Here is a 141,603-nt window from a genome sequence, read left to right on the forward strand (position 1 = left end):
ATAAAACAATACACCCATGAAAACCCGACTTTTTTTTCATGAAAACCATATCTTAGAACTCGAATGTTCTAACTTTGATGCTTATGGATGATTTCTTCCCATAGCACCAATCATAATCTTGTTCCCTCCATTCAATGGATTGTCGTACCGTAACAAGTTCAATTTTCCTGATTTGGACGTTTCTAATAGAAACCACTTCATGTGGCATACAAGACGTGAATCTCCACTTGACTATCAAGAAGCTGAGAAACCATTAAATCCAACAATGGCAAGGAATAGCTGAATAAGCCTCCGTCATGATCTTCATTTGAAGGCTTATGCCCGAAGCATTATCAATGGAAATACCTCCTAAACAAGGATTCCATGGCTCTTTGGCTCACTCCTATGAACCGTATGATCATGCGACATATTTCCCGAAGCACACCATGATTACGTCTATGAATGAGTACAATTCTGAAGTTTATAAATCCGATCGAATTTTGACTAGAGAATATTTTTCTCATCCTTCCATGTTTCTAACTCGCCCTTGAAGCAGCAGTGTAGAAAACGGAAGTTTACCACATTCTCGGATCTGATTACTACCACAAACATATGGTAGAATTAGGGCCTGCCAAGGTGTGGCATGCCTAAAGCGTGATCCTTGGAACCTAAGACCTAAAACTTCAAGAATAAGGGATAATATTCCCAAACCTTAACCCTGCAAAATCTACTTCCATCTTGATGAAATAGATCATTGGTTATGCACCTGTTCGTGCCCCTACCAATGTTGTTGAGGAGTACCATTCTCGTAGTCAATATGTGAGACTAATTTTTACTCCACCAAACACCGTTGGAAGAGTAGAATTTTGACATGGATGGCCTTGTTGGCCGAATCCCCTTAATAAACCATTTACTTCGTAAACATTTTTCCATGTTCTTAGATTCAAGTTTGGTGTATGTTTTACTTATAGATAATCTTATTGATATTGTCCTCGAATATGAGCTAATTGAATCATATTTCTTAATACATGTGACCAATTCAATTAAACACGTGATTAAGTAGGAATGTAGGAAAGTTAGTTGTCTGGATGAATGTGTATTACGCACACTAACTTTACACCTAAATCACATCTCTAACAACGACTTCAGGTCTATCCAACCTGATTAAGAGCATTGGCACACACCTCGTTGTATGAATGGTATTGCATCACCATTTAAAGGACCTTAAATTCTCCCTGACGTTGAGTTTTTAAGGATATTCAAGATGACAATGATCATAAATGAAACCACTGAAGAAAATATAGTGAAATATCTTTGCACCAACTCCAAAAATGAGCCTGAAGCTTTGATTTGGGGCCAATGGGTTGTCTCCCAACTGGGAATACACCACATGTGGCCGTCCTGGAGCCTAGTGATTGAGTAGTTTACTTGTTTTGGCACGACCTTTTAGGACACTTAGGTCGAACAATGATACTACAACGCATCTCTTTATCTAAAGTAAGGATATTATGCCTACAAGCACACTTTGCCAAGCATGCTCATTAGGGAAATTGATTTTCTATATCATTCCTCGCAAAGATACGACACAACTCTCTTTTCACAGTGGATTCAAGGGAATATATGTGGACTAATCCAACCAAAACACAGGCCATTTAAATACTTATGGTTTTGGTTGACGAATCGACAAACTGGTCACATGTTTGTCCACATACATTGCTGCTAAACTTCATCGCCGATTAAGGGTTCACCACCCTACTTATCCCTTAAGGTCCAGGAGATTGGATAATGCCAGAAATTTTATATCGACGGTTTTCGATAAAGTATTGCATGTATTTTGGGTTTCTAATTGAACATTGAATTCCCATGTTCACCCCAAAGAGTCTCGCCTAGTGATCATAAAGCAAAATTTAAATGATCGCCCGAATTTTGGTAAATGTACCAAGTTTTTAGTTTCTGCCTAGGGCTATGCAATCTTTGTGCGCAGTTATGTTGGTCCGCCTTAAGGCCCATTGCCACCCAACCTATATGACGTTACAGTTGGTTATTGGGTACGAACTTGACGATTTTCGTATTTACATATTTGGGTGAGCATTCCATGTGCCAAGTTGCACCGCCACAACGTACCATCATGGGTCTTCAAAGAAGGATGTGCATCTTTTGTTGATCATGATTCTCTTTCACACTAGTTCTCTTCGAGCCCTTGCATGCGATCTCTTTACTGCTCATTTGCGGGTTGTCACTTTAATGAGACAGTCTTCCCGCCGTTAAGGGGAGATAAGAACGTCAACGTTCCTGTAGAACAATGCGAATTTGCGTGGACGTTGCCCACTATGTTTCATCTCGATCCCCATACCACACAAGTGTGATGAATTCTAGTTTTCAGAATGTTGCCCCAGACGTATTCCTCTGATTTAGCTAAAGTGACGAGATCATATACCAGTTGCGAACATGCCTGCAAGGATAGACGTACTTGACGGACATTGAGTCAACATCCCTGGAGGGTGCGCTACCACTGTTGGACAGTTTGGTCGCCCCTGTTGGACTGTCCGGTACACCGGCGGATAGCTAATCAATCTGTCTTGGCCTGGAGCACGATAGATCATTCAGTTCGAAAGATACACTTCCATGGAAGAGGAAAACATGGCACAACAATGAATCTAAACTCGTTCGCTGTCTCAAATCATTTCCATCTCATAAGATTAATTCGGATTTCTCCGAGGATTTAAAGTTCTTGGTCCAGTATACTAGTTTGGATAAGCTAAATGGAATTCAAATGAGATTATCATCGATGATGTTTTCACTTATATGGTAGCTACCGACATAAATGAAAAGCGATGATATCGAACCATGTTCCGTTGATTAAGTGACAACGTAGAACTGATTGGACAACTAAAGTTACAATCCAGGTCAAATTCCTTACCAAAATGTGTTTTGGACCTGTCGTTCCTACACAGCTTAAGGTAACCCTGTTGTGTTACAAGTGGGAAAGGAAGCGTTATGGGATGAATGAAATAATGCGATATGATGCACGCCTTACAGCGCAAGGTTTCTCTCAAATGTCATGTGATTAATAGCAGCATTATGAAATGTGGTTAGTGTTTTCTCCATAAGGATATAGATATAGAGATTTACATGTAAGTTCTCGAAGAATTACATGGACTGTTTCAAATAGTTCCAAAACCACGGAACACCCTCTAAACTTGTTTTAAGGCATTCACTTATGGATTGACAAATCCGACGAATATGGTATACCCATCTACATGATTATTTGATCAGTCAGGGATATAAATTATGCCCTTGCGGGTTAAGCTATGAAGTCTTATTCCAAATTGCTAGAGTTACAGTTTATGTCATTGACACGAATCTCACTAAAACTCCATAAGAGCTTGAGAAAACTGCCTCACACCTGAAGATGGAATTTGAGATGAAGGATCTTGGGAAAACTCGTTTATGCCTTAACCTGAAGTTGAAGCATTGTTCTGACGATATTTTGGTCTACCAGTCGAACTACACTCCGAATGTGTCACCATGAGTATACCTTTAATCGTTCATACGTTATATGCAAATGAAACTCTTGAAGAGGTTATGGAATCCGAAATTCCATATCTAAGTTCAACTTTGTGTTTCGTTGTACTTAGCTTATTGTATTTAGACAGGACATCTCCTTCGCTATTAATCTTGGTAAAGATGTAGCACCGCGCCTACAGGCGACCACTGATTTGGTATTAAAGATGTACCATGAAGGTACTATGAGGCCAAATCCCAACGCATCTTGAGCGGATCCAACCCCCCCTCTCGATCCTCGAAATGATGCTTGCCTTGTTTGTTATGCTGACGCAGGTTACCTATCAAACCCGCACAAGGCAAAATCCTCAAATGGTTATGTCTTTACCATAGGGATATCGCAATATCTTGGGGGTCCATGATATGACCTTAGTTGTGGAATCTTCGAATCATTCCAAGACTTACCTCACTTCATTACGCCACAAGTGAGACATGGTTAAGAGTTCTTGTTGAGCATATTTGAAGTACTTGCTGTGTTTTCATCCATCGTTGAGTCCCAACGACGATCCATGAAGACAATGCTGCATGTATCCACCCGACCAAGACATGATACATCAACAAAGTCAACACCAAGACATATTGCGTCTACATCTACATCAGCAGAGCATCAGGAGATTGAAGTCATGCAAGCCAATCCCTGACAACCTTGCTGACCTATACACGACGTCACTGCCAAAGTCAACCTTCCAGAAGCTTGTCCGAGGAATTGGTATGCCTAACTACTCATATGCAATGCTTGTAGTTCTCATTTGGAAGTTATGTCAAACTCAATGGGAGTATCCAGAAGTATACTCACTTGATCTTAATGTACTCTTTTTCCTACAATTAGGAGCATTTTTCCCACTAGGTTTTTGCTACCTAACTAGGTTTTAATGAGGCACCCATCCTGGGCTGATCATACCCTTAAGAGCTCTTCTACTTTGGTCCAAAAGACGTATAGTTTTGACTTAATGCAACTTCTCACTTTTCTCCTTAGTCTATGGGTTTTTCTCCCACCTTGGGTTTTACCATAGCAAAGGTTTTGTGAGTTTTACTTTTTATGCATTCTTCCGTTGATTTGAGACTCGCATTCGCCTCTTGTGCCGACAACTTCATCAATTATACTTACTTCATCACTGAAGACCTGATGTACCATTTACTTGAGTATTTACACACTCAATGGGGAGTGTTGCAGTCCTATTAGATTAGGAATGTGATTGTGTAAATCCTAGTAAATATGGGAATGTCTCTTATATTCCTATTAGGAGTAGATTACCTATTAAATGTTGTAATCCTAAAGGGTAAGAAATTAACCTTCCCTACTACTATAAATAAAGGCACAAAGGGGTGGAATAACACACACCCACAATTACACATCTTTCTCCTTCTCTCTCTCTATGCCGCACCCTCTCTCTCTTTCCGGCCTCCATTGTTCAGTAAATTATGCCTAGAACAAAACCTAATTAAACATTACCAAATTAATTAACAAAACTAATTTATTGTCCTAAATACATATTATAATAATGTAAATATTAGTAGTCATCCACATAACATAAATTTATCAATTAAAATCAAATATAAAGTCCTAAAAATGTTATTTCATAAAAAATAAATAAATAAATTACAATTCAACTTCAATCCTCCTTCTTCGCGGCAGCAGCACCTCGCTCCGCATCCCACATCACATCAAACTTCCATTGCCTAAAACGCTTCCTGAAAAGCTCATCCAAATACTTCCGCTACTTCTCATCGGTTTCGTCAACATCCCAATGAACCTACGTTAATGCCAATAACAATAAATTAGTAATTTAAAAAGTACTGCATTTTAACAAAAACAATTATACATTATTTAATACAAACTTACTGATAACTCCCCCAGCATGGACTTCTTCAACTCCTCAGACACCTTTTTCCAAGACTTAAACTCTGCAGAACATTTCTTCTGCACCAAACCGCCAATATCATAAATAAGTTCGGCGTACGCCTCAGCCATACTTTTGTCTTCAAAGTAGGGCACTTGCTTACGTTGATACATCTCTACTCGCAATACAACTTTCCTTCCGCCAGAGCCTTCTCCTGAATCAGGCATTACCTTTGAAACAAAATCATTGAAAATTAGGGCTTTGAAATTCTGTTTATATAGGATTCGGAACACTTTGCGCGACTAACATCTTCGTCGCACAAAGTCCTTATTTGTCGCGCAAAACGAGTCATGAATATGCAGTAAATGAGAGCAATTGGAAGGTATTTTGACTGTTTCAGTGAAACTTTGTCGCTCAAACATTTGGCAGCAAAAAAATTTTCCCACATTTTCTTGCGCGACAAACATGTTCGTCGCGTAAAAAAAATTTTGTTTTTCCTTTACTGCCTTTTTTGCACGACGAACGTGATTTATTGTAATTATGAAGTTTACGTAAACATAGATATCTATGTTTACGTAAATTTCATAATTACAAACAAATAATCAGTTATAATATTTATTCTAAAAATAATTAAAACCTTAAATAAATTGAATTAATCTATTCAATTATTTAGAAAACCAAATAGGAATTAAAGCCTAATTAAGTCCAAATACATAACCAATAAAAAAAACCTTAAATTTAAATATTGTCCTCAAAAACATAAATTAAAACTGCTATTTTGATGGTCCTCTATTCTGCTCCACATCATAACGCCCCCGCTTGCAACCTGCCTTCAATGCGTCCTCCATCAACTTCATCAACTCTTCGTTCGTATCATCATCAAGGGTATACTTCCACTGTGACACATATGCAAATAATTAATTCCAATATATAACAAAAAAATTGACAAAATTAATTATTTATCCATCAACAGTATACTTACTAATAATTGATCCATCACCGCCTTCTTCACATTCTAGAGCACATATTTCCAATAACGCCATTCAGCAGTAGGACAATTATTCCGCATGGCTACACCTATTGCATGCACGAACTCCACATGTTGCCTCATATCATAGGGGTTGGCGGGCATGCTCTGATCCTGGTTTTTATCGTTCATCCTAACACGAACAAAATTGTGAAGAATAAAGAGAGCAGAAGCGCATATTTATAGGAAGTTAGGGCCTTTGCGCAACGAAGTATTTGTCGCACAAATCTTTGGCGCAAACATCTGCACTAAATACAGTATTGATTCCTCTGATTCACATGCACTGAATGGTTTGACTCAAAAGTGACAGTAACTTCTGCGACAAAGCCTTTGTTGCGCAAAGGTCCCCCGCTTCGTCGCACATGATTTTCATGCCAAAAAAAATATCCCGTGTTTTCTTACTGACTTTGCGCGAAGACAATAATTGTTCGTCGTGCTAAGTATTTATGCGCGACGAATTTCTTCGTCACGCAAATTTTTTTTTTCTTACCTGCCTTTTTTGCGCGACGATCATGTTTTTTCGTCGTGTAAGCTGTTTTTCCTACTAGTGCATGCGCAAAACAATGCTTCCAGATGAAATATAGATTGGCCAGTTGCCACTATTACATGTGTTAGGCTACTGGATTTCGATGAGTTAATTTGCAGCATTTCTGCATGAATTTAGGGCTTGCAAGGTAAAGTGGATGCCAAACTTTCCAATACAGTCTTGGAACTTGGAAAGAAACAACAAACCGAATGTTTTCCTTGCTATATGTGAGAATTAGAAAAAAACAAAAAGCCAAAACTTGCAACTCCATCATCGTATTGGTATATTGCTGAGTACGTAGTGTCGTCGTTCACACATATATGCACTACATATATATTTGGGGGTGGGTGTGCATATGTATAATTTTTCCATGAAGCCAATTATTATCTATACTTATCTTTTCTCTTAACATATATATAACTTTTTTTTCTACAAGTACACCACCGATCATTTTCCACATTGATTAAATAATAAAACTAGTGCAAACGGTTTAAGGCTGCAGGCGAACTGTACAATGTAATACTAGCATATGGGCACATAGAAAGTGTGTGTGAGAAAATTTTTTATTTTTGATTTTGAAATAGAAGGAGAGAGGAAGAAAGTGATAGCGAATGTAGGAGTGGGAAGTTTTTTTTTTTTTTTTTTTAATTAGAGATATGTTATGATTACATGTATGTGAGGTTTTGAAAAAAAACAGCAAAATTTGGTTGTGTGAAATTACATTTCTGCTCCATATTTCTTATTCATGTTCTTTTTTAATTAGAGGGTTAAACTGGTAATTTCATAGGATTTTAGTTGACAATGAGTATTTTATTAATTAGTAAAGATAAAACCCATAATTTCAGTATAAAAGAATAAAACCCATAACTTAATAAAATATATAGACGATAAGAGTGTGCTAACCGGTTACAGTTAAAACGGCGCTAATCACTTGTTTCAATCAAATCCACAATAATTTTTCATAATCTAAACCGTTCATGTAGCCAACCCTGATCACGATGTGCCTTGAGACACCCACTACCAGTAGCTTCCAACAATAAAAAAGAAGACATTTGTTGCTCTCATTGAAAAATCTATGTGCATCAATGGCAAATTTATATATTAAAAAAAAACTATTCTGTTGCTTTAGGAAAAAAAAATACATGAGTTTTATATTTATTATCAGCACTTTATTTATCTAAATTATGAGATGAAGATTCAAGCTTAGAATTTGAATTGAGTACACTACTTTAATCAACTTCTCATTAACGATTTGTATGTTTATTTTTAACTTGGCCCAAAAGGGTAGGCCTACCTCAATTTTCTTTCAACTACTAAATAATTGCGGCTATTGGTCTCTTTTCATGTGGTGTTTGTTCACGTTGCATTAAAATTTTAATTCGCTTCATCATTGAACATTACACGTCTAACAAGGGGGGAAAAACAATCACATAATTCCGTACAAAAACAGCTTACAATATAATTTTATGATAGTGATTCACATTCTATCAGAAGGCTGCTAAGACTTGTACTAATTAAGTAATCTTCTTTTGAAATTTATCTTTTTGTGTAGTTGAGTTCTTCCAAGTAGTTAAAAGATAAAAACAAAGGAGTTTTAATGAAAAGCTCGTAATACTGTTCACTTTAACAAAAAACTATATTTTTACATTAAAAAGTCAAATCTGGTACTATTCATTTTACCCTTTATTTTGTTCTTATCGTTAAAACTCAAAGTTTTCAAGCTCTTTTCATTAGTTTTTCTTAAAAACAACTTAGAGGATTTCATCACCTCATGCAATTTGATTGCCACACTTAAGCTGTTTATAATTGACCCTTTCCATCCAATATCTTTGGAGCAATTTGAAAGTTGTGTCCGCTTAATTTATGTGTGTGCGTAATTGACCCTTTCCATCCAAACCTTGTTAAGATTCTCTCAAACATATATATATTACGTGATGAAGGTTCCCACCAACAAACACAGCTTTTATCAGGCTTGTATACAATTATTTCATGTTTAATATTTAATATTATCGGTCCTTTAATTATTATTATTATCTCTAGTTAATTGAGAACGACATTTGAAATTTTTTTTCCCGCGTTATTTTTTCAAGGCACAGGCTCAAAAGCCGAAATGCCCACAAGCCCACAGAAATGGCTCCAGCTGGTTACACACCCGCATGTTCAGCCCCTTAAAAATCTGTTTGAGAGATAAATGCATATAAACATTTTATAGTGTGAATATAATTAAACTTGAAGAATCTTAACAATTAAGAGAGTTTTGTCGTTTCTGCAAGAACTAGGGAATTTTTAGAGATGATAACAAGGTTTGATGCATGATTAATAAAGAAAGACTAGTTAACAAACTTTAATCACTCAACATCATCAGGTGTTTCTGCAAGAACTAGGGAATTTTTAGAGATGATAACAAGGTTCGATGCATGATTAATAAAGAAAGAGTAGTTAACAAAGTTTAATCACTCAACATCATTAGGTGGCAAACATATGCAAAAAAGAGAAGGATTCTATCCTCTCCTAATCTTTTTTTCCTTTCATTTTCTCTTATTTGAACGGTTACGGGTTAATCACATCAAAATCTTATATTAATTTTTTTACAGAGACAATAAGATAAAAAATAATATGTAAGAGGAGAAGATGAAAGAGGACGAGAATAAGAGGAGAGAGAATTCTCCTCTATGCAAAAGTGGTTAATTAAAAGAGTATTCTCTACTCGATTGATTCCATCATAAACAATCTCTTTTACTTTGGTTTTGGTCAAAGGCATGCACCTTTTCGAGGACGGGCCATGTTTGGATGGATGTGGAAACGAGGTTTGGGTGACCTTTCAGCTAGATCTAGTATTCGTGTCATGTTTTTCGTATCTGTGTCGTTTTTATGTAATACCTGATATCTTAAAAGATCGTGTCGTATAACATCCGTTAAAATAAACAGGTAAAATGACCCGACCCAATAATATTAACAGGTAATATGACCCGACTCCTTTACCCGTTAAGGAAAATATATTTTAAACCAATAAATAATCAAATGAAAAACATAATACTAAATAAGTATATACATACGATATTATCACATTCAAAACATAAAAACGCATTTGTCTTTTTAGTATTACACATTTACATACCCAAAATAAGAGCATAATAAAAAAACATTAGACCATTACAAAATATCAAATGTTCAAAAGATTTGCAAAATTAAGGGAGTTATGTTTCAAGGTTTAGAACCTTGCACATATTCTTACAATCAAACTCTTCAATTTTCATCAATCACCATGGGAAACGGTATTTGAACTTTGGCTTGATATATTGTCTTCAAGAGTTATATTGATGATATTTTCAGTGAGACTTTCTACATTAGCACTCTCTTCTCATTTACCCTATGGCTATTGTTTAAGTAAAGTCTTTAATAGTTTTTTTAATTAATGTAGAAGTGTGAAAAATATGTAAACGCTCGTAATGACAAGCTTTACAACTTTCGTGAACTTTGAAATGTGCCACTATAATCATATAAATCATAGATCAAAATTTAACCGTCGCTTGTTGTTTACATTTATGCTTCATTTTTCTCACCAAATTTTATTTTTTCAGATTTTCTTTTTTGAAAACGTGATCTATTAGAGGATACAAGAAGATGAACGGTTCGGATCGTTGATATTATGTTCAGAGTTTTGCCATTAGTGAAAATATTGCTTGGTGTTTATAAAGTCTCTACAAACTATATAATATCAATTCATATTTCAATTAACGTAAATATTGGGACGTGATATCAAAGATCCAAACCGTTCATCTTCCTACATCCCCCAGAAGATCATGTTTTCAAAAAAGAAAATTTTAAAAATGAAATTCAATTTAAAGAATAAAACCTAAATGACAATCGACGGTTAAATAAAAATTTAAGGTTTATGGATTATAGAGTCGGATTTCGAAGTTGACCCCTTCACGAAAGTTGTAAAGTTTGTCACTACGAGTGATTGTATATATTTTTTTTTTTTAACATTTCTTACACTTCTACAATAATTATTATTAATTTTATTACTTTTACACTCAAATAGAAAATACTATTCATGACGGTTTGGAGGGTTTTAAAAATCTAAACGATAATGTAAGTGTAACCATTGTCTACTCGTGGAGGAATGATGAATCACAAGTGTTTATATATTCTTTCTCATTTTTCATACTTGTAAGGATGTCTTATTGCCTATACTAATACTATACTAGTTGATTTTAATTTTGGACAACAGCATGTTAAGTAAAATTTATCCTATTAATGATAATAAGAAACTCTCATAATAAAAATAAATAAATGAATAAAACTTAATTTTTTTTAACTTATATAGAATAATAATACAAAAAAATATATTTAATATAGAATATACCAATATATACAATATGGCTATTATATTTTATAATAAATTTTTTAGTAATTAAACTTTAAAATTATAATTTATTTTTCTTCACGGGTCGAAACGGGTTACCCACGTGTATACCCGTTATTAACGGGTTCTTAACGGGTCATCCGATAATGACCCAATTAGTTATCGTGTTAACCCAAAACCCGTTATTTTTGTGTTGTTTTCGTGTCGTGTAAGAAACTGCTGGGTCTACTTTCAGTATACCTAAGAAGACATGGGTTTACCATGATGCTTCAATATTGCTTGGTTTTGGCTCACAATAAAATGTGAGAACCTACGACTCTATGTGTAATACACGACTATGTTAAAGTTTTATTAGGTTTTTGTTATCCGATGTTGAACTTTATTAATGAACTGCATCAGAAAAAGACATATTGGCCGCAATATAATCCATCGATCATCGTCTCCTCATTTGCACCGAACCCAAGTTTGAATCCAATTGCTGGAAACCTTAAGGTTTTCAAAAGAATAGAGGATTTTTAACTTATATATAATGGCCTTGACATATTTCTAAACAGAGAAATAGCAAAGTTCAATTGACTTTATTTGAATATGTACATATAACAACCTCTTTTTCACATATACCCTTCAAAACAACAGCAATGAATTTGTGGTATCATAATTCATCTTCTCCAAATTCGGCTGCACGGCAAATTTGATCATCGGCGGGGGGCCGCATGCTAGTGCAAGAGCGTCGTCCGATCCATCAGGAATGTGCTCCCTGAGCACACTCTCCGTTATGAATCCCACACTGTATTCCCACCCGTCCCTGCCATTCTCCACCACATACCAAACCTTGAACCTCTCATGTTGTTTAGCCCAACCATCAAGTTCTTCCCGCAGCAAAATGTCATCTTCTGTACGGTTTGCATACACCACATACATCTCGGTCTCATCCACTGGGTCCTTCAGTATGGCTTGAACCACTTGGTAAATTGGGGTGATCCCGGTCCCACCAGCCAGCATGGCAAGCTTCTTTGCAAACTTTGGCTTGCCGTTGACCATAAAATTACCACGACCAGTGTACTCTATGTGCCCTAAGGGACCCTTGATGTCTAGGCATGCACCTATTGGCAATGAGTCCAAATATTGTGACATGATACCCCCATTGGGGAACTTAGGGTGCACATTCTTGAAGTAAACTTTCACCACCAAATCAAAGTACCCAACTTCATCAATTGAGCTGCTTGGAGTGTAAGCCCTCATGCAAAGCTTGTCCTCAATTGTAGCACACACGAAAATGTGCTTTCCCACCGGCAATCCCAAAACTTGGTCCTCTGAAGGCAATCCGAATCTAAAGAGCCTGACATCATGAGAGATCGATATCTTGGCTATGAGCTTACATGGGATTTTCTCACGTGGAATAAGTGCGATGCTTCTTGAATGCATTACTTCTTTGATTGGGGCTAGCTGCGTCATGTTAGAAGAAATAAGGTCAACTACAGATGTTGTTCTTGGTGGCCCATGTACAGAGTTATTAGGGGAACTAGATGTGGAGTCTGAAGCATAATTCGTAGTCACCAACTCTCCAATTCTATAATCCTCAATCATTTTCTTGGCTTTTTCCGAATGGATGGCATCAAACTCTTCAGTGCAATCAGTGCCAGTATTGATGAGAATGCTATCAGCGCCACCAGGGTGATCATTGAGGAAGCGAGTGCAGTCGTAGACGTGGCCGTGGACGACGATCCAAGCAGATTGAGAAGAGTTGTGCTTCTTGACATCTGACATTGAGTACATCTTGGATGCACTAGTGTTCATGAAGGGTGTTGAAGAACTCTTCTTTAGGGTTGTGTTGGATTCAGAGTCCAAGCGTTTTTCTTTGGCCATCCACCCACCTGATTGGTTTCCAGGTTGAGTTGGATGCTCAAACAATAGTCCTATCTCTCCCTTGTGTGGCTTGCACACATTGGTTTTCACTCGAAACCAGCAGTTGTTCATCATTCCCTGAAAAATTAGACCCACAAATCATAAATCAATTACTGAAAAATAATCAAAGTATAAAATGTCACATAACTAATTGTACGTATTCTTTTGTTAAATGTGCATAAGTCACATAATGTCATCTATCAACAACTCATATTTGTTACTTTTCTTCATTAAAAAGGAAAAATTAGTGCACAGAATATCAATTTATTTGCCCAATGGTAAAACAGTTCCAGCTCCAATTTTATATTTTGGTATAAATTAACCATATTCAACTCCTAAATCAGTCTCCCCGACGAGGCATGTACAAGTCAAAATATAGTAATAGCCAGCTGCAGCTAGAGATAAAGTAACACCCACTGACCCACACCTTGTGGAGAAGATTCTTGTGTAAGTTGAAGAAGCCCTAATAAAACAATAATTTCTCCCTTTTTTCCAAGGCTCAAGGATCCAAGGTATGAAGTCAACAATGAAATGCAACACATTTTCACTGGCCTTGGTGCAATGACAATGGTCCACAGTTTCAATTTGGGGAAAGAGACGGTGACAATCTGATTGTGACAATACCAAACAGCCAACCACAAATTGCTAAGTTGTCCTACTAAATTATTCACTCCGGGAAAAGACTCGACGACTAAAATAGCCACAAATTAAAAAACGGCATAGTTGGTTCCAGAAAATGTGTTGTACTTGTAACCCTAACCCTAAATCCTAGTTATTTTTACTCCGTTGCTAATCACACTTTAACACGTCTCTGAAAACTTTTATTTATGTATGAAAACAGTAATTTGCAAGAATGGGTAATCCTAAATATCTACGTCTTTAAGATATGCGTTCACTCTTGTCTTTGAATACTGGTCTCATTTAAAATGTAGAAATAAAGAAAAAATGTGGGATATATAGTATCTTACCATGACGTTCCAAATGAGTTTCTCGGGCTGAGTATTGAGTGTCTCGTCCCAAGCTCGGACGGCAATCTCTTTGGCAGCGAGTAGGTCGAGCACCTCCACTTCCAGTGACCAGAAACACCAGCACCAGTACTTCCCATATTTGTTCGGCCTCTCCTGGTGGGCTAACATGCAGACATGCCACGTGTCCCCGCCGTCCATAGTTATCTCCACTCGTGTCACTTTCTTCCCGCCGCCTGTAAAAACAGGAAGGCTGTATCACTATATGCACTTTCAGATGAGATAAGGCACAACTTGTGTAAAAGTCAAAATCCTGGCTTTGGCTGTTTCGTTTTCAATTTTTATCTCCATTTTGTTTTGGTAAAAAATATGAGGTACCCATGGGACTTGTGACTCATGCTAAAATCCAAAAAACCTGATAAATATTTATGATTTTCGCAACGTGGTCTCCGATTCACCAAGCTATAATTTTATCAAAAAATAATTGTACGTACGTATAGTGTTAGTTCTAAACTCACCCGAATATGCGTAGCCTTTCATTGTATACGGCCGCTGAGTCGTATACGAGTTGATCGGCAAAATCTCCTCGTGACACGGCGTCGTTATAACCGAGTTTATATTCAGCTCGTTAATGATATACTCCGGCTTGTACCACCACGCTGCAAGTTCACCCACCCAACAACACAGTGACAATATTAGCTTCAGACAAAAATAGTAAAACAGTAAAAAAAAAAAAAAAAAAAAAAAGCGCAAAATATTAGGTTAGTCACGTCACAACTGACAGCTATCACTTTCCCCCCAGCACATAACTTTTTCACCACTGAGCGCCAATAGAAACGCTCAAATTTCAAGTGCGGATAAAGTGTTGGATAAAAGTCGTAAATACCTTCAGCGTTGGCCAGCTCCGCATCCACGTGCGACGGGAGCACTCGATTATCCTTGAAGTGGTAATAATTGTCGGATTCCGAGGTTGTGACCACGATTCGTTTCAACCACTTCACCATCCGACCCCCGATGAACCCCGGTATTATGACCCGAACCGGAAACCCGTGATCCGGCGCCAAAAGCTCCCCGTTTTGCATGTACGCCAGGATTATATCCCTCGAGGGGTCCATCGCCACCTCCTTTCTCAAGCTCGTGCCGTACTTGGTCCCACCGCCACCCGGCAGGTCCTCGGCTCCCTCGAAGCACACGTTGAGGGCGCCGTTCTTGCGGCTGCGGATTCCACACCGCTTCAGCACGTCGCAAAGCGGGATGCCGCGCCACACGGAGTTGGAGATGCCGGCGGCGCCCCAGTTGAAGCCGATTGTCTGCTTAACGAGATTCTGTTCTTTCCTCCGGTTTCCCGCGCAGACAAGGGTCACGGGGAACTCCCGTGGCTTGAATTCGCGGACGAGCTGGTCCATGGTGAACCGGGTCGGGCGGCGGACCAGACCGGTTATCTCGACGGTCCAGTCCTGCCACGTGGCCTTGGGGACGATGCCGTGATTGCGGACGTAGTGGAGTGGGACTGGGGTGATGAATCCGTGGTGCATGAGGCGGGTGAGTGGCGGTTCGCAATTGAAGGGGTGTTTTCCAGTGAGGCGGACCATAGACGAGTTACGACGCACCCAGCTGTCTGATGTGGCTTCATCTCTGGGGTCCAAGATGGACGGCTCTAATTCGTTGTTGCCTCTCCGGATTAAATCCGTGTATTCCTCGACGACGGCGACCTCATTCTCGTCGTCATCGGACGATGAGTCGTTGCTTTCGACGAAGGGCGCGAGTTTCGAGGGAGTGAGATCGGAGAAGTTGAAGGAGCGTACGACGCCGTTTATCGGCGGGTCGAGGTGGGGGAACTGGCAGTTCTCCACGGAGGCCGTCATACGTCAGCCGTGAGTTGTGCACTTTTTGGGTGTGGAGTGAGAAAAAGGGACGACTCTGTTTTCTTCTTTTGGGGGTTTTCTTGTTTTTGTGGGATTTTGTTTTCCAAGGGACAAGAGAGACCTGAGAGAGTTTTATAGGAGCTCCACAGATGGATTGTGGACACGTGTCACGTGATAATGTGGGACCCGAAAAAGAGGTGTTGGCTGTGGCTGAGGGTTGGCTACAGCCATACTAGGGAGCCACAGATGTACACTTTGTAGAGAAATGCTTACCTATGGCATTTTTCATACTGTTTTTGTGTCACCATTATAATAGAAATATGGTTCTTTAATACAGATGGATCATATTTTTATTGAAAAAGTGGTACAAATATATTTTATAAAATAGCAAAAATGTGTTGTAAGTGAATAGTACCAGGAGTAACTTTTTAGAGTAAAAATATCATTTTCGTTAAAAGTGAACAGTACCAAAAGTGTTTCGTTAAAGCTCTCTCAATTTTAATGTAGAAGGATCTCACCGTAAATTCCAATGGCATACTAATTCCATGCTCAAGTACCTCCAATCACTGCCCAAGTCAACACAAATTCATCCATCAGTGGAATCAAGTCTTTGTCGGGGCCGCAGGTTGCTAGGTAATTACGTAACAACATCTTTTGGATCCGGCTCATCTGTCTAGTGTGGATTGGACGAGGAGTTCTGAGCCCATAATGCAAGGCTATATCCACTCAAGTAATGAATCACTTGCCAAAGTTTCAAATGGGGGAGAAAAATCTGTGGGATCGAATACCATGGTATATAAGTATGATTTATTTATGTCAATGCGGTGAGGTGTCATATGCATGTGGAGTGTAATATTGATACTAAAGAAAATTAAAATAAACCCAAAAGCTATAGGGTTTGTTAGGAAGAACTGAATATGTAATGAATTAATACAAATACAAATACATATACCAATTTTAATGAATTTAATTCAGGGACCCAAAGTTACAGTGCAATTATTGTTGAGAGACTACTACTACTCAATTTTTCTCTTAATTTTTAGAATGGTGCTCTATATTTTTTTTTTTTTTTTTTTTTTTTGGGCACACTTCTCATGAGAGCAACTCCACCCGTGCCAAAATTATCATGGAAAGGGGCAAGAGTTGTCCATAAACACCAAAAGAACGGATTTGGATCCTCTCCTGAGCTAATGAAGAGGATCCTCCTTATGAATCATCCTTGACCGTTGGATTTTTATCCAACGGCTACAATTATTATAATTTTAAAGGAACCCCTATGTTTATAACCGTTAGATAAAAATCCAATGACCAACAATAATTAATGAGAATGATCATCTCCATTAGCTCAGAAAAGAATCCAAATCCCAAAAGAACATCTCTAGCGGTACCAGATTTCCATGGCGATCAGTGGGCCCTACCCTACCCGACTTTGTGCCCGAGCTCCTCCTCGAGGTCAATCTAACGTCAACCACGTTTCTTACAGTATTTGTGATTGTTGGTATAAGCGGCTCAATCTAGACCATCAGAGATCCAAGGGTTTATATTAATTCTCATTTATAAATAAAAAAATCTAAAATTATAAATAATAAAAAAATCATAAAACATTCAAATAATTATTTTTAAAAATACAAAAAAGAAATATGAATATTTTTTTATTTTGAGTTTTCAAGGTACTTATAGAACTCTTGTAATTTTCAGTATTTAAATAATCTTTAAAGTTGTATTTCATTTCAATATTATTTTAATAAATAGTACCATCATAGCAATCCTTAAACGAGTGTAGTCACACTAATTACTATTCAGAGTGAATAGTAACTTCATGCCCTCCCTCTATCCATGCTCTTTCTTTGAAAAAAGGGCATGGATTGCCATGACAGAATAGAATTGCTTTTAAGTGTATTTTGCTTTATAAATATAGAACATTTAGAATGCTACAGCACCTTATAAGAAATATTTGGGGTTACTATAGAGAGCCATATGATAATTGATATGATTTTTTCTTTTTCTTTTTTTTTTTTTTTTGTCAAACGACAATGTTAGTAGGTTAAATTGTTAAATGTAGAGAAAAAGGGGATCGATGGGGATCAAACTCCCACCGGAATTTATTAGAAATCGATGGCTATGACTTTTGGTTTTTCCCAATAACTTTTTATCTCATGGTCTAAGTCTTTTTTTATTGTCTTCAAAGTTCGTTGTAGGAAGATCAACGACGGAAGTAAGACCACTAGTGCTTCGAATATGTTCCATGACTGCTCTCAACCAAAAGCACTTACGCAATGTTTCATACAGGGCGAGAATCTCAGCATGGTTCGAAGAAGTCGCAACTAGCATATGCTTGGTAGACGTCCAAGATATAGCAGTGAGACATAGCCCGTTTAAGAATGTGCCATGTGTAGGTCAAACAGATATCCAGCATCTGCGTAACCAACAAGGTGATAATCAATCCGAGAACCAAGCGACAACTCTCGAAGATTCACGGGTATAGAACAAGCCCAAATCCGTCGTACCCTTGGGCTAGCGGAAAATGTCTTTAACACCATTCCAGTGTCTACGTGTTGGCCCATTGCTGTATCTAGCCAAAAGATTAACATCAAAGGAGATGTCAGGTCTAATGCATTAAGCCAAGTACAATAAAGCCCCAATTGCACTTAGGTATGGAACTTCGGGTTCCAAAATCTCTTTCTCATCCTCTTTTGGATGAAAGGGATCTTGTTTAGCATCTAAAGTCCAAACAACCATAGGTGTACTTGAAGGCTTTGCTTTATCCTCATTAAAACATCACAACACCTTCTGGGTGTAGTTCGATTGATGTATTAGGATTCTATCCGAACAATGCTCGATCTCTAGGCCGAGACAGTATCGAGTTTTCCCAAGATCTTTCATCTCAAATTCGATTTCAAGTGTGCGGTAATTTCCTCAAGCTCTGCGGGAGTTCCAATGAGGTTCATGTCATCGACATAAACTGCAACGATTGCAAATCCGGAATGTGACTTCTTGATGAACACTTATGGGCATAATTCATTGTTCACATAACCCTGACTTGTCAAATATTCACTTAGACAATTATACCACATCAACCCAAATTGTTTCAATCCGTAAAGTGACCTCCTCCATCTAATAGAGAGAGTGTTCCGTGGTCTAGAACTATTTGAACCAGTCAATGGAAGTCCTCCTAGAACTTTCATGTATATTTCCGTATCTAGATCCCTATAGAGATACGCGGTTACCATGTCCATAAGCTACATATTCGGTTTTTCAGAAACTACCAAACTAATTAGGTAGCAGAACATTATGACATCCATTACAGGGGAATACGTCTCCTTGTAATCAATCCCAAGGCGTTGAGAGAAGCCTTGCGCTACGAGGTGTGCTTTGTACCGCACTATTTCATTCTTCTCATTACGATTCCTGATGAAAATCCACTTGTAGCCAACGGGCTTCACGCGTGGTGGAGTAGGAACAATAGGTCCAAACACCTTACATTTCACAAGCAAATCGAGTTCAACCTGGATTGCTTGTTTCTAGTTTGACCAATTTGTTCTACGTCGACATTCATCAACGGAACATGGTTCAATGTCATCGCTAAGCATGATTTCAGTAACTACTGTGTACGCAAATGCATCGTCGACAATCATCTCATTCTGATTCCTTTGTAAGAGAGGGAGGTCGGCGGTAGTGAGAGGGAGAAAAGAGAGATTTAATTGTGAGGTGTGTGTTGTATCACCCCATTGTGCCTTTATTTATAGTAGTAGGATAGGTTAAATCCTTACCCTTTTAGGATTACAACTCTAATAGGAATTAGATTACTAAAAGGAATATAAAAGATATCTCTAGATACAGTAGGATTTATACGATCACATTCCTATTCCAAATATGACTGCAACAATAATGTATATATCTTTCTTTCTCTCACTTTTAGTTTATTTTTATTTTTTGGTTTGGTCAAATGCATATATGATATGAAAGTTGGCAAATCACATGTAGGTCTAGTAAAGACGTACCCGGTCATCCCCTTGGGCCATCTCCAACCGACCCCGCCAAAGGGTCATATGGCTAAAAATAACTCGAAATGACACAAAAACCGTCTCCAACCGAGGGTTAGGCCAAAGGGCTTGTGAGCCCCATCGAGCCAAAACCACCAAATCAGGCCAACTAGCTGGCCATTGCCAGTACGATAAGCCCAGCCCTTTTTTTTTTTTTTTTAATTTCTAATTTTTTTTTCCAACACCATTTCTCACATACTTTTCACCGTTCCATACTATCTTACCTTATTTTATTTCAATTCTTCACATTCTATTCTCTTCCAATAATCTTTCCTTTAATTTGTTTAATAATTTTGAAATGGCCACCACCTTCAATAATCTTCCAATATATCCGAAAATTTTATTTTAATATGGTAGTTTAATTTAATTAACTATATTAATTCAATTAAAATAATAAATTATGTTTGGCCTATGACCCTTTGGTCCCCTCGGTTGGAGATGATTTTTTGTCAAATATCTATGTTTGGCCTATGGCCCTTTGGCTCCCTCGGTTGGAGATGGTATAAAATATGACATGACATTATTTATTAAAATATAATTTCTTGCATAACTATAAACATAGCCTTTTGACCCTTCTTCGATTGGAGATGACATTAAAGATGGGGAATCAAGGCTAGACTCGAGCAAGATAGTGTGCAACAGTCAAAATCAATATATTTTATTGTTTATAAATAAAATAATTGCAAAAGGCAAAACACATGTACATTCATTTAGTGTCCCCCCCCCCCCCCCCCGGCGCAAGGCCCTTTTTCAAGTACCTTGTCTTACAAGAATATAAGATAAATATTTTAGTCCTGACGCATGCATGTTTTAACCTATATATATGGATGAGCACTCGAACAAAGGAGAGAGAATTTCGTGTGTATATACATAGTACCACCCCCACCCCCACCCCTAAACCCCCCCCCCCCCCCCCTCCCCTCCCTTTCAAGTACCTTGTCTTACAAGAATATAAGATAAATATTTTAGTCAAGATGCATGCATGTTTTAACCTATATATATATATATATATATATGTGGATGACCCCCACCACCCCCCCCCCCCACCCCCCAGCGCAGGGCCCTTTTTCAAGTACCTCGTCTTACAAGAATATAAGATAAATATGTTAGTCCAGACGCATACATGTTTTAACCTATATATATATATATATATGTGTGTGTGTGTGTGTGGATGAGCACTATACATATACATATACACAGGTTCTTTATGCAAAGGGATCTCCATTTTTTTCAAAAAAATGAGGATTAGGTGTGGAGCCTACTCCACATGGAACTTCAACGATCCAAACTATCTATTTTGTAAGTTTCGTTTCATAGATCATCCTTACAAAAATTCAATTCAATCCAAAACCATTTGCCTATTTAATTATCAAGATAAAATTTCATTTTTTTTTATATAACAAAGTATTCATTAATTTCTTTGAACTCAATTAGATGTCTTAAACATTTCCGATTTGGCTAATACTTTGCAATGATGATCTATGAGGTGCAACTTGAAAAATAAACGGTTCAGATCGTTAAAGTTTAACGTGGTGTGAACTCCACAACGAATCCTCAATTTATGAAAGAAAATGAGGATCCGTTCCTTTAAAGGTTCCCAACATATACAGATACAATATTTATATTTTAGTTTTTCAGTAATTTTCTGTTTCCAAGCACACAAGTTAAAACCAGGATTGGAGAAGAAGCGCAAACAAACTGTTTCTGATCAGCTAACCTATATTTCTTCAGAGTACCCATATTATATATAAAACAAGTCCATCTCTTTTTGTAATTGTGCTGCTAGCTAGGAATGGGTAGGTGCAACATATATATTTCGGTTCAGTTAACAAATTACTGGAGCGTAAAATTTCCAATCCAACCGTAATTAGCCTTGGATTATTATTCTTGGATATTTTTTTTTTTTTAACTATTTCTTTGATTGGTGTACGTAAGTAGGGTTTAGTAAATTACAGTGTGAAGGATAGAATTTAAGTTTGATAGAGTAAGGCTAATACGAAAATGTAAAAGAACTATTATCAGGTTTTATATTTGATTTTTATAATTATGGAGTTACTTCTTTTGCTTGGAAGAAACTTTTGAGTTTAGGACTTAAGTCAAAAAAAAAAAAAAAAAATATTCACCTCACATCACGTGAGTTAAAATTTATTCCATTTCTTATTACTCATATACAAGAGGAAAGAAATATCCATTTTTCTTGGATAAGTTTGTACGTTGAAATGTGGGTACATGGAATTATTGTTAAAATTAATGGAATTCTACACTACGTACCCTTTAAAATGGGTAGTTATTGGAACTTTGTTTTGATAAATCATTGTTATTCATTTTTTGGCTAGTTACTTCCCCGTTCAACGGTGATGTTAACGTTTAACAGTGATATTTACGTTCAACGTTTGAATTACAAAAAATGTAAAATTACACTATAATCGTTAAAGTTTACAATCTAAGATTAACGATAAATTTATAGTTGATAACACATAATGACATTATTATTACTGTAACAAGGTTGTTGTTTACACTGTGAACATCATATTGCTTTATCAAGTTAGGTTGTTATGTGTGAATGTGATTGCATCAAATTAAAACGTATTGTCAACTAATCCTAAATTAAAGTATACGATTAATCAGTTAGAGAAACCGTGTTGCATTCGTGTACTATATGTGGAAAGGTCCCGAAACTTAAACTAGTTAAACACTGTGGCCAAAAGTTGTCATTGAAACAAGTTGTGTACCTTGATTAACTTGTTTAATACAGGTTTAAATCGCATATCCAAAATACCCAAGATGCTAAATAGTTCTTTTTAGAAATGATTGATCGGATCTTGTACCAATAAAATAAGTACAAATTGACAGATTGGTAAAGATAAAGGGAAGAACAAGTCAAGGACTTCAAGCTAAGCAGGTAAAGGTAAGATGTGAAGTGGCGCATGGAGATCCAAATAGCCAATAGACAAAAAACAGGGGGCATGAAGATATGGTTTTTCATCCAGAAACCACGAGAGAGAGAGAGAGAGAGAGAGAGAGAGAGAGAGAGAGAGAGAGGGATGTGTCAAGGCTCAAAGGGTGTAGTAACTAAGACGGAAGGGGTCACAGCCCACAGCATCACAACTGAGGGCGGCTCATAGATGACCGAGGGGGTTAAAGATGAAATTGTTCTCTGCCCTTTGGGTGAAGCATAGAGCCACCTTGGTATTTGGCGGCTCATACTCTCTCTCTCTCTCTCTCTCTCTCTCTCTCTCTCTCTCTCTCTCTCTCCCTCCTATCATTGTCAAAAATGAATAACGTCCACAGGATGAGACTTGCGAGGGTCATTTTAAACCTTTCCCTTTTTTGTTAAAAGTTCGTTGAAGTAGATGAATCATGTGCACGTAAATGTCTGACAAACATAGATATGTTTATATCCGTAGCAATTGTAAATATACGTTAACCTAATATACAGACAAATCTAGCTAGTACTCCCATTGTTGATGCGACTCTACTTTGATTGGCTTTTGGGTGGATGCTTTGTGTTACAAAAAGATAATGCCACAAAACCACAAGAACCTTAAACCTTTCGCCAACATTTCCCACATGGTACATGTCTGGTTTTAGTCTAACTTTAGTTGATATTAAAAGTTAATCGGTCTCGTTGATCAGCGTGATAGCTGTCTATAACCCATAGGCTTGAAAGAAAGAACGGATGTATGGTTGGTAAACAGAAACAAATTTTGATTGGTTTTTCTTTCTTTTTGTTACAACAAAGGAGTGTCTAAAATATCATAAACCAATAGACTAGAATTGGAGTAATATTGAAGATATTTTGCAGTTAACACAAAGACTTATGAGACCAACAAAAATCCAAATGAAGATAGACTCCAAGAGCTTGAACAGCATCAAGATAATGAGTAGGCAGTGATGAATTTGCATTGGCAACTAGTAATAGATGCATGCGTTTGGGTTGGGGAGATATCGTTAGCTAAATGCATTCTTTTGTAGCAATAGAGCTCACTGGGAGACTCTATTTAGGGACTCTCACCACCATCTTTAAAGACTCATTTAAGGACTTTAAAGGAATTTTTTGTGTCTTCAATGGGAGTCATTATTTAGGGACTCCCACCACCACTTTTAAAGACTCGTTAAGGGACTCAAAGAGAATAGACATGTCCCTAAAAGAATATTAGCTCCAATGAATGTGTCCTCATTGTATAATCCTTAAATTTAAGGACTAAAAGATTAAAAAATCATTGTTAGTTTCGCAGCCGTTGGTCTTAAAATAAAAAAAAAAAAAACAACTATCAGGACCGTTGTTTCTCATCTATAAACAAAAGAAAAGGCATTAGGCAAGTAACAATAATTCACGCGTGTTGGGTACATTAATGTTAGATGCACAGCATGACACACCCGTCGAAAACCTAGAAAAATCCTCAAATCGCCACTAACCCGCCGAAAACCTAGAAAATGGTGGCTGTCAATTCATCGTCTTCGATGCTCCGATTTACCAACCAAGGCTTGGGACTCATTCCTAAGTTCACAAGGAGTCAAACCATGGTGGTGGTCGACGGTGGTGACTTCAGAAACGACGGATCGCCGCCGTGAGTGCCCTCGAACTTGTCAGAGAATACAACATGAGTTCGTCATGAAATCTCCACTAACCACCATCAAGTTTGTGTGGAATTTGAAGAGGGAAGGTCGTTGAGTCGAATGGTGGTGGTGGGAGACTCCAACTCGCCGGAAAACGGACGGAAATGACGACGGAAGAAGCCGCCAGAAACCGGGTCAAAGGGATCTAGCCCTAGTTGGCTGCTCTCCCCCTTCTCTCATTTCCCTCCTTGTTGTCTCCTCCTATTGGTCATCTCCTCTCCTCCTTCTGGTTGGTCCATCCTCCTCTTTTCCCTCCTTGTTCTCCTTTCTTGATTGGGCAATTCCTTCCCCCATCTCTCTTTTCTTCCTCTCTCATCCGTCTCTCTCTCTTCCTCATCTCTCAACTAATTTTAAAATAATAATATAATAACAAAATAAATGTTAAAATAATAATATAATAATTATGAGAAATATATACAATAATAATTAGTGATTTTTACAAAAGTACTTTTCAGATTTGTAGTTCCGTAAAACCTCCGTCGTAACCCTGGCTTCGATTTTGCTTACGCCTACACATTTGTACCGTCAAGTACTTCGAGAATACAGTAAAGTGATAGCCATACACGTCACGAATGACGGTCAACGATCTTGGCTTTAGTGGCATTTTCATAATTCACCCCTTTGAAATTTATAAAATTGTAAAATTAGGGACGGGTCGTCACACAGCAGCTTCACACTTCTTCACGTGGGGAATTGGATCCCATCCAGATCCACTTGGTGGGGATCCTAGGGATCCCTATATCTTAGTCATTTATCATATATTATACGATCAGAAATCATTTGATTTTTTTTATTTAAAATTAAACACAAATAATATCTGACGAAAACTGATCACACGATATATGATGAACGGCTAGGATGTGGGGATCCCTAGGATCCCCACAAAGTGGATTTGGAGAGGATCCCTTTCCTTCACGTGGTGTGGCATTAGTCACATCACCCAACTCCCAAAAGAACATGGACCCCACCCCCATGGAGAGTCCCTATAGCGTCCCTATATTTGGGGTTTTGTTTGAGTACTCCGACAAGTCCCTATGCTTTACGGACTCCATTTTGGCCCATTGAAGAATGATTGACCTTATATGTAAGGTTTATACGGTGGTAGGAAAAATTTAGAGACATCATTGGAGATGTTCTAAAGAAATATTGCCTCCAATAGTAAAGTCCATATATCTTAAATTTGAGGTTTGTGTATTAAAACCCCCGATTAAATATGGCCCGTTTATTTTCTAACAATTAAAAAAAAATAAGAAAGAAGCAACATGTCATGTACTGCAAGACCCATGCCTGCAGTTGCGTTAGCAGCTGTCTGGCGATTAGAGTTATACCCGCATGTGTGGAAAGAGTTGGCAAACAACTGCACAACAACTTTCATGTGGTGAGCCTCATTTCCCACTCAAAACTCCTATTGGGCTCCACCATTTTCATTCCTATACAGTCCCTATATTTGGGTACATATCTCAAGTATTCGATAAGTCCCTGTACCCTAGGAACTAGCTTTGTTCCTCATTTATAGGGTAATACGGAGGTGGGGACTCATTACATCATCTTTCATAAAATACCTACTAAAATTGCAGCAAGGTTCTTTTTGGTCTGTGGTTTGATCTACTTTTGTGGTTTAATTGTTGTGGAAGATGATGGTGGTTGGGTCTGTGTCCTGGGAAAGGCAAGGGATGTGCGACGATGGTGAGGGAGAAAGAGAGGGATAATACTTGGGACAAGAGCTTGGGTTTCTTTGGAATTTCAACTTTTATTGGAAGGCGCAATGGGTATGAAAAATGGATTCCTCATCCCCTCAATCCTCCGGAATCTAAATACCATCCAATTGTTAGGAGTCCAATTCCTCCAAATCTCGGAATTGGATTCCAAAATTTGTGCGAGACCCATTAAATTTTGATTCCTCCAAATTTAGTAAATACCGAAGTATTCCATAATCAGAATTCAATTCCATTTCTTAATGACAATTACCCTTACATATACATGCCCTTAGTTACTTTCAGCATTGTTTTTCTGCTATTAATTTCATTTGCTAGTTTGAAATCTGATTAGAAAGATTTTAAGATATGTTGTCTCTCTTTAGGAGGGCCGGATCATGTTAATACACGATTTCTATGAAATGGACCTAAACTTCTTGCCACAGTGGCGCAAAGGGCCTGAGCTATCCTCATTCACTTGGACCCAAATATTGGAACCAGGTTAAATTCAGTTTCCACTACGAAGTCGCCAGTGGGGTTGACGGCTTAAAGCCCAATAGCAAATACAAAAGAATTGTTTTTTTTTTAACAAAAATACAAAAAATTGTTAACTACACTTTCTTTCTTTCTTATACACATTTTTGTTCATCTGATATTCGTTTGTTTAATTTATTCAATTTGATGAGTATAAATAAAAAAAATATGTTAAAGAAGCAAAAAATGTGTGACTATCATTTCCTAATAATATGTCTGATAAATAGAAAATACTAGGATGTGCTGTCCGCGCGCTATTGAGGCATTACAAAGCATATAGATAATTATGGATAAAAAATTATAAAAAATAAATTGAGTATAATTAGTAAGTTTAAAACTTTGTAGTAGCATAATATTGATTAACAAAAACAAAAGTATCAAGAAATAAAGAGTGAGTGGAATTGAGTACTTACTTGGGTTGAGAATCTGAATAATCGTTTTTCTTTGTCTGAGTTTGATTAACACCAGAAAAGTTGAGTTTGTTGTAATTAGCAACAATAGTTACATAAGAGTTTAAAAAAAGTTATGGAAACGATAATACCATTGAAGAACAGTTAATTTCTTAATATTATAACTTTAAAAATGAAATGAAAATGCATTCCGAGATGGATCAGAATTATGAGAAGTGATAATCTCAGCCTTGATTATTTGGAGCAATGGTCATCATTTTCGTCTTTTCTCTTCAGAGGAATTAGCTATTACCAATTTATACACACTCACTTCTTCTAATCTATTCCGAACATATAGTTAATTATTTGTTTGTTCACCGATAGATTTAAGATAAACATTAAAAAGATCAATCAAATGAATCAAATATGAAACTTTACACTTATAAGTAAAGAGCAATATAACTAAATTGTCGTGCTGATAACAAAAAGATACTAAACTTTTATTTCCACACAATGTTAATAACTATTTAGCCACTCAAAGTTCATTCTTTGTTCTTCCATAGTCATTTGCTCATTCCACCCACCATTTTGGAAAAGGATTATATATTAACAAAAATTTGTTAATTTTTGCCATGGTGAGAACAAACTGTTATAGCAATTTGATAACAAAGAGTGACAAAGCACAACAGAACAGAAAAACAAAAAAAAAACAGATTACTATTTCTTTTCATTTGTTTCATCCACCTGAACAAAACACAATACACAAACACATCTATTTAAATCAGGCTCACCTATATTATAAAAGGACCATCCAAACAACTGAAAAAATACACTTAACATGTATTCAACGTCTAATAAACGATTACCAAGTGATAAAATGATTACACTTAACTTGGTGCAAAAGATATTTAAACTATATTCTCCTCGGACAGCTTAACGATTACCAAGTGCTTGGCAACAGCTTTTGACAGATTAACAGCTTGTTGCATGATCAGAAATTCTCAGAATCACAACCATGGCCATACCTCCCACATACCTCCCACAACCATGGCCATACCTCCCACATACTCCTTTTCTTCATTTCAAGAGTTCTAGGAATTCAATTTTTTTTTTATAATAATTATAAAAGAAGTACATTTCTAATCTCCAATTCACTGATAAAATTTCGGTTTCTTTGATCACAATTTAGAGGTAAATTTCAGTTTCAGTAAATAAATTTGTAAAAAGATTCCTCGGCATCATTGTAGCTGGTACTTATGCATTTTATGGGTAATATCACATAGCATCGGCAGAAGAACGGTAAATAGGGTTTACGGACAATATTTCCAATTTCCAAAATTAAGATTACTTTGGTGTGAATTATGCGTTTCCAAAATCGATACAAACCCAATTTTCCCAATTTCTCGGTACCCCAACACATCTATCAAACCCTAATTGAAACTTGTGCTCCAATCAGGCGAACAAAGAAGCTCCCCCAATTCATTTTATTTTCCAATTTAAAGATCGTAACTTTGAATAAATCAAAATTGAGATTACCTTCGTGTGAATTGGCGTTTGAGGTTGAGGAAGCTGCTCTGATTCACGTCTGAAAACGCAATAACTGAAATCAAAACTCAGAAACGTACAACATAAAAAACACATACACAATATACGATTGAATAACATACCTCGATAGTTTGTGCAGCAAGAACAACGCTGACAAAATAACTGTACAAAACAACCATTTCAACGATCAGCAAGGGTTCAGAGTATAATCACCCTAATTAAAAAAAAAAAATTGACAACACCCCAAATCCTCCTAAAAATCCCTATCAGTCTATACCAACTCACCCCCAAAAATTTAGCACATATAACAAACAAACGATTTCAAACGCAATATATAGGCCAAAAAGAGCGGCGCTGTCCGAAAGAAGAATAAGAACACTGGAATCGAAGAGAAATAGGTCAAATCGAAGAGGAGGTGCGCAGAGCGATGAATGCATGGGCAAAAAATGAAGGAACTGCGAGCAACGATGTGTAGAAGAAAGGAAAGAACGCTGAAATCGAATAGGGAATCAAATGGATAAAAAGGATACCCAGGATGATGATCAACACAAGGCCAAAGAGCGGAAGAATCCCGAAGAAAAGAAGGGTAACAATAAGGGCAAGAATGCCATTTTACTGCAGCAGAGAGGGTAAAAAGGACCGCTAAGGAAGAAATGGGAGGGCATATTAGGGTATTCACTGTTTATGAACAGTGGCTCCTCTCGATGATGAACAGTAACTTTCTGCTGAGTTTTAGTAGATGTAAACTAGTGTAGTGCCCGCGCATTGCCGCGTGTTTAAAAAATGTATAAAATATATGTGCATTCATATTAGGTGTAATATTTACAATTGTATTTATACACATAATAATTTGTACCTGAAAGTTATATTGACTGTCGTTTCCCAATTTTTTTGTTTTATTTGTGATGATGTACATGCTTCTGTGTTATGATTTGAGAAAATAGAAGCTGTTAGTACAAATAAATAAGAATGTTAAAGAAGAAGAACGATTTTTATAATTGGTAAAGAAATTGGGTAATTTTTGCAGTTTTTAAATAAATTTAATAATATACTACAAAGAAAACTGCAAGGTACCTATTATTTTGATCAGCAATCTTCTCCAAATAGTAACACTGGATGATGACATAAACTGTCATAGCCTTCAAAAATGACAATTGGCAAAAACCTGTTTATATCGGAGATAAAATTTTAATGACATTCACAGGATAAAACCTGTTATTATTGTTCTAATATTATTGTTAAAAAATAAATAAATAAATAAATAAAAAGAAGAAGAAGAAAAAGCATTGATTGCTTTCTTTGTAAATTGAATTTACATACCATATGAGAGGTTAATCTAGCTTTGATCGAGATTTGTAGTACATGCTGAAGTTCTCAATGTTTGACGGTGATGGTATACAGTTGATTGACTCGTTTCAGATGAAGACAACTGTGAACATTTCTGAGCCAAAAGCTGTTGTGGAGTTTGTTAGAGAATTAAGCAATATATGTAAAAACTGAGAATTATTCCAAGTGATGAACCATGGATATATAGGAGTTTTATTTTATAGTGGAAAACAACATAAAACAATAAAAGAAAATCTTTACAAATTCGTTTGAATTTCCTATACCATATGTTACTGGGTTTTCAATTTTACACACCAATGTGCCTATCTTATTTGCAGCACGAAACCAACATTAACATATAACAAAAAGTTGAGTGTTTACCTGCCAATGTAGCAATAGGAACGAACACTATAGCTCCAATTCAAAGGTCAAACCTTTCTGCAAATAAATCACTCTACGTTTCACCAATTTATTCCATCTCACCACGAAAACTAAGCAAACACAAACCCATATTACAAAATTAACATTTAAAAGAAAATGGAGCTCGTCTTCTTGGAAATTTAAGCACCAATGCATAAAATTGTCCACTAATTCTTAGTTCTTCTATGCATTGCGGGATCATATGCTTACTTGCAATTGATGTTATAATTTGTGAATTTTATGTAAACGACCCTTAAGTTTATATATTGACAGTTAAGACGTAAGAAAAGCTAAAATATATTTACTCTGATTGATCAAATTACTTAGTCTAATTCCCAAAATATGTAATGTACAACATGGTCATCTTTACACATGTATTACGGAACAAACCAAAACCAAATTAAGGAATTTTAATTTAAAAACAAAGGTAAAACATAAGGTACAAATTACACTAAAGTATGGACATTGCATCCAAAAAAAGAATGGATCATTTACTGTCAAGTTAATATTGTAATCTCTTATTACATTATTGAGGTCTTCTTCGTACTGCAAAGATAATAAACAAAGTTTAAGTCCACTAATCTTGAGGCCAAATAAGAAACAATATCATAACTAAAAACTAAAATAGCTGACAAATAATTTGATCAAAGTGAATAGAAGATGAGCTGACAATGCCATACCCTACGATCAATGATAATTTGATACAATGCCACGTGGAAATTGCTTAGCCCATCTACTGAAGACTAAATGTGTGAAAAAATAGGCTGCAAAAGAAGAATAAATGAAGCATATGTTGAAAAAGAATATTTGGTCACAAATGACCTTACCGTTAAAAGTAAATTATAAGAACTTACCATGGGTATTGATAGAAGCAGGAGACTGTTCATAAAGATTTATCTATTACCAAAGAATTAGTGAAACACATGACTAAAATCAAATTCCTATCTACCCAAGTCTTTTTACAACTAAAAAAGTTGGGAACATTTAATCATAACCTGGAAGAAGAATCCATTTGGTGATTTGATTCAAACCTGGCTGAAATCTTCGAGTCTTCTTATGATTTCAAACATCTCCAAACCACCTGGTGTTTCAAAAAAACATCAAGCCCAATAAATACTACTCACACAACAAAAATTAATAAATATAAAAACCGAATTTGTTCAAATCAACACAAAAAACCAAAAACTCATAGGAGCTTCCTTCTGAGAATCTCAAACTCTAACCATTTCAAAAAAAGTTCTTCGCATTTCCTCAAATACGTGCTAAACTCTCTCCTACTGCTCAAAATCCAAATGAGTACTTGAGATATATAGAACCACATTTAAGTTAAAGCTATACTGCACTAAATGACATTCAAAACCACAAACACCAAAACAAAGATGAATTCAACACGTTGAATGTGTAATACTCATATCTAAATCCAATTTGAAACATAATTTTCGCCCTTAAAATTTTTTCAACAAATGAACAATCAATTTAGGAAAGCAACTACAATGCAACTGAAGAGCTGTTCGACTTAGCTCCATTTAGTATGGCCAAAAGCTTGAAAAACAGCTTAGAAGCACAATTCCAAATATTACCAAAAGCAAGCATCTTTGGGGTAAAGAGCCCACTTTCCCAAACAGAGCTTTAAGTTCATGCCACATGATTCGAATTAATTTATCACTAATATAAGTTTTAAAATGGTAAAAAAAGGAGGAAATACACCTATCACCCTGTTCACTGTGATCTTTGAAATCCAAGTTCCACTACGTATCCCTCTGCATAGCTGCATAACTTCCAGTGACGAACACGGTTTCAGAATATATAAACTTCAGAACTTAATTCATTCTATAAAATAGAATAAAAAAGTTGATTTACACTTGTAAGGCATGCTCCAATGTTGATAAAAGTTGAGTCAGTTGATTTGTGACCACCAACTGTAAACGAAAAATGTAAATGCTAAGTTAGTTTACATGTTTAAATCTTTTGGTAAATGCTAAGTTATGTTATTATCTATGATGGCATGCCAAAGACCAAATAAAAAAAATAACAGTAAAGAGTTAAAACTCAAAGTTGAAATACCATCTTCAATGTACCATCATATGCTAGCATTTAAAGTTGAATTGTTAAAATTTAAATCCTATGATCAACTCACCTTTCTTAATCTTTTCTGGAGGAATAAACAGAACGTTTCTTCTAATCTTCTTTAACCACTACACTAAAAAAAACAATAATGTTTAAATATTAAAATTGAAGATCTTAAATTCATAAGTTAAAAACTTAAAAGCTAGTTAAAATAAACATCCATTACAACAATAGCACGGAAATTAAGTTGTTTTATTTCTGAGCATTTTTTTGGCAATCAAACGGAGAAAATCTGTGTTAAACTAAACACGCAATGGTTGTTAAATTTAGTTCTTTAAATTTATAATTTTTTTAACATGTGAGTTGATCCGTACTTTTTAATTTGGTTTGGAAATGGGGTAAGATCATGTTGGTTTAAAACAATTGTTAACATGTTATGGTGGAATATATTATACCAAGGATTAAACAAATAGTTGCCATTTATTTCTTGCAATGCATTCACTGTTAATGAATAGTGACATCAAATTGATAAGTTTGTAGCTACATAGGAAAAAAGACTAATAGGTATTATGCACATAAGTAATCAACCAAAACCTCTTTCCACATCAACTAATCAATAGCTTTAACTGTAAAAAAAAAAAACAAAAAAATTGATTCGAAAAACCTCTGTAACTATTGTAATTTTCAGTTTCTAACTCATTCTTTTGATCAATATCATCTGAATCAGTGTAATTTCGTCAAATTCTAATCCATATTATCACTTGTGTGCCTAAAAACTAATCGACTCTTAACAGCAGCACAAAAAAAAATAAAAACTTGGAAAAACGAAGTTGTGTGCCTAAAGGCTTTGTTTTAAAAGACAGAGAAGGGCATAAGAACTTTACCTTAGGAATTTTCCCAACTCCGCTCAACCTTTTTACCCACCCTAAAAAATACTTCAAATCCGATCCACCTACTAAAACACAACCAAAAAAAAAAAAAAAAATTAGCAAACTAATAAACTTAATTATATATGATCATTTCACCACATATTTCAAATTAATTGGTGAAAAAATTAATTAATTAAAATGAGTTTAAAATAAATATAAAAACCAATAATAATTGTGATTGTCCATTTTCTGCTCCCTGGGCTTTCCACTTGGAGTTCAAGATAGCACGAAACCACTAAAAAAAAAAAAAACTATTCAATTTCTGAGACCAGAGAACAAAACCAAGCAAACACCACCAATGCAACAGAAACAACATAGTAAAATAGAGTTTTACAGAGAAAAAAAAAAAAAGAGAGAGAGGACTTTAATTTTACATCGATCGAGCAATCGATCTAGACGAAAACCCTAAATCTCGAAGACCAAGATTTCCTAAAACGAAAATTCGAATTAGATGGAACAGCCACACACAAATCATCGAAAAAAAAGAAGAAAAGTTTTAAAGAAAAAACTCACAGACCTTAATCAGAAGGGGTTTGCAAGGTTGTACACAAAAACCCTAAAATTCGCACACCAATTTTCCTGAAACAAAAAAACCCAATCAGATCAAACAACCACACTGAAAACATCAAAAAAAAAAAAAAAAAAAAAAAAAAAAAGAAAGGAAACAATCAGTGCAAAACGCAAAGACTTGAATTTTACAGCGATCAATCTGCAAATTTCTTCCCAATCAAAGAAAGGACAAAAAAAATATAAGCAAAGAAACCACCTGAAACAGTGCAATCACCCGGAAAAGAAACTCTTCATACGACACACGATCGACGCAGAGAGAGAAGCAGGGAAACACGAAGGATTGACGCAGGGAGAAAAGCACGGAAACAGAGAGGAAGAGAAAGGGAAAAGCGACGGAAGAAAATGGAAGAGAGTTAAGCAAGGAAACACGAAGATTGAACAGGGAGAAAAGCAGAGAGAAACAGAGAGCAGGCGAAAGGGAAAAGCAACGGAAGAAAATGAGAGATGGTTCGAGCACCTTCCCATATGTAGACTCACTCTACTAAGGGGCAAAATCGCCAATTCATGTAGCATCTTTTAAAGGGCTGAAAACCGTGCGTTAGATCAGGGGCAAAATCGGATTGACGCTGTTAATGAACAGTGCCAATCCGCTGAGCTTTAGTATATATAGAAATATAGAATGTATTATCCATTTTTGTAAACTTTGAACGCGTAAATTCCTCCAAAAATAGGGAGACCAATTAATTTGCACTTTCTAAATGATGTTTTACTGTAGTGGCAAAAAGTAATAATGTTTATATACTCTTCGATTATCACCGATCTTTCTCCTCTTAACAACCAATTTTAGTTAAAATGATCTCTGAAACAAAGGGGGCGTTGAAGATGTGCAAAAGGTGTAGTGGCACATGACCCCGAATTTTTTAGGGGCCCCAAAAAAATTTACCCTCCTATATATTACATATGTATAAATTTCTACTAAAAAAGTTTTAAACTGAAAAGAAAAAGCATCATCATATGATTTAATTTATATTACAATTGATTAAGTTAAGCTTATATTTAATATATTAATTTTCTACTTTTCTCTAGCAATAAAAACTTGTGTATTACTTTCTCCCACCAATACAAACGTATTTTTATCTCTCTTCAGTTATGCTCTATTTTTTCATAGATGAACTCTAAATCATGATTTTATGTTGGAGATTAGAACATCTCCAACGGAGACGTCAAATTCAAAATATCAAATTTCAATTTGATGGCGGACTTGATAATTTGACAAATTGTCTATATTTTTTTTTTCACCTGATATGCTAAAATTTATTACTTCATTTATGTTTTTTTTTAAACAAAATAAAAGGTGGGTTGTTGTTGGTTTAAAACTAATAAGAGTGAGATGCTAATTTCAAATAATTTTGAATATTGATTGTTGAGCTTTGCATGAATATATTGTCCAAAAAAATAATATTTAATAAGGAGGGCCTTTTTATTAAATTCGCACATGGCCCCCAAAATGTTAGAGACGGTCATGCTCTGAAATTGGCATAACTCCTCACTTTGGTCACTGAGATTTAAATTTGATAAAACTGGTCTCTAAGTTTGTCCACCGTCAATCATTTTGGTCTTCCATGAAAAATCTCTATTAAATAAGAAAATAACAAAAATACCCTCAATTTTTGTCAAATCATTTTGGCCCTTTTTTTATTAATTGAGGGTATTTTTGTCATTTTGATCCTTATTAGCAGCGGATTTTCACAGGAGGACCAAAATGATTGATGGTGGACAAATTCAGGGATCATTCTATAGATTTTAAATCTCAGGACTAAAGTAAGAAGTTATGTCAATCTCAAAGACCATTTTGACTAAAATGTCCTATTACTTTAACCCATTAATGCTACCGTTTTGTCAATTATATATGGGAGAAAATTTATGTTTTTCTTTTGACATTTGAAGAAGATTTATACTGTTTTCCTTTTTTTTTTTTTTTATCAATATCAGCTTTACATCTTTGTCAGTTCGTTGTGAAACGAACTCATTAGTATTCTATTTTTAGAAAAATTAATTTGGATTAAGGTTCATGACAGTTTTAGAATGTGGTTTTGGTGAGTTAACATAATTCTTTTTTAGTATATTTTAACAGGAAAAAGAAATAAAAGGTTGGTAACTTATAAGGTCTTCCAAGTAGTTTGAGTGAGTGTGACACTCAATTACCTACCTGAGTTTGTTACTTATAACACTATTGTTATACTAGTATGAGTTCAATATACCAATATCTCACTCAAATTTTTCGGGCAATTGTAAAAATGTGATTCCTATATGAGTTCAATATATTAGCTGCAGCACCTTAAGGGATGGCATAGCCTTGCAAGGTTCAAACGAGAAAAGGCTTACGGTGCATACCTAGGCACCCAGAGATTGGAATACCTACGAGGGAGTTATAATACTTTTTTAAAGGTTAATTATTAGTTTTATATTTTCTTTTTGTTGCTTCAGTGTAACACTTGTCTTTTTTTTTTTTTTTATTGTTTTATTTTTATACATGATAGTGTTAATGAGTTGAAATGTTAGTTATTAGGAGAGAAGAAAATCGGTGGAGATCAAACCCGAACCATGGTGTATAGGCATCAATTTTTTTCGCCATTGCGGTAAAGTGCAACCTGCCTTGTCATATTTTGTTTTGATGATTAGAAATTATATTTCCAAAAACAATTAATTAACAAAAACAAAAGTTAACTACGAGGAAGAAAAAAACAAAAGTTAATTAACCTGACAAAGGGAGTGGATTAAATTCATCACAAGAAAAAGCACATCCCAAATCCATGGCAAAACAAGAGTTGGAGAAAGAGGAGAAGAACAATGGCACAAGAGAGAGGCCTAACAAGAAGGAAGTCATCATCACTGTCTATGTTGAAACACCATCACCGTCTGATTCGTCCCATCAGAAAACTGATGATCATGTTAAGAAGATCAAGCCCAAGCATAGCTCCCAAAACCCTCATCAGACTGCGAAAACACGAATCCATGATCGCCGAGCTCGACTCCTTGCTTATTCTCAAGAGCTAAGAACAACTGGTGATTCCCAGAAAGTGCAATGGCCTAAGAGTGATTCAAAGCCAAAGCCTAGGGTGAGTTTTCATGCATATATAGATTGTTTGGTAATGTTGGTACATTGTTGATTTCGCGTCGATACTCCATTGATATATATATATATATATATATATATAGATGTAGTTGGTATATTGTTGATCTCTGTCGATAGATTGTTGAAATTTGATATCGACGATATAACAGACTAGTCTATAGTACCTATTATATTGTCGATATCAGTTCTCATAGTTGAATTCATACGAACGTATAAATTACAAAACTGAGGTACGTGTCTAGCATTACTCTGTTGATCATTTTAATATTTGGTATCGACAATGTAGGTAGATTTGTATCTGGTACCGGCAAATCACTCTCCGTAGTAGAAATGCACTTGAGTACACAAATTATCGAACTGAAATTCATGTGTGCTTGGTAGGTGGGAAACAAAAGGTTCACAACTCCAATAAGACTCGGAAGAACACAGAGCAGATGGAGATACCAGCGCTTAGCACAAGAAGTAGACGTATATTGCAATCCCAAATCCATCACAGGCAGGAACAAAAAGTCCGCCGAATCAGAAACAAGTTCTAACTTTCTGGTAAATCGCTTACACATTAATCAAATTGTTTCTGCTTCATTTCAGCAATTGAAATTTGAGAAATGATCGTTTCGGCCAATTTCTCTTTTCCTTTTTCTGTTTCATTATGCATAAGCAAATGGGTTATGGGATTATCCTTAATGTTAAATTAGGTGATATTGTTTTTGTTGGTGTGTTTGGGCAGAGGAAGCTAAGGTGTGTGCTGAGAGGAATATCTGGCTGGAGCTGCAACAAGGGATCCAAAGTTGCTGAGAGAAATAATCAGTGTTGTTTGATTTAGAGTTTTTAATGTTTATTTGCTTGAATGGGTCGTATGTCTTTTTTCGACCCACTTATCCTGCCCTGTTTCTTACAGAAGTAAAATTTAAGATCCATTTTTAACTCCACCTTTTAAACATCTTGCCAAGTTAAAAATACTCAAAACAAGGGAAGTTATTGCACAAAAATCCATAACTTACGTGTAAAATGATGAGAGTTTGGCTCCTTACGGAATAGGAGTCAATTCTTCTTACATGCAAATCACAAGGTCACACATACTGAAAATATCGTCAGTTCCATTTTATTTACAGCCCAGCAGAAAAATACAATAGATTCTACTTGCTATGATTTTAACGAGTTACTTTTGCATTAGTATCATACCGTCATTTGCGGGTGATAGGGAATTCAAATTCCATAGGAACCCCTAAAACAGAGGGTCCAAAATAAAGGAGGGCCCCTAAACCCACCTGGTGATTCACACAAGGAAATACATTATTCCTCCAGAAGCTGTACACCAGCTATAAATGAAATTGGCAAAAGAATCAACACGGTAGGTCACTGAATTCAGAATTTAAGAGAAGATAAAAAGAAGGTACACTATTCACCCCTGTTGAAAGACAAAGAATAACCGATCAATACAATCTACGAGGAATATTGAACACGAAACTGCCCTCAAGTATCCAGGGTTTATGCCCAGCCATCTGCATTTCCTACAACCTGTTAATCAGTAACCTGTCACTAATCACAGCGTGCAATCCAGGCCGCAGAAGCAATGATTCGAAACCAAAAAAGTGGGTTCAACTGCCTAAGTTTCCAATGAAAATGACAATACTTCTAACGCATACCATAACAAGGTGCATCAATGAGGTGAATGCATTGAAAAGAAAATCGCAAAAGTAGAATGCATTCTCCCCAACATTTGGGCAATTTTCGTCATAAGAATCGTCCAGGTTCTCTAATTCTACGCTGCACGCCCCCACCTCTAAGCCCGACAAGCCTCCGCACCACTCCCCTGCCTCGAACAGAACCACGTCGAGGTGCAAAGGCAGAACGAGAAGCTGAAGCACGCAAAAAACCATTTTCATCCAAAATCGTGCGCCGTGAGAAGAGACCACCAATATCAAATGAACCAAATCCAAAATCATCTGAGTCACTGTCATCATCTAGCTCCGAATCAGAATCACTGTAAATGCCATCAGGGTTTGGCTCCAGCACATAATCCCCCATGATCACTGCCCCTGGAGTAGATGACACTATTGTGCTGATAACATCACTTCGCTCTCTCTCATACTCAAGCTTCTTCCATTTTTCTTCAAGTAAAGGATCCACTTCTCGGGGTCGTGCCAATGGGTGCTTTGCCTTAACATGTTTTCTGAGCTGTTTATAAGTTCCAGCAAATGAGCAATTTTCCTGCAAGCATGTTCTCTTCTTGGCATCAAAATATTCTCGTGCTGGTTCCACCACTGTCCAACCCTTCACTTGCCCCCGACATAGCGGGCATAAAAGCTCTGGTACATCTGTCTTCTCCTTGGGCTCCCCTTCACTTGAACTGAAACCTAAACTGTCCATTGGTCCATTCCATGGTTGAGAATTTTGAATTGAACATGCTTTTGTGTACGCTTTCTTATATTGTTCGAGACAGTTTGAATAGCGATGGCCAGTGGCACACATATATGGGCGACAACCCTTATTATAAGAGGAACAAAGGAGGAGAACAGCATTGTGAGGGAACTCCATGCAGACCGAACATGTCACATTTTCCCAATCTTTCTTCTCCACTGCTTTGTGAGGTTTCTTTTTTGAATGCACATCTTTAAGAACCTTTAATGGATGCTGGATCTTCTTTACAGCTCGGAAGTCATGTTTACGTCGCAACTTGTTAACTTTGGCCATTTACAAAACACAACCTGAAATCCATCAAGAGAAAAAGAAAGAGAAAGGGAAAGGATATTATTCTTACAAATCTTCGGCATTCTAAGAATAAAGATGAGTAAACAAACTAGGTTGCTTGCATACATCTCATGCACAACAAAACATATGTGCAAATTGACTCTAAGATCTCCCTAATGACTCATGTATCAAACACATCCAACAATTGTGTCCCTAAAAAGGAAAAGTAAATCAGGTTCTCGGAATCTTTCATATTGTACGTATAAGTTCAAAATGCTATTTGTGTGGTGTCATTCTTGAAACATAAGTCCATTTAATACAGCAAATCAAATTTTTTTTGTTTTAAAAGCAAAAGGAATTTTCTGCAAAATCATAGGAACTATAATTGACAAGTGAGAACAATTCAACCGTTGACAATTTGCAATTTCGATATACAATTTGTTTACATTACCATTTACAAACCATAATTCATCATTTTATTTAGCGGGTAAGATTGAGACATAAAAAATAACCAGATTACAGAAGAAGTGAAAGTAAAATGGACAACAACATGGGATTCTGAGATCAAACGAGCACAATTTTTTCCATGCAGCAACCAAACCCCAGTGACTAAAAAGGGAGGGGTTTTTTTTTTTTTTTAAGTTTTGCAGTGTATCCAAGATAAAATTATAAAAATTTCCAGACAGATCTTTGTAAAGATTTGGCTGGCCTAGCTTCATGCTTAGGAACAAAAAATATCAACAAATTCATGGAGATCCGACGAAATCTCTACTGACTGACATTATCAAATTTAGTAGCTGTCATATTGTTAAGAGAACTCAATCTGTGAGCCTCTGCATGGGAAATATAAGTGCATACCACTCATATAATACAATTTTTATTACAGATTTAAACATCAAGAATACCATAATAATCACAGAATACTTCATGTTTATTTGAATCAGTCTTTTACACTCATTGTCCTTCTTCCACCAGTCCACTCTCATCCCATATCGGCCCGATTTTCTATTCCTTATTAAAACCTCATCAAATTGCATACCAATAGCTTGTGCTTATCCTTACTAGAATATAATAAGATAGGGAATAATCAATCATATGAGCACAATATCTCTTCGTCTTTTTTTTGGTACAAGTGGAAATGATCATCTGAAGCATCACATGCCAGGGCCGATAAAACAATGAAATGATTGTAAAAACAATTAGGATTCAGAATTAGAAATAATCTAAACAGACGGATCAGTTTAAAGTTACAAGTGACAATAATTTGACCATAAAAAGAAATCCTTTCAGACATTAGGCACTACAGAAAATAAAAAACAAAACATTTCCTATGTTTTCACTTCTGCAATTTATAGACTTTTCTAGGTTAGAAGTGATTAGAAGTATTGATGAGATACCGTAGTTAGTTAATACTCCTACGCCCGTAATTTCGGTTAAACACGCAGATTTAAAATGAGATACACCACTAGGAGGACATCACAAAGAATTAAAATTGAGCAGTAGACAACCTGAAAAGATTACATCATTTGACTAAATTGCTCTAAACTAGCACTTATTCGAATAAACACTTCCAAAAATGTGGGAAAAAGACGAAAAACTCAAGCATGCATTTACTTTCAGGATCAAAATGTCACATAAATAAATCAGAAGTTGTAATCAATCGCTTGACAAAAGCAAAAAAACCTAATTGGACCGGCAAAAGGCCTGAAGGCCCTGAACTTTACAGTTTATGCAATCCGAGATCCTTTAGAAACAAATTGTACGGACGAAAACATGAACGAGCAGTGAAAATTTGAAAATGCAAACAGAAATCGAAATGCAAATCTACATGTAATACTACGTACGCGTTCACAAATGAATCTGAAATCCCTAGAAACAAACAGGAGCAATTCACATAGCAAAGGGGTTCTTCGCAACGATCGAGACAAAGCAAACGGGAAGACTAAAACCCTAGAAACGAAATCGAAGAAAGGCGCGAAAATTGAGATCGGCGGAGGAGTCGGGTTCAGTCAGTACCTGGGAAGCGGCGGAAAGGAAATGAGGCGGCGGCAATTACGGCGGGAGAGAGAGGGGAAGGTGGGGAGGAGAGAGGAGGGAGAGTTTTGGATTTGGTGGGAATGTGGAGGCGGAGAAAGTGAGGTGAAGGAGGGTTGGGGGAGAGTGAAAGGTTGGATCTTGGCGGGTCACGTGGGAGGAGAGAGGGAGTTGCGTGCCGTTTTTATGGTTGCTGCGATCGATGGCGTTGGTGGTGCACCATAATGTTGTCATCTGCATCACAGACGATGAAAACGACGATGAAGCCGGAGGCTTTTTGGTTGGGTTCAACCGAAAATCATTTGGGCCCACCAAGCTGAAATTCTGAGTCTCTGAGAGAGTCCATTTGTAGTGTGTGCTGGGCCCAGCCAGACCCGAACACATTGTTTACGGGTAACCTGCAACAAGCGACGCTGCTACAACCCTTTTGCGTTTGAATTGTTTTTATTTAGTACATGTTAAATGGATTTGCATAACAAATTAGTCCTGTGACAGAGAAAAAATAAAAAAAATTAGCCCTGTGAAGAAAGTGCAGGCATGTCTGCACGCGGACTGTGAGAGGTCGGTTGAGCAGTGCATACACCTCAGCTATGCTCTGAACCGGCTTCTCACAGTCCACAATTCAAACATCCAGCGCTGAACTGGCCTCTACAGATGTTTGTTGCTGATGTCAACATTGACTAATGGTTTAAGTTGAAAATGCATGAAAAACCATGGAATGTTTCGTATTGGTTTTCCAAGTTACACAGAAAAAAAATAAAAAATAAGAAAAAGTCTAAATTGATGACTGATTCCCAAACAGTTGGCTATTCTATCTCCATGAATATAAAGACTTTTTCTTTGTAAACATGAACATAAAGTCTAAATTGTATGCTAAGTAAAATATTATACACAGATTACAGATTGTATAACGTAAGCCTGCCAATTGCAACACCGTCGATGACAAATTATATACGCCTTCCAATTGCAACACCATCGATAACAAATTATATACACATTGCGATTCCTTTCCATTTCTTACACATCTAACTACAACAACTTACTGAATAACTTACTTTGGAACTAGAAGGAGAAAACACAGAGACATCAAACACCTATCTAAATAAGGGCAAAAGAAAATCACATCCTACAACAGACGAATACGCTTGAATAATTTCTTACTAGACTGCTCGCTCCACGGTGAAAGATTTTCAGAGTAAGGAGGTGTGCACCCGAAGGGGGTTAGCAGATCCTGCGACGACCTTGAAAATTGATGAACGCACATGCACTCTACTAGCGTAAGCCAATATTTGATGGCTGAACACTGGATACCGGAGCAAGTTACGGAACGTGGATTAAATGTCCTGCATCTCTAGTGTTGGACAGAGCTGTTACCAAAAAGCAAAGAATATACTAAACAGTGAACGCATTGGATTCTACAAGTATTTTCTTTTAGTTTACATTCACGGGAAGAGTGAGCAACAAATATGAAGCAGTGGAACACAAATCCAATCTTTTACCTTATATCACAACTTATATCTGAACAAATATTTTCAGCTGGGCCCCCGGTGATGATAAGGAGATGCTGATCCAGAAGACGTGGGAGGGGTCTCTTAAGAAATGGATGAATTAAGAGCTGAGCAGCAGTGGGACGTTTTTTTGGATCAACTTGTAGGCATTGATTGATGAAATCTTGTGCATCCTTTGAAAGAGAATCAGGAATCTGAGGGGGCTCCCCCTTACCAATCTTAAATAATGCTTGCATCTGTTGAGACACAAGAAGAGACCATGTCAGAAACAAATTAGAGGTCAAAAGAGATGCACCATCCAACACATTGTCGTCATCCCTAGAGTATAGACCATATAGAGTACAACTTATAATGAAATTGGCACGAACCCATTCAAGATTAGAGTATGGAACCCGCCCGGTTAACATCTCCAACACAGTGCATCCAAGGCTCCATATATCAGCTGGAAGCCCATAACCTTGGCTCTTTCGGTTAACAACCTGCACAAGAATAAGATGACTGAGAAATACACGAATAAAATTTGGACACAGCCTATAACATTCATGTATCAATATATTCAGCCTTTTCAGAGGCTAGACATTTCAAATACAGAATTAGGTCCATTCCGCCTACATGTTTGAAAAAGATACTCCATGTGATGTGATATATAGAAAAAAAAACAGAAGTTGGCAAACATTCAAGTTGCAAGATGCATCAAAACATGACAACTATCATAAGCCATCGGCATCGTTATAAAATTTTCTAGCCTTGACACAAGATGTGGGATATTTTTTAGACTGAGAAAAGATATAGGATATCTGTAACTTACCGTACCTTATTTCAATTAATTCAGCTTAATTAACAAAAGCAAATCAATGAACAATATTGCTGCGTGTCTGGCTGTGTTCTTGGAGAAAATTTAATTAGGGTAGAAATCAGAAAAAAAAATACATCCTGCAATAACCAGGATGTAATTCAGGAAGCAAGTAAACTTTGGGAAAATCATCCTGCAATAACCACTAAATTTAGCAATCCATGATTGTACAACGAGTTTCCATCAGTATCAAATTGAAGTACATTATGTCCTTGATTAAAAGAAAAGGAGAGCTCATAAGCATTCAAAATAGTCTAATATTTTTAACTTTTGATAACTCAAATTAAAACTAAAATGTACAGGCAAACCTCTGGAGCCATCCAGAATGCAGTCCCCTGGCAAGATTTAATGTCATTCATATTTTGGATAGTCTGAAAAAAAAAGGACGCAACAAAAAATATTAGGAGAAAAATAGTTCACAATCACTTGTAAGTTGCAAATATCGAAAACACTAATACAGCAAAGATTTCGAGGCATGAAAAGACAAACCTTTGCCAATCCAAAATCTGCAAGCTTCACAGATCCATTTGCATGCACCAAAATGTTTGCACATTTAATGTCCCTTAATACACGAAACAAATGGATGAGAATGGATGCAGACAAAATTACAGAAGCAAAGCATGGAATGAACATTGTGATGGCATAGCCACTTTTATTTTCGTTCTGTTATGGGATGACCCTGACATGAGATGGCTCATTGGTGGAAAAGGAAAACATAATCCACATGATATAACTTTCAAATAAACATATATCTTGTGACACGAATTACCTGTGAACCACTTTTCGGTCATGAAGATACTTCAGTCCATGCAGGATCTGTCTTGTGTATTCAGATACATGAGAATCTGTAAGATGATATGTCTGATAGAGTTTTTGAAGGGAACCTTTAGCTACAAGCTCCAGAAAGATATAAAGGTTTGATTCATCCTACAACAACCATTGAGCAAATTATACATCAGATACTGGTGCTCAGAACCAGATTAGATTGATAAGTACAAGAGCAATCTAATGTTGAATTAGTAAATGTATGCTATGGGAAAACTAGAGTAAATCATAATCACACAATGTAATATACTATCAATATGAAACAGGTCAGAAATGCTTAAGCTTACACCCAATACAACTACAATTGTTGATACTACAAATGCTTAATACTTTTGGAGTCAAAGAAGACCATCAAATAATATGGCCAAAGTGGCTGAAAGTAACCGGTAACCCCCCAGGTATATACATGACACCGTGGCCAATATAATTTTATATCTAAAATCAATTTGCATGTGAGTCAAAATAAGAAAACTAAATCAATGTATGAGAATATTTTGTGTACATTAAGGTGGACTTTTTGTAGATGGGCGACACTGTCAAATATAAATAAAAAGGAAGTTATACTGGCATGAATTTGTAGCATTTTATATACTGAACAGATGATCTTGACATGCATAAATACTCACATGGGACATAAAGGCATAGCATGACCAAAAAAACATGGGGCATACAAATAAAAAGGAGTACCTTTTGGGTGCCATAATATTGAACTATGTTATGATGTTCAAACTGACTCAAAAGAGCAATCTCCTGAGAAAAAAAAAAAAAAAAACACGGAATCACAAAATGAGGAAAAGTATGTCAGCAAGAAACAATAATCAACCTAGGCTGTACTCACATATAATAACTGAATCAATTACTTAATAACAAGGTATTGACATGCAAAACCTGGACACAAGACCAGACACAACAAAAGCCTCAGTCACCTGTTCAAGTTGATAAACTCTTTGCTTTCCCTGACTTCCTTTATCAAGCAACGAAACTTCCTTGACAGCAATGAAGCATCCGCCACTGGGAGGAAAGGAAAAACATAATCAATAAGATATCTCAAATAAGGGAAAGATGCAGCATAGTTGCTCTTTAAAAAGCACATTTGTACTATTTAATTCATTAGGGAAGCTTTGCAGCAAAACAAAGAACTAATTCATTTTCATGTACAGTTATCAAACTAAACATATAGGAATAAAGGTTCTATGAATAAAAATAACTACGTCGAAGTGGCAAAGATAAAATAACTACGAAATTGCATTCCCATTCCCCTATTAAAAGAAAAGACGATACCACAAAGCCTCAATCATTTCATTCCCTAACAAAACAAGCTTGGGCCTAAGGTTCAAGCTATTGTTGGGCTTAAGCTCAGAAAAAAATCCGGACAGCTGATCCAGCCAAAAGTATGTCTCAGCTGGGCTTATTTGCGGAACAGGTGTCTGCTATCTCTAAAAACATAGCAACCATAACCTCTCATATGAATCACCTTCCTCTTATGCTTAACAAACCCAAGTACATCTGCAACTCACTACCTAGAACTATATTTGCAAAAAGGGTTCCTAGCATAACTCAGTTGTCCATACATTAGCAGACCACCAGGATGGCATGATATATTGGCTTGTAGTTCTCAAAAACACTTTAAACCCCATGAAGCAGGAAAATTAAGATATGCTTTAAGACTCATATAGAAACATAAAAAGGACAAGAAGCCTAAAAATCCCTTATCAAAAACCCTTTGAATTCCAATATATGTCTGCAAAAAAAGCTTTTACTAGTGCAAATTTAGCACTTGATTGGAGCAAGGACTCATATTCGAACAGCTATCATCTTAAGATCTTCATTCTATAAGTGATTCTTCCAATCAAATCTAAATAATGCCCTTCAAACTTCCTATCTAGAACACTCCATCAAGCTAGGCTGGTCTTGCATCACTAGTATCCTAAGGCAAATGAGGTCATCTATCTACTCTTCCATCACGTAAATTTCAAAACCAATTGGAACCCTTTCTTTAACCATCACCATTGAGCACTTATGTTATGTAGCCTCCACCTATCTACTTCCCAAGTCCCAAGAACAGCAAGCTATCCTTCAAATGCTGATCTTTCTTCCCTGAGCAAGCTTATTATATCATTATTTATCCCTCTGAGCTATTAAAGCATTTGTTTCTCCTAATTACTAATTGTTGCTTTAAATTTGTTCTTAGTTCTTAAACATATTGAAGTTTCCAATCTTATTACATATACAAGAATAAGCATTAATAAGAAACTGTAAAGGGCTTTGAGCACTTACTCAGAAATTGCTTCATACACCGACCCGAAAGACCCACTGCCAAGAAGGTCACCCTTCTCCCAGTGAGTGATAATAAGCTTCAGCCTCCCATTCGGCGAAATTCTCTCATTCGGAGAAACAGTGGTGGTGCTGGAAGAATCATCATCATTCGACGTCGTAAATGAACACCCTTCAGAGACCGGCACAGTATCTCTAATCTCAATCTCCACAGCACCCTCCTCTCCAACCTCTCCTTCTTCTTCTTCTTCTTCTTCTTCTTCTTCTTTTTCATCAGAAGAGGAAGCTGCAGAAGAAGAATCAATCCTTTTTCCCACAGGGTTTCCTGCGCCTTCTGGCGCGAAATCCCTCAGAATGTCCCAAGTCGAGCATCCGTCGTCGATCACCGGAACCCTCATCGACGGCGGCGGCTTGAGCACCGGCGGCCGCACACCCTTGATCCCAACACAAACCCCAGCTGAAACAGAAGTAGCAGCTGCAGCAGCAGCAGCATTATAACACCCGCTGGGAACGGCCGAGTCAGCCCGAGTCAACTCAGTTGCAGCAACAGTAACAGCCCTAACTCTACCGGACAACTCAGCCACTTCTTCCCTCAATACGTCAGGTTTCGGACTATCCAGACTATCCAACCCGTACAATCTGGAGATCGGGAGACGGTCTGAAGACGAGCGGATCTTCCGGGCCACCCAGTCCTCCTCCGATATCGAGAAGTCGTCGGGTCCGAGGCCCAAGGTCTTGTATATCCGCTCCATATCGCCCTCGTTCCCCTCGACCCGGAAGCTCGTCCGGTCCAGGTCGAACGAGCGCGTGTAGAGCGACGCCGACGACGACGAGTTGTCGAGTGAGGACGAAGTCGAGGCAGCGTCGTAGTCAATGTGCTTCGCCGCATTGCGGCGCTCGAGCCTCGGCTTCCGGCGGTTCTTCTTCGGATCCATAGCTTTCGTTCCCTTGCTATGAGAGAATAATCGAGGTAAGTGATGCATAGGGAGCTAAATCCATCTAAATTTTTCCACCTCAGCTCGGGAAATTCGATCGGAGAAAGCAAGCGACGATGTAGTGCACTTGTGTCTGATTTTCTCAGCTGATTTTCTGTTTGTTTCCCAAGAAAATCGAGCAAGAAAATGGAGGGAGGGGTTTGGGGGCGTTTTCGGGAAACGCTGACCAAAAAGGGGAGATGGTGGGAATTTTGGAGACTGGTAAACGCCGTCGAAGGGTGAGAAAAAAAAGGGAAAACGCGGTGCCACGTGGCAGTTTATGGGCTTGGAGGAGTGGGGACCACTTGCCAAGGATCTATCTAGGGCTTTTTGCGGTACGTCTGAGAAGGCGCGCAGATTCTAAAGCGTACGCCCTACGTCCGCGCAAAGATCTTGCTTACGTTTGGGTGACAGTAGATGAATGGATGAAGTTAAAATCTAATTTTTTAACTCAAAATAATTTATTTTCAAACTAAGAAGTAGTCTTCAATGATTTTGGTTGAAGTTTTAACTTAAAATTATTAAATAATGATCACTTAGTACTACGATTTAGTAGTATTACTCTTCACTTGTAAGTGAGATGTTTTAGGTTCGATTCTCGTCAAATGTGAATTTGAACCATATTATTATTAGTCCATTGTGACACTAAGTCCACCCTCTCATTCTTGGTCTAGATTATATTGTTTGTTCAAAATATAGTCTAAAATATTATATTTCTAGCTTTTTTTCTTAAACGTTCTAAAACCATCTCCAACTCTTGAGTTAAAACCTGAAATTTTTAACATAGAAAATTTAAGTTTTAATCCATAAACAGTTTTTCTTCTTCAACCCTTCTAAGTTAAACCTTTAGTCCGAGATTATTAAATAATAAATTTTGGATAATTTTTTTTCTTAAAGTAACTTTAAAATATATATATATATATATATATGTGTAGACTATCCTAATTTAATTTTATGAATATTTTAACCTAAAAATATTTAGATTTCGATAAATATTGTAAAATCACTAAACTGACACAATGAAACTCGTGGAACATTATGAAAGAATACGAAACACATAAAATAAAAAAAAATTCCAATTACTTTAGCCGTTAGATTTAAATTTGGACCATTAGATCTTTCTTTTTTTATTGTTCGATTTGATCATATTAGATTTTAGCCATTGGATTCAATGAATTTATAAATATAAAACTAAAAAAATACACATATATGATGGGTCAGCCCCCACTAACCTGGGGGATTCATGAGCTAAATTTGCTTCAGAAATGAGTTTTGGGTTAAAACTCATATTTGCCCCAAGGATTGAAGGAAGATGGGTAAATTTAGAACCTAAAATTTAAGTTTTACTCCAAGATTTGAAATAGATCTAAGTGGTGAAGCCACTTGAAGTGAAGATAATGCAAGCCTTCAAGTTCCATTAAAAAAATTTTAGAGTTAACTTAAAAAAAATATTTAACTAAACCCAAAAAATAGTAAAGATAAGTTTAATGGGCTTTCAAGATAGGTAGTTAGAAAAAATTTAGGGTGCAGCAAACCAGACCACGTGTCTATGCAACTCCAAATACAAGAAATATTCACCTACCCAACCTCCTGATTTGTCATGTTAACTCTGGCCCACTTTTATCCCACCCCCTCTCACACCACCCCTAATCCGGATGCGGCGCACAAGAACCTTTCTTTTGGTTGGTGTAAAATATTAAAATCTTTAAAAGTGATTAGTTTTTAAATAAAAATATTAAGTATTTGGATACTAAATCCTTAACCAAATGTAAATTTGAAATGTAAAAATCATGTTTGCATTTTGCTTTTGAATACAAGCACTATTACTCCACCAAGCTATAATAAGTGGAGGACATAGCGGGTTGAAGAAGAATGATCTATCAAACATGACAATCTACCACTTGACTGCATCTTATTTATGTTGAATCCCACGTTGCTCTTATTTTTTATGAGATATAACCAAGTCATTTTGGTGCAATCATCAACAAAAATGACAAGTCAACGAACTCCTTATTGAGTAGTAATTGGAGATGGCCCCCACACATTGGAATGAATCAATTCAAAAGGAACTGTTCTTTTAGGTAGCGTTTGGTACGCAGACGGGACGGGACGGAACAGATGTTCTGTGTTATGTTTGGTACGCGCAGGACGGAACAAGACGGTTGTTCCGTCCTGCGTTTGGTAGCACATGGACGGAACGGAACCAAAAGATTAAAATGACTAAAATACCCATGTTCCGCTGTTGTTTGGTACAATTTTATGGGCGGAACGGGACATGACTCCTTTTTTTTTTTTTTTTAATAAGTTGTTCAAATTTGAACACTATTATCCATTATTTGTTTTTCTTGGTCCAAATTTTAATAGGTATATGTTGTGTTTCACATGCAAACCCCTTTAAAATTTGTAATTTTTCCCGTTTTCTACACCTCCATTCGAATTTTCACCACAAACCCATCAAATTTTATTGTGCAAATTGCAAAACCCACACCCCAATTCAATTTTTAGTCCCTAATTTTGGCCCTTTCAATTGTGGGTTGTTGTTGTTAAGGATGGATTTATAAGATGTTACAATCCTATCACTAAGGAAATAAATAATTTACATAAAATCATAATAAACTACGAATCCCAAGAATACAGGAATATATACACAAAAGTTAACAAATTGTTGAAGAGAGCTGGAGTATTCAAAGTAGGTGTGGATGGTTGGAGAAATGGCAACGAGAATTAAACTCTTCTAGTGAAAATTTGATGAAATGGAGTAGAAGAAAATTTAACAGAGGAAGGGAGGAAATTGATCATCTAATGCATTATTTGGGTTGCCTCCATGATAATTGGGAGGAACATGGTGAGCAGATTAAGGCCTTGATAGAGTGTATTAACAAATTGAAAGAAAGAGAAAAGAAGTTTTAACTAGGTCTCGAATCAAATGGATGCAGGTTGGGATTCTAACTCAAAGTTCTTTCACTAGACCACCATATAGAATAGATGATTTAATACAGTTGAAAAATTGCAAAACATTCAAGGGGTATGGATAGAGGAGGCGAATGTTACATGGTAGACAGTGGAAGAGCATTTCATCAACTTGTTCATGTCTGGGGGTTAGCAAGATTGGGGGGCTATCCTTGACTATGTTATCCTAATAATATCAGAGAAGGTGAACAATGATTATACAAAGCCAATTAGCAATGACGAGATCAAGGATGATTTGTTCCCAATAGGGTGTTTAAAGGCTCTAGGCCTTGACGGTTTTGAAAGAGATTTTTCCCATTCCTTTTTGGATATTATCTCGGAAGAGATCAATGGCCTAGTTCAGGATTTCTCGAGTGGGGGAACAAGCCCCAAGCACCTTAATAGGTTCTACAAACATTAGAATTGGCCTTGTTTAGAAGGACACCCCTCTAAATATTACCCATTGCAGGAACAAGGCAAACCACATAAGAGCACATGACAAATGTTGAAAAATATATAAGTTTAATGATCATGCATATCGTAAACATTTTAGGGTTTAAACATTTAGAACTTAAACAAAGAAAATGAAATATGCATAACTTAAACATGAAATATCCGAAATCAAACATTCATCCTGACTTAAAAAACAAATAATGTCTTGCGAAAGTAATAATGAAAACACTTAGAAGTTGATAAAGTTCCCCATACTAAAACCACAAATACTAAAACCTCAAAGGCTCTCCATAAACACTTTAATGAAATCTGGCTTCTGTGAGTCATCCAAGGTGGTCCAAATACCCATCAGATCGGTATCTTTCACTAACTTCATTGAAATTCTTAACACCTGATTGTATGGGAGACCCATGGCCTGAAGCTCAGAAGGTAGTCTAGCTTTTGCTTCTCTAAAAGTAAAACTTTCACCTAATGTCTTCATTTCAGTAACAGCTTTATTCCAACCTTCACTGATAACAGATACAATATTTGCATCACCATCATTCCTGCTCCTCTTCCTCTTCCTAACAGGCTGAGAAGCACTAGATGTAGCAACAGAAGGAGATGGGGTAGGTGAAAGCGGAGGTATCTCAGAAGTCTCACAATCCTCACTTTCCAAACCCATATTTTCAATTGCATCTGCCGCTGATTCAGCAATGCTACCCGTGGCTCGGTCTCTCCCAAACACCGTACATAGCCGTGGATACAACGGGAATGGCTTATTTGGTTTGCAAGATGCATTGAGATGTTTCTACAATAAGAACCCAAAGAAATCAAGGTTAAGACTTTCAAAGCAACTAATTGATAAAGAATAAGAAAAAAAAAATTTACCTTCACCCACTCCTGTAGTATTTCGTCACTATCCACAACAACACATTTTTTCTCATCATCCCAACCAAATCCAGATGTATTCATCATGTCATATGCAGACGAATACTTTTCTTTCAAACGCTTCAATTTGTTTTGTATATGCTTCGGCTCTATATTAATGCCAGGAATCTGTTCCCTCATCTTGGAGGCAACCGTTACAAAAGTATCAGCCTTAAAATTGTCGGTCTCACACCTAACACCATCAGCAACCATCTCCTCGAGGATGATAAGTAGTACATCATCCTCATGATCAATCCAATTACGTGAGGTGGCCATATAATCTATCAAATAAGCCATATATTACACAAGTACACAAATAAATTTATATTAGTTGTACTAATCAATTATCAAATCAAATAAGCCAAATCAAATGACAATGACTAAATTTATATTAGTTGTACTAATCAATTACCAAATCAAATAAGCCAAATCAAATGACAATGACTACACCCTAATTTTAAAATTTATTAAAATTTAGTAACACAAATAAACATATCAAATAAGCCATAACATCTAGATAACTCCCAATTACCATATTACAATAACAAACATCTCAATAGTCTTGAGTCCCCATCTAAAAGACAATTACAACAACTACCATGTTAACCAATTTTCAAGCCCTTCTTCTTCTCCACTCATCATATATTTCTCTTACAAGATCATCCCTCCATTGAGTCCATATTTGGCTTGACTCAACGGTTTCAATGTAGGCTAATACTTCTGCTAAATCTTCCCCTATAGGTAATTCATCAAATGCAAGCCTTGCATTTTCTTCAGGATCAACTGCCATATACATTCTGATAAAATTATGAAGTAAACTACATGCGGTGATCATTCGTCCCTGAATCTTGATTGGATAGTGGGAAGGACTTCGTAAGATAGCCCAACGTCGTTTGAGGAGGCCAAAACATCTCTCAATGACATTTCTAGCACGTGAGTGTTTCATATTAAAATATTCTTCATGATTCCTAGGTGCCCGTGAATTGTTTTCCCACTCTTGCAAATGGTATCTAGTGCCTCTATACGGTGCCAGAAAACCCTCACCATTCGTATATCCGGAATCAACCAAATAATATGTACCTATATTAGTTGATAATAAATTTTAGTTGTTGACCAACAAAGGTAAGGAAAAATACTAGGTGCTTGTTTATCTTACTAGTTGGGACCTTGAGGCCATTAGCTCTAGTAACAGCGTCACCAAGAACTCTCGAATCAGTAGATGATCCCTCCCAACCGAATAACACATATACGAATTTGAGGTCGTGTGTGCATACGCCTAACACATTAGTTGCTATATGACCCTTCCTTGTTCTATATCTTGGTCTATCGGCATCAGGCACAGTGACCCCTATGTATGTTCCATCTAGCGCTCCTAAGCAACCCTAGACAAAAGAAAAACTTATATTAATTAGCAATTACAAATAATTATGTTATTAATGATTTTACCATGATTATTACCTTAAAGCATTTCCATCTCGATTCCGTGCAATCCTCTGGGATAGGGGTTGGTTTTGCAAACAACACATCTTGCAAACTGAGTAATGCACGCAATACTCTACGGACATATCGACTAATAGTTTCACCAGACCTAAAAAATCTAACTTGCATTGACCTATTTTTATTGTGGTGGGCTAATATGTTAACAAAAGTAGCTACTTGCTCCTCTATTGTAACATGACCATCATCTACCAATCCACCACGAGTTTGTAGTAAATCACATAAAACTGCAAATGCATTCCTATCCATTCGTAGCTCCCACAAACAGTTAGTATCACTCAATCGCGTGATACGATTTATTTCCTCTCTCCTAACATGAAGTCTAACAAATGTCCTCTGCTCTAAACTAGCTATTTCCCGTTGTCTCCTTTGTTGTTGTCTATACCTCAACAATTGTGCATTCATAGTAAAGACTTGTGCCATTATAATCCAAACGTTCAAAAGAACAAAGAATTGAGTCTCATATTCATCCATACCTTCACATGCAAAAAAACAACACATGAATGAGTGGAGTATCAACATACGCTAAATTCATTTTAGATACTTGGACTTGGTAATAATGATAATATAATGTATAATAAAAAGCAAGGCCCAACAAACTATACAACGCAAAATAGTTCACTTGGAGGGTTTGGTTTAGACTAATGAAGTAAGTCATTGAAATTAAAAGGAAGTAATAATATATAATGTTTATGGACGTTGCTTTCTTAGCCTAAAACCATTGAGCCATATGATCCAGTGCCAGTGTATGGACCGGACCATACTAGTCCATATAACTATCATGTTATATTTTATTATAGTTAAGCAATGATGAAAACCAAAAGAACGAATTTTTATGTACAGAGACAGAACATTACCATAAGAAAAAAAGGAATGAAGTCCTCAAGAAACGTTGGCTACCAAAAGGGAACCAGCAACTCACCTTATTTATGTGCCACAAAATTCCCAATTGCACTGATTAGAGTGCTAGAATATGGCAAGTTGTAAGCGGATATACCTGCAATAACAAACTAACATTTAATATGAAAAATTAGGAAAGTAGAAGTAAGATCAGTCATGTCTCATAATGAAAAATAGAAGACTAATAAACAACCACGAGGCACAAACCCTTGCCTCTCAAAAGTTAAACAGAGTATTATTAGCATTTGATTGCCAACAATAACATAGAAACTGTAATGCAGACAGCGGGCATGTAGGTTGGTAGAGATTAAGAATAACTGAGACCACATACGTGACTAACATATGAACATATTTTGCAAAAACTGTTTGGCCCGTGCAAGAGTCTGGATACCAAGAGCCAATCAATCGAACGATATAGTTTGATTGATTATGAAGGTTCCAAAGTAATATGATTATATTGGATATGACATTACCTCCATAAAGCATTGTGCAACATAAATTCCTCATAACTATCAATCCAATCCTATATATGTCCCTTACAATTACAACTGAAGTCTTCTCCCCTAACTTCACAGATCAAGTTTGACTTGATTTCAAACATGCAACAATTAAGTCATCTCCCCTCATTTTTTCGTGTACCCTATTTTTTCTACATTCTCATTTCCTAACTTTCCTTTGCAAAACTAAAGCAGACCACTTAGTTTCCTGATAAAGGCATAGTTCAGATGATTTGAGCATGACATCACGAAACTGTTTTGGCTTTCTAAGGGTTGTCTGAGTGTCAGTTAGGGATCAATGGTTTGGAAAGCTGCAAACGAGATTGGGCCTGTTTTTCTCCAATTGCTATATTTACAAAAATATAAATCAATACAGCTCTGGAAACAAGATATGTTTGAAAGAAATGTTCACAAAGACAAAAATCATTAGTCATTACAATCCAATTACAGACATGATTACTTCAAGCTAAAATTGTGGTTTTCAGTTTGATTAGCCATAAACAATTTCAAGAAATAAATATATCAAAACACCTGATACTGCCTATACAGCCAAGATGCCCTTTATGCTTCTAGGTTAGCTCACCACAGATTGATCCTCGTCCAAGTCTAAAGACATTTGTGTGTTGGGGGGTGGGCGTGTGTTGGAAGGGAGTTGGAATTTTTTGTGTTTACAACCTATTCTAGTTATCTATCTCTCCACCCAGTTCTATACCACTTCATTTTTAGCTCAAGCGAGACCCTTCTAATTTTCCATAACTTATACGCCCTTAAATGACATGACTTGTTAATTAAATCCTAAACCAAAAGCCCAGGACAATAAGATAAAAGGCATTTGCACATACATAATGGAGCCATATTCTTTCACTGTTAACAAGAAACAATCAGAGTTATAACCTAGCAAACACATATAGGACTTGATATCCAATGATTATACCAAAACTAGAGTATTTGGTCGACTCAGAATCCTAGGAGCACAAAGCAGCCTCTGTATTTTTCCAATATAAATTTCCTAATCAACATAAATATAATTCTCTGTATTGTCGGTATATGGAAGCCTAATTGAAAATGTTTATATAACAGCATTTATCTTAAACAGGCTGCACTCTGCCATCTCACTTTTGGTAATTATATGTTCAAACACTACTATAAACATCATGCTTGAAAATAAGTCTTGCATAACCGACATCAACCTTTTAATGCTTATAAAATTTCTTGAAATTCTGTGCTTGTTTCTTGAACCAACTCATATCAACACTTTTTTTCTCAGTCCATCTTCAAAGAAATGGTGTTTTTAGTAACAAACATGAATTCAGACAAGAATGTGATATTGAATTTGGCCCAGATTTAATGTGCAAGCTGGAATGACACATTAGGGGATCAATGGTTTGGAAAGCTGCAAACGAGATTGGGCCTGTTTTTCTCCAATTGCTATATTTACAAAAATATAAATCAATACAGCTCTGGAAACAAGATATGTTTGAAAGAAATGTTCACAAAGACAAAAATCATTAGTCATTACAATCCAATTACAGGCATGATTACTTCAAGCTAAAACTTAAGACAAACATGACAGGGCGTTCAACGAACGAAGACAACAAAAAGTCAAGAGAAGTGCAAAAGCTAGCCTATTATAACTTTTGAAACCTCTAAAACACGAGCGATGAATAGCTAAATCCTGAAATCCACTAAGACCTAAAGGCATTAACAAAACCAGCTCACTCACTTCAAATCAATATCCATACAAATATGATAAAATCAACAAAACCCAAATTGCTTACCTTTCCTATGAGATAGAAAGGAGAAAGCTTTATCTTTCAAGCAAACACCCATAGGAACAACAACCCTGTTGCCCAGAAAGCAAGAAAAGCACCTCAAAGGAGAAAACCTAAATCAGATCAAAGTACCAAAACCCTGATGCCCAAAAATCCCTTTTTTTTTCCCATTTCACAAAATACAAATTACAGATTGATATGTATTTACTCAAGAAACAAAATCAGAACCATACAACTCAACAATCAAGAACACAAAGGCATCCAAGAAACACCAAATTGACCAAATTGACCGTCCAGAAAGACAGATTGAAAGCGGAAACAGAAACCAAAGAAAAAAATGTACCAGACCCAGATGAGAAATCACCAAAAAAAACTAGGCCTGGTTCCTTGTTCTGGCCAAGTGCCCGAAAGATCAGCTAGTATTCGCTGGCCCCAGATGAGAAATCGCTATTTTTTATTTTATTTTTTCGAAAGATCAGTTAGTATTTTGCTGCACTCTAGTTGATACAAAATATCAAACACAAACAGAGAACAAATAAAAAGACAACAAATAAACAGAGAACAAATACATAAACCAAGAACAAATAAAAAACATTTGAACAATCGAAGAAAGAGAGACCGAGAGCTACACGAAAACAGATCGAACCTGGAACGGAGATGCAAAGCTGAAGATGCTACGGAAGAGGATGAGGAGGAAGGTTCGCAGAGCTGCTACACGGAAGATGCAGAGGTGAAGAGGCTACAGGGAAGAAGATGAGGAGGAAAGGGAAGATGCAGAGGAAGGAACACGACGACTGAGAAGAAGAGGGATAGTTTTTAGGGTTTGTTATATGATTTTTGATGTAAATTTTGAAAAAGACAATGGGCATTTTTGTCTTAAAATTTTGGAAATTTCTGTCCTACAGACATGGAACAACTCGTTCCAGGGTGGGGGTGTGGAACAAAAAATCATCCAAAAATTGTTCCGTGGAACAACGCGTTCCACTCATTTTAGGCGCACCAAACCTGGGACGGAACGCCTCGTCCCACTCTGTTCCGTCCGGTCCCGCGTACCAAACGCGACCTTATTGAAACTTGGAGAATATGAAGCACGATGACTTTTAGCTAATGTGCAGATATTACACTTGAGACAAGAAAATGAAATATTATTAAATAACGAAGGAAGTAATTTTCGTAAATAACCGAATGAGGCATGACAAAGATGATGATGCCATAACTGAACAGTCTTCAACTTTCCATTATCCTGACTTCGAACTTGAGGAGCACGACTCTGTGCAACATCATCAACATAGTACAACCCCCTTCTCTTAGTACCACGCCTATTAATCGCTTGCGTCCGGGTATCCTTAAGTAAATAGAAGGAAGGAAACAATAGCACAACACAGTTTAATTGTTTGGTGACTTGTCCCACAGATAATAAATGGCTAGACAATGTGGGAACGAGTAAACTATTTTGAAAGGAAAGAGTCAAGGTAAGTGCGATTGATATAGCCCTTGTAACTGGAGCAACTCCTTCATTGGCAGTAACGATAATATTTCATGGAGGCGGCATGGAATTAAAGAGAGTACGATCATAAGTTATATGATCAGTAGCTCCGTAATCAATAATCCAACCTGTATCATGATTAATGGACGCAATTAGGGCAGTGCTTGTGTTACCTGGGTCGTCAGATTCCCCATTTGAAAGAATCGTATCTAATCAAGAGAGATGTGAGCCCAATTCATTTGGGTCTATTTTCTAGTTTGTTTTCATAGGTGGGAAGGTTGGGCCCATGGCATTTGGGCTGGCTGCAGAAGCTACTGTTGCTTTTCCATAAGAATGTTGGGCTACTGATGTGGTAGGCCTGCTTCTAAGTGCTGTAACAATTCTCCTTGTTTGTGTGGGATGGTAAGCCCACTTGCAGATGTAACCCTATTGTCATCCATAGATTGTGGCCTCAATGAGTTCTTTTTGCTCCTAATTCAAGATTTTTATGAAAGTCTTTTGTCTCGAGACTTTCAACCTTTGAAAATAGGTAATTGTTTTAGGTTTGTGGATTTGGCTACAAGTCAAATAACTCTTGGCTTTCTGCAATCGACTGGGCAACTAGCAAGAAATTTGTTTTTCACGCTGGCAATAACTAAGATTAGGATTGAGGAAGAGACAGGCTAAAACCTGCTCCGATGCCAAAATAAAAGTTATGTTTAGGGTTTAATTTCTTATCTGTAATTCTTCTCCTTCTTTGACGTGATATATATATATATATATATATATATATATAAGATATAACTTGTGATAAAAGTAACATTAAAGGAGTTTTAACCAAACTAGGAAACATTATTATATTCCTAATCTATAAGACTCACGCCAACACTCCCTCTTAAGTTGGTGCATAGATATCTCCTAAGCTCCACTTGTCAAGTGAGTCTTGAAACCTTCCTGCTGATACCGCATATGTTAAAATATCTGCCAATTGTTCTTCTGTCTTCATATATAGAATGTCAACCAACCTAACATCAAGTTTTTCCTTTGTGAAGTGTCTATCCACCTCAACATGTTTGGTCCTATCATGTTACACCAGATTGTTAGCTATCTCCAAGCTGTTTGGTTATCACACTACAATAGCATGGACTCCCTAGGTTTAAAGTTATCTTAGTAAGAAGTATACAGAGCCACATAAGTTCATAAATGCCATGTGTCATTCTTCTATATTCAGCTTATGTTGATGATATAGCCACCACATTCTGTTTCTTACCTCTCCAAGTCACCAGATTACCAGCCACGAACGTAAAATAACCTGATGTAGACCGCTTATTAGTAATGTTCCCAGCCTAATCTGCATCAGTATATCCTACCAGCTCCATATATCCATATTTTCTGTACATTAGGCTTTTTACCGAAGCTCCTTTTCCATAGCTCAGAATCTACATTACAACTGTCATGTGATCCTCCTGGTGCATGCATAAAATGACTCACCACACTCACTGCATAAGCAATATCTGGTCAAGTAAGTGACAAGTAAATCAATCTTTCAACTAACCTTTGATATCTTTCTTTATTTGTCGGGACTTGATCCTGATATATTGCAAGATGATGATTCTGCACAATCAGGGCATCTATCGCTTTACACGCCAGCTTACTAGTTTCTGATAACAAGTTTAACACATACTTATGTTGTGATAAGTATATGCATTCTCGAGATCTAGCAACTTTAATTCCCAGGAAGTATTTGAGTCCTCCTGGATCTTTCATCCCAAACTTGGATGACAAGTACCCCTATAACCGTTCAATCTATCTTATATCATCCCCTGAGACAATCATATCATCCATTTATATAATGAGTAAGGTCACTTTACCATCCTTACGCTTGATGAACAAAGTATGATCTGAGTTCCCTTATCGGTATCCATACTTTTTCATCGCCTGAGTGAATCGCCCAAACCAACCTCTCGACGACTGTTTCAACCCATGCAATCTGCACACTTTTCCACTAGAGTTCTCAATGCCATATCCTGGTGAAAAATCCATGTATACCTCTTCCTCTAAATCCCCGTGTAAAAATGCATTTTTCACATCAAACTGTCTCAGTGGCCAATCAAGGTTAGCAGCAAAAGATACCATAACTCTGATTGTATTCATTTTTGCTACTGGAGCAAATGTTTCTTGATAATCAATGCCAAAAGTTTGTGTATACCTTTTGGCTACCAATCTCGCCTTGTATTTATCAATCATCTCATCCACCTTATGTTTAATGTTAAACACCCATTTGCATCCCACCAGTTTCTTTCCCTTGATGAGTGTAACTACACTCCATGTTTTGTTCTTCTGTAACGCCTCCATCTCAATTTGCATTGCCTTTGTCCACTTCGGATATCTCAAAGCTTCTTCCACTTTGGTAGGTATTTTAATCGTTTCCATTTGTTGAACAAGTACACAGTATTTCGACGAAAGTCGATGAATAGAAACATAGTTAGTGATTGAATACCACACATTCCCTTATGGAGAATATCTATCTAGTAACACATAAAGTGGTTTTATAGTTTCTGAGTGAGTACCTACATTAGGAATATTATCCGTATGATCATTGATCTGTACTCGAGGAGGTTGAGGGGTGTAACATCCCACATCGACTAACGGAGAGGGGGTGATGTGCCTTATATGTACATGTTCCCCTCCCTATAGCATGAGGCCTTTTGGGAGCTCACTGGCTTCGGGTTCCATCGGAACTCCAAAGTTAAGCGAGTTCGGGCGAGAGCATTCCCAAGATGGGTAACCCACTAGGAAGTTCTTGTGTGAGTTCCTAGAAACAAAACTGTGAGGGCGTGGCTAGGGCCCAAAGCGGACAATATCGTGCTACGGCGGAGTTGAGACTGTGATGTGATAGAATGTTATCAAAGCTACTCTACCGTGTGGTGCGAGTATGCCGACGATGACGTCGAGCCCCTAAGGGTGGGTGGATTGTAACATCCCACATCGACTAACGGATAGGGGGTGATGTGCCTTATATGTACATGATTCCCTCTTTATAGCACAATGTCTTTTGGGAGCTCACTGGCTTTGGGTTTCATCGAACTTCAAAGTTAAGCGAGTTCAGGCGAGAGCATTCCCAAGATGGGTAACCTACTGAGAAGTTCTCGTATGAGTTCTTAGGAACAAAACCGTAAGGGCGTGGCATGGGCCCAAAGCGGATAATATCGTGCTACGGCGGAGTCAAAACTAGGATGTGACAAAGGGGACTACTGTTGTTATGCTCACTGGGGTCGACACCATTAAGTCCACGCGAGTTAACACCACCTACACCTTCCTGCCACGCGACATCAACTATTCCACGTACTGTCTTTATCTCGGTCTGGTCCGACAGCCCACTTGAGCCTTCATATATTGTGATTTCAATGCTGCCATGCCTAGATGGGCTTTCTGCAACATACATATCAAGCCCATATAGGTATTCCTCTGCACTATCCTGCTTGCTTGGGCCATCAAGGCCAACAAGGCCTTTTTCTGCGCAGTCACGCCCATTTGGGTCATTTATGCTGTCATGTGCACTTGGGCCGTCTGTACTATTAGGATAGCAGGGTCGACATCCACATATCCATAACCTTCACCTTCAATCGTCTCCCCTTGAAGAGTATGGTTGGGGGGGGAGTTCATCTTGGAAGAATGTCACATCCATGGTGATGTAAACATGTCGAGTAGAGGGATGATAACACCTGTACCCCTTTTCTTGAGGACTAAAGTCAATGAAAACACATCGCACTGCACATGGATCAAGCTTGCTTCGTTGATTTTTATGAAGATGGACATAAGCCACACACGCAAAAACTTGTGGTTCGAGATGAAGGGTAGAAAAGATAGAAACATGATCATCAAGCATAGCCAAGGGAGTTCTAAAAAGAGTGAACATGCGATGACATTCGATTCATGAGATAAACGGCGTAGGTCACTGCATTGGCCCAATATGTTTTGGGTGCACATGCACCAATAAGAAATGCAGGGGTAATCTCAAGTAGATTTCTATTTTTTTCTATCGGCTACTCCATTTTGTTGTGGAGTTTAAGGACATTTATCTCATGGAGAATACCTTTGTCTTTGAAGAACTGGGACATGTCTTGATTGAGATATTCGCCACCATTGTTAGACTGAAGAACTTTAACAGGAAGCAAGTATTGTGTGTAGACCCTAAACTTTAACAGATTATTTTATCCTCTAAAAATTGACTATTAGAATTTTTTTTCGACCAATCCAATACATGTGCTATACATCTGCTACAACCCCATTTGGAAATGCTTCGAGGTTGTCTGGGTGCATACAACAAAATTGCATGATGAGAAAGTAAACCGAGAAGGTAAAATTAGAAAAATTCAAATAAAAAAGTTGTTAGCATTCCTTATAAATTTAATGTGAGATGGATAATTAGAAACTATTTTTTCTATCGGTTTGCTCTGTTTTTGTATTGAAGAGAATTTGATAATATTTGTGCTACGAATTAAACTAACAAACACAGAGTATTAGCAACAACAAAAGGTGTGCAGGTTGGGCTGGTCCAACCCCATTTTGCCTAAACTTTAACCTAAAGTTGTATAAAACGATTAGATGAAACATTTGTTGAGCTTGGACTGACAAACAGAACACAATTAGGTTGAACTAAGGAATTTTTCAGTTTCTCAAAAACCAAAAAAAAAAAAAACAAAACAAAATTGCGGCAACCCATTAAGAATCAACCCAAATCAACCTAAATTCCGAACCTGAGTTGGCAATTGGAAATATAAAAATACAATTTCATTTTATATAGTTGGCTGCAGGCATATGGTACAAGATAAATAGATTTCTTCCGTTCTTGTCACTAGGTAAGTTCGATTAATCTACTCGCTTCACAAATCTCATAAGTTATATTTATACAACTATTCAATAATATATAGATGGTAGTCTTACAAAAATGATATATAGATTATAATTTGGTAATGACGTTCACCACATTAGCGAAGCAAGTTTCAGTTCAACCTAACTCATGTGGTTCCAGGTCCAAAATCTTATATATAGAAAAATTGAAACAATTGATATAAAAAAAATGATTTAAAACGATTCAATCGAACTAGATAAAGTCTTAAGAAAATAATCTTCCCACCTTCCATGGATAAATTCAAATTTTCGTTTTAGGCATTTGGCCATTTCTGATTCAACGAATACAGAAAAAGATGAAATATTGTATAAAACAATTAAAACGAAACATGATAACAAAATTGATTATATGTTGGTTGTGCTTTTACATGATACCATCTACCATGGAAAACAAAAAAGCAATTTAAATTCTGGAAGGTTAGTTAGGATGACGATAATTCCAAATAAAGATATAGTTTTTTTTTTTTTTCCCTTCTTTTTTTGCGATTAAATAAATTATAGTTTGGTCTGGAAAATAAAAACAAAACAAAGAAACAAAAAGGTACCAGTTCATGGTTAGGCCAGTAGCTATTTCTCCGCAACGCTGTTAATAAGTACGAAATAGCATATTAAATAAAAACAATAATATAAAATTGGTTAAAAATAAAAAGACAAAAAATCCTTCTTTTTTTCTTTTCAAAATATACGATTTATCTACACTAACGGGTGCAGCATGGGGAAGTATACTAAGTCTCGCAATAAGTTAGCCGTAATAATTCAACGAAAATCGAACCTAAGACCTCTTACTTACAAATAAAGATGAATTCCCATAAACCGTAATATTAAGTGACAAAGAAACAAAAAGTCTTGATACTTGATAGAGTATATTGACTGTATTGCCTACAAATGGTGTGTGTAGGGGTACCTCTAAATGGGGCACCAAATTGTTAGAGCAAGTCCATTCCTAAAAATGCGCTCGCATCCAACTCATTTAATCCACTCAAATGAATAGTGATTGACTCCAATGAACAATACTTGACCAAATGCATTTCCATCCTTAAAAAACGCATTGGCACACAGTCTAGTAAATTAGTATAAAAATATTATTAATTTTTTATAAAATAATAAAAAAAATAGTTTTAATTTCAGATAAGATTTTTAACCAATCTTGTCACACCACGTGTCATTATCTGAAAGTATTATTTTGTGGATAAATTTCGATAAGATTTTCAACCAATCCCGACATGCCATGTGTCATTATCTATTTACAATAATTTAGCCAATATTTCAATAAGATTTACAACCAATCTTGTCACGCCACATGTCATTATCTGAAAGTACTATTTTGTTGATAGATTTCCGATAAGATTTTCAACCAATCCAGACGCGTCACGTGTCACTATATGTATTTTTAAACAATTTTTATTAATTTTTTTATTAATTATTAATAAGTTAATTAATTTGGACCATTTGATTTGAAAAATATTGAAATCCAACAGCCCGGATTTGGACACGTGGCCAACGCCCATAATTCTGACCGTTTGTTTTTTTTTCAATGTTTTTTGGTCGAAAATCTTGGAATCGGACGACCCAGAATGCGCCACGTCACTAGCCAATGGTTTCGAATTTCAAAATTTTTTTACTGTTGGAAATCCAAAGGCCGAAGACACGCCACGTGGCTTCTCCCTGCTCCCCGTTATTGCACTGCAACAGGGAGCCTTGTGGTCTTTTTCTTGTCGAGAACGCGCGCCTACGCGCATGTGTTTCCCAAGCGCTTGACCTATAAAAACCCAATATGTCTTGATGAAGTCATCCTGATGCCTGCGTGACGTCACATAGGCCGGGACATTGCTCAACACGTTTTGGGCCAGCCTACATGCTGGCTTGGGTTGTGGGCTGGCCTATTTGGTTCGGCTGGAGTGTATTTTGTGTAGGCTAGCCTATTTTTCAGGCTTTGTCCTAGCCTACCCCATTGAGGTGGAGTTGCTCTTATGAAACATCTAAATATAGGACACTAATGTTATTTGTTCTACATATACTAACAACTTGGCCAACAATATAGTCACCAAATATGATACATAATGTCATGTTGTATGTAATGTGTAAGTGCCTAAATTCCACAGCCAATATTTTTTTTTCAATTTTTCAAAAAGAAAATTTCTTTTTTCTTAAAATTGTGATATAAGTATTTTTATAACAAATAATATACAATTTAATTACACACAAATAGTGTGTGAGCATATAGACTAGTATGAAATAATTATTGTTGACACTGTAAAAAAAAATTATTATGCACTTACATGTACAAGAACATATGAAAAAGAAATTACACTTCAAAGAGTGCAAAATAATTTTTCACATCACCAATAAAAATTTGTGAATAAATTGATGCTAGCCTCTTGCCACATGTTAATCATATGGCAATTGTTTTTTTTTTTTTAATTGATTCAAAATACTAATTTTATAGTTATTTTAAATTTCAAACAAATAAACAATAAAAACGTTTTAAAAATTCAAAAAACAAATATAAAAACTTATGAATTTTTAATTTATTATTTTAAATTTAATATTTTAATTAGAGAGGGGCATTCTTAAGCTTCATCATTTTAGAGTGCTAGCTTTATATATATTAGAGAGGGGCATTCTTAAGCTTCATCATTTTAGAGTGCTAGCTTTATATATATAGATAAGATATAAATATATATAGATAATCAAGGGGCGTATTGAAAATCTTTATTTGGTTTTCCGCATGTATTTTCTTTCTCTTCTCGTTTTGCCTAGCAATTGCTATTTTTTATATTATTTTATTATTTTATCTTTTAGACAATGCTATTTATGATGTTTAATTTTTTTAATGGTCACTTAGTACTACGATATGGTGATATTATTTTTTACTTGTAAGTGAGAGGTTCTAGATTCGATTCTCGCCAAAGTAAATTTAAATCACATAATATCGTTTGTTAAAAAAAAAATCCTAAAACATTTATTAAGAAAAAAGATCATTTATTAAAACAAAATTTTCTACTTATGCCCCATGTTATAAAAAAAGTCTGAAAATGTCGAATGGAGAAGTTCATAGGCCCACAACCATCTATAATACAAGGTTAGGCACTGATAGGTTAACATTACGGTTCATATAGAACATAGTTGACATACCATGTAGGGTAGACGACCAAATACCCCAAACTATCACGAAGTTGTCAATTGCCCTCTTAAACTATTTTTCTTGCTAATTTACTCCCTTGATTAGTACGAGGCTGCTAATTACCCGCATGTCATTAGATTTTAAAAAATTTCATCCAATTCTCATCAAATGGTGTCATGCAAGAGGCACATGACACAAGTCAAGGACAAACTTGAAATTCGACTGGAGAAATCAATAAGATTCAAGAGAATTTCGTCCAAATAGTTTGGGGGAAGGGAGTAATTGACATCTTTGTGATAGACCTGGTGGGTTTTTTGCACTTGGAAATACGTCACATGTCTCTCACATGATATCACTTGCAAGGTTTTATGAGTTTTATTACTATGTATTCTTCCGTTTGCTTTGAGACTCTCATTTACTCATTGTACCAACGACTTCATCAATTGCTTTTACTTCGTTGTTGAAGACTTGATGTGACATTTTATTTGAGTATTTATACACTCATGGGAGATTGTTGCAATCCTAATTTAATTAGGAATGTGATTATGTAAATCATTATTGGATTCTACAATATCTTTTAGATAAGGGAAAAGATCCTCTCTGGATCTCTTCCATTCAAATCCGAAGGATCCTTCAATCTTAGCCGTTCAAAAGAAAATCAAACGGTTAAAAAAACGTTTTGACGCCATCGGAATAGGAAGAAGCTACGATGGCAGCAGCGGCTATCGGATCTTCTACATCAAATCCCTGACGATGGTGTTGACGGCGGGAGGGGTTGAGGGGCGCGGAGGTGAAGGAGATGACGATGTCATTGGGATCGTACTAGGGATTGATGGCTTCATGGTCCTGTTTGATGCAATGTTGAGATCGTGGCTTCGCAGACCTGTTCGAGGAAGAAGATGAAGCTACGATGGTTTCGCGGCTGCGCTGAAGGCGAGGGTTGACATAACACACACCTCAAAATTCACCAATTCTCCCTTCATTATTATTATAAATAAATATACAATGAGTTGACATAACACATACCTCAAAATTCACAAATTCTCTCTTCTCTCTCTTCTCGATGCACCCTCTCTCCCTCCCTCGATAATCCTTCAGTTAAATAGCCTATAACATCGTAACCCAAAGTTAATAATTCATTGGACAACATTGATGAACTTGAGTAATGCGAGACACATGAAATTTAAAGGAAAAAAGTGAAATTAGTTGCAACAAAAGGGGGGTAAAGTGATACGTATGCTATTGTTCGGGGACATTTTGATAACAAAAATGAAGACATGCGTTTTTCATTAATTAATACTTTAAGAAAAATAAAATTAAGATAATTTTTTCCTATTTTACCTATAAAAAATAATAATTAATAAATAAATAAATAAAAAGAAGAAGAAGAGGTTGTTCATGATACGTTTCATCCTTTCCCAGTGTCGCTAAAAACCAACGCAAAATTTACACAACACAACCCAACCCTCTCGTCCTTCCTCTCACCCAAACCCAAAGTTCTCTCCCCCCCTCTCTCTCCTCTCGCGCAAACAAGACTAACAAAACCCTATTATTTCAGACTCTCACAGCACTCTAACCCCATTCTTCGTTTCCCCCAATCCCCCCTCCTCTCCTCTTCCGCCGCGCTTGCTCTCGCCGCCGCTCTCCCCCTCTCTCTCTCACCTCCGTAACTCTGAAACTCTCTCTCTGGACTCTGAAACAACGCATTGTTTTCAATAGAGAGAGGATATACCGGGGGCGGTTATTAAAACGGTTACGTTTTGGTTAATCGCCAAATCACTGCGCGGGGCTAGGGTTTGTTCTCTCTCCTCTCTCTGTCTCTCTATCTCTAAATTTTTTCGTATCGCTTTGGTGGAATAATTTGGGGACTCTGCAATCGTAGGTCTATTGGGAGTTCTATAGAAACAGAGAAGAGATATACAAATATAACATATATATATATGTGCTAGGGTTTCAATTTCAGCGCATTTACTCGGCGTTCAGTCCCAAATTTTAGGTTTTTTTAATCGTCTCCGTGAGATTGAACCGTTGGATGGGTGTGAATTTTCGTGTGACAATCATGGGTTGTTGTTATTCATTGTTGGCCTAGTGAACAAACACCCAGTTGCTTCTATCTCTATTGGGCTTGAAGATGAGGTTCTGCTGAGATTGCAATTCCCTTCTGCAAATCCATCTTTCAATTGAAGATGGAGGCGTAGACTGTTTTTCCCCCTTTATATTCTTTGGGTTCCGTTGTTTTCGATACCATCGTGTTGCAATTCGAGACATGCACCTTGTTCTTGGCATTTCCTTTGTGTTTGCACCTTGGTTAGAATCTGTTTCGTTTTCTAAGTCCCATAGTGTTGGTAGATTGTAGTATATAACCCATTCAGTTGGTAAAATCGTAGCAATATCGGAGACTGTTTACTTGATTAACTGGCAGCGGCTGGGAAGCAGGATTGGTTATTTAGGGGAAACGAAAGTTGGACTTTGGCTCTTCTATATTGAAGAGTACCTTCTGGGTACAGAACTTGTGGATATTTTCATCTTTCCATAAGTTTGACAGAAGCAAATTCTAGTTGTGATAGATACGGATAAAGCAACCAGCTCTTATTGTAGTGAGGAGTACAATTTGAGTTGTGGTACTCACTTGCTTATCTTGGTTGAAGCAAGATTGGCTCTTGAAGTGGAAGATAGAAATATTTTTGTTCAAACTCGGTATATCTGTGTCCAAATATAATAAGTTTGGGGTAAAGGACAGAGGTGGTGGAGAAGGTGAGAAGTGTTTCTGTTGTTATAGCTGATCATGTTCACTGCTCCTTATGGAAAGAAGTGAACCCACCTTAGTTCCAGAATGGTTGAGAAGTACAGGAAGTGTTACTGGGGGTGGCAGTTCAGCCCACCACTTTGCATCATCATCTTCTCACTCAGGTACTTTCCGCTATCCAAGTTTTATGGTCCCAGTGTTTTCCTTTTAATTTTATTCATACACATGCATGCTCACACATACATACTGCGGAGGCTTCTATTACAATGGAACTTTTGGGTACATCGTCTGACTTAGGTTATGTTTGTAATTCTTATACAGATGTTTCTTCTTTGGCTAATCACTTGCGAAATAGAACCTCAAAGAGCATAACTGATTTTGATACACCGCGCTCTGCTTTCCTGGACCGTTCTTCCTCCTCCAATTCCCGGAGAAGTTCTAGTAATGGTTCTGCAAAGCATGCTTACAGTAGTTTTAACAGAAGCCACCGTGATAAGGACCGTGAGAAGGAAAAAGAGAGATCAAATTTTGGAGACCATTGGGACCGTGACTCTTCTGACCCTCTAGGAAACATTTTTACCAGTAGGGTTGAGAAGGATACATTGCGACGCTCTCAGTCTATGGTGTCCAGGAAGCAGACTGAGCTTTTGGCCCGAAGAGCTGCTATTGACTCAAAAAGTTCCGGTAATAGCAATCATCACAATGGCAATGGTTTGCTTTCTGGTGTTGGAGTTGGTATTCAAAAGGTTGTGTTTGATAAGGATTTTCCCTCACTTGGAACTGAAGAAAGGCCAGCTGCACCTGATATTGGAAGAGTTCCATCTCCTGGATTTAGCACAGCTGTTCAGAGCTTGCCTGTTGGTAGTTCAGCTTTAATTGGTGGGGAGGGATGGACCTCAGCTCTGGCTGAGGTCCCTTCTACTATCATTGGGAGCAGTAGCTCAGGATCCTTTCCTGTTCAACCAACTGTTGCTGCTACTTCAAGTTCTGGGGCTTCAACTGCAATGTCTGGTCTTAACATGGCTGAAGCATTGTCACAAGCTCCAGCAAAAGCCCGCACTGTTCCTCAGGTAACTGAAGTTTGATTTGTCTCGTGCTATTTGAATAATATGTGCCTGTAGTTAATCTGATGAGACACATTCTTTTGTAGTTGTCTATCAAGACACAGAGGCTTGAGGAATTGGCAATCAAGCAATCAAGGCAATTAATTCCAGTGACACCTTCGATGCCCAAACCTTCTGTAAGTAAATTCCCCTGATGTTCGCTTCAGCTTGTTTTGATAGATATTAAACTTTCGAATTCTAATTTATTAGACAGTTCTTAGAGTAATATTTTATTGGTTATTTGTATTGTTCAAGACGGTGTTCTTGTTTTATTATTTATGTTGTTTACCTTAATGCTTCTCAACTTATATATTTGCATTTTTTACCTTACCATTGAGCATCAAGGAATTGTGTAGAAAAACCAAGTTGTTATGTGAGAGTGCAAGCTACATGGTGACCTTTTCCTCATGTACCTTTTCTTTGATGCTTAACCTTAGTTTTCCATTCTGAGTGGGCCAACAACCACATTTCAGCATGCATTGGTAAACTTGGTAGTCAATTTCTTGAAATTTTCTTTTAGCCTTTTCATCTCCCGTATATCAGTAATTTAGGTTAATGGTTGGGACTAATATTACCTTCGTTGACATTGAACTTCACGATCTCACTTGTAGTGCAGAGGCATATGGAAGAGGTCAAAACTGAATATTGTAGGATTGATGCTATAATTGTGATTAGATCGACCTTTCAAGTTACAAGTTATAAATGTTTTGAGTTTTATGTCTGATAGCAATTCTCGTTTACTTGAGTTTCTATTCTTAGTCTGAATGGGGATGTAATTTTAGATTCATTGACAGTTGCTAGTTTAGTAGTTTAATTTTATTCTAAAACTATGCAAGCAAGTTGATCTTGTGGCTTTGTTTGGTTTGGCTCCATTTATTTCAGAGACGCGACAATCTATTTTATAACTTAGGTACAGTTGGGTTGGTTCCATTTCTGTCTTCTGATGCTCATGTTCCCTGGGACTTATTCCCTCTCAACCTCTCTTCTCTTTGTTCCATGCATGATGGGGATTTTGGGAGTAGGTGGACATGATAGTTTGTTGCGGAACTACTACTCTTGGAGATTTTTTTCCTTATTTTTTTTATGTTGTTGTAGGTACTGAATAACATATGGGATACTTTTGTAATTTACCTTGTAAGAGACATTGGTTATGTGTCAAAACAATGCAACCTTAAATTGCTGTGGTACTGTGCGCACATAGTAAATGTATTTGTAAATACGACCATTGAATTTACCAGCTTTAGAAGCCTTTACTCTTTTGAGTTCTGGTAATAATTATCTTATTTCTTTTCAGGTTCTCAGTTCGTCTGACAAATCAAAGCCCAAAGCAGCAGCTAGACCAGGGGAAACAAATGCGCCAGTTAAGGTTGGACAGCAGCAGCCCTCTCAATTGCACAATCAATCTCTTCGTGGTGGCTCTGTCAAGTCCGATGCTCCAAAGACTTCTAAGTTCCTTGTTCTCAAACCAGTATGGGAAAATGGAGTCTCCTCTTCACCAAAGGATGTCACTAGCCCAACAAGTAATGCTAGCAGAGCAGCAAATAGCCCACTTGCTGTTGCTCCCCCAGTTGCATCTGCTCCCTTAAGAAGCCCCAACCAGCAGAAGCTTTCATCTGTGGAGCGCAAGGTAGCAGCCTTGGATCTGAAATCTGGATCCACGTTGGAAAAGAGACCTTCTTTGTCTCAAGTCCAGAGCCGGAATGATTTCTTCAAACGCTTGAAGAACAAAACCTTGATCAACAGTACAATTACTCTCCCAGATTCAGCCCCTATCATTTCATCTCCCACTATGGAAAAATCTGGTGAAATAACTAGGGAATTATTCAGTAATCCTGCGAGCCCTCACACCATTGAAAATGGTGCTCTGGTGACTGGCAATGGTGATCGCTCTGAAGATGTTCAGAAGTTTTCTGATACTGGCCCCAGTGCGGCAGTTTATCCAGACGAGGAAGAGGCTCGTTTCCTTCGATCTCTTGGTTGGGAGGAAAACTCTGGGGATGATGGTGGCCTTACGGAAGAAGAGATAAATGCATTTTATGACCAGGTAAAGAACTCTTTTCTGGCTCCAGTAAGGGTTAGGTTGCTCCAAAGATGGGATCTACCAAGCTGATCTGAATTGACGTATTTGAGTTTAAATATTTTGTTGTTTAAGAATTTAATTGGTGCAGTGTTTCGTAGTTTGTTATTGTTTGAAGTCTTAAAAATTTGTTTGCAATTCATTAACTCTTTGCCTGTGCTCTTTCTTGTGCAGTACATGAAATCACGACCATCTATGAAATGCCGAGGCATGCAGCCATAGCTTGCTGTGGTGTCTGAATCTCCTGCGACTGATTTGGGCGAGGCTCGGTCTGAATTGAGGTCAACTGACTCTGTGTCTGAAGCTTGATTTACTTTTTCCCTTACACAGATCCAAGAATTTTCAATTTTTTGATGGCAGATGGTTAGTCTCTTCTCTCTTTTGTTTTGCAAAAAAAAGAAAAGAAAACTGATGAGTTTCGGTTATGAAAGAAGAGAATGGGTTTCGGTTCGAACTCTGGATTCTGCAAATAGTGCAATAAGTTACAGGTGCCCCAATCCTGTCCGCCTAAAATGGTTTTTTTTTTTCTTTTTCTTTTTTCGTTTAGGTTTTAAATTTAATGGGGAGAGATAGGTTAGGGGCTATTTTGTCTGCAGTGGAAGAAGAATGGGGAATTGATATTTTGGTGTATTTTGGTCCTTTTCTTCATTTTTTCTTTCAGGAGGGTTTTCATTCTACAAGAAAAAGCTTATGATGTTTTTTGGTCAAATTTTACGGAAAAGAAATCGAAATGGTTTATTTTTAGTTTTAGTTCTTCTTGGTATGAATGTTTTTGCAGTCGTTTTTATTTGTTCGATGGTTCTAAGAACTTCGATGAATAATGCAACAGAAGAAATTGATTATGGATTTCATTCTCATGTACAAATGTGTGCAAATAAAACCACAAAATGTGAAGTTGTGACATTCAGATGTTTGTCATGAACTCTAAGGCAGAATTAGTGTGTGTTGGCAGTGCTGAACTGAAGTAGATAGAAGTGCTTTTTGGAGAATCGCTGTCAACAAAAGTAGGAGGACTAGATCGTGCCCACGGTTGAATTTGCCTTGCCATGAAAAGATTCTTATGTGTTTGGTACCTATTTATGATGACCCATTGCACAGTTCCCTAATTCCCAAATCCACTATCGGATTTTATCGCTTATACCTAGAAAAATAAAAGTTCTCATGTCACTTAACTAAAGTTGGTTGGTATAAATGTTATGTTAGCTAATGGATTTATGTCCTACTAATAAGATGTGGTACAAAATATAGGAATACGGGTGTCTACAATTTGCACCCTCGTAATTTACAATACACAGGTCATTTAATTCTTATTTTTCTAAAAAAATGAAGATTAGTTGTGGGATCTACTTTACATCGAACTTCAAAGATTCGAATCATTTATTTTGGAAGTCTCGATTTATAGATTATTCTAGCAAAAATTTAGTTCAATCAAAAACAATTTGCCTAGTTAATTATAATGATGAAATTTCATTATTTTTTATAGAACAAAGTGTTCGTCAATTTCTTTGAACTCAATTAGATGTCTCAAATATTCCCAATTTCTTTGAACAAAGTGTGGTATTCAACTTCACTTGTAAGTGAGAGGTCTTATTCTTGATTCTTGCTATAGGCGAATTTGTACCACATTATTGCTAACCCATTATGAGGCTTAGTCCATGCCCATCCCTTTAATATCGTTTGTTCAAAATATAAATAAATAAACAGTTCAAATCATTGAAATTCAATATGATGTTAGTCTCATAATTAGTCTCCACTTTAAAAAACAAATGGAGACCCTTCCCTTAAAGGGTTCCATGATGTTTAATAATTTGGTCTGTCGTTTAAAATGGACACTTTACTGCCCTAAGGCAATGAATTATTACATTGACCCTCCCATCGAGTTAAAAAGCTCCTTTTTACATGGAACTGTGGTAGTAATTAGACGAACCCAATCGGGTGCAACCTGCCGGAGTCGTTTAAACTCGATCCCTACGTTTTTCTTTTGTTGTTGTCAACTGAATTATTTTGCACCACTCTGGGTGTAGTGGATGCTTGTATTTTCGATCTTTCTTGTTTTTTTTTGGGCAAGTGCTTTTACTTAATTAAAGAGATGGGAATTAATGAGCTTTACTTTCATGCCACTGGCCGAAGTAAATACACGTTGTAGATTTTTTTGTTCTTAACTAAGTTACCCTTTTTTTTTTTGTCAAAAGATATATTTGGTTAGATCAAATACTAGATTAACCACCGACAGAGTTTGAACTCACACCGTCATGCAAAGACTCAACACCTTTCTATCACTGCGATAAATGGTTACTTGCAACTAAGTTACCTTTTAAAAAGAAAGACATGGTTCTATTTTAAATAAAAAAAATTACAAAGATTTCTGATCGCATGATGTACAATCAACAGATGTGAGATCATCACAAAGAGGATTTGAGAAGGATCCTCACTCTAACAACATGGTCAAACATCTTCATGATTAGACATTTTTATTATAGTTTTTTTTTTCAAAAGACAACTGGTTCTGAACTACAATTATTCACCCCTTAAAACATATGAAATACTTAAAAAAAAAATAATCATGTCACAATTACATGTACGGAAGAGTTAATCATTAAAGTAAATAAAAAAAGTCATATTTTGACTTCTAAAAATCAAAAGACCTTAGGGGTAGATTCGGTCTAAGATCTTAAAATAACTAGGGGAGACAAAACCTTGCAAAGGTGAAAGAAAAATAAAAAACTTAACACATAATTAACTAAGAGACATCAGACATCTCTCCACATGGAGAAGAGACCTGAGTTATGCATGCACATATTATTCTAAAAATCTCCGTTTAGGCACTAGGTGGTTAGTCACAATTCTATTTAATGTTTAGGTGTTTGAAAATTAAGAAAGCGCATAGAACTGCTGAGGCGTCCGCTTAGCCCGCCCAAACCAGCCTAGGCACCCACCTAAGTTGCGACTCACTTAGACAAAAAATAAATAACTTTCATTTTGTATTTTATTTTTTACAATAATTATTAGGGACTTGTTGTATACATAAATGAACACATTATATGCTTGTTCTCCATGTTTTCATTATGTTCTAATACTTCATAATATATATATATATCATTTTACTTGTAGTTTATGATGAAATTATATATATATATATATATATATATTTTTTTTTTTTTAAGTATAAACAAATACTTATATTCACGAAATATAATAGATTCACTTAAATCTGTCTAGGCGCTAGGCTCCAGCATGCTGCCCGACTAGCGTTTAGCGTTTTTTAGAACTTTATGTATTTTTAGGAGAAAAACCTCTTGGAATCAGAGGATGTTGCAATGAATAAGATATATATATGTTTGGGAGATAGAAAGAGATAAGAAAAAATAACAAATTGCCGTGATAATTTTCTTCAATTATACAAGACATGTTATTTTTCTATGCAAAATTTCTCATATAACACATTGATCAATATAAACATAACAGATGATGACTTTAATCTTATATATAAGGCACTTTTTTTCTAATTCAACTGTTGACATTCGTGAAATCTTTGTAATTTATTTTAGTGCTTGTAAGTAAAACAAAGAGACTGAACAAACTCTTTTTTTCTTTTTTACAAACTATTTTATTTATTTATTATTTTTTACAAACCATAGTTTTAGTGAGTTAAATTATTAAATGTTAGAAGTAGAGGATCTGTAAAAATCGAACTTACACCAGAGTTTAGAGAAATGCTAAGGAAACTATTTTAAAGTAAAATTCTCTATAAACTCTTTAATATCTTACAATTGAATGTTAATTTCAATACTAATATTATAAAATATTATGTAAAAAATAAAGTTGCAGAGAGCTTCGATGAATGCCATTTTTGAGAAAGTCACTTACTATTACTTTCAGCCATGGTGCAAGAAAAAAAGTTAAAAAAGAGAATTGTTGCCACTTAGTAGGACTATTTAAATTATTTAGATGGTAACAAATTAAAAATAGCATCTTTGTTTAAAAAAAGCTAAAACTGTGCCAAATTTAGACAATTGACTCGGTGAAAGCCATGCGTCCCTCCAATGAATGAACGCCACGTGTAAAGCAGTGCCGCTGTACGAGTTCAAATGTGTAGCGTCACTCCACGCTACAGTGGACCCCACGTATAAGAAAAAAAATCTCCTAAAACGTACCGTCCTCACTCACTCCCTGCAAAAAACGAGAATCTCTCTCTCCTCTCTCTCTCTCTCTCTCTCTCTCTCTAGAAAAAACTTTTTTGGAAGAAAAAAACAAAAAACCAAAAAAAAAAAAAAAAAGAAGGAAAAAAAGTGGATCCGAAAGTATACGAACCAGAATATAACCGTAACCCTAGCCCTATCCCAGCCGCGACTCACCTCACCCACCGCCGTTTTCTCTCTCTACCTCTCTCACTCTAAAACGAGTCTTCAAATTAGGGTAGGGTTTTTTGTTGGCTGCATCTTGGGGATTGGAGAATCATAGGTCGATTGGGATTAGAATTGGGATTTTTGAGAAATTAGGGTTAGGATAGGTTTAGGGATAGGATTTTGGCGATGGAATTTATGGTCGGTTGTGGGTCGGGGGGTTGTTGGTGATGACCGGAGGCCGATGTCACGAGAAGAAGATGATGGGTAGGGGTGCGGACGGAGGTTGCGGCACCGAGGAGAGGCCTTGCCCAATTCCTAGGGTTCCGCCCAAAATTCCGGCGACTCAGCCGGAAATTCTCGAGAAGTCGTCGAGCTCTTTGAGAATTGATTTTTTCTCACAGGCTAAGAAGGCGTTGTGTGAGCGCTCGCCTTTTGATGTTGCCGAGGACGGCTCAGCTTCGAGTGTGCCCACCACCTTGCCTAGGGGCTTGGCTAGCTTTTTGTCGAGGCAGTCGGACAGTCGGAAGCGGCATAAGAAGTCGCATGCGGGTGCGGAGAAGAAGAGTTCTCGGCAGAGCGAGAGGTCCCGGTGTAACAACATTTGGGTGGAGACTGAGGATTACTTTAGACCCTTGACATTGCCTGATATCGACGCCTTATTTCAGGTATCTGAGCTTAGTAATTTAGCTTCTCGCAAGTGTTTTTCGATTCCGGTTGTTGGAAATGTTCCAAGGCGGAATGCAAATGAGAACGTTAATGCAAATGGAGTTGCTGTCAGTGAGGACGATGCAAGTGGTGGCAAGTTAAATAGTGTTGTTGTCAAGGATGAGAGTATAAATGGGGGGAATGCAAATGATTCCCATGTTAAGTATGAGAATGCAAACGATGGGGATGCTAATGATGGTGTCGTCAAGGCCGAGTGTGCGAATGATGGGAACGCCGATTCAGTTTCAGTTGAAAACGTGAATGAGAATGGTGGAAATGAAAATGGGGTTGTCGAAGATGAGGCCAAGACAGAGAAGGATGAGCATTCCATGGAAATTGATTGTGTGAGAGCTTCTGGGTTGCCTGTGGGGGGAAAGGGTAGTTTTAATTCATATTCTCCCAGTGGTGTTGAGTGGCTTTTAGGATACAGGAATAAGATTTCTTTAACATCAGAGCGCCCGTCAAAGAAGAGGAAGGTTCTGGGTGCTGATGCAGGGTTGGAGAAAGTGTTAATAGCCTCTCCATGTGATGGGAGTTCATCTTTATGCCATTTCTGCTGCATGGGTGATGCAGGCAAAGAGTCAAACCGATTGATTGTCTGTAGTTCTTGTAAGGTTGGAGTTCATCAGAAGTGCTATGGAGTGCTAGAGGATGTACATGCATCATGGTTATGCTCTTGGTGTAAGCAGAAGATGGATACTAGTGATTCAGTCAAGCCTTGTGTGCTTTGCTCTAAGCAGGGTGGCGCTTTAAAGCCGGTTCTTAAGAGTGTTGAAAATGGTGGATCTCTGGATTTTGCTCACTTGTTTTGTTGTCAGTGGATGCCTGAGGTTTATATAGAGGACATAGCAAAGATGGAGCCTATCATAAATGTTGGAGGAATAACTGAAACTCGCAGAAAATTAATATGTAACATATGCAAGGTGAAGTGGGGCGCTTGTGTTCGATGCAGTCATGGTACTCTTTGTTGCTTTACTGTCTTATGCAATTATCATTTCTGTTTTTGGCTTTCATGCCAATGGGTTTTTTGGTAATTGCATATATGCTTAATTTTGGATTTAATAGAATTGATAGTTGTCTTGTAACGCAAAAGATACAAAGGTGTTGCCTTGCTGTGTTGCGTCTGTGTTATGGGAAAATGGTAGCAATAATTTTGCTTAGGTAGTTTGTAGGGTCATAATCTTATTATTTATAGGATGTAGCTTCTCCTACTGCAACTTGCGGTGTACATTCTCTCTCTATCAAACTTAACTTCAATTGGTATTGCAAGTGCAATGTTTTGGCGGTCCTATATGGTTGTTCCATGTCATCGTACTTTTACGTGAGCGAGATGGCCTGTTTAGGTTTTATCTTAATGATCATTTGCATGCTTAAAAAACATCTTAATTATTTTGGTATATTGTGGAAGCTCGACTGTTACTGTAGCTACAAGGTTAATGCACGTTGCATATGGCAGCTTCATTGTTTTACTAGCTTTGTCTGGTTCTGGTTCATAGTATTGATGTCTGAGTTGTAAAACCTTGTAGAAATGGGGCTTCCATATATTTTTAATTATTGCACATTCTTTAATCTGTCAGATCTTTCAACTACTAAAATATCAATGTTTCGACTTTTGGATTTCATTCACTATATATATTTTTTCTTTTGGCTTGGGGGTCAGGAACTTGCAGAACTTCGTTTCATCCATTATGTGCAAGGGAGGCAAGACAGAGAATGGAAATTTGGGGAAAATATGGGTGCGATAATGTAAGAGTTTTATGTATGCATTTGAAAAGGGAATTTTTATATTTATGACCATTGCTGACTGCTGTCTAGTATTGCTATGTTTTTTGTCTTCAAGAGCCAGCATATGATTGTGATTAGTCTTTCTGAATATAAATCCCAACTTTGATAAACATATAGGTTGAGCTGAGGGCATTTTGTTCAAAGCACTCGGAAGTACCAGATAACAGCAACAGTCAATTGGTATCTCCGTCCATCTCAGCTGACAAGAACTCAAATGTCTCCAACCATCTTCCGATGGCATTGTCGGAAAACAAATTAAACAAGTTAAGGATTGGCCCTAGAAATGGTGATAAAACTGCAGTCCCTCCAGATATTGTTTCTGACAAATCGGGTGATAGTGAATCACAGGAAATAGTGTTTCCTGTTCCAAGTTTAAATTCTGGGCTGACATCAGAGGGTGGTGAAGCACAGCCGATGATTGATGCAGGGGCATTTGAGAGAAGCAAAGAGGATGTTAATGCATCTAATTCCCTTAAATTTTCTCTGATTTTGAAGAAGGTAAAGTCTGCTTGTGGTCACTTATTCTCTATAAATTGGGAACTTCATGAGCTTGTTTTAATTTTTTATCTTCTCCTGCAGCTGATTGATTGTGGAAAAGTTAATGTGAAGGATGTGGCATTGGACATTGGCCTCTCACCTGATTCCTTATCTGCTTCACTTGCTGTAATGCGAGCTAAAGAATTAGTTTCTATGTTTCTGATTGGTTTCTGAAATATATTTAGCATGTCTGGTGCCTTCTTAAAATTTTTCCTTGTGATGTAATGTCTTTCCTGCAGGATCATACTGTGGCGCCTGATGTGCAAAGCAGAATAGTTAAATGGCTCAGAGACCATTCTAACTTGGATTTAAAGCAGAAAAATGGGAAAATGAAATTGAGATCAGCAATTTCATCCATGACTGAGTTTGGGGTTTCTGATGGTTCTGAAGCTGCTTCATTATCAGAGTCTGATATGGCAGATGTAGCTGTTAAGTCTGTACCCCCACGGAGAAGAACCAAAAGTAGTATTAGGATTTTGAAGGATAACAAAGTAATAAGCTCATCCGAGGGGACCTGTAATGACAATGGCATATTGGACAAGATTAAGGTTGATCAACCCATCATTGATGAACAAGAAAATTTAAGTAAAGCGTCTGTTCCTGATCCTGTTGAGAAGGTAATTAATTACTTGAGAGAAGGTTGTACAAGCCTTCTGACTAGTGCATTTGACTATTAGTGTAATCTTGGTGGAGGTTAGTTTACTTGTAGGTTTAGTTGAAGTGAGTATGCTTAAGGTTACATGGGGTTTGATCTTTATGGATGTTATAATGTACTTTTTAGAATAATAAGGTTGAAAGTGTTTATTTTGTTTTTAAATGGAATTTCTCTGTAGTTATGGCTCTGTTTACCTAAGTGTGGCTTGAATAAATACCTCTCTCTCTTCCCCCACCCTCTGGGTGTTCTTTCGTACCCCAAGCATTCATTACTAAGATATTTCTAGTTTTTGCAGAATCTGACGGAGGCCGATGTGGTTCAAAATTCTTTGCTGACACATTCACCCAGATCAGAAGGTACTCTTCTCCGTTTCTGCTGGTTAGATGTCTCAAGTATGGTTGAAGGCGGTGGTTGTTCGTGTGCATGTTGATTGCCTAGGGAAGACTTCTAATTTCTGGTTCTGGGGAGATCCATATTAGGTGCACATAGCCAATTTCATAATAGGGTCCTATAAATCTTAATTTATAGATTGAAATATTATCTGGATGGTTTGGAGTATCCTTGACTAGGAGTCAGGAAGAGTTCTTATCCCATTGTTGAATGTTTAGGAAATACATTTGCATACCTGTACAGGATTTGGATAGGCTTTGTTAGTTTGATTGTAATTTTTCCTTTCACGATTTTTGTTCTGTATATTCTGTTGTACCAATAGTTTATATATAAATTAACAGGTTCATTTTTCATTGGTCTATTTAATTTTACCTTTCTATCACCCCTGCCTTATTTAAGCTCACAATCAAATTGTTATCGTCTTCCTCTTATCAGAAAGAAAAAGAAATTACTGCCTTTCTAGTTTTAAATCAGCTTAATTTACTGATAGATGTTAATTTTACATTGGTCATGATTACCGTGCAACTTTTGCTATCACCAGCAGTGAAGGCTAGGAATGGAATGACTTGTGTCGACCTCATTTGATGGTAGTCAGCATATGAAGGACGACAGAGCTATCATTATGCTTTGATGATTATGTAGTTTGTGTGAAATGCCTCTACTGTGCATTGTCAAGTTAAAAGTTCTATGTTTTGGGTGACAGTTACTCTGTTCAAACAACTTTGGAATTTGGATACATGAGACACTGCTGTTTCTTCAAGTTCCAAGTTGACTTCATTTAAGAATATTCTGTTGTACATTTTGAGGAATGCTAAACAGCATAAAAGTGTAGACAATAATGACCGAAAAATAAAATAATGGTGTTGGTGTGGAAGTTAGATTTGTGTATGGTGCATAAATAGGAAACCGTGACACAACTCCAGAACATAACCTTTTTAATAGATTTCATTAGGATCTACGTGTGCATGACCAACCAGTGTTCGTGTAGATGTAATTTTGTTTCCCGAAGTGCCTTAAAGTAACTTTATTTAAGTTGAACTGGCTCACTTTGTAACTGCATCATAACTTGTTTGAGGGGCTCAGAAAATATATTTGTGAACTGTGTTGCTATTGCTGTCTGCTTTTCTTCCCCTAATATCTGTTGTTCTATTTGCTCTGTTTGTCTGGAGATGAGGAGTTACTACACTGTTATTGTATTTTTAATTTGGTCTGTTAGCACATTTTCTTTCTAGCTCCATAAGTTTGATGTCGTCTCTGTATTCGTTCTTGTCTTCTGTGTTTCATGCATAAATGACCCTCACAGCATTGGAGAAGTTTTTGGTGTATTTTGACTTAAAATGTTGTATGGTGGGCAGGTCTTTCATCTAAACCCTTGAATTGCAGCCCTTTGCAAATGGGTCAAGAGCAGTTGGCTACTATTCCTTTGCAGGGCACCTCAGTTGTTCCTGAATTGAAGTGAGTTTTTTTTTTGTTGTTGTTGTTGTAATTCTTTCTTTTTTTGAATATTGTGATTTGATGATAGCTATTCTGAATCTTACAAATGCATGGTTGGCAGTAAATCTGTGACTGAAGAAGTTCCTGGTTGTTATGTCCATCCGTATATTGAAAATAAGTTGTTGGAGATGCAAACCGGGGTGTCCTTAGAAAATCCAATATACGGTATTGATACAAATTTATTTATTTTTGTTTACATTATGTTGTTATGGGTGAGTTTGACATGTAGTTTACTTGGCAGGTTCAAGTGATGGAGTAATCTCACGTTTGGAGGCATCTTCTCATGCCAGTGTTTGCTGTAATCACCAAAATAAGCATCCAAAATGCTGTGATATGATATGTAAGTCTGATGAGATGAATCTAGAACAGTTGGTAAAGGCTCAAGAAATGGGAGTTCTAGAAATGTCTCCAGAGGATGAAGTGGAAGGAGAACTCATTTATTACCAGCATAGGTTGCTCAACAGTGCAATTGCAAGAAAGCATTTTACTGGTATATGCAGTGCACTTCAGTCTTCCTTTTTGTAACTTTAGTTTTATTCTCACTGCTGCCTCTAGTTGAGGCATGCAAAACTGTCATTTGATGTTGTATATTGATATGGCTATTAACTTCTGTTGTATATACATTCTCTTGCAGATAATTTAGTATCTTATGTTGCTAAGAGTCTTCCATTGGAGATTGATGCAGCACGGAGGCAAAAATGGGATGCTGTACTTGTTAACCAGTATCTTTGTGAGCTTAGGGAGGCAAAGAAGCAGGGTAGGAAGGAGAGACGGCATAAAGAAGCACAGGCTGTGCTAGCAGCTGCAACTGCTGCTGCTGCAGCCTCTTCTAGGATTTCATCATTTAGGAAAGATGCCCTTGACGAATCTTCCCATCAGGAGGTTAATGATTATCTTATTTTTTCAATAAATGTTGGCTCTTTGTGGTCATTTATTTACTTTGTCATTTTATTCCTTGTAGAATGTGACGAAGTTGAATACCTCTAGTGGGAGGTCCAGTTTTTCCTCACAGATGATGCCGCGGCCGAAAGAGACGTTTCCAAGAGTGGCTGTTCCCAGGATTTCATTGGAAAAACACTCTGGTTTTGTTCAAACAGTCACTGATTTTTCCAAAGAACATCCTAGATCTTGTGACATCTGCAGACGTTCGGAAACGTTGTTAAACCCGATCTTAGTCTGTTCTAGTTGCAAGGTACTCTTGCCTTTCTTATGGGTTTACTTTGAAGACACTTGTTACTTTGCTTGGTTTATGACTGATAACCAAGCTCTTTTTTACAGGTTGCCATTCACTTGGATTGCTATCGTAGAACTAGAGAATCCGCAGGTCCATGGTATTGTGAATTATGTGAAGAACTGTCATCATCTTGTGGCGCTGGTGCACCTGTCAATTTTTGGGAGAAAGATCATTTTGTTGCAGAATGTGGTTTATGTGGTGGAAAAACAGGTGCATTTAGGAAGTGTTCTGATGGTAAATGGGTTCATGCCTTCTGTGCCGAGGTAAAATTTTCTGACACACAAGTGATGTCAATTAATTTTTTATTGCTAAATAAATTGATATTATTTGCTGTTTCATTTTGTAGTGGATCTTCGAGTCAACATTCCGAAGGGGGCAAGTATCTCCCATTGAGGGAATGGTATGTGTATGTGTGATGCGCTGGCAGTTGTAATGTTGAACAATTTAGATTGTTATGTTTCATTTGGTAGTTGTAATGTTCCAGCAATTATAACATTGTCATTGAATGCCAGGAGACGATTTCTAAGGGGCTGGATTTTTGTGTTATCTGCCGACGCAAATGTGGTGTCTGTATAAAAGTAAGAGTTTGACCATTTCTTTTTCCCTCGTGATATTATCCTTTAGTGGTAATGTAGTGGAAATGTATTTTTTTTGTTTTATAATTAGGGAACTGATTGTCAGGCACCTGTATTATTTGTCTGCAGTGTAACTACGGCAATTGTCAGTCAACATTTCATCCCTCATGTGCTAGAAGTTCTGGTTTTTACATGAATGTGAAAACTGTCGGTGTAAAGATCCAACACAAGGCATACTGTGAAAAGCATAGTGTTGAGCAGAGGACAAAGGTCTATATCTTTATCACTCAAAGCCTCTATCTTTTAGGTGGTTGATGAGTTGTTTTGTTCATTTTCTTGGATTCTGAATTTATGCAGGCTGAAACACAAAAACATGGAACTGAGGAGTTAGAGAACCTCAGGAAAATCAGAGTAAGTGTTATTCTTGTGTTTGTTTTTTCTTCATCTCTTATACAGGGGGAGGGAAAAAATCGTGAAACATTCAAAATACCAAATTTTGCGCTTCTCTTAACTAGAACCCCATATTAAAACTGAGTAGTTAAGGTTAAAATAATAATTTCAACACAAATCCACTTAGTGGGGTGGTTACTTTCATTCTTTATTTTTAATTATTTTAATTAAAAAATAGATCCAATAAAAAATAAGAAAATATTTTATTTTTAATTTAACATAAAAAAGGCCAATGTATGTTCTTATAGGAGTGGTTGAAATAGTATCTTTTAAACCCTCACCTGACTGTCAATACTTGGTTCTCTGAGTGACTGACCAGGAGTGGCTTGGCTAAAGGAAACCACTTGAACGCTAAAAGCTTATTCAAGGCGTGATTAGTTGGAACTTGGAACTGTTAGTGTGGCCTGTGTAGCATACTGTTCACATGTGCAAATGTGTTGGAATTGTTGGGGTTTTAAATTCATACTTTTAAATAACAATTTGATGTATCATTGGTCTTTAGGTGTTGTTTTTTTGAAAGTATTTGTGCCTTAGTGGCGTCATGTTTTGCAATTTATTTCTCATATCTCAACTTGTGTTGTTTGATGAACCAAAATGCCTTATTAGTTATGACATGAATAATTTGTTGCAGGTTGAACTAGAGAGGGTGCGCCTACTTTGTGAAAGAATCATCAAACGAGAAAAAGTAAAGGTGAGGCATTTCCAAAGTTGTGTACATGGTTTTGATGTTTGCTTGGTATGTATTATTGGCTCCATGGTTTTCACATGTCTCCAACCTTGAGGTTCGAAAATAGATTTTCTGTCTTTCAGCCTTTTAGCTCATTGTTGCATCCATGGGAAGCAGTGACTTCCTAGACTACATATGGGCCAGTAGGACCCACATGAAAATGTTACCTGGTGCATCTTTAGCATTGTTGGCTCTCAGTAGGAAATTGGGACATATATATGTAGACTTGGCATCTGTAATGACAATGGAGCTGGACTAGCGTCGCTAGCCACATAATTTTACTTGAACTGTTTATAGCTCTGATTGTCTTAACTTGCATAATTTCGGTCACTTGTATTTCTAAGATACTCTACCTATCTGTTGGAGGAATTAATGCTGAGTAAGGTTTCTTTTGAATGCAGAGGGAACTGCTCATTTGTTCACATGACCTTCTTGCTGTGAGGAGAGATCACGTTGCTCGGTCCGTGCTTGTTAATAGTCGTTTCTTGCCTCCTAATGTTAGTTCTGAATCAGCTACAACATCTCTTAATGATGTGACTGTGGATAGTACAATTTCTGTGAAGCGGCGAAGAGTTCCTATAACTATTGACAACGACCCGAAAACAGATGATGACAGCTCCACATCGCAAAACCATTCTACCAAAAGCCTTCTGGACAGGCCACAACTTTCTGAGAAACAGATTCCATGCAGAGCTTCAAGTGCTGCCACCTGTAATCTTTTGGAAGATGGAGGATGGAGGTCAAAATCTAGGAAGGTATTTTACATTTTGCATACTTATGGTTATACACGCGCATATTTATAGAATAAGCACAATAAGGTCTATAATAGAACTGACTGTAAACCTTAACAACTCACAGCATGCCGAGACATTTGAGAAAGAACTGGTAATGACATCGGATCAAGCATCGATGAAAAATATGAAATTACCGAAAGGATATGCATACGTTCCTGCTGATTGCATTCCCAACGAGAAGCAGATCAACCAGGATTCTTGTTCTGGTGAACAACCGCAAGGAGATGGGTAGTGTCAGAAAACTTGCGTCCTGTATGTTAATCTGCCCTTGGGGAGCGCAAACGTACCCAGAGAAGACAAGTATTCTCTGCCCTCCAGCCCAGGCATCACAATGCCCTTGCTGGAAATCGCCACGATGATTGGTTTCGAAAGGGAAACAGCCGAATGAGAGGAGGATAGGTTACCGCCTTGTACGTAAAGAAGTCACATCCAGGTTCTGGAAGTGTGTAAGTTTTGGCGTCATTGTTGTATATTCTGGTGAGAGTTAAAGTGTACAGTGGGTGAGTTTATTCCATTTACATGTATTAGAAGAAGGCAGGCATGGATTTTCCATGTCTTTGTTAGGATTAAAGAGAAGCTCTCTGCCTCTGCTTGTAAACCGGTGTACAAGAAATGAAAGCGTATCACCTGCTCACTAGTTTGCCTGCTCTGTAAAGGTATTGTATATATCCTCCTCACAAATCACAATACCCATCCCCCGAATGCAAAAACCACAATTCTTATCAATGTGTTTTGTTGTTATATCTCGCTGTTCCAGATATTGGGGGTACTAATATTTCTGGAGTAGTTTTTCAAGGGAGAAATAACTTTTCCACGTGGAATCCGTTATCCTTAAGAGCAACTTCACCTCACCAAGGCAATTCGTTTGTTGAATTTTATTTAAGGTAACAAGGATAAAACATGAGAGATTTTTTATGTATCCTATGAATACGATTAGGTTCATTATTGTTTAAGAGGTTTGATGCTTGAAATAGTTTTCATGTATTTATGTTATGACGATTGATATACCGGGTTCGTAAAACATGTAGCTTACAAATTAAAAAAAAAACCAAGAACAATTGGGTTCGGTTCGGTATCAAGGGCGAATTGATACCAAACTGAAATACAAAAAAAGGGTTTGCATTCTGTACCGAACTGACCGGTTTATTTCCGGTTCGGTCCGAGTACGGTTTTCGGTTTATTATGCCCGGGCCTACCGTGTAGATGTCCGTAGCCCATATTCCCATGTTATCCGGCCCATTCCTTTCCCTGTTAATCCCGGGTCTAATAAAATCTGGTGCCAACATTACCAGAGCTTCTTTTGGCCAACCGACTTAATGGGTTCGATAAGATCACCGCCTAGTGCGGAGAACGGCTCTGCAACCACTAACCCGGCCACCGCCACATGCGACGCCGATAGAAAGCCTCAGGCCGGCGATGGATACCAACCTTCGGCCAAAGAAATGACGCCGGAGTCGGAATTTATGAAAAAGCGAAAGTCATCGATGCTTCCTTTGGAGGTCGGCACGCGCGTCATGTGCCGGTGGAGGGACAATAAGTACCACCCCGTGAAGGTCATCGAACGACGGAGAGTGCATTGCGGTGGGCCCAACGACTACGAGTATTACGTCCACTACACTGAGTGTAAGATCAATTTCCTCGTTGCCTGCTCAATTTGCGAATTAGGGTTAGGGTTTGATTTCTCTTAATTTCTGTCGTTTATCTGAATTTAGAGTGTCTTTTTTGCTAGTATGCGGTCCGGGTTAGCTGGTTGTATTGATAATTTGATATACACCTTAAATTTGGAAACTTGCTGAGTTTTCAACTGGGCCAGGAATCAAATTTGGGATTAGGGCTCCATAGGGTTGATGTGTAGGTGAAATGACAACTTTCCTTCAAGTCCGCGGCATAATCTTTTAAAATGTCGAGGTAGTAGAGAATTTGACAAAGTGATACGTTACAATGTAGAGTGACATAAAATAATGAGCACTATGGGTTTGCTAAGAAAAACTTGAGGAGTAATATGACTGTACATTTTCTACGATGATGAAAAGGTAGTTGCTAAACGTATGTTCGTCCTGTTAATGGGATATGTTTTATGATTATTGATGATGGAGGATTGTGAGGCCTTTTATTAGAAATAACAAAAAATATATAAAAAACTTGGTGCAAGGGATTTCATGAGGTAGGATTAATCATGAGTCACACACAGACACAAAACTTTTTTATAAAGTCATTTCTATGTGTGCATTTTGTTGTTTGATTCTTGTAAAAGTCAGCGTTCGATATCATGGAAAATCTATTTTTTATACATCATTAGTAGAAGAGGGTAATTAGCTTACTGATTGCAGAACTGTTATAAAAATTTACTTTTGGATAAGCCCCATCAAGTGATTATTTACTTAGTTTTCCACGTCTTATACTGTGATGTAATTAAATTATTCAGTTATGATCTCAATTCTCAATGAAATATTTTTTCTGATGCTGTTGTTATGTTTGTTCCTTGTGTCAGTCAATAGGAGGCTTGATGAGTGGGTGAAACTTGACCAACTGGATCTTGATTCAGTAGAGGCTGTAGTTGATGAGAAAGTGGAGGACAAGGTAATGCGTTGTTCCTCATTGTCAACCCTTCTTGAATTTCCAAGCATTTTCCTTAGTGATAATGTTTAGGATTGTGATAAGAAAATCCTGCTATTTATGAAGATGACCTGTATTTTCCCCTTCATTTGCTTGTATCATACCTTTATAGTTTCAAAATATCCTATGCTAATATTTCACATGTATGGGTTTCTTAGGTTACAAGCTTGAAAATGACTCGTCATCAGAAGCGGAAGATCGACGAGACACATGTAGAGGTATGCACTGAATAGAATAATTATTTGTTCTTGTTTTGCTTGCTGCATATCCCTGTTGTTTAAACATAGTGCCCGTTATATCCATCACTTTTGACTGACAACTGAATTTAATAGTCTAGATCATTCATGTTTCTCAATTGAATCAATTCTTATGCCTCTCTCTCTTTCACACACACACACACACACAAATTTGGGTACACATGTGCACAACATACTCAACGACAACCTAGCTAAGTCTTTTGTGTAAAAGGTTTAGACCTTACTTTATAGTGACAGCGGGGTTTTATATGAGGAAGGGCATTAGTTAGGTTCGCCAAATGCTTGTGCATTTATTTGAAGATGTTTCAGATTTTGTAAATTTATGGTCTAAAGGTGTTCCTACAATTCTATAGGGCCATGAGGAACTTGATGCTGCCAGCTTGCGTGAACATGAAGAGTTTACAAAAGTGAAAAATATAGCAACCATAGAACTTGGAAGATATGAAATTGAGACATGGTACTTCTCCCCCTTTCCACCAGAATATAATGACTCTTTGAAGCTGTACTTTTGTGAGTTCTGCCTCAATTTCATGAAGCGCAAAGAACAGCTTCAAAGGCATATGGTGAGCTGTGCCTCAATTTTTTTCCCTTTCTAACTGTAGCTTTCTTGTGAATAGTTTATGCTGTAGTTGAACCTGGAATATCTTTCATTCATGATTAATTTACCGTAGTTGACTGTTTCTGTTATTAACATACTAACTTATATATTTTTCTGTTTGCATATGTAGAGGAAATGCGATCTCAAGCATCCCCCTGGTGATGAGATATACCGAAGTGGTACACTTTCTATGTTTGAGGTTAGTTGCATATTTTGTGCACAACATCTCCGTGATGGTTTCAAAAGAAAACCTTGTTAATTTTCTGAAGTTATGTCGTTTCAAAAGTTGCAATTTGAAGTTGACTCTGCTTTGAAAATAAAGAACTCTCTCATTGTATATTCTGCTTTTATGCATTTTTTTTTTCCTTCTGCAAGTCTTTAGATCTTTTTGTCGTGTTCAGTAGTGAGTTTGTGGCTGTTATGACTTTTTTTTTGCTTAAATGTATTGAATCAGGTTGATGGCAAAAAGAACAAGGTTTATGGGCAGAATCTTTGTTATTTGGCGAAATTGTTTCTTGATCACAAGACCCTGTATTATGATGTTGACCTCTTTCTGTTTTATATTTTATGTGAATGTGATGATCGTGGATGCCATATGGTTGGATATTTTTCCAAGGTAATATTTTTACTGTCCTTATCTTTTTACATTGAAGAAGCAAGAAAAAATTGTATTAGAATTCAATTCATGAAGTATCATCTTTCCGTGTGAACTTTTTTATTGAATGAGTAATGGATGTGTTTGTAGCCTGCTAGCTTCCCTTGTGCAACTTTGTTCTGATACTGTAACATCGTTTTTACGATTTCTTTCTGCATTACCTTGAAGTTTTATACCTTTTATTACCTTGAGTTATATATGGCCTTTCTAATGACTCAAAGAAACTTCTGAATATCTGTTATTGTGTGTATATATGACTTGGTTTATGCTGCTCATGGATTTAAAAGTGAAACCAGGTTTTATTTCATTTGTAATAAACTTTTGATTATGAGGGTGCTAAATTAGCATTTGGATACAAGTTCCAGTTGGTAAAAAATTAGGATTTGTCTGTTCTCCCATGTTGCAAAATTAGACATATGAAAGTGTTCTTATGGTTCTGAAGTGACTGAAGAATTTTCTGTATTTCCAGTTTTTTGTTAGATTATTTTGCCTTGGTTTATCTCTATGTTATCTTAAAACATCAATATATCTAATTTTGTGATTTATTGTGATGCAGGAAAAACATTCAGAGGAATCTTATAACTTGGCATGTATACTCACCCTTCCTCCATATCAAAGAAAAGGCTATGGAAAATTTTTGATTGCCTTTTGTAAGCTCTGCACTTACTTTCTTTATTTGTTTTGGCGTATTTCCTGTGTCTCTGTTCTGTCTAGACAATTTCTGACTTTACTATGATAGTCTTTGCAATATTTTTGAATTGTGTTGTACCATTGTAGACAGACATCTATTATAGGTATATGCCCCATTAAAGTTTTTAAAATATCCTTCTATAGTCCTGCAATGAGATGCAGTTGTAGATTGTGGAAGACTGTACTAGGCCAAAATTTCATTATATATACTGTATAGTACTCTATCTAAAGCTCTCTAACTACCCAATTGTTTTGGTAGTAAGAAATTGATCAAGTAGAAGAACTGCAAACCTCAAATTCCCTTCATATCTGTATATTTGCAGTTGCTTTTCCATATAAATCTTCTCTTGCAAAGAAATTAAAGGGCCTCTAATTGTATTCATGGATTCTATAACCTGGTATCCAACTGTTCTCTATACTGAATCTTCAAAGCCTTCATACAAATAACATGGAGCACTTTGGTCATTGCCTAGGGGATAAACCTGCTATCTAACTATTCCCACATCATGTGATCAGTTGTGTCACTTCGTGTCCCTAGGAACTTTTTAGTCTCATATAGAATTGAGCCAATAGGGGTACACATACTTATGCAGTAAGTGCACTGCTGTAAGCATAATGGGTTAATCTGATGAATAGACTGCTGCTGACTCTGGTGTATAATAGGCCTCATACGACAAGTCTTGCCTTCTGTCAATCATTGAGATCAATTTTTGGACTGATGTCAACTTTTATGATTTGGTTGTGTTATTTATCCTTATATGGATTATTTTTGCCAGTAACAGTTACTAATGTTATCAAACATGATGCAGCATATGAACTCTCAAAGAAAGAAGGTAAAGTTGGCACGCCTGAAAGACCCCTCTCTGACCTAGGATTGCTGAGTTATAGAGGGTACTGGACCCGGGTGCTTCTAGACATTTTGAAAAAGCACAAGGGAAATATTTCAATCAAGGTGAGCATCTCCAAGTCCTTAGTTAAACCAAAGATTGTCCACCCATCGTATAATTGCTGCTTAACTTTATATGCTGATAATGGTTGAAGTGTTTTGCGCTTTGCATGGAAGTTGTTACTAATGATTAGACCAACCAATTATCCACAACCTCTGAATGGGATTTTGCACAGTATGAAGTAAACCCAAATACTTAGAGTTTGCATACTGGATTTATCTTCGGACAATTTAAGCACCCTTTAGTGTGGTTTTGTATTTCAACTAGTAGAGATACCTAATAGTGTGCATTGACGCTTGGAGATTATTGTTCAGTTCCATTCCAGAAAAATATGTATGACAATCACGGTGGAAAGTAAAAAAGGGAAAAGGTTTATCATATCACTATCTGATGCCATATGGTTTTGCTGAGTTTTTTTTGAAACATATCGTATGTTTTGTGCCATGCAGGAGCTTAGTGACATGACAGCCATCAAGGCAGAGGATATATTGAACACCCTTCAGAGTCTTGAATTGATACAGTACAGGAAGGGGCAGCATGTCATCTGTGCAGACCCAAAGGTCCTGGATCGGCATCTAAAAGCAGCCGGTCGTGGGGGCCTAGAAGTTGATGTTAGCAAACTGATCTGGACGCCGTATAAAGAACAAGGGTGATCTTACGTAGTCCGTGTCAATCAAAACCTGCAAACTTGCTCCTGCTTGTATAAATATAGATTTAGGCATCAAAACAGGATTTGAACTTGAATGGCTTGTGTTGTTGACATGAATAACTTGCTTAGGGCAATATTGTCGCTTGTAACAATGTGTATCGACAACATTCACTGGTATGGACCTGGTAATGGATGCATTAATCTGCTGATTGTTTCTCTCTTTTTTTTTTTTCTTTTTGGGTTTACTTTGCTGCACATGCAAAGGTAAGGGCAATTATAATTTTTTATTTTTGTCGGTGGGTTGCCAACCAACCATGTACTTGTGACTCAAAGTTTGATAATTAGCTCTGTTTTTGGATTATGTAACGAGTTAACTGTTACGATAGCGTTCTCTGTCAATAAAATAATGTGTATATTTTTCAACCTATAAGATTGGAACGTTATGTGCGATGAACTCGTTCTATATAAGTTGCTTTCATATTTATGTTGAGCCATACCATAGGATTCTGTAAAAAATCTTAAATGCAAATTGATTGTTGTTTTAATCTCAACTCATCATTCAAGAAAACAGATAATATTTTTGTGTTATGTTAGAAGTACTTGTAAAATGTCCAAGTGGTTTTTTGAATTTATGTTTTTATGTCAAACGTAGTCAGAAGTGTCTCTATACATTTTACCGAATTCTGTGAGAAGTGCTTTTGAATTTCTAGGGCATTCCGGATTCAAAACGTGTCCTAGACCGAGTAATCGTTCGTTGATCATAGAGTGAGATTGTGTTGACTCGCTCCTATAACATGACGAGTGTTCTTTTTGGGAAAGGATTTGATTGGGGTGAGGATATAAATACTATGCCTTGTTGTTGCACATGAAAACTGTGCATGTGGAGCGCCCTTTATACAACGGCACTGCCATGTCCCCACCATGACTTCGGGGCACCGCCAACCCCCTGTCAACGTGACAGCATCCCAACACGGAAGATGGAGCTGCCACCACAATTCGTAGTAGAATTATTTCTCCTCTTATTTTTCTTTCATTTCCTTCCTATTTCTCACACTTCTCATTTTATCTCTTTATAAATAAAATTAATATAAGATATTAACGTAGTTTAATCGTAACTATTTAAATAAAAAAAAAAAAATGAAGGGAAAAAAAAATAGAGGAGAAAATCCTACTTCCACAATCCTAGTCTTTTCTGTAAAAGTAAATAGTAAATTTCACCGTCCAAATCTTCGAGACAACACACTTACGAGGAACAGTAACTTCACTTTCTGTAAACAAACATCGTTCGACTTGTGTGGATTTGGCTCTTCTCTTCAACTTGTGTGGATCTGGCTTTTTACCTCGGCGATTCGGAGTAATTTTTGTAGTGACAACGTAACACGATTATGCGACTTAGTAATTTATTTTCTTCGTGCTTTAATATGAAAAAAAAGGAGAAAACAAAAGAAAGGTGAGAGACCTTCCTAATTAAGAATATCAGATGTTGGGGTTTGTCACTAATTCAAATAAATAAAGCATTAGATCAATTAACACGAATAACTAAACAATATCAGCTCGACAATTAGTCTTAATAATATGTCATTACTCGTTGGAACAGTGAATAACCAATCAAACAATATATCCAAAATTGGGATCCAAAACAAAAACATGTACAGCAAATTTTTTCACTCCCCTTTTGGATTTTTTTTTTAAATTTTTACCCAAGAAATTAAACAGTAATGGGTTGATTTAGATGCCTAGGATGGTGAATCTGTTTAAGCTGCAAACCTTTCAATTCAACCCCACCAGATCTCCTCTTCCAAAGACTGTTCACCTCTTGTTCTTGTTCTTCAGCAGGCTTCTTGTGCACCCTCTTAATCACAGGCAGAGGAGGATCCAAATCCACTAGGTTAATATTCGCAACACAATCATGACCGTTACTAATCCGGGGCCCACTTCCACCATTGTTACTATTCACAATCACTTGCCTTCTACTACATCTTGTGGTGGTGTTTGTAGTGGCTGTTGTGGTGGTAGCAGCGGCGGCGGCATTAGGGTTGTTTAGGTTTTTGCCAGAGAAGAGTTTCTTGAGCTTGGAGTACTTGAGGTGGTTGTTGGGGCTGCTGATAATATTGTACTTGGAATTAGGGTTGGAGGAGAAGGTGAGTAGTCTGTGAGTGGTGAGAGGGGTTGGAAAGCCATTGACTTTGTTGCTTCTTTTCACTTGGCCCGTGCAACTGATTCTTGGGGACAAAGGATCATCTTTTACGGATGCAGACTTTGGAAGGCTCACATCTTTGATGGATGGTCTCGAACATAACATGGGCAAGAATGTGCTTGTCTGATGATTATGCATATGCAGATTCTGATGGTGGTTGTGGTGGTGGCGGTGGCGGTGGCGGTGGCGGTGATGGAAGCGGTTGTATTCACTTGTCATTGGAGCCCACTGTTTAGCTTCTGAACGAAACTGAAACTGAACTGAAACTTGAGAGAGAGAGAGAGAGAGAGAGAGAGAGGATAATGAATAAGAAGAGGCAGAGAGAGGAAGGCAGTGTTATATATTATTCCTATTGGTTACACATAATTTAATTTGTAAATTTAGTCTTCCTAATGTATTTTTATAAAATTTAAGAGGTCTTTATGGTATTTCAAAATTTCCGAGTCCGGTGAGAAAAGGGCATGATATTGTCAAATATTAGCATATGGACATACAAAGTGTGCGAGGAAATTTTTTATTTTTGTTTTTGAAATAGAATGAGAGAGGAAGAGAGTGATAGAGAATTTGAGAGTGCGAAGGTTTTTTTTTTTTTTTTTTAATTAGAGATATGTTAGGATTACAGGTAGATGAGGGTTTGAAAAAAAAACAAAATTTGATTGTGTGAAATTACATTTCTGTCCCATATTTCTTATTCATATTCTATTTTAATTAGAGAGTTAAACTGGTAATTTCATAAAATTTTAATTAACAATGAATGTTTTATTAATTAGTAGAGATAAACAAAACTGTGTGTATTTTTGAAAAACAAGACTAATCCTTTTATTTTATTTATTTTACTTTTTTTTAAAAAAAAAAAGTTTTATGTTGACTCATTCCAATTCCCATAAACAATGACTGGCAGAAAGGAGAGACCAAGGCCGAAGCATGCATGTCACGTCAGGACCAATCTTTAAAACTTGTGGCAGTAAAAAGAATAGAAGGAGAGTATGCGTGCTTAATTAAGTGATGAAATGAAGGTGTGAAAAGGAAACCTCTTTTTCGTCTTCTATCAATCCCTTCCCTTTCCCAACCAATTCATGATGCCAAGTCTACACGCTATGCTTCGTAAATCATAGGCTGACCTCCTCCTTGTCTCCTTTTGAATCTTGATCTGGATTTGGTGGTTAAAGTTTAAATCTTTGGGCAGCCTATAACATAAACAAATAAACACCAAAATAAGTTAACCAAATAACCTACTTATTTACTCAAAACTACTCAACACTCAAGAGTATTTTACTCTTTGGTTTTTTTTTTTATTGCCAAAAGCCCTAGTTTTGTTCCCACTTCTCACATCATTGTATATATGCATTCATCATGGTTTTTGTTCTTCTTGCAAAATTCTTTTCTACACGATGTTCGTCCTTTTTTAAAGATTGAATTAGTCCGACACTAAATACGTAAAATCTAAGATACACCCTAAAAATATCAATCATGTATGAATAAATGATATAAAAAACTGAAGAAAATATAAAAATTTTGTTTTGTAAGTAATAATCCTATGACCTATCCATAGAAAAATAACTGTAAACTGGTCGCCGCACAGATTTATTGCGTTTATCATTCTCTGTGACAAATTTGTATCGGCGACGTATGTAATTTCGTGCATATGGTAGCCGTATAGGAGTTTACAGTAGTTGTGTATTTGTGTGAATTTATTTCAAATCAATTTATTGATCACCAGAGCAATATACGTATCCAATTGGCACCTCTACGTTTGTTTTGGAAGATCAACAAAATACCACTCTATCAGTCTTGTAAAAGAAAACCTGTTTTCTGTGCTAAGACATAGAAACCTTTTGCTTAAGTTTTGGTGTATATATATTTTGATTGGGACTTATGCATACTTGAAGCAGTCAAAGGTCAAACTAATCGCACTTAAAAATGTCGAGCATATATTATTAGGTGGAACCACGTTTACCCCGAAGGCCATTAACCACTTAATCCGCGGTCTCTTCGGTTGTTATAAACTACAAAGCATGCATTTCATACTTTTGGCTGCAACAACTACCATAAATTACCAAAAAAAAAAAAGAAAAAAAAAAGAAAGAAGGAATTGATGTTAACACTTCAAAAATCTTATTTCGCACTCTAGACTTTTTATAATTAGAAAGAAAAATATAGAAGAATGTAGAATGTGATTTTTGGAGTGCTAATAATAGTTCCCAAAAAATATATGACTTTCACTTTACATAATCTTCTTCCAAGCTCCTACTAATTAAGCTAATTAATCCTATGTTTCTCTTTGTATGCATATTTCACCACATTTGCATTTGGAAGATCAAACTTTAATTATAGTTTAATACTTTTCAAGTTTTCTTCTTTTCATGTTGAAACGAGATTATTAAACTGTGATGTGCTGTTTACTTTGTAGCAAGCATTTTTCACCTTTTCAAATGATATATATATGTAGTTTTATTAGCGGGAGATGCCAAATGCTTTGGAATGAGTTTTTTTTTTTTTTTTTTGTTGGTTGCAAGGTTCTTTAACCGACGAGATGTAAAATGGTCATCTAGGCCGGATAATGTAAATAAAAATATAAATTTACATATTTAGAAGGTGGTCTTCGCTAGTTTAAGAGATAAAAGTAAATGGGGCACATCTCCCCTATTGAGGTAGAACTCATATTTTCATCTTCCGAAAATGTAAAATGAAATACAATTGTGACTTTTACGTCTCAAATTTGCACACTTTCATTGAAAATATCATCATACACTCGTTATGTTTAAATTTTAACTCAAAATGCAGCATATAAACTTTTTAAATTGCAAATAAACCTTGAGAAGCCAAAACTTTTTTTTCTTGTTTTATAAGTGCTGTTGTATAACTCAAGAAACCAATTTTAGCATCGATCAAGAAAGTACCAATAAAGAAAACAACGAAAATTTAAATTTGTAACTTTCTGCTTAAGCTGGCATGTCAGAACTCTAGCTGTGAGCAGAAGACAATTCCAAGCAATTGGGGCAAACCGTGCATGCTCAAAACAACAAGAATATATAATTAACACAAAATTAGTACGCTAATAAGATTGGTTATTAATTGTTTAACATGAATCACGCCAGCATCACGAGCATCATCTGTCATAGGATAAGCTCACTTAAGGTATCTAAAAATATTAAACTCGTCAAAACTCCAGCTGCCAGCTAAAGAGAACTCAAGCAATTGCGGTAAACCAAATACTCAACAAAAAATTAGTAGGCTATAATTAACTAGTATCTTAAATTTAAAAATTATACAATTTGATAATGTAAAGATAAGTAAGTTAGATTAGTGTCAATTTGTCAAACATGTATAACCTGATTTTTTTAAACGTAAATCCATCTAACTGATATATTATATGACAAACAATAAGATAGTTTACATTAATTATAAATTCAGCTAAACAACGACAAGGATAATTTTAGCTTATATGTAGAATCTCTAACCAACTTGGTTAAGTCTATATCTACTAACTAGCTAGTATGGTATATGAAAAGAATTGAATCCTAAACTATTTCAATAGTTATAGCAACATAAGAATAAATAAAATCTTATTCTCATATTGCAGGTATGACTTCAATGTTACGTGGCACTTAGTGTTATCAATTGTTTAATTAGCTGTTAGATTTAATTTCCACAACTTTTAAATCTTTTATTTTCAATCTTAAACATTCATTTTTCGTATCACTCAATGCTAATAATATTTCTTCGTTTTCACAATCCATTTTGTATTGTATGAGAGTTTGGGTTGGCTGAACATTTGGGATTTAAAATTGAAGCACATGCATATCAGGTGCAGGGAAAACCTGAAATAGAAGCAGGAGCTGCATACATCTCAGCAGACAAACCATGCACCACCGAACGTGGGAGGCACATGAAAGGTGCATTTGGTACACTAATTCTATCATATCTTAACAAACAAGCTCCCTTGGTTGGCACTTTGGCCTAAGATGCATGACATTATTATGTGTTTGGTGTGTAGTAGTGTAGTAGGACTGCAGGGACCATATCACTTGTAAAAAGAGGTTCATCGCATCAATTCTCAATTATGCTTATCTATCACCAATCACCAATCACCAATCACCATTGACATTGCCTTAAGAAAATCGACTTTGATTTTGTTTTTCAACGAAGATTTTTGGTCGGTTAATTAAGGACTTAATACTAGTGCATTACATGTTAAAATTATCAAGCTCGAATCTCCTTTCCTCGTTAAGTATAAAAAATATTAGATAACACAATATTCTAGACTGTATAACATTTATCAATAATTAGGATTTTACATAATTTAAAGGGTTTACATTATTGTCTATGTGGGATCAGATCAGAGCAAAATCTTTGAAACTTTGGGTATAGAAGTTGGTTGTCTATTATCTGCTACAATTTCATCAACATTCAAATTTTTTATTCTATGAAAAAACATAGGAGACAAAAGTCGAACTCTTATTATAGATATGAAAAAACCATCAATATACAACTTCCTCTATCCCACTTTAAAGTTAATACGATTTATAAGGACCAAATCAACAATGTTATATATAAGATCTATACAAAAAAAAAAATATGAAGAAACAAGCTGGACCATGATTTATATTATAAGAACCAAAGAGCAAGGAAGGACCCCTCATTTGCAAGTGTTGTAGAAAGTAAAAGGCTTTAGAAATGGGTACAAGTCAATGAAATATACACGTATAAAGAACAGGAAAAAGGTAAATGGCCAAATGCAATGGCAAAGGATATAAATACATAAATATATTCAAAACTATGTGACATTAATCTTTATAATATGAAGATTCTTGGACCCCCAGTTTGAAATATTCAGTATAATTGAAGGTTGTCTCAAAATATTGTGTAATATTTTATAACTTTTGTAGTGAGGTGTGAAGCACAAGAAGGGAGGGTGATCCACTTCCAGTTGGCCTGCCTGGCTATTGAGAAATCAGACAGGTCAAATTGCATAAGATGATCACATCTAGATCCCGAAATCGATGTCCGGAGAGAAAAACATGGTGTCTCGATATAATAATATTATGTTGTATGAAGAAAAAATTATATATAATATAATATTATTGATCTGAGATGTTACAGTAACGGTAAATTCATTTCATAAAAGTTTCTCTCTACCCTATTAGTATTTAGTAGGGTTTGGAAGCTTTTGTTTGTGTTTGCTGGTTGTCCTGGATATCACTAACTCAAGTTATATTTTTATATGTCCTTTAGAAACATCGACATCAAAGTATTATATGTTATGATCTGAATGGTTTCTACTTCCTCTCGAACATTATTGAAGGGAAGGCATGACATGAACGCCAACGGACAATATACAAAAGGAAAGTAACAAGGAATTGGTGTGTTATCTTCAATAATGTCCTCGAAAAGATGTATGATCGTATAACACATATCTTGGAAATATTATTGGTGTGTTACTTTCAAGTGTTGTAATATTATTGTTTTTATATAATAGTTAAGTCACATATGAGGTGAATCGTAATTAAGTATCGAACTTGCTAAGACATTCAACTTACAAATGAAGAGGGATTATCATGCTAGTAGCTTTAAGTTGTATAAAATGAGTGGACACCGAGTTTATATTTGAGATATATTATTGATAAATAAACACATATTATAACATGAGCAAATACTAAACCATAACACTCACACATGTCGGTATTATAGTTGAAGAATTTCTCCTTATATTATCTCTTAGTGTAGTGGTACTTCACATCATTGAAATATGTCTCAAATTTAAATCTTCCCTTCTCATTAATTAAAAAGAAGGAGCATTTAGATTTGGGTCCAAAAACTAACATTGTTATTATGTTAAGTCCAATATTATTTTTTCTCCACTTTTAATTTTTTTAATATTCATTATATATTTTTTAAACTATTAGAGATACAATCTTCTAAGTTCATGCATCTTCTAATTCCAAGATATCTACTTAATATCTTCTTCTTCTTCTTACAAAAAACCAATATACAAATCCATATACAAGACATACGACTGTAATTCAAGTAACAAATTTATGGATGAAATCAATATCCCTAGTCCCATTCCCATAATTTCTAAATCAATCTATTATTCATCTTTAACTTTTCTTGTATTTTTAAGTTATTTTAGTTATCAAGTTAAAAACCAAATTAAATTGGTTATTCTCATTGTTTAGTTAGGGTTCACATAAAGTTAGTAATTTGTTGAGATCTAATCAATTCTTATGGCTCGACACAGGAGATTAAAATCAGTCTTCGGCAACAATGCCACAATTTTGTTGCGTTCCTTCCAAATGCAAATATCATGATATAAGTAAGGGTGTCGAACCATAATAACTGATTAAACCTCTACACTTGTAAATTATTAAATACACACACATATACATAATGTTGTTTCGGTTATATATAGCTCTTTTCAAATGGTTTAGTTCCTTTGCATTATCTAGTGGTAAGTCAATATGTAGGGCCTTCTACTGGGATTTGGCAAAAACACCAGCACGTGAAAAATACGATTAGATTACATCTTACATCTGAACTTTCCTAATTGCTGTCTGTTTGGTTTCAAAGGGGGAGGGATATATGTGACTTACCTACAATAACAGTAATTAATTGGTACAATTTTTCAAGGAATGTGGTTTTGACGTCTGACTTGGTGCATTCGACTGAGTGATGGCCCAGAAACACGTCCACCAGACCCAGTCACCCACACGAGACGAGAGTCGGCGTTCTTGTATTTGTTTGTATGCCACATCGTATCCATAATGTCGGCATCGATGCCAAAATGACAAATTATCAAACTGTCAAACAGTCACACTACATTGTCATCTAAGGCAGGAAATTCAAACTTATTCCAACTCGGAATATTGAATACATTTGCTACGGTCAATCGCCAAAACACGCATAAACAGTTCCTAGCTGTTGACGTGTGGTGGGCCCCACATGCATCAACGGCTACGATCATTCTAGAAGATAGTCACACCGTAGCACGGCATGCCAATACATTTGCAACGATCAATCGCCAAAACATGCATAAACAGTTCCTAGCTGTTGACATGTGGTGGGCCCCACATGCATCAACTGCTACGATCATCCCAGAAGACAGTCACACCGTAGCACGGCATGCCAGCCAGAGATGATGGCGTCGTCGGACATTACACTGAATTCAAAACTTATTTCGACTCGGAATGTTAAAGAGTACTTCTGTCACATGATTAACATTTTTCACCAGCATTGAAAATTAGAAAGTTTAACTCAAAATTATTTTTTTCCGTTGTGGACAAACTACAATATCAAGCCACAGTCAGATACTACTCCATCATACACTAAACTCCTACAGCAGCCTATTTAACCGTGGATAATAGTAAATTGCATAAAATATTTCAAAGTTAGAACATACATTTCTGCTCGTTAATGACGGATAGCAAGGTGCAACTACGGTGAAAATCTCATTTGATTGTCTCCAGCATGGCAGCGTGGCTCAGGATCATTGTACTGCTACATGCGTAAGACTACGAGTGCCCGCAGGCATACACTGTTGCACCCCGATTCCTGAGAGTTGTATATATTTTCCATCTTCATACAAATGCAATTTGACGCATTCCCAAACTCAAAGTCCAAGCTCCTCACTTCTACCTAAAATCTTGACCAGTACGAGGTGAGAATGGACAAATGACAGCGCTCGTTTCCAACCACGACGATATTCCATCTGCACCAGCAAAGTGGAGAAATGGAGCCCTGATGGTGGTGATTGCACTGGAAAACATACTCCTGCAAAATACATGTCCTGGTAGAGCTGCTATTGAGAGTACTCCTCATGTGTACCACTCTGTGGTGAAACTTCTTGATCCTGTGACAATCTGGATTCCAAATTTTGATCATCAGTAAGGGGCTCTTTCTGTAAAGCATCATCCGTCGTATCAGTGTCATTTGATGTCTCATCATTCGGCTCTATAGCTCTAGAGAGTTCCTGTTGCTTTGCTGTTTCAGTATGCTGGTGGAACTCTGTATGCGAATTGTCAGAAGGAAGAGATGGAGCAGTAACGCCTAGCCCTTTAGAAAGACAAACATATTTGAATGCAAGTTGCTTGTAATTATTAAGAAGGTCTTCTACATCATTGATGGTTAGGTCACCGGCATTCGCAAACAAGTATGGATACTCCCGGAAAACCTGGTTCGCCTGATCATTGGTTACGAGGATCGTTGCACCCTTATTCTCCAAATCCGAAAGGGATGGAATTTTTGAAAAGGGTGAGTTATCTTTTTCATTGGGTATCTTCTTCCCTCGGGAGTTTGTTTCAGAAGATCTGGATTGTGCCACTGGGTCCATGTTGGCATTCGGATGTTGATGTCTGGTTTCCATAGATTCTGATCTATGTCCATATCCTGCAAATTGACCTTTTTGAGAATACTGACCGTCCAGATCAGCTGAAAGTCCAGAAAGAAGTGCTCGAGCAGTTTCCATGTTCTTGTCATACTCAGATTCATCCATTGAAATGGCGTTTGCATCAATATTTGAGATGAAGGATTCAACGGAGAGCATGTTTGTGAAAAAATAGGATGCTTCACCAAATAATCGAGATTGTCGCCTGTACCTTTGTATATACAATAAATTTAAGTGCAGTTGTGGAGGGTTTGCCTGCACCGCATCAATACAAAAAAGAAACTTTGTAAACCTGACATACTATGTTGCCTTCTAGAGGGATAATAATTCAACGATTTATTTAGAACAGAAGATCATACGTACTGAATCAAAAGTAAATGTTTAACCAAATAATTCAAGCCATTATAAAAGTTAGTCTTACCTTTAACGTAACATAAATTAGGACAGGAAGAAATTCATCAGCTCCAGGGGGATTCTCATTGGAAGCAACAGAAGCTTTAATGAGCAAGTTATTAATAACCTTGCAACAATTAAGGATGCACACAAGCTTATCCCTCGGTGCCTTGTACATATTGATCTTTTGCAGTTCTTTTTGTGCAAGCTGCAAAGATAGAAGCAAAAATAATCCATGGTAAGGATTATTGAGAGGTATGCAACAAATAATTAAGTCGAAGTACACAGGATTCAGAAACAATAGATTATGATTCAACAATGTCCCATGTGCATTCTCATGAAAACAATAAAACCTAAGGGCCATTTGATAACCATTTCATTTCAGTTTTTAGTTTTCATTTTGGTGCTATACATGGAGCAAAAAGAATGTCAGAGAAAGGAGGAATGAAGAAGGGCGAAAAAAGGGTGGTTGAAGAAATGTGTATGGAGTAACACACAAATTGAATACTACAAAAAAAAAAAAAGGGAAGACAATATTAAGTTGTTTTTACAGTCAAGTTATAGTTTTCAATAATCTCTTTCATTTCTCCCTCCTCCCTCCCACCACCTCCCTACATCCTTCTCCATTCCTATTTCTCACATATGCTTTCCCTAAATCTCCAGCAAAAAAAGATAAAATGCTTATCAAACGGCCCTAAGGAAAACAAAGTTGAATTACAAATTAGAGAAATTAAGACACATTAATTACCCCAAACATGAAAAGACAGTGAGTTCACTCATCTAGGAGGAACTGTAAAGGGGAAGTGAAAATGGCAAGCCCCCTAATATCCTGATTATTTCCTTTTTAATAACTGTCAACATGTGCTCAACAATCAGATCGTACTATACTTTTTCATGCATTCATTGGTTCATTGTTAAATTCCATACTGCAATCATTATGAAAGGCGGAAATTATAAAATTATTTTTGTGGGACATAAGATTTCCCTAAAAAGGCACTTAAGCAAGGACCTATTAACAAATATAGATGGCTCATATGCAAATCAATACATCTCGATTGAGATCCATGCCCATGTTTATATGAATGTACTTCATTTATGCATATCTGATATGGGAAATTTGGTTTAGGTCAATAAATAATTTCATATTTCGGCATAGGTCAATCGTCATTTTATTTTCTAGTATAAATTGAACCCAATTCTCCTCGTGAACTATATTCAATAAAAACAATCTCCAGGGCGAATACCACATGCTAAAATTTCTCTTCATTAACCTCTCCTTAAAGCATAAAATGTTTGATTGATTCAACCCTAATGCTAAAAGATTTTGTGACCTCAAACAAATTACCCCTATGTGATATATGTACTATATATCAATGTCATGAGTATACAAAGACACTTCATTAATACAAATTTCATATGGGTAGTCCTCTACTCACCAGCCATGAAGTTTCATTTTGAAAGGTGGGCTTAATGTCCAAATTTTCCGGCCGAATAAACTGTTGTACTAAAGTCATCTTCTCATACAGTTGCTCATCGAGTTTCACATCATCCGGAAGTGAAGGAAATACGCGAGGAAATAACTTCGTCATAACATACTTCTCCAGCCCCTACATATAACAGAAAGCCACAAAAGAAAAATTACCAATTAATAACCAAAACATTTTATTGTTAGCCAAACTTAAATGCAATATGTTGGATTTGTAAAATCAAACAAAACGGGACAAAATTCAATGTCAAATTCAAGCTCAAAGTTGAAACTCACTTCGCCGGCGCTGTCGAGCTCCTCCTCTGAACAGCCAGCCCAAAGTGGATGAGCCCTGAAATCAATTTCCATCCGGGCAAAGAAGTCCTGCACTGCGGCGCTGTCCCTCTCCGGATCAGGAGCATTGTTCGAAAACGACACTATGAAGCTGCAATCCAGTCCAATCCAATTCAATCCAAATCAATCCAATCCAACCCAATCCAATCCAATTCAAGTAAAAACAAAATAAACATCAACCATCTTTGCTAACACTCAAATTCTCAACTACTGGAATTAGAGATTACCACTACACAAACAAACCGTGAAATGAACAATCGGAATCCAAAATTCGTTTCACCTTTTTATAGACTTGACGAAATTGGCGGCCGACGGTTGACGCATGCGTTCCAGAAAGTCCTGCAGTCCTAAGAACACGTCGGTGTTCTCCATTATCTGCCGTCCGATGGCTCCGAAATCTCCGCTCAGCGGCGATGATGAGAGAAAGAGAGCTGGAGAGCAGAGTGCTTTTACTTCGGAAAGCCAATTGCTAGTTCATTTGCGATGGAGCCGATGCAGGAATTGATTTATCAGACAAATGAACATAATACCCAAAGTTAATTAACCAAAAAGTTAACTTCGTAAATCTTCAGCTCTCACACATACGCCAACGGAGGATGAGAAAACTTAGATTTTAAGTTCTAAATTTACCTTAGTAAATATGAATTTTAAATCAGAACTCATTTTTAGGCAAATTTAGTTGCTCGGGTTTATGGGGGCTGGCCATGTATTTTTTAGTTATATATTTATAAATTTATTGAATTCAACTGTTAATATCTAATATGATCAAATTCAAAGTTAAAAATAAATAAATAAAATAAAATAAAAAATTCTAATTAGTAAACGAATTTTAATTTAAAAAATGAAAGAGAAAACAAAGTCTAAAAACCGAAGGCGAAATGATTATTCATGGCCCTTTACAAGGCTTAAATCATAACAAGTAATGCTAAAGAGACTAAATTTATAAACTAATTTTTGTAAACTACATGATATGAAAGTTGATAGTTGACTATTACTTAAGTGTTGATTAACATGTTAATTTTGTATTGATGACACCTCGTTTGGTCTGCAAATTTAGTACACTTACTCGTCATGACAATAGAAATTACAAGGTCTAAGGTATCTCTTGACACATGTTGAGTACCATAGGGTCTGTTTGGATGGAGAATTTGGTGGCTAAGATGATGTGAGCAGGAAGTGAAGGGATTGGGATGAGGGGAGTATATTTTCTGTGTTTTGTATTACACAAATGGAAGGATACAATACAACATCAATTGAAAATGTTACTGCTTCTGCTCGGGCTACAACTGACTCCCACATCAGAAGAAAACAATTCGATCCTAACTCAATTTGTATAAATACCCCTTTACCCTCCACACATATTTACAATCAGAAGTATCCAAACAGCTGCATCCCCTTCACCACAAGAAGATTGTGGGCTGCACTTGATACAACGTGCTCCGATTTAGAATAACGAACTCCAAACAGCTGCATCACCTTCACCACACTTCTCATGAACAGATTTAATCCTTTCCACCGACTTGCAGATACCACTGCAGCTCCAATCAAATGATGCAACGCACATATTACCTGCCTGTGCCTTCCACTCACAATCTGCAGACCATTCAACTAAACTATAAATACCTCAGCAATGGACAAAATTATGAAATTTATACGTTGCAAACATGCACCAAATGCCATTGCTAATACCAAACTGCATTTCTTTGTTTTTTTCTCCTTGGATTTGGATGCAAAACCTTCACTAATAACATATTTGTTTCAAAAAACAGTACCTGGTGGAGTACGACAGCACATATTGCGTTCATCAATGTGTTCGACTTCAAGACCAATAAACCACGAACCAAGCGACACGTCTTCATTGGCATACTTATGCAATATGGGCCTGCAATAAAAAACAGGATGTTCCAGAACTCTATAATGTCTTGCAAAAAGTAACACGTGAAAATTTTAAAACCATAGTTACCATCTTAAAAACTTGCAGATTTTATTAAATATGAACCCATGAATTAATCCCGTTTAGACCTGCAGGGGGTGAGAACCGACAACAGCGCTGCTTTCAGGCCATTAATTTGATTCAGATCCATATCTGAGGTATCAATTCTCATATTTTTGCGATTCCATACCCTTGACAAAACATTTTTTAAAGGTTAAAGACAAATCCAGACTTGTTTTTCTTTTATTTTCTATTACCAAAGCTAGGATAAAAGATGTTTGCAAACTTCAATGTTTTAGAGTATTTTTGCTGACGCAGGTCAACCATACAATGCATTTCCTATCTCCAACACAAATATGTCAAGTCTCAAAATCTAGTACAAGATGCTAAATGTAGTAACAGACAAGGTTAATATTACTTATATTTGAAGAAATAGAAAAGATGAACTGATGTATCCTTACTGGTTAATGGAGACATATGTAGCAAGATCCCTTGAGATTGCATAAATCTGTCCAGTTGCATGCCGGAAGTATTTGTTTCCCTCCTCTCCAAACTTCCAATACTCTGGTTCATGGTACTTCACATTCCTAGAGAGTAAAGAAACATAAAAAGATCAATATCTCCTCCCTGAAGGCCCATATTACTTGAAGAGTAACATTATCTCTCATTGTTATAAATGCATCAGGACAATTACTTTTGGGCAAGAACAGGTCCAGATTTCATACACCCAATGTAGACTCTAGGTTTTGAACGGTGACGGGCAAGAGTTGTAGCTAGCATACCTGCAAGCAAAGCATGTAAGGCACTCATCCTTGGTAACAAATTGTAATAGTTAGAGATAAAGAAATGCAGCAGCGGTGCATACCTAAATTGACATGTACATCATCATCCACCTTGACATAAAAATCAGCATCCCATTGTGCAACTGCTGTGGTGAAGAAAATTTTCGTTTTGGCAGACAATTCATGATAACCTTCAACGTGTTCCTAAAGTGCAAAACAAGAATGAGACCGAATTCCTAACTGAATTGTCTTAACAGTAGTTGTACATATACAAAATTCTATGTCCGTTCTCTTACCAGCCTGAGGAAATCATTATGTTGAGCATCTTCTGAATCAATGGCTCTATCTAAAATGCTGTTGGATGTTGCACTGTAGGAATGAGGCAGATACCACTCAGGTCAGTTTCAGAAAGAAAACAGAACACCATCCAATAACGTATCCTAGCGTTGTGTACTATGGTTAGAAGAAATAGGAATGCTATGGCATCTATTCGTACATATAATTTATCCTCTATCCTCCATATTCATTCTTTTCGCACAAGGAAAAAATTGGCACGTCATTGTTACATCAGAATGGTTAGACACAATATGAGGCCCAACATTACCAGTAGGACACACAGCAACCAGTATATGATAACATTAGCAAAAAAAACTGAAGTAAGAGGAATGTCTGATGCAGAACAAACCCACAAAAATGAGCTACGAGTAGATCATATTAAATGTGGTAAAATGTTTTAGTTTGTTTTTTTTTTGGTCAATAAAAATGTTTTAGGTTACCAAAAGAACAAGTGTGAACTAAGCTGCATGCCTAAATTTTTAAGTTATGACTTAAAATTAAAGTAAGGGTGGCATGTGCTGCAGAACATGTTACTGCTAAATGAGCAGTTTATTGTTACCGGACATTTTACCACACCACAGAGCAACTATATGAATAAATTCACTTAATTACTTAGCCATGTTAGAGGAGTACTGCCTTATCCAAACAATATTCTACTATCTATGAAGTAGAAGTATCTAATTTCATGGGAGACGAGCACATGCATATGTCAAAATTGCCTCATCAAATTTTACTTCATAGGCTGTAATTTGATGATCTAAATGTAACTTTTCCATACCTGTGGCCAATCATAAAACGGATAACTATCCCCTTCTCGCGCTCCAACTGCAGTAGCTTTTCCCCTGGCGAACAATTCAGACATATTCAGCAAGCAGGCCCACAGAAACAAAAGATCTTGTTTACACTTATAAAGTAGAATAAATAGCTTATAGTACCTTGAGGCATCCAAGTCTCTCTAACTGAATCTCGCCTCCTTCTACTACTAAAAGCAGTATTAATTCCAATAACAATAAATGCTTTCTTTCTCATTGAATTGTCCTTAGACAACTGCGAGTTGGAGGTGGAGCCACCGGAGTCCCCCGTCTCCTGTGAACTCCGAGCTGCCGCCAATTCCAACTGAATCGACGCCATCTGCTTGTCTAGAGATCTGGCACGCCCCGCAAAAGTCACAAGAAAGTAGCCAAATTTTCAGTACAAAGTACAAATTCATACAACCCCAACAAAAACAAAATATCCCTAGTCCAAAAAAAAAAAAAAAAAAAAAAAAAAAAAAAAAAGAAAACAAGAGCTCAAGTGTTTGCACTCACTGAATTGATTCATGGGTTTTGTAGATTTCGTCCATCACATTCTTATCATGTCCATGCTTCTATAAATAGCAACAAATCTGTTCTTAAAGAATAGTCAAATTTAACCAAAACGGTATGTAATTAGAGAACAATTAATTAAAATGACCACCTTCTTAGTTGCCCAATCTTCGGAGACGATTTGAAGCTCTTGCTCTTGGCGACGAATCGAAATTAGCTGACCGTTGGATTCAGGTGCTGCCCACATTCTGCTACCATAAAAAATCCAAAACCCATAATTCGTTTCAGCATTAAAAGCTAGAGAGAGAGAGAGAGAGAGATTGCAATTGAACAAAAACCCATAACTTGGGTAAGCTGGAAATGTTACCTGCCGGTGATGAGCATCCCCAGAAGGAAAGCAGGGATGCAGAAGATGGGAATCCATGTTGCGGAGATCTTCTTGGAGCTTCGGCTCTTCATTTCCTCTCTCTGCGTTTTTAGAGAGGAAGTGGTGACGAAGCTGATTGTGAATGAGAGAGACGGTGAGAATTTATAGGTGGAATTTCGAAAGAGAAACAGGTTTGAATTTTCTTTTGAATTTTAGACCTGTTGGGGTCCATTCGTACGCTTGAATCTTCGGGCAGCCAATAAAATATAAAGTTAGGCAACGACTTTTTGCAAATTTATGCGAATTCGTGTCTGCTTGTTTGGCCATTGCTGGCGTTCGTCTCAAGTCGTCGTGTCTCCGCGCCAGTTACGCCACCGGTCAAGATTCAAGGATCCTTTTTTTTAACTCGGATGCGTTACGTCCCGTACCAACCCCTTTTTTGGCTTCTTCTGAAGCGGCTGAATCAAACAGCCACCGTGGCCTGCCTCATTTCGAAAGGTTGAATAACAAACAACTACTTTTGGTTTTGTTTTTGACAAGAAAAGCGATAGTGATTTTTCTTAATAAACAAGAACAAGTGAATTTGATTAGGGCTGCAAGTTGGAATGGTATTTCGGTTCTTTAAGTACAATTTTTGAATCTGTAAATTTTGAATTCAAATATCTTCGAAAAATTAGACAGAAATTGAAATGCATTGAGATTCTGCAAATTCTGATTTTTCGATTCGAAGTTTTCCGAACTTATTTGGATAAAAAACTTTAGAAATATTATGATATTTTTAAAGTTATCTAATTATCAGACACTTTATAATCAACTTTTGTATTTAATTATTGAATTAATTACACTAAAACCTCCTCAGGTTTATCATGTTTTCACAAAACTCATTCACGTTTGAAACATTGCAGTAACACCCCTTGATGTTCTAATTTACTTTCACATAACCCTTTAGAGCTGACATCACCTTAAAATATTTTCTTAAAGACAATTTTACCCTTATTTTTAATTACTTTTAAAAAAAAATATATATATATATATAACCTTTTTTAAAAATCAATATAGGGTTTAGGGCCTCCCCTCCACATTCACTACCACAACATAATGGATACTTAACATGTTTCACCTCCTCCCTTTAGGGCTCACAAGAAGTTGCTCCTTCATCTCGGTTTTTCGATCAATCAGCCTCTCCACAAGCTTGGCCTCACTCTCCGCCATAAAAATAATAATATGAAAACTGCTGAATTCCCTAGAATCTTCCTCACAAAATGCAAGTTGTCGTTAGAAACCTTGAACTTATTTATTCCGAAGAAGATCTGAGTCCATGGTAGAGGAAGAAAGATAACAATGTTTGTACCATACTTGACCAATCCCAAAACAACCAAGCACCGGTTAACTTCATACCTTCAATGATCCACTGAGGGGTTCATGCTGAGGCACCCTGCCAAAGCATAAGAGTTTCCCTCTAACCACAACATAATGTCAACTTCAAAATAAAGTTCATAGAGTCCCACATCGATCGCGGACAAAAGTTGGAGACTCTCGTCAACTATAAAAGAAGACCACTCTTACAATGAATCCCTAATGTCATTATTGTACTTAAACTAGTCATTAGAACTCACTAATGATGATTATATTTGAACCTATGTATTTGTGTAAACCCTTCACTATTAATGAGAACTCCTCTACTCCGTGGACGTAGCCAAACTTAGGGTCAACCATGTACATCTTGTGTTTGATTTCCTATCTCTTTACGTATTTATCATCACTAGTGACTGGAGCAACTGAGCGAAGGTCACAACTTTGACACTTTACATTGTTCCAAAGTCTTCACTGATTTTGTGCATCAACATTTAGCGCCGTCTGTGGGAACAACATCTATTACTAGTCTCACCAACTTTGTTAAGCTAGTTTCCATCGATTGTACACTTTTCTTTGATCATGCATCTCTCTCCAACATGGGAAGTGAAGGAACTCACAACATGCAGAACGACACCCCTCTCATGCCTAGTGTAAGACAGCGAAGGAAGGAAAGAAAGAAGTTTGCTCTTCTGGCTAAGGTCTAAGAGCTTAAGGCTCAGAACAACAAGATAGCAATGAAGAATGAGATCCTCCAAGAACAGTATGAGAAACTCTTCGAGATGCTCCGAGAGGCTAGGCATACTCAATTTCACAAACCCATCGCCCATGTGGATGGGAACCATCACCTATGTGCCCCCTAACATGAAAGGTTACCAATCTTCAACATGGATACTCTTAATGAGGAGCAAACTACCCATCAATTTGTTGATCAACACAAGACTTCTCTCAATCCAACTGCTTCGACCCGAAGCATAAGAAGTGGAGAGATGCACCTCCTCACAGAAGGAGTGGAAGAATTGAAGGCTATTTATCATAACTGTCGAGACTTCTTGAGGCAGCGTCTAGAAAACCCCATCCACATAAGCTCAAGGATAAAAAACCTAAAGGTTATCGAAGGGCTCAGTCCCCTACCACAACGTAGGCCATCCCTCATTCCAAGAAAAGAACGACAAGCCTTGGAAGGGCAAGAAGGTGTAGAACACCCGAAGGATTTCCAATGGGCATGTCCCGAAAACAAGTACGGTGAATCTAAAGAAAGGCTACATGACTTTGATCAAACTTCCCTACTTCCAAATGATGAGGGAAACTTACGAAGAAGCGTTTTAATGATGCTTGACTCCACTCAAGACCCTTTTATCTTGCAGCTCCTTGAAGAAATGAACAGGCTGAAGGCCGAACATCAGGCCAACATACCTGACTAGAACCAGCCAAGGCCAGGCCCTCTAACAATGAGGATCTTTTGCACCTTTCTACAAGGAAAAATTAAACATAAGCTTGGCTTATAATCGTATACTGGGACGGAAGATCTAATTGAGCATATCCATGTCTTTGAATCTACCATGGCATACCGAAGACACAACGATGAGGAACGATGTCTTATATTCCCATAAACTCTCTCTGGTAGAGCTCTCAATTAGTATTGTTGTCTTCAACCTAATACTGTGGATTATTTCGCTGAGCTAAGAAGACTCTTCGTGGCTCAAAACATCTTCCAAGCTGATCGCTTACACTTCGCTGATGAGCTATACACTATTTGTTAGAAGTTGAACGAGCCATTGAGTGAATATGTTGGTCGCTTCAGTCACGAGTACTCTCATTGCGCAAAGGCAAATGATAAAATAACACTCAGAGCCTTCACAGGCAGGCATGCATGATTGCTTCTTCAAGTACATGATAAATAAATGTTAACACTTAGAAAACTTACTCTAAGGTGATGATACAAACTTACAATCATGCATTTGCTGAGGCAAGGACATACCAATGGAACCCTCCTATGATTAACACATATCAACAAGTAGGGAGTGGAAGTCAAGTTCTACTAAGTGAAAAGGTTTTGGCTATCCAGACACCCATTGCATCATTTCCTACCTCACTTAGCAACCCACTAAGTCACCAAACGTATTCATCTCTTGGCAAGAGAGAGGATTTTTACTCTCAATAAGCTCATTACGACAAGAGGGATAAAGGTTCGTATCAAGACAACCAGGGTGAATGTACCTTCAACCATGGGGTCAAGCCTCACTCTTTCAAAAATTTTTTTTGGGGAGGGGGTGTTTAGGTGCTGAAGGAAATGCTTTTACAAGAAGGCATACGCATTATAAATGTTTTGACCTTCAATTGTTTAAGATCCTTTGTAACACAAGTCATTTGGGAAATATTTAATGAAGAGGGAATTCAGACAACTTCGTCTGAGTCTTTTACATGCATAGCATTGGAACACTTGGTCTACACTGACCTACCTCTATACTCTAACTCAGAGCTTCAATATGTATATTTGACATAAAGTAAGTGAAACTAAGTGTTATAACCAACATGGTTCACATATCCAAACAATGGATTCCTTCATGCATAGCAAAACATTCATAAGCATCATTTATGTCAATCAACATAAACAACATACATTTCAACACATTCATTTTGCTATTAGGTGTCAATCATTTTGCTATTAAGTGTCAATCATTTATGTCAATCATTTGCTATTAGGTGTCAACATGCATACATTTCAACACATAAACAACATACATTTCAATACATAAGCCAAATGAGCTTCGAATGGGTGTCAACATGCATTTTGCTATTAGGCACTTGTTACAATGTGCCTCGGCAACTTGCCCTTATTCTCACCAACCAGGTGATGAAGGAACTCACATTCGTATCACCAACCAAGTGATGAAGAGTACAACCCATACTCTACTATCTTTCGACAAGTTGCCACTATTTCCACCAACTAGGTGATGAAGGCACTCATCTTTGTATCACCAACTAGATGATGAAGAGTACAACCAATACTCTAAGAAATAATTTTGAGTTTCAGCAACTTGCCACTATTCTTATCAACCAGGTTATGAAGGAACTCACGTTCGTATCACCAACCAGGTGATGAAGAGAACAACCAGTACTCTAATAAATAGTGTTGAGATTTGGCAACGTGCTACTCTTTTTACCAACTAGGTGATAAAGGAACTCACATTCGTTTCACCAACCAGGTGGTGAAAGATACAACTAGTACTTTAATAAACATTTTTGCCTCGGCAACTCACCATTCTTCGTACTAACTAGGTGATGACGGAACTCACCTTCATATCACCAACCAAGTGGTGGAAGATACAACTAGTACTTTAATAAATATTTTTGCCTCAGCAACTCACCACTCTTCTCACCAAACTGATGATGAAAGAACTTACCTTCTTTTCACCAACTAGGGAAGAATAGTACATCCTGCACTTGTGGATTCTTAGCATTCATAAGCAATCGAAAATTTTCAAGCCTTGCAACTCGGAAAAGGCATATACAAACTCAACAAAGCCTTCCACACTCTTGCTCAAGAGTGTGGAAGCAAAATCGTATGGTTCACTACCTTCATAGCTACAATACGTATTGTCTTCTACACTCTGCTCAAAGTGTGAGCAGAATGGTATATACACAACCTTCACAGCTACAACATGTAATTGTATTCTACACTCTTGCTCAAGAGTGTGGAAGCAAAATTGTATTATATAGTTTAACAAACCTCCAACAACTACAACATGTAGAATGCCTTCCACACTCTTACTCAAGAGCGGGGAAGCAAAATCTATTTATATGGTTCCTCTAAACTTTCAACTACAACAACTTGTAGATTGCCTTCCACACTCTTGCTCAAGTGTGGAAGCAAAATCTATATATTTGGTCACTCCCACATTTTCTTGTCCCTAGTTCAAAAAAAAAAAAAAAAAAAAAAAAAAAACAAAATCTACCAAAAAAAATCCGAAATTAATTAATTAATTGTTAATTATTAATTGAGCAATTAATTAATCATTAATTATGACATGTGGAGAAGGCCAACAAAACTTAAACATATAAGAGATAACTACAACATGTAGATTGCCTTCACACTCTTGCTCAAGAGTGTGGAAGCAAAATTAATTTATGGAGTCCTATAAAATGCTTCCCACACTTTGAAGGGTAGAGCCTCCTACACCCTTAAAGGGAGGAACCTTCCAGCACTTTGAATGGTTGAGTTTCTCACACCCTTGAAGGGAGAGAGCTTTCCATACCCAAGGGAGAAAACTTCCCACACCCTTGAAGGGATAGAGCTTTCCATACCCAAGGGAGAGAGCTTCCCACATTTTGAGGGAAGGAAGCTTCCCACACTTTGAAGGGAGGAAGCTTCTCACGCCCTTAAAGGGAGAGAGCTTCCCACACCCAAGGGAGAAAGCTTCCCACACACTTGAAGGGAGGGAGCTTCTCACATTTTGAGGGAATGATGCTTCCCACACTTTAAAGGGAGAAAGCTTCCCACACTTTGAAGGGAGGAAGCTTCCCACACCCTTGAAAGGAAAAAGCCTTCACACACTTTAAGGGAGGAAGCCTCCCATACCTTGAAATGAGGAAGCTTCAACTTTGCTTAACTACAAAAAAATCAAAAAGCATTCCACAATCTTACTCAAGACTGTGGAAGCAAAATCTATTTATGTGGTACAAAAAAACTTCAACTGAAAGCTTCAACAAAAAATTCAAAAAGCCTTCCACACTCTAGCTCAAGAGTGGAAGCAAAATCTATTTATGTGGTTCAAAAAAGTTTCACCTACAAAGTTTCAACACAAAAGCTTCACCTACAAAGCCTTCAACCAAAAAGCCTCACCTACAAAGTTCAACCAAAAAGCTTCACCTACAAAGTTCAACCACTCAAGTTATGTGCCAAAAGGAAAAAGCTTCACCTACATAGTTTCAACCAAAAAGCTTCAACCACTCAACTATGTGCCCAAGGAAAAAGCTTCAACCGTTCAAGGTATGTACACAAAGGAAAATGTTTTAACCACATTTTCTTTTCTCACCAAAAAGAAAGAAGGAATTGGGCTTAAGAAAAAAAAATATAAATACTTGGGCTACACTAAAAAAAAAAAAAAAAAAAAAAAAAAGGAGGAGAGAATTTTTTAAGTATTTTTTCTAATGACTCAAGAATATCAAGCCACCTCCTTCGGCTATACTCTTCTCTTGGAAACTTAGGGAACTCCTACTATATGCTACTACACTTTGGTACTCAGAAGTTTCGTGATTACTCAGTGACTTGGATTTTTTAATTCCCCAACTGAAAAGCTTTCCTCACTTGGGAACTTAAGGAAGCATTGTTTGTACCATACTTGACTAATCCCTACACTACAAAGCACCGATCAACTTCATACCTTCAAGGATCCACTGAGAAGTTCATGCTGAAGCACCATACCAAAGCACAAAAGTTTCCCTCCAACCAGGAGGCCAATTATAGTACGACACATGTCAACTTCAGAATAAAGTTCATAGAGTCCTACATCGATCGCGGACAAAAGTTGGAGACTCTCGTCAACTATAAAAGAAGACCACTCCTACAATGAATCCTTAATGTCATTATTGTACTTCAACTAGTCATTAGAACTCACTAATGATGATTATGCTTAAACCTATGTATTTGTGTAAACCCTTCACTATTAATGAGAATTCCTCTACTCCGTGGACGTAGCCAAACTTAAGGTGAACCACATACATCTTGTGTTTGCTTCCCTATCTCTATCTCTTTACATATTTATCCTCACTAGTGACCGGAGCAACTAAGCGAAGGTCACAAACTTGACACTTCATGTTGTTCCAAAGTCTTCACTGATTTTGTGCATCAACAAACGATATTTTTTTTCTTTTTTTTTTATATTGTTTAATGTAAGATTTTAATTCTATTTATTCAAAGGATTTTTCATTTAAAAAAAAGTATAATTAATAATGAGGGCAAATTTGTCCTGAATGGGTTATATGAAAGTGAACTTAAACCTCAAGGGGTGTTAGTGTTATGTTTCAAGCGTGTGGGGGTTTTGTGAAAATACAATAAACTTGAGGAGGTGTTAGTGTAAGTAACCCTTTTATTATTAGTTTTGGATACATTTTGTTCATTGTTTTTCTTTTCAAAAACAAGAGTCAGGCTCTCCTAAGGTCCTCATTTTGAGGACCTGTGAGGACCAAGTGCATGTTAGTCATAAAATTATATTAGTTTAGATCTAAAGGCTTAAAACGTTTGACAACTTAAAAGAGTGGTCAAAATAATGTATGAAAAAGTTAGAGAATATTCAAAAACTTCAAATATATGATTTTCCAAATTATGTTTTGAAATTTTCGAGATTACTCCAATTTGAAAATTTTGAATATATTGAAAACTATGAATTTGAAACTGTGATCCGATGCGATTTGATTTTGAAAATTTGGAACGAAAATTGGAAATGTTGTGATCCAATTTTGTGAAAACACTCCTATATCCAACAAAATAAAAAGAATAATTATAAGGGTTGTCTTTTTTTTTTTTTGGTTGAGAACGAGAAAGATCATATTAAAGAGGGTGGAAACCCATATGGAACACATAGAGGAGGTAGGAAATGCTCCAACCCCAAGGGACAAACCAACAAGAGAACAGTAAAAGAGGCCAAAGCAGTAGCCATAAAAAGAGAGAAACTATTGAAAGATAAATGGGGGACTAGAGGCGTGAGAAATGGGTTGTAAAGAGACAAGAAGCGTAGCTTCAGTTTAACCCATAGGCCACGCTCTATCCTAATAGTTGACAAGACTAATGAGGACACAGAAGACTGTCAATGGAGATAATGTGGACGAGAGAGGTAGGGGTCTAGTGATCCAAACATTCGAACACATCCTTCTTTTACAATGCGATGCAACCTAGTCGACTGCAGAATTCGCTTGACTCCATTTGTGGTAAGTGAATCGATGAGAAAGATTCCTGATTTGGCAAATAATGGGAAATATGGACCAACTACAACTAGAATCAACTCCAACCAGTTTTGTGACAAGTTCCTTGCAACTAGATTCAAAAATCATTGAATGGAATTTATTGGTAATGGCCGTTTCCATCGCAAGCAGAGCCGCATGGGCTTCAGAAACTAGAGATGAGGAAGGAAAACCTCTCATAGCATTCCCACCAACTAGAGAACAAGAAGAATCACGAGCCACCACACCCAAACCCATTGATTCACCCACCAGAGACCATGCACCATCAAAGTTTACCTCGATAATGCCAGAAGGCGATGGGGACCACGAAGCTGAAGGAGAAGGCTCCAATGATGTTGGGGTGAAAGCCCCAGAAATCAGAGAATGAGCAACATCAAGGTTTAGAAATTCAAATGCAGCAGTCGAGGCACGGTGAGCCGTATCTTCCACGGAGGGACAAAGATCATTGAAACTATAATGGCACTTTGTCTTCCATATTTCCCAACAGACAAAGGATGCAATGGTGTACAATCCGGCTTGGTTTATTTTACAAATGCCCCCAACCTCTTTTAAAGTAAAGAACCATTTGTCAAAAGAAGTGATCGATTGACGGTTGCTCCGGTAGCATAAACCCGAGGCGAACCAGACACGACACGTCCAAAGGCATAAAAAGAGAACATGTTCGGCCGATTTGGGGGAGGAATTACATAGAAGGCATAAGGGATGGGGTCAAACTTTTTGTTTGTAGATAGCTTGCATGGTGGGAAGACAATTTGTGGCAACCCTCCAAAGGAAAATTTTGATTTTGGATAACGTACGAGTATGCTAGAGACACTTCTGGTCCTAAGAGCAAGTTGACGTTCCCTAGAGGTCGGAATATGACAGAACACATAACCAGATTTTACGAAATATGTTCTGTTCTTCATCCAAGGCCAAACGAGACGATTGGTGGTGTAATGGTCACCCATAAGGGTTAGCTTGATACTCCTAGCCTCAGAAGAAGATATGAAATTGCTGATTTGTTCAAAGTTCCAGGTCCTAGTTTCCTAATCAATGAGGTGGTCAACAGTTGAAGGGGCCAAATGTTATTTAAACCATTACCCACTTGCCATCTAGCTCCATTGACTACCAAAGCTTGCCTCTCCAAAAGACTACTCCATGCCCATAATGCCCGAGAGCCCTTATTTGCCATGAATGCATCCCCATCAGGAAAATATCGATCTTTGATGATCTTTCCCCAGAAAGATTAAGGTTCTTGAATAAGTCTCCAGAATTGTTTGGCTAGAAGAGCTTTATTAAAGTTGGAGAGACTTTTAAAACCCATACATCTGGCGTGCTTTGGAATACAAACAGCATCCCAATTCCTCTAATGTATTTTTTGCTCATCATCCTTTTTCTCCTACCAAAAGTTTACAATCAATGTGTCAATTTCCCTGCAAAAAGTAATAGGAAAAAGGAAGCAATTTATGGGGTAAGTTGGGATCGCATAAGCCACTACTTTAATGAGAACCTCCTTTCCCGCCAGAGATAAGGTATTTAACTTCCAGTTTTGTATCTTTTTCTTAATTCGGTCATTCATAAATGCAAGGACTTCCTTCTTAGATCTCTTCCAAATGGTCGGGAGACCAAGATAAAGACTTGGGGTCATTGGTGATAGGAATATTTAGCATTGAGGATATTGTACTCTAAATGTCTGGGGGGGTATTTGGGGGGAGGAACAAGGAAGATTTGTCATAGTTTATGAGTTGCCCTAAAGCCAGATAGTAGGTATTGAAAAATATAGAGAAGTTGTTGGCAAGATGAAGTGGATGCTTGCGTGAAGAATAGATAGTCGTCGGCAAAAAAAATGTGGGAGAGTGTGGGGTAGGAAGGGGCTAGTTTGATTCCGTTTAGAGTGCCATGGGTGCAGGATTTGGTAATTAACCCAAATAAAGGCTTCAGTAATGAAGAGGAAGAGATATGGCGATAATGGGTCACCTTGTCTTAGACCCCTAGACGAAGTGAAACTTTTTCCAACTTTCCCATTGATAGATACCAAGGACACATATTTTATGCAAGACATGATGAGAAAGACCTAGTTCCGGTTAGAACCCATAGTTAGAAGTACTTTCTCAAGGAAATCTTATTCGACCATGTCGTAGTCTTTATTCATATCCACTTTCAACCCCATCTCAAACCCGTTCTTTGTTTTCTTGTTTTTGAGGTAGTGGAAGGCCTCGTGAGTAACAAAGATATTAGCCTAAATTTGACGATTCGTGGCAAACGCACATTGGTGGTGGGAGATCAAGTTAGGGAAAAGTCCTTCAATCAGTTGGCAATAAGTTTTGAAAGGATCTTATATGAGAAGTTGCAAAGGCTAATAGGTCGGAATTGGGGACTTTGGGAATGAGGACAGTATTTGTATGGTTTAGGGTTGGGGAAAGAATACCTTGAGTTGAAAATTTCGTAGCTGCCCCAACAATGATTTCATTGACAGTTTCCCAACATTTTTATAGAAATACCCATTAAAGCCATCCGGACCAGGGGTTGTCTATCTGTATATATTTTCGTGACCAATTCAGTGATTTAGAGATGATTTGCACAAACAAGCTTAATGAGTAATCCAAAATTCAGTGTTCGAGGGGTTTTGTGTACGTTGCATGAGTATGAAGCATGTGTCCACTCCAATTAAATATTAATAATTCATTTGGTTTCAAAATTATGGTATAGTCCTGTCATATAGTTCACGTTAATTAATTTGGCAACATCTACAAATACAAATAAGTAACATGTTCTTTCAATTTCTAGATTACGACATGTTGTGAGCAGCTTACATCTATGGATAGAGTGATGGCTTGCTATTCCTCACATGTCTACAGGTTATGATGTTTATATTCATGATTTCTTCGTTAAAAGCCAAAAAAACACTTTGTTGGGCTCTTGATGCGGATGAAGCAACTTATATAAAACTAATTCATTTCCACATAGTGTTTTAATTGTAATGTTATGTGGCAAGAAACTTATACATGACATTGTATTATTCAATCAGAATGTCATGGTAACGGTGTACTCATTCTATGTAAGCCTTCTCTAATACTTATGATATAGCTTATTGAGTACAATAGAAAATAATGGATCTTTCTCATTTCTCTTCTCTTCCTCTTTACTTGCATGTCACAATCAACGTAATATAATTCATCTCCATTGGTCAGAATTTGTATTTGGTTAGATTTATCGTACAAGTATGTAAGAGAGATGCAAGAGGTGTCTAATTTAGTTATTTACAAGTATGCATTGTTGCACACAAAGTATATGTTCAATTCTCCCTTGCTAATACTCTTTTTTAAATATTACTAGCATTTGCCTACACACTTTGTGTGTATGAACACAGTTTTTTAGAAAATGATAAAGAGAGAGGGAGAGAGAGAACGTGAGTGGACTGGGAGGTTTTTGTTTTTGTTTTTGGTTTTTTTTTTTTCAATATTGGAGGTATTTTAACATCACCTGTAGGTGAGGTTTCAATAAAAAATAGTAAAATTTGGACCTGTGAAATTACATTATTACCCATCATTTTTTTTTTGTATGATAGAAGACTAATTTTTCTTTTCACTCTCTCTTGATTGACAAAGAAGGTTTTATTAATTAGTATAGATTATTAAGGGGAGAGGGTGGAGTTCAAAACTATTATAATAATTTGGGAAATTTAACGAAAAGCTCTCAGTATTGTTCACTTTAACGAAAAACCACATTTTTACATTAAAAAGTCAATCTTGATACTATTCACTTTACCCTTTATTTTGTCCTTATCGTTAAAATTCAAAGTTTTCGAGCCATTTTCAATAATTTTTCTTAATAATTTAGGAGTGGGGAAGTTTTGAATTCGAAATGCATCGGTGGAAACTCAACCCTATTTACTAGGATATTGGACCACATGCAAAAGAATTCTTTTTGACAAACTATAGGATAATTTACATTGAACTATTGAGAGTGCAAAGGCGAATACTTTTAACCAACTGAATTACAAGCTACTTGCAAATTAAGAGAAACGAAAAAGAAAATTAGAGAAATAAACTTCCATTGTTGCAATTTGAATCTTTACTTTATGGAAACAAATAGTATTTCTGATGCCATTTTTCCTACTTCTGTAGCTATAGGTATGCACTTCTACCTTTATGGGTAGCGGGTTCCATTGATTAATAACTGGTGTGCTTATGAGCTATTAGGCATAAGGAATGGAACACATCCTAGCGACTTACTATTCAAGGTGGTATATAACCTTAGATTCAAGGTGGTACAAACACTACCATTTACGACTTAATATTGGACAATCAAACTTTCTAGGTTTGGCTAAAAAGGAAGTTTCTTTAAGCTTAAATTTTAGGTTCGAATCTCGTGGATGACGAATTCGATATCAAATTAGGCTGCTCACTGTGTGGCTGAGCTAAACTCTCCCTCCCTTAGTGTAAAAATATCGATGTAATAAAAAAAAAATCTACTTGTTTATTTCATTCAAAGGTCACACGACTCACACCTATAAGCTTGGCAACCCAAACTTCTTTTTTCCATTATTTTCCACTCGACGCAAGATGAGTGGACGACCCAACATCAATATTTGTCGGGCTAAAAGTTTGACATTTATGAAAATTAAATTTGAGTCCAAACAAATTAGGAAATGCATTAATAAACTTGTCCGTTAACTGATAGATTAGGGATATATCAAGGCCACTTTATAGCAAAACACAAGTGATGGATTGTCTTGATGGTTAATGTATGATATCGCTTATAATTTAAAAAGGAAGAGCAAATAATGTATGACCAAGTTTTAGAAGCCTAAGTATGAGTCAAACTATAAATTCATACGGTCTCATACCAAAATCATCAATGAAAATTTGTTCAGACATTAGGCAACCGTATGTGTTTCGAAGTGTAAATTTTACATTTTCTTTGAAGAAAGTATTAATATCCCATAAAAACGCCATACACATTGTTGGAGGAAGTGATGCACGAGAGGTAATATGTGCGCTCTAGATGCCCAAGAAGTTGATCAAGTTGTTCTACTACTGCTGGAGTTTTGTTCTTTTTAGTAGTTTGAATGAGTGTGATAAATAGGAATTATACTTATATGTAGTTTGAGTTTTGTCCCCAATTTTATACTTACAACATACGTTTAATGTATTGTTATCACACTCATGAGTTTAATATATTAGTATCACTCCTGAGTGCCCACAAGTATGAGTTCAATATATTGACACCACACTTATGAGTTAATATATTGAACTCATGATAGGTATCACACTTGAATTTTTAGGCCCACTCTAGCAAATTTGATTCCCATATGAGTTCAATACAGATTCTTTAAGGAAGGGATCCTTATTTTTTTTTTTTTTTTCAAGTAATGGGGATTAATTGGAAGTCTCACACCATATCAAACTTCAACGTTCTGAACCGTCTATTTTTCAAGTTGCACCTCATAGATCATCCTTGCACACTATTAGCCAAATCAGAAATATGTGAGGCATCTAATTTGAGTTTAAAGAGATTGACAAACACTATGTTCTAAGAAACATTGAAATTTGATTGTGACAATTAAATGGCAAATGGTTTCAGATTGAATTGAATTTTTGCATAAATGGTCTATAAATCGAGACTTACAAAATATGTGGTTCGAATCTTTAAAGTCTGATGTAGAATGGATCCCACGACTATTCTCATTGTTTTTCAAAAAATGAAAATCTCTTCCCTTAAGGGGCATGGAGTTTACTATATTGAGATAACACTCACTTTTTTTAACAAACTGTAAAGGCTTTAGGATATCTCCAGTGCAAAAATGTAAAACTGGATATGCAATTGAATCTTTTGCATCTCCGGTTTCATCTTTATTAGAATATTTTGAAATGTAAAACTATTTTGTTCTAGTGATAAGTTGTAAAATTTTGAAATGTTAAATTTGCATTTTTATCTGAAAAGTTTAATGTAGCTCGTTAGAATAAAGATAAATGATTCTTAGCCATTTAATAACTAGAGTGACAGACTTTAAAGATGTCAAAACTACCACATAGATATACAAAAGCTAAAAAAGTATGTAAAACTCTATCCAACCGAGTCTTCAATTTCTCACATGGAAGCGAGTCAATTAAAGGCAAAGTTGTCTTTTATCAAATTGATGTAATGATTGTTTACCAAAAAAAAAAATTGATTTAATGATTTTTTTAATAGGTGTGATGCAATTTATAATAAATGTTACTATGTGTTCCAAATTCCAATTATTTGATTGGTTATCTCAATAATTGGAGCCCCAAAGAGATGAAATAAATTATAGAATGACAATTTTATTTAACATATCGGGTGGAGCAAAAAATTGTATAAAATGTTAAATTGCCACATAGGCCATCAAATATCATTTTGATGTTTTACATTTGATATCTTCTTTAGAAATGCTCTAATTGAGGCTTAGTCACTGGTCCCCGCAAAAATATTTTAATTAATTACGCATATGCTGGGGTGGTGCTCAATCATCCAACGAACCTCCTTTTCCGAAGTTCAAATATTCTGAGCCCATTTTGTGTGTGGCCTCTTTGTGATTTTTATTATTGATTGACATGCTTTTCGTTAAATTGTTAGATACGTGTCAATTAATAATAAATGTCACACACAAAATAAGTGTTGAAATTTTGAGATGGGAAAAAAAAATGCAAAATATGAGATTTTTTTTTTTTTTTTTTTTTGCGTTTTCCAGTGGGTTGCACATTCCCAAATTCTGGTCCACTGCGATTAAAATTAGTTTTTAAGTTGTAAATTTATCATTCCAAGATAATTTACATCTCCCATTGGAGATGCTCTTATGTCATGTGCGAGTTAACAATTCTCATGTGAATAGCTTATAACAATTTTAACAAAAACTATCAAGTTTAACTCATTAACTCATTATATTTGTATGTTCTAAAAAACGGCTCAGACAATCGATATTGCTCCTAGACACTTGGCAGCAAAGCAACGCACGACGAACCCAAAATCTTTTTGGAAATCGGTAAGGCTATTAGGTGGCCTCTTGGGCGAGTTAGGTGTCTATTGGGCGTTTTAAGTAGACACTGCTAGCTTTAATTGAAAAAAGGGGTTTTTTTTTTTTTTTTTTTTTTACAAAAAGTGGGGGACTTTGGTTTCAAGTCGGGTCCATTTTGTTTTAAAACTAGGTCCACCATTCTTTTAGATAACACATAAGCTTAGACTCAGGAGGATCCTCAATGCTCCTATGGATCATTTAATCACATATGTTCATCGTATATTGTGAGGTCAGAAATTATTGAAATTTTTTTATTTAAAATTAAATATAAATAGTACCTGACAAAAACTGACCGAACGATATACGATAAACGAATATGATTGGAAGATCTCCAGATCCTCACAAAATGGATCCGGCAAGGATCCTTTCTCAGCTTAGACAACCTTGCAAAACTAATAAAAAGAGTCATAAAATTTTACACATATATTCAATATATATATATATATATTTAATTACAAATTTAAAAACCCATCTAAGCCCCTAAGCGTTAGACTCCTACTTACCGCCCAAGCTGCCCCTGTACTTTTTAGAACTTTCTTTGTATCGAGCCACAATTTGTGGGCAAGGCATAAACATTTATAACTTTTTCCCCTTTGCACATGACCCACAACCTACCTTCGCCAATCTTGAAAATTGTCATTGTTGCCAGAAAAGTTCTAGTTGCCAGATAATTTTAATTTGTTGTTCAAAAGTGAAATAAAGAAATAGTAATAGGTGCAACTTTTTAATCTTCAATTATCTTAGTATTGTGAATTTTAGTTTTTACATGTATTAGATAATTCATGAGAAAATTCACCACTTAACATGTTTTTCTAAAAGTCATTGTTCAACAGTGATTTTAAGACTGAAAAATTTGGTCTGCCAGTTGCTGGAAAAAGTTGGTTACTTGAAAAATGTAATTGAATTGAGTTGAAAATCATGTAATTAATGGAATAAGATCCTCTCCGGATTCTTTTTGTGGTGATCTGAATGATCAATCAATCATGTCCATTCATCGTACATCGTGCGGTTAGAAATTATTTTAAATTTTAAATTTTAGATTGAATATAAATAGTACCTAATTAAAGTGATTGCACGATATACGATGGATAGATACGATTGATTAATTCCCGAATTCCCACAAAGAGGATCCGGAGGGAATCCTTGTCCATAATTAATTTTGAACGAAATGTAATCGGGTTTAAAATTTTAATCCAGGCCCAACCCAAAATGTAATCGGGCTTAAAAATTTGAAGCCCGCCTTTGACCGGGGTTCTTAACTGACCTTCTCCTTCAACGCCAGTATTCCCGAATACTCGACGCACGGCGGCTGATAAGTGTAGGTTTTCGCCATTTCTACCAGGTAAAAATTCCACCTTCTCCCTTACATTTATTCTGTGAGTCGATCTTCCTTTCTTTTTCTCTTTCTTTATCATTGAATTATTATATTTCAAATTTTAGTTAAATTATCAATAAATGTTGTTTTTCATCGCGACAGAGTATGCTCGATCGGAACTCAAACATTGCATTTCTGGATCAGATTATTTGTTGATGTTAGAAATAATTATAGATCCGTGGTTTTTTTTTTTTTTGTTTAATTAGGTCAAGAATTATGAACTGAATCTGATTAGATTATTTTCAGTTCTTAAGAATTTTTCTAATTTCTTCGGTAATCTGTGTGTTCAATTTTTTTTAGTTGTAAAATTTTTATTTTCATGATTCAAACGAGTTTTCTTTGGTGGTTAAGGTGGTAAGAGGCAAGAGCTTGTTCTTTCTTACGATCATGAGCATGAGCATGTACGGAGGGATGCGGACCTGCGCAAAGTTGTTGAGGGCTTCTGAAGCTTCTCTATTGAAATCAGGTTATTTTTTTGCCGTCTGTCGCTTATTTTGTTTGATGTTGATGCATATTATGTAATAGTCAGGTGGATGCACAATGTGAGTCCCGGATGTAACTTTTGAGTGGTCAATAGGATTGAATGGTTTAAGCCCGGTGATTCAAACTTGATGAAAATTAGGAATTGTGTCTGGACTACAATGTTATTTACTTTTTTTCTCCATTCAGGGATTGTTTCGAATGTTATTAGGCATAAATCATGGCATTCAGGTTTTCTCCATTGCAGATGGACTGGTTAGGGATAAAAACATAATCCATTACCTTTTGATTCTCACCTGCTCCGTTTGAAAGAATAGTAAAACTAGTACACATCCACTTTTCACCCCGCGCTGCTTGTAGTTTAGAGCTTTCCCCTCCTTCAGGCTTGTCCTTGTTCCTATTTCCCTCATTGCCTTTTAGAGAACCGAGTGAACTTTCACTGATGGCACTCGTGTTGTCACGTGGGCATAGAGAAACCTCGAAGTCATTCCTTTCTTTTCTCACTTGTAAGAAGGTGTTACCATTTCTCCTCTTATGTAAAAGAGAGGTCTTATACATATCTCTATTCCATCATGGTTAGGTGCTTCTATAAATTACTTTTGGCCATTCCAAATGGGTTCTTGCTTGAGAAATTGTGTTCAAGGGCTCAATTTCACCCGACCAATATGGGGCAGCCTCAAGGTCTTACATGTTCTCTTACATGTTATAATTCAGGGAACCGCCCCAAATTTTTTATTTTTTTTTATTTTCCACCAAGTACCACTGTACCAACCACTCACTGTTTGCTGGAGTATAGTTTCTTAGGTACTGGCTCAATTTTTGGCATGAGACATTTACAGGTTTTACTTTTAAATGTGAGGGGAAATAGGAGAAACTTTAGGATAGGGATCCCGCTCCATGTAGTCAATATGTTATCCATATTATTGATATCATGTCGATATCATGTTGATATGGATGTCAATGTGGTGTCTATATGGATGTCGGTGTATTGTCCATATGGATGGCTATCAATATATTGTGAGTATCCCACTCCACTGTTCATTGAGTGGGATTCCTCTTGAGAAGAGGCTCCTGGTTAAATTTATAACCTAGTAACCTACACCGAGAGATCTATTGGTAAAGACAATGGTGCCATCTTGTGTTGCGTGGTACTAAGAGTAAGGGCAAATCTTTGCATGCTCCAAATTCCAAATTACTGGCCTATAAACCAAACTTAAATAACTGTCTATGCTATGAGACCATCATTGCCATTGGTATTTTCTGGTGTTTTTGTGCATCTGATATAGTTGGTCAATAAAATTCAATTAATTTGAACTGATTTTTTTAATCGAGTTTGATTGATATGCTCATGTGCTTCTAGAGTTAAGTACTGAGTGATTTCACGCAGTGACACTAAATCTCTCTCTCTCTCATCTAGAAGTTCATGCTTTTACATGTGTAAATCCCTAGCAATCCATCCGTAGTGGAGAATGAATGGATGCCTTATATGTTTATAACTTAGCTGAGGTATTGATTTGTTTGAGTTTTAATGCGGAACATTGTTTCATTGTATGTACTAAGTAGAACTAGTGGCTACTGTGCTTTTACCAGGAACTAGAGGGTTCCACTCAAGTGGAGTGAAAAGAATGAGTGATCACGGCCACGATGAACCAGCCTACATGCATGCCAAACACATGTATAACTTGGACCAGATGAAAAACCAGAAGTTGCAGGTGAGCCTTGGAGTGCTTGCTGCCTTCAGCATTGGCGTGGGTGTTCCGATTTGGGCTGTCAATTTCCAACAGAAGAAGACATCCTCTGGTTGAGATGGACAAATGCGGGAATAAGAGACGCAAAACAGTGCAGTCCGGACATTCTCTTGGATCCATTTGTCATTTACTTCTCTTGTTAAAAGTAAGTGGTGCATTTGTTTGATAAATTTTATGTTAACCTATCATCGTGGCACATAAGAATCAGATTTGAGCGTTAAAGTTTCCGTTTTCCCTTTCGGTTCAGTTCTTTCACAGCTTTATGCAATGGCAGTTAAGCAGACAATAAAAGGAAATCTTGAATTTTGGATGCCAAATGATATGACCTTGGGCTATTTGTGTATTTTTACCCCTTTCTAATAATCTTTAACGTGAGTTTTATCTATTTTTATTAAAAAAAAAATGAAAGGAATTGTAACGAAAACTCAGAAATAGCCGTTATGCACTACGCGATCGAGAAGAAATGTATGTTGATTAGCATGGAGTGTTAATAACTTCAACTTAAAATGAGTAGTCAATTTGAACGCGCTGGCCATTGGGCCTGAGATTCAAACCTTTTATATCCTCATATTAAGGAACATTTTGGCGTATATTATCTTATTGTTTTGTCAAATAAAATAATACACACCGGTGTTATGTGATGAGGTTCTCGGAATTCATAGATGAGGACATTACACATGGCAAAAAGTAGGGGAAATTTGATTGAAATTATCCATTTACATATTTCAATTGTTGGGATGATCGAAATTTAATAGCGACGACGTATTGGGAACCGGATCTACTCAGGAGCAATATAATCTGAGCTTGCTGAGCAGGTCATCCAGCCCGTTGAAATTTGATTAAATGGTTATAATTATTATAATTTTTATGGGGCCCTCCTATTTATAGTCGTTGGATCAAATTTCAACGGGCCAGATGAGCTACTCAACAAACTCAAATTATATTACTCCGGAGGGGATCCAATTCCGACTTTGACCAATACGTCAATTAAAAATATTTACTTATTTAGTTTAAGCAAATAACTTCATACAAATAACATAACAAAAATGATAGGAATACAGGGTGCGTTTGTTGCATCGGACTATCTCGAACTGGAATAGCTTCAGGGACTAAGCTAGATTGGCTTAGACGACACTAAGCTAGACTGACTTAGTGAAGTGTTTGGTGCTGTATCGAACTAAAAAGAAGGATAATACCAAACTACAATATCATATTTTTTAATCCATATCTAATAATATTATATTAATTAATTCTACCTTTTTTTTATTCTAAAAAAAACTCTCCATCTCTTTGAAAGCCTCCATCAGTCCATCTTTTTCTCCCTTTTATCTCCCTCGTTCTCTCTGTCCCACACTCTTCTTCATTTCCCTCTTTTTTCCGATTAATTGCCAAAATAATTTTTTTGCAAAAACGAAGAATCAAGCTTGGTTTTTCAAGTTTTTGTTCGGTGGGCGTGGAATCCCTGAATGGGAGAGCTTGGTTGGCCTAGATCCGTTCAATTTTAGGTTTGACCTCGTTGAAGTGGTGGTTTGTGCTTGCAGTGCTGTCGTTGAAGCAAGGATTGGGGACACTTCTGGTCGTCGTTGCGCTTGAAGAAACGCTCATTCGGCAGTGTTCTTTCAAATATCTCGTCTTTTGGGGATTTGGGTTTTGACGACGATGCAAGTCTGTCATCAATCATTGGACAGTTACAAGGATGATGCGAAGCATATAAGAGTCCTAGACGAGCCTGAGATGAAGCAAAGCAAGCGTAGGAGACGAGATTAGCAATCCTCTCCTTTTCGGGGGGTCTCACTAAAGCCCTTTAACGAAGCGTTTAATCCCAGAGAGTCCGACTTAGTCTCATTAAACACAATCCCTGCTTGCACCAAACACGGTCTAAGTATCTTAGCCAGTCCAATGAAACTTAGAGAAGCTAATCAAACATACCCACAAAGTTTTGGATATCTAAAGTCATGATCTCTATCATACTGTATAAATTTTGGAGCTTTTATACTTTTCGACAATTTCAACTTATTTTCTTGGTTAAATTCAAACCCATGTAAACTATCAAGCTCCACGGTATTGTGCTTGTTTGGGTTAATATTTAGCATTGGGCTTGATAAGAACAAGGCCCGATGAGGTCAAAATTGAATGAAGATTTGCTTGAGGTTCAGTCAACAAACCAAGAATAAATTGGCGCCTCCTTAATTAAAGCATAGGCCATGTGTCTATGATTGAAATGACAACTGACAGAGACCACCTCACTATCAGCCAAAAAGCACTTTCTAGTGGCATTACAAGTAAACATATGATGATTCACTGCCCCTAAGAACCCTTGGCCAAGATCAAAGCCAAAGCAGTCGAGCCAAATTGCCTATAAAAGGTGAAGCAAGCACAAGAGACAAGGATACTTAACCAATTAAACAAACAACATACAAACTCTGCTCTCAAGCCAGATATGCATCCAAAAAGTTGAAACTCGCCTAGATTCAGTCCTTTTAGCAATAATTCTCTTAGAAAAGCTATCTTTTGTCTAGTGTAAAAGCTCGACTACTTTCCATAGTGTTGTAGTATCGATTCCCTCATGTAAAACCTGTTTACCATTCATCCCTTTTTAGCATATAGCCTCTATAAACCCAAAGAGAAGTGGTTGCAAGATGTTCAACTTTGCCCAACAAGGTGAAATCTTGCCCGAGTCTCTTCGTTTGTACTTTCATTTAGTAGATCTATCGCTTAATACACTTTTCAATATGTATTCAAGTTATTTCCAACTATTTTCTACCTAAGAGTCTTATTTGCATTCGAATCTGGTTAATTTAATAAACTTGCTTTCATTAAGAACAAACTGGAATCTAGGAAATGGTTTAAAGGGCTCTACAAGATTATGAACTAAAAGTCCTTGTTTACAAGGCAAGAAAAAGAACTTAATGCAGACTTAACCCATCTGCGACAATCCTTTGATAACAAGAAGTTTAAGTAAACTGGGGGCGCAAGTAATCACATCTGCTCAACATCTGTTATACGGAGATAGCAGTGGCACGCCTATCACTTTGTTAGTTTGATTGCGAGCCTCAAGGCCTACATCTAAGGCCCCACAAAGGCACATTTCAAGCTAACTTGGAACTCTTTTTGCAACACTCTAATTAGCAAGAGCTCGACTACCAAACATCAAGTGCCATTCACCCTTGGGGAATTGTGCGAAGGGCTAAATCCATCTTTGCCTCAAACAATGCTCATTTGTTTCCTCCACGCCTGGTTCATTACACTACTCTTGGGTATCTTATGGTACAACAAATCTATGAAACTTATCATCTGAGTTGGAAAGACATTTACTTGTTCAACCAATGTTGAAAATTCGTTAAGATTTGTTTGTGTTTAAGAATCTTCTGGCCAAAAAGTTTGAATCCATTCCTTCATTCTTCTCAAAATCGTCTCAAAGCGCAGCACACCTAAATAGGTGTGGCTATTGCTTTCATCCCTCACCAAAAGGGTTCTGGTTACCTAAAAAACCATAACATCATACCATACGCATTGAAACGACAATATTACCATTTTAGATATGTCATTTGCAAGTCACATGAGTAAACGAAAAAGAAAAATTTTATTTGAACCTATATAACCTCTTTCTACACTTAACTTACCTTCTACACCCCCATATTATTTTTAATGAAAGAATTAATATCTCTTTAAACCCAAATTTGTACCTAAACTACCCTCAAAAACCCAATTCAAAATGTGAATATATCTTCACGCCTATTTAGAAAATAAAAATCCCAATTGAATAATTTGGTAAAGTTTGTACTTGTTTATGACTGCTCCATATACCTAACACTTCAATCTCTTGTTTTCTTGATATCCATGTTCCCGTGATTGTATTTGCATAAGCATAAAGTATATGCTTTCATATGTCTATACTTAAAACACCAAAGAAAATAAACTAATAATAATTTTTCTTGCTATGCAGATATTGTGAGATGTGGCAATTAGGCAGGAATGCTAGGGGTATCGACAAAGCTGCCATAGGTGTAGAGAATGGTGATGGAGAATTTGTGTGGCCCGTAGCAATGGAGGATGTGCTTGCCAAACTCTACCACAAGATGAAGTGTTATACTTAGAGGTGACTTATCGTCGGGTGGTGCTATTATTTTGGCAGGTAGTTTATTAAATACCTTTAATCATGCTCACGCTCCCGTCACGTCAGAGCTCCCTATTGGAATTCACATAACTGCTCATAGTGAAATCAATTATCAAGGTAAGTCTATTGTGTTGGTTTCAATTTCCGAATATCACTTGGTTGGTTGGGTAATGGACAATGGACTACAAATTTCTTGCTTAATCTGGAAAACCCCACAGGGACTTGCTGAGAATCATCTATATCTTCTAAAGATGAAGATGCCAAGTCCCAACAATTTGTTCTTATCTAGTTTAGTTAGCAAATCATTTGGTTATAGTTGTATGTAAATGGAACCAATCATAACTGACTAACGATTATGTCCTGAATGTGCTACTAGAAAAGGTATATATGGTGTGATGAAGATGGATGAGTTTTTCGTCCCATCTTTTGCCCTTTCTGCAATAGCCATAATAATGCTAGACCAGTGAAACTTACAACCGCCTCGGGAACACTCAGCTCCTTCTCAAGTTGGGGAACCACTTCTTCTCCGGTGAAATATTCAACCAAGAACAGATTCTTAAGTCCAAGGTGAGGCTTCGCCACCACCTACACAGCAAAACCCAAAACCCATCTTCTCAACTTTCATTGTTGATGGCCATAAATTGAAACTCAAAAACTCATCTTCTCAACTCTATAAAAATAGAAATCAAATGAAAAATTGCATTTCAACGTAGGATCAATGTAGGGTTTTAGCCGAAATGAATGTAGGATAAACATTACATGATGGTAAGATTTTATTTGGGTGTGGGTTTATTGATAAATTTTAGTTTTATTGTTAATTTCATCTTGTACTTTATGGTAATCCTGCAATAAGGTAAAAATGACAATTCACATTTAAAGTTTAAGTTAGGTGTAAAAAAAATTATATAGATTCAAATAAAATTTCTCAACGAAAAATTGGGTGGAAAAGTTTAAAATCTCACCGTAAGGAAGAAATTGACATATTGTAATGAGTTTCGGGCCCAAAGTAAAAAGAAGAGAAAGATAGTAGTGCTTTCCTTCTTGCAAACTAAAGCCTTTTCTGTTGGGTTGGGCTCCATACCTCTCCGTGCTCTTCGCCCAATCGAAAAAGGTGAATAGCATTTCCCGATACAATCACTCTTTGCTTTTTTATCTTTTCATATCATACATCAATTCACTGTCCGTTGTTGTCTTTGATCGCATCATAGTTTATCGTACTAGTGCAAGCTCCGACCAAACCTTAGCCCACAGATCAGAGGTGAGTGAAAGAGACGCGCGCACTTCGCCATGTCTTCAGCAGCCGGAAAAACTAGCGGAGGCCTTTTTGAAGGGCTCTACAGGGTCATCATGCGCCGGAACTCAGTCTACGTCACCTTCGTCATTGTCGGCGCCTTCCTCGGTGAGCGGGTGAACCTCTTAACTCTCAGATTTACGGCTTCTTCACTAATTAGTCGTTTTGGTCTGTTTGGCGATCTGTTTTTGTAATTTTCTGTTTGGTTGCTTAGAAAATTTGTGGAAATGAAATTTGCTTGATTTGCTACTATGTAAACTTTGGCTAGTGTAGTTGCGAGCTCAGAAATAACCCATTCGCTTTATTATGGATTAGTATTCTGTTTGTGAGAAATGGATTGAAAGTTGATATTGTTTTTAGGGATTTATTCAAATTTTTTTATCTTTAATTCAACTATTGTTAGTCATGTCGTAGTCATATGCTTGCGCAATGTGAGAGATTTAAATTACGACAGTATTTGGTTTCCATATTCTGCTGGTTGCGAAATTGTATGCAGTAATCTTATGCCGTATGGACAATCAATTTCTAACCTCAATCGAGTTGAGGGTCTTACATTATGGGACCATTGAGATGTAATTCTTGGCTATCTTACGGAGACCAAGCAGAACTTAGGCCTCGTTTGGCGGTTATGGGGTATTTTACTGGATTCAATGTTTGTTGAAGGAAGAGATGGGTGCTAAATTTTGTCCAAGTTGAAGGAAAAAGATGGGTTGGACATGACAAAAAGTTTGTTCCTTCCAAATCCTACCATTTTTGTGGGGATTTTAAGGGATGCTAATCTGTCTTAGACCTTGAATTGGAAGTTGACAGTTATTTGTTTATTCAACATACAATGAATCTTGTGAGTTATCATATCTAGTCCTTGACACCAAATGAGGCCATATAAACTCCGATTTTGTGCTTTAAAACGACTACCATGCATGGTTATGTATGTTTTTTTTCCTTTCCTTTCTGAATTGTTTTGTATTATTTGATGTGGCATTTGGTTTCTTCTCCTCTCTTTTTACGAAAGAAGAACAATTTTCAGAGCTCTTATGTATTTCATTTTCTGGTTTCAGGCCGTGGATTATGGAGTTCACAAATTGTGGGAGTACAACAACATTGGGGTATGTCCACCATTATCATTTTAGTATGTTATGCATTTTTGTATTGTTCAAAATATGCACTTGATGTATACAAATATAGTTGATCGAAGAATTATATGTATGCACGTATCTTCGTGTTACTATATGGGTTAGATACAGAATATTGTATTGCATCTACCTGTTCTTCCTTCTTTTAGTGCATGTTAGTTATTCTCCGAAGACAGACTTTTGCCCATTGCTGGAGCTGTTGCATACTACTAGGTCATATGCGTGTTTGGATGTATATTGAACTAGCATCTTCATGTTCGGAGAGTAGTTAGCCTGTTAGAGGAACTTTTATTAATCTGACCATCATTGATATGGGCGGATATTTTTTTTGCACATCCATGTCCTTGACAATGTATATTGAATTGCAAATACCTTTCATGCAGTTGAGATTCTTTCTTCTGTACTAAGTAGCTTTACAACATTCTTGATATTGAACTTTTTTTGGGTAAATTACATTTTATACCCTCAAGTTTGGGCATCATTTTGCTCTCACACCTCATCTTTACAACATTACAATGCCATACCTAAAGTTATTATTTTGTTGCAGTATCATGCATCCGTCATAAGAGTTTTACATTTGAACCGAATGTTCTCTTTTGAATGCAGAAACGGTATGAAGACATTCCAATTTTGGGGCAAAGGCAATTGGAAGAATGAGTTATCAACTCTCTCCTCTTTCACTCTTCATAGTCTTCATACTTTTGGAAAATTGGAGTATTCAATCGTGCATTAGGTACAAATTCTTATTTCCGTAATAAAAGTTTGAACAGACCAGACTTACTAATCAAGCATGTTCCTTTCGATTGGGTGTTTCTAAGTGCTGAACAATTTCTGTATGCTCAAAGTGACTCTAACAATGGTTTTTGTTTGCTTGAGAGATATTTTTTCAGCTCTTTGGCGCCCTCTCCCGCGTGCAATTGTTCTGTTGTTTGCATAAAGGCTGATAAGAGCGAAAATAGGTTGCTCCAGTATCTCGAGAGTTGTTATCACCGCTCTAAAATAATTATACTCCCTTCCTCTTCCCGTACTTTTTACAATAGGTACGTGTAAATAGGCAATTGAAGGTTCTGAAAAAAAAAAAAATAAATAAATAACATGATTGACATTAGGAGTAGAAATTTTATTTTGAAGAGTGATTCACTTCCCCCTAAAACAAACCTTTTAGGTTTGAGGCCATGTGGTTGAACCATACTACAGAAACTTGGTCCACTAGGTTCTTATCTCTCAAAAATTACTGAATTTGCTACTGTTGCTCAGAAGCGGAATGTTGGTAGTGCATGGAAAGGATCATTTTCACCAAGTCCACTCATCTGAACTATTAAAATTTGATTCAATGGTTAAAGTTCTAATAACTTTTAAAAGGGTCCCTGTTTGTAACCGTTGGATCAAATTTCAATGGCCTCGAATGAGTGGACTTGGTGGAAGGGATCCGGAGAGGATCCCATCTCCATAGTGCATGAGCATTTTGAAGTGTCACAAACAATTATTTCTGGCTACTACCATTTTGTTTCCCTGTGTTTTCAAATTACATGGTGATCAAATATTTTTCTTTTAGCAATTATCCTCAAAAGTGAATTCATGGAGTTGAAATATAAGAGGGGTAAGCTTTTATAGAAAATTATTTCTTTTATACAAGCGAGACGAGACAAGACGACTTAAGGTGCAATAGTGAATAAGGTACAAGCTCTTTTTGATACAGAAGAAAAAGAAAAATTAGAGAAAAATTTAATCAAGTAAAGTCCTTTTCAAATAATTCATGCACCTATTTTTATAGGAAAATTAATGAAAATGGTTTGAAAATTTTGAGTTTTAACGATAAAGACAAAATAAAAGGTAAAGTTAAAATGTGATTTTTTGTTAAAGTGAACAATACCAGGAGCTTTTGGTTAAAATTCTCTATTTTTATCTCTCAAACACTTTTTTTAATGTTTTGCCAGTGATCTTCTTCAGTTCATTCGACCCGACGATCAAAAATTAAAAGGGATTTGAGAAGTAAAGATGAATGTGTGAATACCATTACTGTAACATCCCACATTGCCCAAGGGAGTAGATCATGTAAGCCTGATATGTATAGTCCCATCTTTACCTAACATGAGGCCTTTTGGGAGCTCACTGGCTTCGGGTTCCATCGGAACTCCAAAGTTAAGTGAGTTCGCACAAGAGCAATCACAGAATGGGTGATCCACTGGGAAGTTCTCGTGTGAGTTCCCAAAAACAAAACTCTGAGGGTGTGGTCAGGGCCCAAAGTGGACAATATCGTGCTACGGTGGAGTCGAGCCCAGGATGTGACAATTTGGTATCAAAGTCAATCCCTGGTCGGAAGTGTGCCAACGATGACGTCAGGCCCCTAAAGGGGGTGGATTGTAACATCCCACATCGCCCAGGGGAGTGGATCCTGTAAGCCTTATATGTATATTCTCATCTCTACCTAGCACGAAGCCTTTTAGGAGCTCGCTGGCTTTGGGTTCCATTGGAACTCCGAAGTTAAGCGAGTTCGCACGAGAGCAATCCCAAGATGGGTGACCCACTGGAAAGTTCTCGTGTGAGTTTCTAGAAACAAAACCATGAGGGCTTGGTCGGGGCCTAAAGCAAACAATATCGTGCTATGATGGAGTCGAATCCGGGATGTGGTGGGGATCTGGGCCGGGATGTGACAATTACTCTTTAAGTAAAGCTGTACTTTTTGTTTTCCATCAAATAAAAATATTCAAACCACTATCCTTCGATTCAAATCGTTGCCCTCCACATTATAAAATATTGTTTGTAACAAAATTATGATTATTGACCACTGACAAAACATATATATTTAATATTTCAAAATTTTGGTGTCACGAAACTAATTTTATTAGAAACAATAAATAAAATTAAGTATAAGAAATAAATAAATAAAATTATTTAAATTGATATTTCCGTTTCCATTACTTCTTTATGTTAAAATTATGTTCCTTATCGTTGATTTTTAGTTAATTGATCTTAAATTTGACTCGTAGGTGGTCAGGTCAAAGCATCTTTAAAAAATATGTCAAAATGTCAAAATCAACATTAATAGTAAAAAAATGCAACAACAATGTTTTTCAATCAAAAAGTCAAATATGATGTAGTATGACATTAATTGGCAGTCCTCACCCATGTTGCCAAAATTGATAGCAGCTTCAAATCTTTTTTAATTGATTATTGAATGCAATTTTATTAATTAGATTCTTTTTTTCTAATTGCACATTAAATGCTTTAATTTAACATATTGGGTAGAGAGTAAATGTTTATAAGATGTTAAGTGTCACCTACACTGTCAAATTAAATTGTTTACTTGAAATTTGATATCTCCTTTAATAATGCTCTCAAGTGCTAATCTGCCTGAGAGAGAGAGAGAGAGAGAGAGAGAGAGAGAGAGAGAGAGAGAGAGTTATACCAATTCATTATCCTAATTGGCACCACTGGGTTGGTAGCAAGAAACTAATAGTAATAAAATAATGATAATTTACTAAACTAATATATTAAAAGCATGACTTTGCCCTACGTTTACCTTCTCACACATGGCATATGAATTCTCGGATAATACTTAGATACGCACTAATGAGTTTCATTTATATCACTTTTTGATATGACTAAGTAAAAAAATGACACGTGTTTCTTGTTTTTAAGTTCCAAGAAAGATTAAATCCTTCCCAGGAAAGGAAGAGTCACTGAGACATTTCAACGTCCTTCTAACCACCATTGTGTGATTTACTAGCGGCATGAATTGAACCTAAACATGTCGTATGAAATATAAGCATGAAATTCATTTTCAACCACTATGCCATCCATGATGGTTGTTATAGACCATGCAATATGTTTTATAATTCTTTTAGATTTTAAAAATAAAAAATACATGTTATTTTTTATTAGATTAAATAATATTCACTTATTATTTTTTAAATGGCAAAAATATGTGTTAAAGGAAACCTTTAGGAAAAGGAATCTTCATTTTTTATAAAAATAAGGATTAGTTGTGGGGTCCACACCATATAGAATTTTAATGATTTGAACTAGGGCTAGGCACGGGTTGGGCTGGACCCAATTTTGAAGGGACTGAACCAGACCCGAGTTTAAAAGAAACGGGCCGGTTCGGACCAAGTCCACGGATCCTTTGTTTTTTTTTTTTTGTGTGAATAGTAGCATAGATAGGAGATTCCGCTGGAGACGACTGTAATAGCTCTGAAAGCTAGACTTCGATTGCAACATGCAACCACAAACCTAGCCCTGTCATTTATAAATTATAAATAAATAAGATATTGAAAATGTGAATAAAATCATCACAAATAAAAGAAAGTCTAATTATTTGATAAAAACTGTAACGTCCCGACCCAAAATTTTTTATTTCGGAAAATAATTACGGTGATAGGCCAAAAAAATTAAACTATCGCTTAATTAACTACCATTAATCACAATTCTTTATTTAAATTTCCTAATCACTCACAAAATCTATGACCAAAATTTATTTACCAAAAACATAAGATTTAATTTTTCAAATAATTCACCATAATTCCTTTTCTTCCTTCAAATTTCCAACAAAAGATTAATCTCAATTATATAAGGCTGCATCTAACCCCTATTAGACTACCAACGTACCCTTGAACGGGATCAAGCCTTTCGTAGTTTACATTCATTCTTTTATCCATTTCTGAAAGTATTCTAGTAATGGAAATATTCAACATTTGCTTTCACAATCAAATCACAACACATGGGTACCAATTACAGATTTAAAAATATCAAATTTTGCATGAAAATGCAGCACCAGCCCACTGGCCACACTTCGCCGCACGTGGCGGTTTCCGGCGAATGGAAACCCAATTTTCTGACTAACTCTAAAAATTACCAAATTTTACAGGCAAGTAGAGTTCAATGAGAGGAACAACTTTCATACTTGGGCTGAAGTCCAATTCGACCAGGAAACTCCTCAAATCGCCCTCGAACCGCGCAGAACCCTAAAATTGGGTGTGCTTTGATTCAACCTCCATACCACCATACTCACTCCGACACCTTCATCACTGCTTGGGTTTTCTTCCTAGGGTTGAGGGGAGCCTATTGGTGGTGGTAATTGGCTGAGTTAGCTTCACGATTTGAGGAACGCCGCCGTACACTCACACAGACCACCGTCCGTTTTCCCCCAAAATCACCACCAAATTCCTTCTAATTTTGGGTGGAAATGGAAGAAGGAAGGCTATGGAGATGTTTCTAGGTGGTGAATTGCCTCAAATCGCTGTGAATGCTTAGAAAAACCTTATGCCGTCGTCTGGTCGGGCCAGGTAGAACACCCGTTCCCCTTCATTTTTCGTTCTCTCTCAGCCACACACGTGGCACCATATCCACACTCCAACAAATTTGGAGCGTTCTGGATTATAATTAAATTACCATTTTTACCCTTAACTTCATTCTTTAATAACTCATTCGTTATAACTCCGTTTCACAAACGGTTTGTACCTACGCGTTCATGAGATCGAGCTCTATCCAACTATGCCAAGAAATATGATAAAATATATGAGGATAAAATACATCCTCGTATAATTACATTAAACCAACTAGGGCCATTTTCATCTTTTTCACTTATCGATACATTTTACGACGTAAATTATAATAATTTCCAGTAATAAAATTTTAAAATTTCTCAATTAAATTTTCATAACCATAAATCGATTTATTTTCAATTTT

General features: G+C 36.7%; 13 protein-coding genes and 2 long non-coding RNA genes across 34 annotated transcripts; 5 read left to right on the forward strand and 10 right to left on the reverse strand.

The window, feature by feature from the left end:
- Positions 1 to 11,865: 11,865 nt before the first annotated feature.
- LOC103956697 (nitrate reductase [NADH]) lies at positions 11,866 to 16,160 on the reverse strand. The gene is made up of 4 exons (XM_009368723.3): positions 15,063 to 16,160; positions 14,695 to 14,835; positions 14,180 to 14,412; positions 11,866 to 13,289 (listed from the first exon to the last, which is right to left on the reverse strand). Exons 1-4 carry the CDS (start codon positions 16,039 to 16,041, stop codon positions 11,931 to 11,933), a joined length of 2,712 nt encoding a protein of 903 aa, XP_009366998.2. The 5' UTR covers positions 16,042 to 16,160; the 3' UTR covers positions 11,866 to 11,930.
- An 11,932-nt stretch (positions 16,161 to 28,092) lies between these two features.
- On the reverse strand, positions 28,093 to 29,437 carry LOC125476646. Its single transcript, XR_007257968.1, has 4 exons — positions 29,152 to 29,437; positions 28,989 to 29,028; positions 28,390 to 28,906; positions 28,093 to 28,357 (listed from the first exon to the last, which is right to left on the reverse strand). It is a non-coding gene; the product is annotated as an uncharacterized LOC125476646 (long non-coding RNA).
- Positions 29,438 to 29,742: 305 nt separating this feature from the next.
- LOC103956701 lies at positions 29,743 to 34,632 on the reverse strand. Of its 15 annotated transcripts, none has more exons than XR_007257958.1 (12): positions 34,375 to 34,631; positions 34,126 to 34,187; positions 33,772 to 33,843; positions 33,564 to 33,631; positions 32,750 to 32,807; positions 31,644 to 32,531; positions 31,467 to 31,509; positions 31,293 to 31,376; positions 30,574 to 30,630; positions 30,187 to 30,319; positions 29,941 to 30,031; positions 29,750 to 29,786 (listed from the first exon to the last, which is right to left on the reverse strand). It is a non-coding gene; the product is annotated as an uncharacterized LOC103956701 (long non-coding RNA). The 15 variants fall into 15 exon arrangements; XR_007257954.1 differs by having other exon boundaries at positions 33,564 to 33,634; XR_007257949.1 differs by lacking the exon at positions 33,772 to 33,843 and having other exon boundaries at positions 29,754 to 29,786; positions 31,644 to 32,388; positions 32,473 to 32,531; positions 33,564 to 33,634.
- A 3,897-nt stretch (positions 34,633 to 38,529) lies between these two features.
- Positions 38,530 to 42,202, reverse strand: LOC103956705. 2 transcript variants are annotated; one of them, XM_009368732.3, is made up of 2 exons: positions 41,962 to 42,202; positions 38,530 to 39,962 (listed from the first exon to the last, which is right to left on the reverse strand). In XM_009368732.3, the coding sequence occupies exon 2, from the start codon at positions 39,946 to 39,948 to the stop codon at positions 38,989 to 38,991; it is 960 nt and encodes a 319-aa protein (XP_009367007.2). In that variant the 5' UTR covers positions 39,949 to 39,962; positions 41,962 to 42,202; the 3' UTR covers positions 38,530 to 38,988. The 2 variants fall into 2 exon arrangements, with proteins under 2 accessions (XP_009367007.2, XP_048439021.1); XM_048583064.1 differs by lacking the exon at positions 41,962 to 42,202 and adding an exon at positions 41,790 to 41,941.
- Positions 42,203 to 42,919: 717 nt separating this feature from the next.
- On the reverse strand, positions 42,920 to 48,633 carry LOC103956703 (mitogen-activated protein kinase kinase kinase 1). 3 transcript variants are annotated; one of them, XM_048583061.1, is made up of 9 exons: positions 47,443 to 48,633; positions 46,092 to 46,176; positions 45,853 to 45,915; positions 45,110 to 45,267; positions 44,830 to 44,902; positions 44,649 to 44,711; positions 43,856 to 43,966; positions 43,479 to 43,723; positions 42,920 to 43,322 (listed from the first exon to the last, which is right to left on the reverse strand). In XM_048583061.1, exons 1-9 carry the CDS (start codon positions 48,420 to 48,422, stop codon positions 43,106 to 43,108), a joined length of 1,995 nt encoding a protein of 664 aa, XP_048439018.1. In that variant the 5' UTR covers positions 48,423 to 48,633; the 3' UTR covers positions 42,920 to 43,105. The 3 variants fall into 3 exon arrangements, with proteins under 3 accessions (XP_048439018.1, XP_048439019.1, XP_048439020.1); XM_048583062.1 differs by having other exon boundaries at positions 43,170 to 43,330; positions 47,443 to 48,632; XM_048583063.1 differs by having other exon boundaries at positions 43,189 to 43,346; positions 47,443 to 48,632.
- A 3,222-nt stretch (positions 48,634 to 51,855) lies between these two features.
- Positions 51,856 to 52,949, reverse strand: LOC125476958. The gene is made up of 2 exons (XM_048583671.1): positions 52,686 to 52,949; positions 51,856 to 52,605 (listed from the first exon to the last, which is right to left on the reverse strand). The coding sequence occupies exons 1-2, from the start codon at positions 52,935 to 52,937 to the stop codon at positions 52,093 to 52,095; spliced, it is 765 nt and encodes a 254-aa protein (XP_048439628.1). The 5' UTR covers positions 52,938 to 52,949; the 3' UTR covers positions 51,856 to 52,092.
- Positions 52,950 to 53,430: 481 nt separating this feature from the next.
- Positions 53,431 to 54,795, reverse strand: LOC103956702. The gene is made up of 2 exons (XM_048583273.1): positions 54,183 to 54,795; positions 53,431 to 54,106 (listed from the first exon to the last, which is right to left on the reverse strand). Exons 1-2 carry the CDS (start codon positions 54,741 to 54,743, stop codon positions 53,810 to 53,812), a joined length of 858 nt encoding a protein of 285 aa, XP_048439230.1. The 5' UTR covers positions 54,744 to 54,795; the 3' UTR covers positions 53,431 to 53,809.
- Positions 54,796 to 68,358: 13,563 nt separating this feature from the next.
- Positions 68,359 to 73,569, forward strand: LOC103956707 (mediator of RNA polymerase II transcription subunit 1). The gene is made up of 5 exons (XM_009368734.3): positions 68,359 to 69,803; positions 69,961 to 70,709; positions 70,790 to 70,879; positions 72,037 to 72,786; positions 72,994 to 73,569. The coding sequence occupies exons 1-5, from the start codon at positions 69,695 to 69,697 to the stop codon at positions 73,039 to 73,041; spliced, it is 1,746 nt and encodes a 581-aa protein (XP_009367009.2). The 5' UTR covers positions 68,359 to 69,694; the 3' UTR covers positions 73,042 to 73,569.
- A 3,449-nt stretch (positions 73,570 to 77,018) lies between these two features.
- On the forward strand, positions 77,019 to 87,145 carry LOC103956728. Its single transcript, XM_048583065.1, has 19 exons — positions 77,019 to 78,827; positions 79,531 to 79,616; positions 79,773 to 80,153; positions 80,235 to 80,318; positions 80,432 to 80,809; positions 81,143 to 81,203; positions 82,593 to 82,692; positions 82,793 to 82,896; positions 82,973 to 83,221; positions 83,366 to 83,613; positions 83,693 to 83,923; positions 84,010 to 84,228; positions 84,312 to 84,365; positions 84,478 to 84,543; positions 84,670 to 84,810; positions 84,898 to 84,951; positions 85,622 to 85,681; positions 86,119 to 86,472; positions 86,576 to 87,145. The coding sequence occupies exons 1-19, from the start codon at positions 77,393 to 77,395 to the stop codon at positions 86,741 to 86,743; spliced, it is 4,473 nt and encodes a 1,490-aa protein (XP_048439022.1). The 5' UTR covers positions 77,019 to 77,392; the 3' UTR covers positions 86,744 to 87,145.
- Positions 87,146 to 87,790: 645 nt separating this feature from the next.
- Positions 87,791 to 93,139, forward strand: LOC103956712 (histone acetyltransferase of the MYST family 2-like). Its single transcript, XM_009368738.3, has 9 exons — positions 87,791 to 88,134; positions 89,003 to 89,091; positions 89,286 to 89,345; positions 89,738 to 89,947; positions 90,113 to 90,181; positions 90,437 to 90,598; positions 91,194 to 91,287; positions 92,137 to 92,279; positions 92,724 to 93,139. The coding sequence occupies exons 1-9, from the start codon at positions 87,828 to 87,830 to the stop codon at positions 92,925 to 92,927; spliced, it is 1,338 nt and encodes a 445-aa protein (XP_009367013.1). The 5' UTR covers positions 87,791 to 87,827; the 3' UTR covers positions 92,928 to 93,139.
- Positions 93,140 to 94,484: 1,345 nt separating this feature from the next.
- Positions 94,485 to 95,423, reverse strand: LOC103956711 (uncharacterized protein At1g76070). The gene has a single exon (XM_009368737.3). It carries the CDS (start codon positions 95,337 to 95,339, stop codon positions 94,632 to 94,634), a length of 708 nt encoding a protein of 235 aa, XP_009367012.1. The 5' UTR covers positions 95,340 to 95,423; the 3' UTR covers positions 94,485 to 94,631.
- Positions 95,424 to 102,353: 6,930 nt separating this feature from the next.
- Positions 102,354 to 106,325, reverse strand: LOC103956709 (vacuolar protein sorting-associated protein 9A). Its single transcript, XM_009368736.3, has 5 exons — positions 105,996 to 106,325; positions 105,659 to 105,806; positions 105,333 to 105,503; positions 103,925 to 104,104; positions 102,354 to 103,758 (listed from the first exon to the last, which is right to left on the reverse strand). Exons 1-5 carry the CDS (start codon positions 106,085 to 106,087, stop codon positions 102,919 to 102,921), a joined length of 1,431 nt encoding a protein of 476 aa, XP_009367011.2. The 5' UTR covers positions 106,088 to 106,325; the 3' UTR covers positions 102,354 to 102,918.
- Positions 106,326 to 106,906: 581 nt separating this feature from the next.
- On the reverse strand, positions 106,907 to 110,599 carry LOC103956708 (beta-1,3-galactosyltransferase 7). Of its 2 annotated transcripts, none has more exons than XM_009368735.3 (11): positions 110,438 to 110,599; positions 110,222 to 110,318; positions 110,074 to 110,132; positions 109,702 to 109,913; positions 109,545 to 109,608; positions 108,727 to 108,799; positions 108,514 to 108,634; positions 108,343 to 108,430; positions 108,110 to 108,235; positions 107,488 to 107,597; positions 106,907 to 107,308 (listed from the first exon to the last, which is right to left on the reverse strand). In XM_009368735.3, the coding sequence occupies exons 1-11, from the start codon at positions 110,527 to 110,529 to the stop codon at positions 107,160 to 107,162; spliced, it is 1,191 nt and encodes a 396-aa protein (XP_009367010.1). In that variant the 5' UTR covers positions 110,530 to 110,599; the 3' UTR covers positions 106,907 to 107,159. The 2 variants fall into 2 exon arrangements, with proteins under 2 accessions (XP_009367010.1, XP_048438826.1); XM_048582869.1 differs by having other exon boundaries at positions 110,222 to 110,321; positions 110,438 to 110,595.
- A 16,375-nt stretch (positions 110,600 to 126,974) lies between these two features.
- LOC103956714 lies at positions 126,975 to 129,691 on the forward strand. Of its 2 annotated transcripts, none has more exons than XM_009368741.3 (3): positions 126,975 to 127,113; positions 127,498 to 127,612; positions 129,217 to 129,691. In XM_009368741.3, the coding sequence occupies exons 2-3, from the start codon at positions 127,534 to 127,536 to the stop codon at positions 129,429 to 129,431; spliced, it is 294 nt and encodes a 97-aa protein (XP_009367016.1). In that variant the 5' UTR covers positions 126,975 to 127,113; positions 127,498 to 127,533; the 3' UTR covers positions 129,432 to 129,691. The 2 variants fall into 2 exon arrangements, with proteins under 2 accessions (XP_009367016.1, XP_009367017.1); XM_009368742.3 differs by lacking the exon at positions 126,975 to 127,113 and adding an exon at positions 127,126 to 127,147.
- A 5,087-nt stretch (positions 129,692 to 134,778) lies between these two features.
- LOC103956713 (cytochrome b-c1 complex subunit 9, mitochondrial-like) lies at positions 134,779 to 136,572 on the forward strand. Its single transcript, XM_009368739.3, has 3 exons — positions 134,779 to 134,898; positions 135,841 to 135,888; positions 136,522 to 136,572. The coding sequence occupies exons 1-3, from the start codon at positions 134,779 to 134,781 to the stop codon at positions 136,570 to 136,572; spliced, it is 219 nt and encodes a 72-aa protein (XP_009367014.1).
- Positions 136,573 to 141,603: the final 5,031 nt, after the last annotated feature.

The sequence above is a fragment of a genome, unplaced genomic scaffold (genome assembly GCF_019419815.1).
Source record: "Pyrus x bretschneideri cultivar Hongxiangsu unplaced genomic scaffold, Pyrus_bretschneideri_v1 Contig2, whole genome shotgun sequence".
In the NCBI taxonomy this organism is placed as follows: domain Eukaryota; kingdom Viridiplantae; phylum Streptophyta; class Magnoliopsida; order Rosales; family Rosaceae; genus Pyrus; species Pyrus x bretschneideri.

What these genes read in the sequence shown, in the direction of transcription:
- LOC103956697 (XM_009368723.3), bottom strand. Translation starts at nt 16,041, where the DNA reads ATGACGGCCTCCGTGGAGAACTGCCAGTTCCCCCACCTCGACCCGCCG. An exon ending in GGAGCTGGCCAACGCTGAAG is followed by an intron (nt 14,836 to 15,062) that starts GTATTTACGACT and finishes GTGAACTTGCAG; the next exon opens with CGTGGTGGTACAAGCCGGAG. An exon ending in GAAAGGCTACGCATATTCGG is followed by an intron (nt 14,413 to 14,694) that starts GTGAGTTTAGAA and finishes CTGTTTTTACAG; the next exon opens with GCGGCGGGAAGAAAGTGACA.
- LOC103956705 (XM_009368732.3), bottom strand. Translation starts at nt 39,948, where the DNA reads ATGGCCAAAGTTAACAAGTTGCGACGTAAACATGACTTCCGAGCTGTA.
- LOC103956703 (XM_048583061.1), bottom strand. Translation starts at nt 48,422, where the DNA reads ATGCATCACTTACCTCGATTATTCTCTCATAGCAAGGGAACGAAAGCT. An exon ending in GTGTATGAAGCAATTTCTGA is followed by an intron (nt 46,177 to 47,442) that starts GTAAGTGCTCAA and finishes CTTTCCTCCCAG; the next exon opens with TGGCGGATGCTTCATTGCTG. An exon ending in AATATTATGGCACCCAAAAG is followed by an intron (nt 45,268 to 45,852) that starts GTACTCCTTTTT and finishes TGGTTGTTGTAG; the next exon opens with GATGAATCAAACCTTTATAT.
- LOC125476958 (XM_048583671.1), bottom strand. Translation starts at nt 52,937, where the DNA reads ATGGTTGCTGATGGTGTTAGGTGTGAGACCGACAATTTTAAGGCTGAT. An exon ending in TACTACAGGAGTGGGTGAAG is followed by an intron (nt 52,606 to 52,685) that starts GTAAATTTTTTT and finishes TTCTTATTGTAG; the next exon opens with AAACATCTCAATGCATCTTG.
- LOC103956702 (XM_048583273.1), bottom strand. Translation starts at nt 54,743, where the DNA reads ATGTTGATACTCCACTCATTCATGTGTTGTTTTTTTGCATGTGAAGGT. An exon ending in CGAGATGGAAATGCTTTAAG is followed by an intron (nt 54,107 to 54,182) that starts GTAATAATCATG and finishes TCTTTTGTCTAG; the next exon opens with GGTTGCTTAGGAGCGCTAGA.
- LOC103956707 (XM_009368734.3), top strand. Translation starts at nt 69,695, where the DNA reads ATGGAAAGAAGTGAACCCACCTTAGTTCCAGAATGGTTGAGAAGTACA. An exon ending in ATCATCATCTTCTCACTCAG is followed by an intron (nt 69,804 to 69,960) that starts GTACTTTCCGCT and finishes ATTCTTATACAG; the next exon opens with ATGTTTCTTCTTTGGCTAAT. An exon ending in AAGCCCGCACTGTTCCTCAG is followed by an intron (nt 70,710 to 70,789) that starts GTAACTGAAGTT and finishes ATTCTTTTGTAG; the next exon opens with TTGTCTATCAAGACACAGAG.
- LOC103956728 (XM_048583065.1), top strand. Translation starts at nt 77,393, where the DNA reads ATGACCGGAGGCCGATGTCACGAGAAGAAGATGATGGGTAGGGGTGCG. An exon ending in TTGTGTTCGATGCAGTCATG is followed by an intron (nt 78,828 to 79,530) that starts GTACTCTTTGTT and finishes CTTGGGGGTCAG; the next exon opens with GAACTTGCAGAACTTCGTTT. An exon ending in ACGAATCTTCCCATCAGGAG is followed by an intron (nt 83,614 to 83,692) that starts GTTAATGATTAT and finishes TATTCCTTGTAG; the next exon opens with AATGTGACGAAGTTGAATAC.
- LOC103956712 (XM_009368738.3), top strand. Translation starts at nt 87,828, where the DNA reads ATGGGTTCGATAAGATCACCGCCTAGTGCGGAGAACGGCTCTGCAACC. An exon ending in TTACGTCCACTACACTGAGT is followed by an intron (nt 88,135 to 89,002) that starts GTAAGATCAATT and finishes TCCTTGTGTCAG; the next exon opens with TCAATAGGAGGCTTGATGAG. An exon ending in GTACACTTTCTATGTTTGAG is followed by an intron (nt 90,182 to 90,436) that starts GTTAGTTGCATA and finishes GTATTGAATCAG; the next exon opens with GTTGATGGCAAAAAGAACAA.
- LOC103956711 (XM_009368737.3), bottom strand. Translation starts at nt 95,339, where the DNA reads ATGACAAGTGAATACAACCGCTTCCATCACCGCCACCGCCACCGCCAC.
- LOC103956709 (XM_009368736.3), bottom strand. Translation starts at nt 106,087, where the DNA reads ATGGAGAACACCGACGTGTTCTTAGGACTGCAGGACTTTCTGGAACGC. An exon ending in AAAATGAAACTTCATGGCTG is followed by an intron (nt 104,105 to 105,332) that starts GTGAGTAGAGGA and finishes CTATCTTTGCAG; the next exon opens with CTTGCACAAAAAGAACTGCA. An exon ending in TAATTTATGTTACGTTAAAG is followed by an intron (nt 103,759 to 103,924) that starts GTAAGACTAACT and finishes GATGCGGTGCAG; the next exon opens with GCAAACCCTCCACAACTGCA.
- LOC103956708 (XM_048582869.1), bottom strand. Translation starts at nt 110,529, where the DNA reads ATGAAGAGCCGAAGCTCCAAGAAGATCTCCGCAACATGGATTCCCATC. An exon ending in GGGATGCTCATCACCGGCAG is followed by an intron (nt 110,322 to 110,437) that starts GTAACATTTCCA and finishes TTTTTATGGTAG; the next exon opens with CAGAATGTGGGCAGCACCTG. An exon ending in ACATATGTCTCCATTAACCA is followed by an intron (nt 107,598 to 108,109) that starts GTAAGGATACAT and finishes TTTTTATTGCAG; the next exon opens with GCCCATATTGCATAAGTATG.
- LOC103956714 (XM_009368741.3), top strand. Translation starts at nt 127,534, where the DNA reads ATGAGCATGAGCATGTACGGAGGGATGCGGACCTGCGCAAAGTTGTTG. An exon ending in AGCTTCTCTATTGAAATCAG is followed by an intron (nt 127,613 to 129,216) that starts GTTATTTTTTTG and finishes TGCTTTTACCAG; the next exon opens with GAACTAGAGGGTTCCACTCA.
- LOC103956713 (XM_009368739.3), top strand. Translation starts at nt 134,779, where the DNA reads ATGTCTTCAGCAGCCGGAAAAACTAGCGGAGGCCTTTTTGAAGGGCTC. An exon ending in GCGCCTTCCTCGGTGAGCGG is followed by an intron (nt 134,899 to 135,840) that starts GTGAACCTCTTA and finishes TTCTGGTTTCAG; the next exon opens with GCCGTGGATTATGGAGTTCA. An exon ending in GGGAGTACAACAACATTGGG is followed by an intron (nt 135,889 to 136,521) that starts GTATGTCCACCA and finishes TTTTGAATGCAG; the next exon opens with AAACGGTATGAAGACATTCC.